The 136,245-nt window shown below is 54.2% G+C and overlaps 9 protein-coding genes and 1 non-coding gene across 25 annotated transcripts in view; 5 read left to right on the top strand and 5 right to left on the bottom strand.

Moving 5' to 3' along the window:
* Positions 1 to 4,000, bottom strand: part of SPPL2B (signal peptide peptidase like 2B) — a 17,128-nt gene extending 13,128 nt beyond the window's left edge. For all 3 annotated transcript variants that reach the window (XM_053911282.1, XM_053911283.1, XM_053911284.1), the window contains exon 1: positions 3,872 to 4,000. In XM_053911282.1, the coding sequence (XP_053767257.1) occupies positions 3,872 to 3,925 (54 nt within the window). In that variant the 5' untranslated portion in view covers positions 3,926 to 4,000. The remainder of the gene's footprint in view (positions 1 to 3,871) is intronic.
* On the top strand, positions 3,909 to 7,380 carry LSM7 (LSM7 homolog, U6 small nuclear RNA and mRNA degradation associated). Of its 6 annotated transcripts, none has more exons than XR_008425136.1 (5): positions 3,924 to 4,085; positions 4,174 to 4,264; positions 4,873 to 4,969; positions 5,676 to 5,890; positions 7,102 to 7,240. XR_008425136.1 is itself a non-coding variant. In XM_071219174.1 (5 exons), exons 1-5 carry the CDS (start codon positions 3,924 to 3,926, stop codon positions 7,242 to 7,244), a joined length of 561 nt encoding a protein of 186 aa, XP_071075275.1. In that variant the 3' UTR covers positions 7,245 to 7,380. The 6 variants fall into 6 exon arrangements, 4 of the variants coding, with proteins under 4 accessions (XP_053767260.1, XP_071075275.1, XP_053767262.1 ...); XM_071219174.1 differs by lacking the exon at positions 5,676 to 5,890 and adding an exon at positions 5,550 to 5,617 and having other exon boundaries at positions 7,102 to 7,380; XM_053911287.1 differs by lacking the exon at positions 5,676 to 5,890 and adding an exon at positions 5,546 to 5,617 and having other exon boundaries at positions 7,102 to 7,164.
* Positions 7,381 to 15,700: 8,320 nt separating this feature from the next.
* LINGO3 (leucine rich repeat and Ig domain containing 3) lies at positions 15,701 to 27,753 on the top strand. The gene is made up of 2 exons (XM_053911385.1): positions 15,701 to 15,795; positions 25,805 to 27,753. The coding sequence occupies exon 2, from the start codon at positions 25,860 to 25,862 to the stop codon at positions 27,636 to 27,638; it is 1,779 nt and encodes a 592-aa protein (XP_053767360.1). The 5' UTR covers positions 15,701 to 15,795; positions 25,805 to 25,859; the 3' UTR covers positions 27,639 to 27,753.
* Positions 27,754 to 31,955: 4,202 nt separating this feature from the next.
* On the top strand, positions 31,956 to 35,651 carry LOC112312274 (uncharacterized). The gene is made up of 5 exons (XR_008425154.2): positions 31,956 to 32,093; positions 32,244 to 32,353; positions 32,712 to 33,602; positions 33,886 to 34,166; positions 34,630 to 35,651. It is a non-coding gene; the product is annotated as an uncharacterized protein (transcript).
* Positions 35,652 to 39,467: 3,816 nt separating this feature from the next.
* On the bottom strand, positions 39,468 to 43,165 carry OAZ1 (ornithine decarboxylase antizyme 1). The gene is given in 6 exon segments (XM_024569131.4): positions 39,468 to 40,038; positions 40,273 to 40,358; positions 40,694 to 40,866; positions 41,261 to 41,347; positions 41,349 to 41,406; positions 42,919 to 43,165. Coding segments are annotated over 6 exon segments (684 nt in total). The 5' UTR covers positions 43,065 to 43,165; the 3' UTR covers positions 39,468 to 39,904.
* A 9,360-nt stretch (positions 43,166 to 52,525) lies between these two features.
* On the top strand, positions 52,526 to 56,469 carry JSRP1 (junctional sarcoplasmic reticulum protein 1). The gene is made up of 7 exons (XM_053911883.2): positions 52,526 to 52,630; positions 53,617 to 53,706; positions 54,162 to 54,199; positions 54,343 to 54,472; positions 54,852 to 55,025; positions 55,689 to 55,780; positions 55,890 to 56,469. The coding sequence occupies exons 2-7, from the start codon at positions 53,652 to 53,654 to the stop codon at positions 56,379 to 56,381; spliced, it is 981 nt and encodes a 326-aa protein (XP_053767858.1). The 5' UTR covers positions 52,526 to 52,630; positions 53,617 to 53,651; the 3' UTR covers positions 56,382 to 56,469.
* A 272-nt stretch (positions 56,470 to 56,741) lies between these two features.
* On the bottom strand, positions 56,742 to 59,519 carry AMH (anti-Mullerian hormone). Its single transcript, XM_024568681.2, has 5 exons — positions 59,084 to 59,519; positions 58,250 to 58,389; positions 57,929 to 58,037; positions 57,688 to 57,847; positions 56,742 to 57,606 (listed from the first exon to the last, which is right to left on the bottom strand). The coding sequence occupies exons 1-5, from the start codon at positions 59,517 to 59,519 to the stop codon at positions 56,742 to 56,744; spliced, it is 1,710 nt and encodes a 569-aa protein (XP_024424449.2).
* Positions 59,520 to 60,255: 736 nt separating this feature from the next.
* Positions 60,256 to 69,393, bottom strand: SF3A2 (splicing factor 3a subunit 2). Of its 3 annotated transcripts, none has more exons than XM_024569180.3 (9): positions 69,307 to 69,393; positions 65,608 to 65,774; positions 64,359 to 64,430; positions 63,600 to 63,646; positions 62,887 to 62,996; positions 61,877 to 61,926; positions 61,657 to 61,797; positions 61,197 to 61,265; positions 60,256 to 61,096 (listed from the first exon to the last, which is right to left on the bottom strand). In XM_024569180.3, exons 2-9 carry the CDS (start codon positions 65,731 to 65,733, stop codon positions 60,380 to 60,382), a joined length of 1,332 nt encoding a protein of 443 aa, XP_024424948.1. In that variant the 5' UTR covers positions 65,734 to 65,774; positions 69,307 to 69,393; the 3' UTR covers positions 60,256 to 60,379. The 3 variants fall into 3 exon arrangements, with proteins under 3 accessions (XP_024424948.1, XP_024424950.1, XP_024424947.1); XM_024569182.3 differs by having other exon boundaries at positions 65,608 to 65,771; positions 69,307 to 69,391; XM_024569179.2 differs by having other exon boundaries at positions 65,608 to 65,853; positions 69,307 to 69,375.
* Positions 69,394 to 69,526: 133 nt separating this feature from the next.
* PLEKHJ1 (pleckstrin homology domain containing J1) lies at positions 69,527 to 74,425 on the top strand. 3 transcript variants are annotated; one of them, XM_053911880.2, is made up of 6 exons: positions 69,527 to 70,065; positions 70,164 to 70,231; positions 70,320 to 70,386; positions 71,213 to 71,303; positions 71,387 to 71,450; positions 73,929 to 74,425. In XM_053911880.2, exons 1-6 carry the CDS (start codon positions 69,972 to 69,974, stop codon positions 74,061 to 74,063), a joined length of 519 nt encoding a protein of 172 aa, XP_053767855.1. In that variant the 5' UTR covers positions 69,527 to 69,971; the 3' UTR covers positions 74,064 to 74,425. The 3 variants fall into 3 exon arrangements, with proteins under 3 accessions (XP_053767855.1, XP_053767856.1, XP_053767857.1); XM_053911881.2 differs by lacking the exon at positions 73,929 to 74,425 and adding an exon at positions 71,521 to 72,104; XM_053911882.2 differs by lacking the exon at positions 71,387 to 71,450 and having other exon boundaries at positions 73,929 to 74,063.
* DOT1L (DOT1 like histone lysine methyltransferase) lies at positions 72,613 to 130,480 on the bottom strand. 5 transcript variants are annotated; one of them, XM_053911879.2, is made up of 28 exons: positions 130,179 to 130,480; positions 119,223 to 119,266; positions 114,636 to 114,710; positions 111,092 to 111,155; positions 110,323 to 110,551; positions 108,477 to 108,571; positions 107,865 to 107,927; positions 101,145 to 101,200; positions 98,233 to 98,312; positions 95,997 to 96,065; positions 95,215 to 95,321; positions 94,671 to 94,712; positions 93,567 to 93,677; positions 93,074 to 93,308; positions 92,544 to 92,657; positions 91,591 to 91,682; positions 91,070 to 91,171; positions 90,565 to 90,702; positions 89,706 to 89,831; positions 87,352 to 87,836; positions 87,045 to 87,180; positions 86,365 to 86,511; positions 85,037 to 85,166; positions 81,936 to 82,516; positions 81,437 to 81,642; positions 79,775 to 79,839; positions 78,396 to 79,331; positions 72,613 to 77,634 (listed from the first exon to the last, which is right to left on the bottom strand). In XM_053911879.2, exons 1-28 carry the CDS (start codon positions 130,257 to 130,259, stop codon positions 77,048 to 77,050), a joined length of 5,196 nt encoding a protein of 1,731 aa, XP_053767854.1. In that variant the 5' UTR covers positions 130,260 to 130,480; the 3' UTR covers positions 72,613 to 77,047. The 5 variants fall into 5 exon arrangements, with proteins under 5 accessions (XP_053767854.1, XP_045058683.2, XP_024424349.2 ...); XM_045202748.3 differs by having other exon boundaries at positions 72,613 to 75,352; positions 93,155 to 93,308; positions 130,179 to 130,479; XM_024568581.4 differs by having other exon boundaries at positions 72,613 to 75,352; positions 130,179 to 130,478.
* Positions 130,481 to 136,245: the final 5,765 nt, after the last annotated feature.

Raw genomic sequence — 136,245 nt, 5'->3', positions numbered from 1 at the left:
ACGAGGGACAGAGGCAAGTACAGGGACAAGTCTCCTCAGGGAGACCTGGGTGTGACCTCAGACCTGTCAGCACCCCGCCAGTGGGCCTGGACACACCACACACACGGGCCCTGGCCCTTCCTAGTCTGTGGCTTCCTGGAGCTGGAAGGGCCATCTGGACCCTGGTCAGGCTTTATACACTTCAGGCCCCTGGGCCTGTACTGCAGTTCTGGATTTCCTTGGGCTGTAACCACCTCTAGGAAGTCGGAGAACACACCCGCCGTTTTCCCAGAGTCTGCTGTGGAGACAATCAGGTGGCAGCTGCTCCCAACAATGGACACATGGTGGGGACGGTCACCAGCTGGCACAGCAGAACCCACACCCACTCTGTGGATGTGGCTTTGCCAAAGTGGGGGAGTGGAGGGGGTGTCTGATTTTACCAAGGGTCCTGACAGACTGTGGGTGCCGACACCTCGACTGGGGCACAGGCTGGTTCTCAGACAGCCGGTCCTCAGCGGAAGCACAGCCAGGCCACTCCAGGAGCTTTTTATGCTGGCCCTAGTTAGCTGGCCCTGGTGGTGGTATCGTGGTGAAAAGCCCAGGGTGCCCCAACCTCAAAGCCTGAAGGCTGACACCAGGTGACGGGTCCAAGTTCCACTTTCCATAGTCCCCACCTGCCACTGTCCCAGCCGGCCCATCAGCTCTGGCACCTGCATGTGTCCCCTGGAGTGAGGCACTGTATGACAAAGCAGCTCAGGGCCACTGCCACCACACTCACAGGAGAGCAGGGCAGGGCAGTGGACTGCCGGAGGCCAACTAGGGGTCTCAGAGTGCTTTACTAAGGCAGCATCCTGCCCCACCTGCCTCTGCCCCCAGAGAACCTCCACACACAGGCTGCCTTGGTCCCTTGACCGGAGGCAGGATTAGGAGGCCCTCCTTCCAGGTTCTCCCCATCAGACTGCGCCCCGAGGGTGCCCCTCATCCCAGCCCCAAGTACTGTACCCGGTGCATGCCCCCTCCAAAGCTCAGAGCCCCTGGCACCTCCACACCCTGGACCGCAGCGGGGAGCAGTGGAGCTCCTCAACCCCTGGGCACCATGAGCCACCTTCTGTTTGCAGACAGCATTTTCTTGGAACGTGGCTGTCCCAGGCCTGTGTGCAGGGCCTCTGGCTGCTCTTGGCTGCCACTGCAGAGACGGGCAACTGCCTGCACAGCCGAAAATATTCACTGTCTGGCCCTTTCCGGGAAGTTTGCTGACCCCTGATCCATGGAGCCAGGCTGTTGGTAAAAACGGGAATGGATAGAAACTGGTTCTTTTTTTTAAACTCATTTAACAGCCCACAAGCGTACTTCACGACGTTTCCTCCCCAGGACTTGTACGACTAAGCCTGTGCTTGTAACAAATACCACAGAGATCATGGTTTCACTTTGAATACAGTTCCCTCATCCTCTGAGTTAAAAGAGACGGGCGAGAGTTCTTTGAAAGGACCCAGCCCACGTTCCAGCACAGCCCGCCCCAATTTGGAGAAGTGGAAACAACCAGTACCACTGCAGACACGCCACCTTCTGACACGCCACGTTCACGGAGCAGGTCCAGGAACTTCCAGGGATACCATGCTTCGTGATTACTGCGAAAGCACCCACATCAGGGACTTTGAGAGTGGTTAGTGGGTCCAGACTTCCTCCTTCTCAGAACATGTAGCGAGTTCTGGGAGACAGCAGAGAATAAGGACCCAAATGCTTGGGAAAAGATGTTCAGGTGGAAGGCAGTGTGAGGGGAGACGGGACAGGTAGAGGGGGTATGGGGACAGGTGGGGGGAACTGGTGGAAGAGGGGCAGAGGACAGGTAGAGGAGGTATTGGGGACAAATGGATGGGGGCAGGCTGAGGAGAGACAGAGGGGCAGGTGGAGGAGGAGTAGGGGGAACAGGTGAAGGCAGGGCGGGAGTATCTCGTAGCAACTGAGAGAGGTGGGTCTTTACAGGAGGTTAAATCCCTCACTGATCACTTAGGGCCGTCAGCAAGCACTCACCCCCCCTCCCTGGGAGAGCTGGTCTATTGGAGGAAGCTGGGAGAAACAAACCCACCCAAGGAAAGTGCTGTGCCATCCAGGGCATATTCTGACGATGGTACTGTTCTGTGACGAGCAGTCCCAACTGTGTCCCTCATTCTCCCCAACACTCTCCTAATTTTCTATGCCCAGGATAAAGTTCAAAGTCCTCTGCCTGCTCGGGTAAAGTCCAAAGGCCCCAACACTATGATCTCCCACCTCCAGCCTCGGATTTGCTAAGCCTGCCCCCTAAGCCCCAGCCCAGGAAGGTCACAGGCCCAGCTTGCCGTTTACCCTGGCCTACAGCCACTCCCACTGCTGATCCAGCCCCTGCCCTCCAGCTGAGGGGGAAACCCGATCTTGTCTTCAAGCGCACCTGAAGGAGCTCCCTTAGGGTGGTACCTTTCTCAGGGTGCAAGCATCAGACCACACTATACACCAACCGCAGCAGATCCCTCACAGTCCCCAAATAAGTCATCAGCTCTCACACTTCCACCCGGCTCTCCCTGCTCCCACCACCTGCACCACCTTCCCTCTGCCTTCAAGATCTGGCAAACACCCCGCAGAGCACCCTTCAGATGCCACTGCTTAGAAAAAGCCTTTCCAGGCAAACTGTCCCGATGACCCTTCACTGCCCTAGTTCGAAATGGCTGGAGGACTCCAACCCTGCCCTCAAATTGCTCAGAACTCAAACTGGTGATTAAACAAGGTCAGGGGAACTACAGGGGGTTGGCAGACAGATGGGAGAGGGCATCCCAGAGAGCGTGGAGAGAGGGGCCTGCTAAACTGAGACCGGAAGGATGACCAGAGCAGTCCAGGGAAGCAGAAAAAAACAAGGAGCAAAGTGTCTGCAATCACACAGAGCTGGAGAGGCAGGGACGCTTCCTCAGCCGCCAGATCACAAGACCTGACACACTCTGAAAGCGATCACTACTGTTCTGAGAACGGACTGGGGCTGTGGGGGACAAAAGTGGCCTTGGGGAGAACCCCCCAGCCACCCACCTGGAGCTACTGCAGAAAGGTGGCGATGGGGTCGGGTGGACAGGTCAAGGTTAATGGCCACGCTTTCGGGGCTGTTAGGGAAACCATTCCCTGAGCTGCTGAACCAGGGGGGGAGAGGGAGGGTTTGGAAATAAAAGATGCGCCCCTGATAAGGTACATCAACCATTTCAAGGTCGGTCTCTCGCTAGCATCTGAGACCCTTACCGTTAAGTGGCAAAGATGTAACAAACGCGCTACAGTTCATCACCCCACGCACCATGTCGCTCGAGTCCACACTGCACTCTTACGATCCTTTTGTACAGAAGCAACTGACGACCCAAAGCCAGAACTCCCTCGCCCAAGGTCAAGGAGTAAAAGTGAGATGGGAATTCGACCCCACTCCAGGGTTCCTGGCCGCTCCCGGCATTGCCTAGGTGTCGCGCTCGACAGCTTACCACAGCCACGAGAGTGGGCGCTAGCGTCGCGTGTAAGGGGAAACTGAGGGTCCGAGAGAGACAGCCACATGGCCAAGGCCACGGAGGCAGACAGGAGCGTCCCCGGCCGCGGTCAGAGACCCAGAGATGGACCAGAGGGGCCGGAGGGAGGAAGATGGGCCCCCAAACTTCAGAGCTCTGCGGAACTGAGTGTGCAAAGGGCTTCCGAGGAGGGGAAGGCAGCCCAACCGGGGACAGGCCCGCAAGGTCACAACGGGGCTCCGTGCCCCGCGAGCCGCCCGCGCGGGGGGCGCGGGTCCCCGAATATGTCCCCAGGCCGGGCCGGGCGGGACCCCGCGCGCGGCCGGGGGGGCTAGGGGCCGGGTCACCGCATCCAGCGGGACGGACGGGGCAGGGGCAGCCCTCACCTGGGCTGCGAGGAGGAGGCAGGCCGCCGCCAGCCACGCCAGCGCCGCCGCCATGTTGGCGGGTCGCAGGCGTCGCCAGATGTTTCCCAGCAACGCCCCGGCACGGCGCGCGGCGCAAGCGCCGTGCCTGAGCACGCTTGCGTATGGAGTGGGGTCAAAGAGCGCGGAGGCGGCCCCCGCGCAGCGCGGCAAGGGGCGGTGCGACAAGATGGCGGTGAGCGCGAGGCGGCGCCGGCGGGGCAGGCGGAGTGCGGCGGGGTCCGGCCGCGCTCCCGCCCTCACGCGCTCTACTTCTCCTGCAGGACAAAGAGAAGAAGAAGAAGGAGAGCATCTTGGACCTGTCCAAGTACATCGACAAGACGATCCGCGTGAAGTTTCAGGGAGGCCGCGAAGGTGAGGCACTCGGTTCCGCACTTCCGAACGACTTACGAGCAGTAATTAGGGGCGAAAGGGTCTGCTGATTCTGGGCACCGCTTAGGTGTTTTGCCTGCATAATTCGTGCAAGCCTGCTAACGACGCCGGGAGGTCAGCTGCTATGCCCATTTGCAGCTGGGGAAACTGAGGCAAGGAAAGGGGACCAGACTTAAGTCAAAGCCACATCAGCGCAGCTGGGGCTGGAATGCAAGACTTCGCCTCCTGTGCGGTTCTGTCGCTGCAGCTCCTCGCTGATCCCCCACACCTGGTTCCTCAGGCTCCTCACTGTTAACTGTGGAACCCAAATGTGCTTGGTCATGGGGGTCGTCCTGGGCACCCCCGTGGGGTGCTGAGCAGCGTTCCTAGCCTCGACCCACGGGGTGCCAGAAGCATCCCTTAGTTTTGACAACCAAAATGTGTCCAGACCTCGCCCGGTGTCTTATAGTTAGTCTCCACGTGCGGACCAGAGAGACCTTTTAAAAATACATCTGTTCGCTCTTCACCCTCTGGGGTCTGCCCATTGTCCCAGGGTAAAGACAAGCCTTTGGTGCCTCTCAGTAACTAATGGAGCTCCCGTCTGCCACCAGGCTGCAAAGGTACTTGTTGCTCCACCTGGAGTGATTTCACCAGGTTGATTTATCACCAGGTGAACTGCCAGGGTCATTCTCCGGCTCTCAGCTCAAGGTACTGGCTTTGGGAAGCCCTCCCTGACCCCTCCACCTTCCCTGGTAGCACTTGTTAGAGTTTGCAGCTTTTTGTGGAAACGTTGTGCTTAATTCTGCGTCTGCAACTGGAATCTAGTGAGAAGAGGGCACTGCAGCACCCAGGCCCTGCCTTTCAGGGAAAATAGGCAAGCAGAGTGCTGACATAGCGGGGTCCCTGCCTCCACCAGGTGAGACCAGGGCGAAGAGAGGCCTGGAAGCTGAGAGGAGGGGTGGGAGGAGGAGCCTCTCGGGCAGAAGCACAGATGAGTGTGCAGATGTGCAGGCCATCGAGAGCCGTTGGGAGAGGCATCGGGGCATGGAGGATGGGTGGCCTGTCGGGCACTGGGGGCTCACCCGTTCTCAGGTACAAAGATAAGCCACTTGGTCAAGGAGCTATAACCTAGGACTCTGGTTTGTTTTTTCAATTGAGGTAAAATTCACATTAATGTAACCATTTTAAAGTATGCAGTTTAGTGGTATTTGGTACCTGCCCCCCAAAACCACTGTTAATCTTACACCTTTCCATTTCTCTCCTTTTCTTGGTGGTTCCCACAAGCCAGTGGAATCCTGAAAGGGTTTGACCCACTCCTCAACCTCGTGCTTGATGGCACCATCGAATACATGAGAGGTGAGCGCAGCCAGCGGGGCGTGGAGACCTCATTGCCTGGCCTTTCTTACTGTTCCAGACCCACTAGCCTGCCATCTGAGTGACGAGTATGGTCCTTCTAGACCAGACAGTTGCCGGATATGTTTCATCTTCCACTGTCCCAGCATTCCAGACAAGTTCAATAGACCGTCCTCTCAGAGACTTAAAGGATGTGGAAGTATTTTGCTAACCCACCATCACTGATCCTGAGGCACCTGCTGCCCAGCCCAGTCCGCCCTGTCTCCTGCCGTCCCGGTGTGTGACCCCTGCTGCTGACAAAGGGTCCTATTCCCCTTATACCCCTGGCCCCTGGTCCCTGAACCCCCAAGCCCCCAGCCCCTCCGTCCCCAGCATCCCACAGCAGTCAGGCCATCCCTGGTCCATCAGCCAGCAAGTTCTTCGTCTCAGCCAGGTCAGGCATTAAGGGGATGCCAAGACCTGAGAGGGTGGGGGGTCTTACTCCTCGGGGGATAACCACCGTTTTGAGACACAGGTTACTTGGGTGAAAAGTTAACGCAGCCACACAGGAATGTCACGGGCCACCGAGGAGAGGCCCTCTTCACAGGAGAAGCATGGTCTCAGCTCCATTGGTCAACTCCAGGGGGCCTCTTGCTTTGTCCTCATTTTTTCTCTTCCCGCCTGGGTCTACCCAGTCCTAGCCAAGCCCCCTTGGGTGGACGAATTTCCTCACCTGTAAGACAGCCACGGCACTAGGGCGGGTTGGCCCTGGGAGGTGTGGCCACTGCTCCTTCTAGAGCCTCTCCTACCAGGAGCTGCCCCACCTGCTGGCAAGCCTGTGTTCCCTCACCTCACTCCCAGAACAGCCCCTCAGGGAGGCCTGGACCCTTTCCAGTGGACAGAGGGTGGGAGGTGCAGGCCCAGACCACCGCTGTCTCTACAGGACCTGAGGTCGGAGGCCCGCCTCTCAGACGAGGGTCTCTGATTTCACTAGGCCACTTGGTTTTCCCCTCCCCCACCTCCTTCAGTGGCAGTAATGGGGCCTTTAGCTGATGTGACCTTAAAAGAGCTCCCCTAGAGCTTGCTGTCATGTCCATGGGGTTCCTCTCATTCTGTGTTAACGCACCATTGACACGGGTGGACAGCGGCCCCACAGGGCTCCCACAAATCTGTAGTCCAGCTGCCCGTCCAATAACATGGCCTCAGGGTCTCTGCTGGCTCAGTGCCAGTGCCCCCAATTAGCTTCAGTACCCAGCATCCCTGCGGTCCCCTGGGCCTCATGTTCTCATTAGCAAAATGGGGACAGGATTCGGATGGTTGTTTCCAGAACTCCTCCCGGTCTGTGGGCTGTCGCAGGGAGAAAGGCTGCATTTCTGGCTTTGGGAGGCACTTGGCCTGCTGCCCCAGCCAGCATGCCCCTCTGAAGTCCCAGCTGGAGGGGTGGGGGGAGCGATTCCTGCTCCAGGCATGGTCTCAAGTTTTCACTCCTCCTCTCTCTTTCTCTGCAGACCCTGATGACCAATACAAACTCACAGAGGACACTCGCCAGCTGGGCCTGGTGGTGTGCAGGGGCACCTCCGTGGTGCTCATCTGCCCACAGGACGGCATGGAGGCCATCCCCAACCCCTTCATCCAGCAGCAGGAGGCCTAGCAGGCTGGGCGGGCGCAGGCAGGAGTGCCCTCAGACTCCAGCTGTCCCTCCTGCCTTACGTGCTGCCCACAGAAATGGAACTTTTTTTTTGTGTAGGTTATTTTTTTGTTTTCTTAATAAAATTGCAAACCTTTCATTTCTAGGAGCCCCAGAATCTTGCTTTCGGCCTCGATGTTCTGGCAAAGCCTGGTCACGGGTTCAGTTCAGCCAAGTTATTGAGTGCCAGCCTCGGCCCATTATGGGTACTGGGGCATTCCAAGATGACCAAGGCGTGAACCTTCCAGGCTGGGAGATGGGGACGTATGAGGCTGGAGCCTCTGCAGGGTCCCCTAGGGGCCACAGCAGAGGCAGACATCCTCTCTTCCTCCTGTGGTTCCGGGAGCATGGACTGGCCACCAGCCTTCTCAGCAGGCAGGTCCCAGCAGCCTGTCGCTGCTTCTCTGCTTCGTCCCTTCAGTGCCTCCATACACTGTCCTGAGTGGTCCCCCGAAGCAGGGCTGCCCAGGTGACGCCCTCACTTAACAGCTGTGTTCTCACAGAGAATAGTGCAAGTGGGGCCTGGGTCTCAGCCTGGTCCTGCAGCCTCTCCAAGTTCTGACCCACTTCTCACCTCCCTCAGTCCAGCCCAGGCCCGCCCACATCCTTCCCCTGCTCTTCTCAACCCAGGACCCACCCCAACACTCCCCTTAGTCAGTCCACTTGGGTCATGTCCATGAACGCCTCTCAATGCCCATCCTTAAAATCAGGGCTTTACCTGGCTGCTGTTTCATACACCCAGTGTCCCTTAGGACTCTGTCCCCCAGGGGACTGTCTCTGCTGAGAACATCTGCCTCAATCCAATTGGTCACTCAGCAGGGCTGTGGGAATTGCAGGCTGGCACCTCCTCTGCTAACTGGGGTCACGCAGGAGGCAGCTGCTGGATGGGCTCCTGCACTACCAGAAAAACACACCAGCTGGCTCCCTGCTTATCTTGGGATCTGGGCTCTGCTCTGGCCCTGCAGCATTAGCTCCAGCTGCTGGGGATTAGCTAGGCGGCAGTGGGGCCACCTCTTGCACATGCTTGTCATCCGTCCTGCCCTCTTTCCCGCCATCTGGTCCTGCCCACCTCCACCAGTTGTTTTCCAGAGGCCTCATTCAGAGCCAAAGCCTCTTAACAGCTGGGCAGTGGGGCTGCCGGCCTAGCTGTGGGAGGGTTGCACCCCCAGGGGAGGCTGTGACCTAGAACCGTGGCGTACCCAGCATGCCAACATCCAACCTTCTGTGCCTCGATGTTGGGGAGCGATTCCTCTGTGTTCATTTGACAATTGGGGGACTGGGACTTGGGCAGGGAGGCCACACAGTGGAAAGACTGAAAATTCGGGCCGCAGGTCTGTTCACTCCATGCACACAGCCTGCCCTGTCTGAGGCAAGACACAGGCTGAGACCTGAGAGCTCGGGGTCAGAGGGCCCAGGGGGTCAACCCCTGGATGGGACAGGGTGGGGAGCAGCAAGCTTACAGGCTTAGACCTCAGTAGAGCCTCTGGGCAGCCAGGGGCCGGGATAGAGAGACACCTGGTTTTCCAGCCCCCAGCTTCTGCAGCAGAGGAAGCAAGGTCTATGCCTGGTGCCCACCCTCACACCCCGCCCCACAGTTGTGCCCTTCAAGGCAGCTCCCAGGCTCCACACCACTCTCCATTCATTGCCCCCTCACCTCCCAGCAAACCGATGAGGGCAAGAGCTGCCCTCAGCAGCCACCAAGTCCGAGGCTCAAATCTCTTTCCACCACTTACTATGTGGCTTACAGGAAGTACTCCAACTTCTCAAGTTCAAGCACAGGCATTGCATGTCCACTCTGTGGCCAGGCACTAGGCACAGTTGTGTGGGGAGTCTTTTAAGAGCCCAAAGCTTTATGTTGAAGTCTAAGGGTGAGAGCGGGATGCTGTGAGGGCACAGTAGTGAGAGACCCTGACCTCGTGGGGGCTCAGGCAGAACTCCCCAGAAAGGGAGATAAAATGAGCTCCTCCTGCTGACCCATACCCCTCCCAGAGAGCCACTCTGACCTAGCTTGTGAATGACTGGAAGTAATCTGTGTGCCCACCCTGGGCATCTGCTAAGCAAACTCAGGGTCCTCTAGCAACTACAAAGTGACTTTTTACAAAGACGTTGACCTCCAGGGAAGGGAGTCTATTTCTCGCCCCTTGGAATTTGGGGGCTTGTTCTGCTGATAAGAATACAGAGCCCTGACTGGCATGGCTCCTTTGGGTCTCATCTCACAAACCAGAAGATTGTGGGTTCCATTCCCAATCAGCACATGCCTGGGCTGTGGGCGCATATGAAGGGCAACCAATGGATGTTTCTCTCACATTGATTTTTCTCTCCCCCTTTCTCCCTCTCTTCCCCTTTCTCTGAAAATAGGTAAATAAAATCTTTTAAAAGAAGAGGAAGAGCCCTGGCTGGTGTGGCTCAGCGGCTTGAGTGCTGGCTTGCGAGCCAAAAGGTCATTGGTTCGATTCCCGGTCAGGGTATATGCCTGGTTGCAGGCCAGGTCCCCAGTAGAGGGCATGCAAGAGGCAACTGATCGATGTATCTCTCACACATCGATATTTCCCTCTCTTTCTCCCTCCCTTCTAGATTTTAGAGAGAGGGGAAGGGAGGGAGAAAGCGAGGGAGAGAAGCATCAATGTGTGGTTACCTCTCATGTGTCCCCCACTGGGGATCTGGCTGGCAACCCAGGCATGTGCCCTGAATGGGAATTAAACTGGCAACCCTTTGGTTCACAGGCCAGTGCTCAATCTACTGAGCCACACCAGCCAGGCAAATAAGTAAAATCTTTCAAAAAAAGGAAGAAGGCAGAAGTGACAGTGTGGGAACTCAGAGACTAGTTTGCAAAGGGGCCTTGTGGCTTTACCTTTGCCCTCCGGAAACGCTGCCCTGACCTAAGGAAGCTGGAACAGCTTCCTGGAAGCTGGGGAGCCCTGTGGAGGAGCACTGAGGCCCCCCAAGTGCATGCGCACTAGTGAGAGTTTCAAACTTCTGGTGCACTCTGCAGGCATCTGAGGCCTCCTGAGTTAACCCAGGAGGAACTTTTCAGCCAACCCACTGAATCGTGAGAAATAATATCTTCATGCCACTAAGCTTAGGGGATGTTTGTTACACAGTGACAGGCACTAAGACTTGCTCCCTGAGGCCTGTGACAGATTACGCAGGGAAACACAAGTTTAATCACACTGATACATATGGTATGATACCACTTACTTAAAATAATAAATTAAAAATACTTTATTTTCTGTGCTTTTCAATGTACAGAGAAAGATCTGAAAGGACCGTGCTGACCCGGGACTGAAGATGGTGACCCAAGGAGTCTCTTAGCCTGTTCTCATTTTAATATTTCATAAGGAGAGATTTAATATTTAATATTTTACATTTCATATTATATGAAATTTTTAATATTTTACCAGTAGAGAAAGAGAGGCCAGAGCACGTGGGGAGAGGCAGAGACAGATTTGCAAAGAAGGGACTGGCAGGCAGAGGCAGATAAAGGGCAGCAAGTGGGAGAGGAATGAGGATATGGCCACCTGGCCAGCAACCCTGGGTCCTCACCCTTCCTGCCCTCCTGGACCCGGTATAACTCCCCGGCCCTCAGGGCGACCAGCCAGCCCACAATGCCATCTGACCCCTGCCCAGATCCTGCCCTCCAGTTCCCAGCCCACGGTCCTCTTGGGTCTCAGAACACTGGGCAGGGCTTCACCGCCAGACCAAGGGCCAGCCCAGCTGCACGTGCAGGCGGTCATCGTGGCGCTGGCTGAGAGGCCTCTAGTGTTGTCTGTGGAGACCCCACTCCGGGAGACATCACCAGAGCCCCTGGCAGCGAGGGGCAGGCAGAGAGGGGCAGACCCTGGCTTGAGCTCAGACCAGCCAGAGAGCCCTGTGACACCACCCCGACTGCAGGCCCTGGAGTCTCTGAAAGGTGGACAGGATCTTGACATGAGTGACAGTCAGCTCCTTCCCTCAGCTGCCTTGTCCCCAAAACAGCTTTTTGTAAAGGATGGGCTAATGACCCCTGACCCCTTATGGTTCACTTAGCCCTCCCCCAAGCCCTCTCATCACCCCTGTTTACAGATGAGGAAGCTGAGGCCCAGAGAGGCTGAGCAATTTTTGAAGAGTTGCACAGCCTCCTGCACCTTCTGCTCCCCACACCCTTTCTGTGCTCTAAAGCCACTAAAGCTGCCTGTCTCATGGGTGCAGAAACTGGAGCCCAAGGAGAGTGACAAAGAGAGAAGGGGAGGAATCCCTGCTTACGGCCCTGGCTTCAGGCAGGAGCCAAGAGGGAGCGAGTACTGTGCTCTCATCCTGCAGGTCCGTTCCCGCCACCAACAGCAGAGGGGAGACCTCACTGCAACCCCCAGCTCCACTGAAAGGACTGGACAATGCCTGTAGCCTGGGACCCTTTGCACAGAGCCTGGAAGTCCCCCACAGCATCTGGACATGTCGCTGTCTGTTTCCAGACCCCAGGTTCCTGGGCAGTGAGACAAGAGAGAAATCCAGTTCCTCTTGGACCCAGGTGAGAACGTGGATGTAAGAGAAAGAAGGTTCGGTGAACGGGTAACTTTACAAATTGCGGGGGGCGGGGGAGCGGGCAGGTCTTGGAGCCATAGGGATGTTGGTTTGAGCTCAGGGATGGCCCTGGCTGAGAGAGTAAGGACGCCTTTCCATCTGGCCTTCCTGCTCCCTGCTGCTCTCAGCATATCCCTCCGCGGCTCCAGGTCCTTCCAGACCCCACTGTCTGCAGGACAGGTCCCTCCAACCATTAGACTAGGAGCTAGAGGGTGGGCGGTCTGTGATGCCCAATAAATGCCGGCTGCTGAGTGAGGGCCTTCCAGTCTTTTCATGCTTTCTACCTTCATTCAGGACCCCGGTCAGCAACCTGGGGTCTCCTTACCCACCCTGCCACTCCAGCCCGCCCATCCCGGCTGGCCATGCCACGCTGACCAGAGCCAGCAGGGGTCAGAAATCACCCAGGAATGAAGAGCTGGAGGCAAAAAAACAACTCCTGGTGTGCTAGACAACCTAGAGGGATTAGCATTATTTCTATGTTACAGATATGGTGACGGGCTCAGAGAGGCTCTGTCACTAGCTTCGTGTCACACAGCAGGGACCCAGCACGACCCCAGGGTCCGGATTTGGAGCCCAAGGCCTCAGTCACTCTGCGTGCACTGTTGCCACCCAGCACCCGATGGCTCCACACCCAATTACAGGGGAGACGCCACTTGTGTGGGGCCACACCTGAGGCTCCCAGTCCACCTGCCCCCCAGCCTCCTTCCACCAGCTGAAACCACCAGTCCTGCACATCTTGTTGGAGAAAGAGGACTGGAGGAGGAGGGCTTTTAAATGTAGAAATAAATACAGCCACGCAAGGGCTCCTGCTGGCTTTCCCAGGCAGGAGGGTGCAGATGGGGAGAGCTGATAGTCCCTGCCGCAGCCCTCTCCCCGAAGGGGCTTGGGAAGCCTTCTGGGCAGGCGGCTGCATGCCTCCCCCCAGCCCCTCGCATGGCTTCTCCATCTGGAGCTACCCTCTCCTCCCAGGTGGTCTGTCTCCATAGCAACATCCCCATCACAGGTGGTTGTAACCTTGACAACCAGGTAACCTTGCCAGCCCACTGCCTGAAAGGCTCTAACTCAGGGCTCCACCCTCTTCCCACGCTTCCCTTGCCCCCCATAGCAGCATCCCGCTGGGCTGCCAAAGTGCACATTCTAGCCATTTGCTGAGCACCTACTACGTGTTCCAGGGACATGGCAGTGACCAAGACAGGAGTGGTCTTTGCTCTTGATGGGCTTACCCTGGGGACAGGTTGCAGGAAGACGCTGGCCAAGGACAGAAAGGAGAAGACAAGCAGTGGTTTCGGGGAACAGAAGGCACTGGGAGGAAAACAGGGTGGCATTTCCACCTCCTCAAAGCCCCAGAAACCCCACTCCCGGAGCGAAAGCCACCACCCTCCACATCAGTGGCTCGCTGGTTCATTCGGTCAGTGTTTGGTGCGTGCCTATCATGTGCCACAGCAGTTGTTTACAAGGGCGCACGATAGACGGGGTAAACCAGTACCTTACAGAGTGCCCGCACTGGGGGAAGTGGTGAGGGGGTAAGGATGGGGCAGAAGGAGGCAAGGAGGGAGGTGTGAGTCAGAAAGGAAGTGAGGCAGGCTGATGTCTGGGGGAAGGGCGATGCAGGCAGTGGGAACAGCCGTGCCAAAGTCCTGAGATGGCCTGTGCCCTTGGCCTCACCCTACCCTTCAACCAGGTGTCCCAAGCAATGACCACAAGCTGAGCAGAGCCACCAGCACCCTGTGGTCCCCTCTGTCATCAGGAGCAGAGTGTTTGCAGCCCTAGATGTGGAAATTGGGACTAAGGGGAGTCTCCCACAATCCCACAGCCAGGAAGTGGCAGGACCAAGATTTGAACCCAGGCCACCGTGCCGTTTAGCCCCCCTCACCCTGCAGGACTCACCTCCAGCTACCCCTCCTTGGGGAGACATCACAGCCCAGCCTAAGTCGGGCACTGAGATCTCTCTGAGTTTCCCATCCCCCTTTGCGATTATTTCATGGTTCTCTTCCACTCCCCTCCTTTGGCAAGTTCCCTTGTTTTCCCCTCAGCATCTCTCCTGCCTGGTACATAGTAGGTGCTTCATAAGCTTCCCTCTAAGACCCCCTGGGAGGCAGGCATCAATGGGAAGAGAGGGAAGCTCAAGAAAGAGAAATGACTGTCCCAAGTCACATAACTGGTCCCAGCAATGACTTCTCTGTGCAGGTCCCCAGGCTGGCTGTGGCGGTGGGGATCCCTGAGGGAGGGGCACTCACACCCTCTTTCTGCCCCTCTGGGGGCCTGGGGGCCAGGAAGGGAATCATCCCCCTCAGCCTGTGGTGGACCAGGCTTGTGGCCTCCTGGGATGCAGTTTCTGGGCCTCGGGCCAATGCGACAGTCTGGGAACAGAGCCTGCTTGAGTCACAGGTGGCTGAGCTGATGCCAGGCCACCGTCAAAGCAGCTAGAAGGACGCGGTGCCTGGGAAGGGCTGGATGGCGGCAGTGCAAGGTTACACACAAGCGACCCCCAGGGCAGCCAGGCCTGCCTTGAACCTCTCCCTCAGGTCGAATGGCACCTCTGAGCCTCAATCTGCTTATCTGTGAAATGGGAACAATAAATGTGCCAGCCTGTGGGGGTGAGGGTGCAGCAAGGAGCTGAGGGCCCTTTTAGACTGGAGACCAGCACACAGTAAGTGCTTGGTCATCTCAGCTGGGGATATTAGCATGATGGGGAAAGGCCCCGTCCCTTTCCTCTGCCCCGGAGCCACACACCCTGAAGTCCCATCCAGCCTCCCATGCCAGACTCCCTACTTCAAGCCCCCTGAATGGGGCAGCCTCCCTACTGGCCAGTGCTGAGTGGGCCCTGTCCTGGAGGGTCAGGACACCCGCTCCTGGGCTCCTGGTCCCGTGTCTGCCCTGGCTCTTTTCTGCGTGGGAGCCACATATTCCAACCTGAAAGTGGGGAGTAAGGAACCTTCACCCCAATGTCCCAAGATTCTAGAATGTTTGCTCCAACCTACTCCTTTCATTGGACAAGGCAGGCCCCCTCCTAAGGTGAGGTTCCCAGCACGGCCCCCCTGCCACATCGCCCACTGTGTGTAAAAGCAAGATTCTCCTCCAGCAAACACCCTCTGAGCGCCTGTGCACGGCACAGGCCAGGCGAGAGTGCAATGGTGAAAAAGCCGCGTTAGTCAGACAAACACAAGTTGCTACAAACTGGCCAGGGAAGCATGGAGGGAAAGGCATTCCAGCCAGGCAGAGGGAACAGGGAGTGCAAAGGCCCTGAGCCTGGAGAGAGTGCGCGTGTTTGAAGAGCAAGGTGCTCTGCACGGGGACTAGAATCACGGGAAGGAAGAAGGCCGGGTAGAGTTCAGAGGAGATCCTGAGGGCCATAGGGAGCCAGAGTTGGTTTCGGGAGACTGTGGTTAAGCTTCCTCTGGTACCCTGGTGGGGAATGGGCCTGGAGGTCTGACCTGAGTGGAAGAAGCTGGCGTAAGAGTCCAAGTACCAAGGTGGTGGAGGCCTGGACTGCGGGGCCCCGCAAGGAGGGGGCAGGTCCCAGAAGGGCACAGAGTAGGGTCCCTGCGTTTCCTGCACCGCGGTCTCAGCAGTCCCCACCATGACCACAGGGGTCCTCAGACGAGATCCAACGTGGGCAGGGAGCACACTGAAGCTCACTCACTCCCGGTCTGGGTCACCCGGCCCTGCCGCCCGATTGGCGCGCGTCCCGGCACCTGCGCGCACGTGTCCCCGCGCAGCCCGCAGCCCCGGACACCTGCCGCTGCCCGGGCACCCACACCCCACCGAGCAGGCCGCGCGCACGATCGAGCACAGCCTCGCGCGCCCCCGCCCCGAGCACTGGGAGGTTGGCAGCGAGCACGCGCTGGCGGGACTGCGCACGGCGGGCCCGGGAGGCGGTGGCGGCGGCGGCGGCTCCTGTCGGCTCCGACGGCCCCCACGCCGCAGCCCGCGCCGTGTCCGCGGCAGAGCCGCCCAGGTGAGTGGCCGCGCGGGCCCCGGCAACCCCGTTCCGCCTGCGCCCCGCAGCCCCCATCCTTGCCCAGGGGCTACTCGCCCCGCGCTTCCTTCTCGGGCACATCGCCACTCGCCAGGCCCCCGCGCCCCCCTGGAAACTTTGGGGACCACTCCCCACGCTGGGGTCCCCCGCCCCTCTACTGGTGCACCGAGGAACGAGGAGTCGGGTGGGCGTCTCTTTGGGGTAGTGAGAATGCCTTGGGGGATGTGCCCCTCTCTATGGGAGGAAGAAGGGGGCACTGGCTGGGGTGGAGGGACGGAGACAGTCGGGATGGAGGCTTCAGCCACTCTCCTTCCTGTCCATCCGCCATCGGGGTCTGGTCCAGCGGGCAGTGAGGGTGAGGGGATGGTACCAAGCTACCCGGAAGGCAAAGGGGGCTTTTCAGGTCCACACCAGGACCTGCTCCATCCCTGGGCCTGGGGACAACCCATCCTGGTAGGAGGAATTTGAGGGTGCAAGGCTGAGCCCCCTGCACTGTGGACTAGTGTCCACACAGCACCAAGGAATATGGGGAGCTTCTCTCTACCCCCTGAAGCTGGGCCTCTGGGGTTTGGTCATTGGGGCCCCTGAGCCCCATTCAACAAGTTGGGGACCGGTGGTGGGGGGGGAAGCATCTAGTGCCTCCATCCGGCCCCAAGAGCAGACCCAGCCCTGCCTTTGGAGAGCACCTTAAAACGTCTTTTTCAACATGTGCCCTGACACTAGAGACAGCCCTCCATTTCTGAGGAGTCAGAACTTTGGGGGTTTGGGCTCCAGAACCTGCATTTTTAACAAGCAGCCCCTGGTGAATTCATGTGTGCACAGAGATGGTCGAGAGCCTCTTGCTTCTGGGAGGGCAAGGTAGGAAGGGGGCATCTGGCGTCACATGGCAGCAGGCAAGGGGACCATCTGGGACTTGATGGGCCAGCAGGGCTGAAACCTGGAGCCACCCAGGTGGGCTCTGTGGAGGAGGAGTGGAGGATGGGAAGGTTATGGTGTGTGCCCCGAGGAGAATACAGTGTCCCAGTGTGGATGAGGCCATGGAAACCAGGTGTGTGAGTGGGGAAGAGTGTGGTCTTTGTCTGGAGTTTGGGCCCCGGTGGGCTGTGGGCTCATTGCCCGCGAGCAGCAGCCATGTGTGGCAGGGTCTGAGCTGGGAGACCCTGCAAGCCTACCTGGGGCTCCCCCATAGGTGCAGTGCTCTTGCTCTTATCTGGATTACGTGGGTTGGTGGGAAGGGGCCACCCAGCCATGGCACGGGGCTCAGAAAGGCTAAACCCAGCCTTTCTCCTCCTGTTGTTCCATTTCCCATACTAGCCGGTGACCCGGCAAAGGCAGCCGCTCTTGGAGCTCCAGTTTCGAGACAGACTCGAACACCAGATTTGTCTCACACAAGCTGAGACAAATGGCTGCGCGTCACGCCCAGGCCTGCTGCCACCATAAACTCGACGCTCAGTTCAGAAGGGGCCGTGCCTGCCGCTGCCGCTACTGCAGCAGCACAGCCTTGCACCCGCTCAGCCTCAGTGTGCTCGTCTGTACAATGGGGGTGGTGGCTCCTAGCCACCCCCGGACTAAGCCTGGGATCGGAAGGCGCTTTGCTGAGTGGGAATAAAAAGCAGATCTGAGGCAGCAGCTTGATTTCTCATCCCACAATTCTGTCATTCCCGGGCACCCCTGAGTCACCACCTAGTCACCAGGTGGAGAACTCTCCAAAGAAAGCTTGTCCCAGGTTGGCCCAAGAAAGCCACCCACCAGCACGCATCAATCCTGAGCCTCAGAAGAGAGCCCTCTGCCCTCCACTCTCCAGTAAGGCTCTGGGATTCAGTGGGAAGGAGCTGGCATCAGCCTCAGGTTCAAATGCTGACTCTGAAGCTGTGATGCCAGGTGAGCTGGGGACCTTTCTGGCCCTCAGTCTCCTTTTCTCCAAATGGCCTCCGTTATTCCACTCTCGGGGCTGGACTGATGGGGGAGCAGCCACAGTATATCATGGGCATCCAAAAAGTAGCTCCGGATCTAGAGGCCTCCCCTACCCCCCACAGGCTGGCAAGGAAAATGGGTCTGGAGGCCCCCAGTCCCCTAAGGGGTAACAAGGACTCACAGCAGAGGGAGGCTAATTAGGGCTTAATGAATTGTCATGGATGAGATCCCCAGGAGCACCCAGATCTAGGACACAGGATGACCAGGCCTGGGGTTGTTGGCAGTGTATCCCCAAAAACAGGCCTTGCAGGGCCCCCACCTCCCAAGTCTGAAGCTTGAATGGGAATGCTCCCAGGGCGTGCCAAACCATGCTGTTCTTGCTCCCTCAGGCCCCAGTGTGGCAGAGGAGGGGGCGGCGTGGTGGGGCAGAGGAAGGAGCAGCCTGGGGACAGAGCTGCCAAGCTCCATCATCTATTCCCCACCTGGTCCCGGCCCTCCCTGTGGGTTCAGTTGCCGCCTCCAGCCCAGACTGGTTTTGGTGTCGCCCAACGGAGTCTTCAGCATCCCCTGGCCTGCGAAGGGACAGGAGGATTTGTCCCATGTGGCCTGTGAGGGAGAAAGCTCACTCAGAATAGACGAGGTGGGTGGGAAGCAGCTGGGGTCCAAGGAGAGGGGCTCAGATCCCCTCAGCCACACTCTGTCTCCCCCTTGTGTTGAGAGCTTCTTGGCAAATTAAGACAGCTTGGGGTGGAGGAGAGGAGGGGTCCATTTCCCAGGTCCTGCCATGATGGCCAGAGTTTGGGGCCCCTCCTTAGGTAGGTCCCTCACTTTAGCTGATGCTGATAGCAGGCCCTATGGGGGAGCTCAGCCTCTTCCACCTTCCCAGCCCCTGAGGCTGGCACACGGCCCACTTCCTCTTCAACATTGCAGAGACCCTGTGAGTGTCTCCTGTGGCTGCTGTAACAAATCAGCACAAACCTAATTGGCTTAAAACAGCACAAATTTATCATCTCACAGTTCTGAAGGTCAGAAGTCCTAAACCCAGGTGTGGGCAGGGCCGGTCCTTCTGGAGGCCTGAGGTAAGGATGGTTTGGGCCTTTTCCAGCTTCTAGAGGCGCCGCATCCCTGGCTCGTGGCCCCTTCCTCCGTCCTCACAGCCCACAGCACAGCCTCTTCCAGCTCTGACTCTGACCCTCCCACCTCCCTCTGGTGAGGACCCCTCGAGGACACTGGGTCCCCAGGATAATCCAGGGCCATCTCCATCTGGAGGTCAACTCATTAGCACCCTAATTTCATCGGCACACTTAATCCCCTTGCTGCATCAGGAAACATTCAGAGGTTCTAGGAATTAGGACATGGGTGTCTTTTGGGGGGACTGTTGTTCCACTGACCACAGACCCCACCTTCCCTGTTGGTTTTCTCCATAGCATTGTCCGCCTGGGCCCTCTGTTTAACTCTCCCTTGTTTCTCGCCCATCGACAGAGTGGTGGGGGTTTGTCTGTTTTGCTCAAAGCTGTTTCCTGCTAGAACTAGAGCAGCGCCTGGCACACAACAGGCGCCCATTCAATGCTTGTGGAGTGAACAAATGAGCGGACGGACGGATGGACAGATGAATGTGTGGGGACGACTTACCCATGAGCAGAACAGGGCCCAGGACTCGGCTCCCGACCCCGTCCGGCACCCAGTGGAGTTTTCCAGAAGGATTCTGGTTTACAAAGTAACTTCTCAGCTCATTTCTCATCCCCCCCACCCCCACCCATCACCCGGGAAGGGGGCCACTCATCATGGGAGTCCCTTTGGCAGAGGAGGAAACTGAGACTCAGGGCATTGAAAGTCTCCGCCCAAGGCAGTGGGGCGGGCCCCGATGGGGACCCCGGAGTCTGACTCCAGACTCTCGCTGCCTCTCCGCTCCATGCAGTGGATATGACCAGGCCCTGGAGACCCGTCCCTGTGCATAGTGGAGACAGAGAGAGGAATAATTCAGTCCTCGTTCTCATAACATCGCTGTCCAGGGAGGACACAAGGCTTTCCAGGCTCAGGTGACACAGGGTGATAGGGTCAGACCATCTTCAAGCTGCAACTCAGAAACCTCACGCTCTTGCTCAGAGCCCCCTGTGCCGCCCCCCGCCCTCACAACTGAGCCTGAACACCTCGCTGTGGCTGTAGCGCTGTGTGTGGTTTCGCCCTTGCCAATCCCAGCTCCCGCCCCAAATTCAGCCCCGCCCCACCGCGGCCTCTCTGCTCTTCTGAGCGCGCTTATTCCCATCTCGGGGCCGTTGCCCTGGTGGCTGTCCCCACCTGGAGCACCGTGTTTTGGGGCTTTGGCCTGTTGGATTCCTGTCCCCCATTTAGGTCTCAGCTCAGACCGGCCTCCCCCAACCTGCTGGACAAAGCATGAGACCGAAGCAGGCCTCCGCTTTCCCCAAACCAGCTGCTTTGTGTATTTGTTTCCATGATTCTCGCCTGCTTTTCCACTCGACACGTTGCTCGCCAAAAGAAGCCAGGCAGAAAAGTCACACAGTGTGTGATTCCATTTATGGGACACGTCCAGAACAGGCACAGGAAGTGGGATAGTGGTTGTTGGGGGGCTGGGGGAGGAGGATGGAGACTGTTAATGGGGGTGGGCTCCTTTTGGGAGGTGATGGAATGTTCTGGAACTAGATTGTGGTGATGGTTGCACATATCTATCATTGTACTAAAAACATTGACTTGAACACTTGAAATGGGGAAAACATTCACCCCACGAAGGCTGAGATGCGACTGTGCTCAGGGCCCTGCACAGAAGGAGAAAGAGAGACCTGGTGTGTGACCAGGTAGCAAGGTGTCTGTGTGTGGGCTGGCCCCCCACCTGCTCCGGACAGGCCCCTGCCTCCTGCCTGTAGTGACCACAGCTGCCCTGCCAAAGGTTTCCATGGCCTCCGCTGTGGCTCGTCGTGCACGGCAGTGAACCTCTGCCCTTGAAACACGTGTTGTCTGTCTACCCAGTCCTTCCCCCTGGGCTGGAATGGAGGAAACCCAGGCCCAGGCCAGTCCCCGAGGCTCCTCTGCCCTTGTCCATGTCACCGTAAGCTCGCTGACCCCAAAACTTTCTGTGGGTTGGGAGGAGGGAGTCTTCTCTGCCAAGGGCAGCTCTGAGGCCTCACAGTTCTGCCCGACTGGCACAGGGCAGGCTCCTGGGTCTGCAGAGCCAGCAGAAGTCAGGGTCCCACGGAGGACAGGGCTCCGCTATCCCTGGGACGGCCCTGGAGTAGAAGGTACAGAGTTCTGGGTTTGAGTCTTGAATCTGCTTCTCACCAGCTGCGTGACCCAGGCAAATCACCTCCCCTCTCTGGGCGTCTGCTTCCCTGTCTATAGCACAGGCTGATAATCAGCCTATTTCTTACTGGGGACGCCTGCTCTCTGCCAGGTCCCCTCTTCAGCAGGGGTCTTACCTGGGGAAATCCCACCTCCAGGGTCGTTGGGCCATGTTTGGGAACATCTGTGGTTGTCCCACTGAGGATGCTCCTGGCATTGAGTGGGTGGTGCCAGAGCTGCTGCTCAGTGCCCCGCAGCGCCCAACACAGCCGTCCAGAGAGAGTGACCCGGTCTCTGTGTCAGCGGTGCTAAGGGATGCTAGGGGAGAGACCCTCACATGCCCCAGGGCCACTCTGCAGAGGGGAGTGCTGAGGCAGGAGTCAGAATGTCTGTTGAGGGCTGGGGTATGAGCTGGAGTCTGTGCCGTCAGGTGGGCCAGTCTGGTGGAGGCAGGAGAGGCAGATGGGGGTGGATCCAGGCACTATCGGAGGTGGAGCTCACGGCACCTGGAGACCTGGTGACAGGTTGGCTGGGTGTGTGAAAGAGGACATTTAATGATTCCAACCTGTGGGGGTTGAGGGGGCGGGGATCACCCCTGCCTGCTGCCAGGGGTGAGGTTGGGTGCTGGGGGCCTCCTGGGAGAGGTCAGGGGTGTAACTGGGTCCCATGCCTGGAGCTCAGAGGAGACGTGGTGGCTGAGACACAAAATCAAGAGTCGTCAGTGAACGGTGGTGTTTAGTCCTGGGAGGACAGCAGGAGAGGCCTCAAGTGGGTGGCAGGTCTCTGGGGATGCAGGGGTTCTGGAGGGCCCTAAAAACTTAGCCCTGCAGAAGGAGGACTGGAATCCAGACCCCCATCCTTGTTGGGAACCGGGAGTCCTGGCTTTCTAACTCCACCGTAAGACTCAGCCCTCCAGGGAGAGGACCCAGGTTGGGGGATTCCTTGTTTGCCTGGGCCGGGGGCAGGGCAGCCCTTTATCATCTGAGAGTGGCAGAGCCTGAGGGGCACTCAGGCATCTTGGTGTGGTCCCCTCGAAGCGCTCCACCTGAGACCACCCTCCTACATGCTCTCCCACTTTCAGGCCTGGCCAGTGTTGGGGAAAGTGAGGGAATGGGGGTCCTGCAGGCAGAATCGAGTCCCCGCGGTTCCCTCGCCAAGAACCAGTCCTTCTCCCAAGGTAGGGGAGCCAGAACCATAGGGGAAAGCATCAGAAGCTCTAGCCCAGCTGCAAGTCACCTCCCTGTGCTCCCCAAGCCCCGCAGAGGAGATGGCAGGGCCTTGCCTGCGGGAGAGGTTAGACTTGACAAACTGGGTCACAGCTTGAGTGGCCTCCCGCCTGCCCCATGGACCAGCTGTCCTCTCAACCTGGGAGTAATTATAGAGCTGGAAGTCCAATGCCCCAAGGGTTCTCTTTTCTCTTGACAGGCTGGGTCCAGAAAGGGTGTGTTCTGCATTAGGGGTCACACAGAAGCCCATTGAACCGAGGTCTCCCGCCAGCCTCTCTGGGACCGTATCGCAGTAGCAGTGCCCAGCTCTTCCGACCTTTCGTCACTTGAGAGCTTCCTGATTTTGTCCTTACCCACGTTCTCCGGCAACGGCTTTTTAAATTATTTCCAGCTTAAAATGTTTTGAAAGTTCCTTCTCATCTCTCTGACAGCAGCATCCACCTCTCAGCCTCTGTGCCTGAACTGCACGGCCACCCTCACTGCATTGTCTGCTGCTGTGCCCTCCATGGACTGCCCTTCCCGCTGCCATCTGCTTGGCTCTCTTTCTCCCCTGAGTCTTTGCACGCACATCCCTTTCCCAGTGAATCAGATCACTGCGATCCCTCGACACCTGCCATCACCCTTTCCCAGACGTATTTCTCCACGTATGCACCCGTGCCAGGAGAGGCTGTGTTATAGCCACCAGATGTCCCTTATATCCCAGCAGCTGACTTCTTTGCCTTCTGTGCTCTGTGTCCCCAGCACCTGGAAAGTGCTCGGCACCTGGCACCTGTTTGTTGACTGACTGATGGAGTAAATCAATGCATAGGGGCACCAGCATTATGGTATCTCTGTAGGTGATAAAAAATTGGTCCAGCCAAAACAGAACTGGATGAGCTACCAGGACCCTGTTCTGGCTCTGTAAAAAAAAAAAAAAAAAAAAAATTACTCAGTGTTACCTCTCACTTTTCCTTGAGACTTTCCCTGCCACCTCTGATGTGCCCTGTGAACTTGAGCTGGTGACTTGAGTTGCTTTGAGCTTCAGTGTTCCAATCTGTAAAGTGGGGGTGACAGCAGCACCCCATGAGGTTGTTGTTGGAATTAAAGGAGCCAATGCAGGTGGAGCCCTTAGCCCCAGATTGGCGCAGAGCAGGAACTGTAGAAGTATTCACCGTGGTGGCGATGATGCTGATGATGATGCATTAAATCATCATGCAAATGATGAGGGTTTAAACAGCATTTCAAGAAGACTAAGGTGGGGACATTAGTACAGAGATTAACCACTGACATTGGGGGTGAAACTCAAATAAAATCATGGAGAGAACCAGGCAGGGAAGTGTTCCAGGTTTCTGGCACAGCACGTGCAAATGTCCTGAGGCAGGACTGTGCCTGGCATGCTGGAGGAACAGTGAGGAGGCCTGTGTGGCTGGAGCAGAATCAGCAAGGGGGAGAGAGGGAGAGGTTGTGACAACAGGGAGTGGACGGGGGCAGGTTGTTCAGGGCCTGTGGGACCCGGGAAGGCTTGGAATGTTACTCCAGGGGTGTGAAATTCTCTCCTGCGGAAAGGACAAGCCTGGCAGCTCTGCCCCACAAGGAGTCTGTATTTGGGAGGCTGAAAAATATCAGCTATTTCTTCCTGGAGACAGAGCCAGGGAGGTCCGACTCTTCCAGAGCAGGCTGCTGAGGTCCTGTCCCCCATTCCTGGGCAAGGGGACAGTTTCCCTTGACCATAGGGAGCAGCACAACAGGGAACTGGGAGTGACGTCAAAGCCAAGAGCAGGTTTAAGGTAGGCATGAGATTGGCTGCTGAACAGGGAACCATCCATTCTTGCTGTCTTGTCCCTCCCCCCGGAACACATCCTCACCAGGTGCTGTCCAGGGCAGCAACATGGGAGAGAATGACCTTGAAAAACAGCCCCGGAGAAGGATTATGTTTCTCGTAATGCCCAGGTTAGGGTTAAGACTATTGTGGTGGGAGGGCACAACCAGCCAGCTCTTGCTCCTTTCCCTCAGCCTCCTTACTACGTTCCCCACTGGGTTCCTCAGCCTCCTCATGGTGTGACCACATTCTCAGCTATGGAGGCTCTCTTCCTGCCCACTCACTCCAATCTCTGCCCCCGTCTTCACGTGGCTCTATTCCCTCTGTGTGTATCTATACATGTGTCCAGATTCCCTTCTTGTTATAAGGACACCAGTCATTCCACTAGGGCCACCCTACTCCAGTATAACCACATCTCAACTAATCACATCTGCAAAGACCCTGCTTCCGAATGAGGCCGCATTCATAGGTACCAGGGTCAGGACTTGAACATATCTTTTTAGGGGACCCAATTCTATCCACTATGGAGTCCAGCTAGTGTGTCATCTTTCCTGGTCTGAAGTCACCTCTTCGTCAGCCCCGGTCGCGGTGATCATCCCTCCGTGCTGCTTCTCCTCACAGCCTCTGGTCTCGTTACCTGTGGGGTTTCCCTCCTCATTAAACTTTGATTTAATGGGTCCTAAAATTCTGTGACAGATTTTTGGTCAAGTTGTTTTCCTTAACAAGTACTGAGAGTCTGGAATGCGTTGACGTTCATCAAGCAGGTGCCGTGTCTCAGGCCATTTTGGCTCTGATTAAGACACCCTAGAGTGTACACCCAGTGGGAGGAGAAACAATGGGAAGGGTTTTAAGATGTGCTATGATTTCGTGTGATGGTCGGCCTCGCACAGACGGGTAACGGAGGGAGGACAAGATGGGTGGGGGACCTAGTAAGAACTCTGGCGGAGAGAGGGGGCATGGAGACCACCGGTATCCCCACCTGACCAACACGAGCCCCCAGAGAGCAGGATCTACAACCCTTGTTCTTCAGCGGATTCAGAGCCTGCTATATACACACACTAGGCACTCAATAAATGGGGAGGTTTGGGGCACCAAAATGTTTTACATTATATTTGCATGATTTTTCTCCAGTTTGATAAATGCTTTCTTTCGTCATTTTTTTAAATTGAGAAAAATTCACAAAACATAAAATTCACCCATTTGTTACACAATTCAGTGGTTTTAGTATATTTACAAGATTGTGGAACCATCACCACTATCATATTCCAGAACATTCCATCACCCCCAAAGGAACTCCCCATCCCCTTCCCAGCCTCTGACAAGCATGAACCCGCTTTCTGTCTCTGGATGTGCCTGTTCTGGACATGTCACATACATGGAATCACACACCCTGTGTGGCCTTTATGTCTGGCGTCTCTCACTGAGCACCATGTGTTCAAGGTCCCTCCACGATGTGGCGAGTGTCAGAGCGTCACTCCTTTTCATGGCCGAGTAATATTCCACTGTATGGATGGACCACCTTGTGTTTCATGCATATATGAACACGTGGGTTGTTGTTGCCACTTTTTGCCTAATAGAATGCTGCTGCTGCAGACATGGGTGTACAGATTTTTGTGAGGTTGTGTGTGCTCAATCCTCTTGGGTAGAACCCCAGGTGTGGGACTGCAGGTACCACGGTGGATAACGGTTCAGGTGAGCACTACTAGGGCGGGCCAAGGAGGCAGAACTCAGGTGCTAATGATGCCCCCGCCCCCAGGTGCCCATGAGGATGTTGGCGGGGCCCTAGGCCCAGGTTCCCTAGGCTCCGCACCATGACCTGCTGGCTATGCGTCCTGAGCCTGCAGCTGCTGCTCCTGCCTGCGACGCCGCCCCCGGCGGGGGGCTGCCCAGCTCGCTGCGAGTGCACAGCGCAGACTCGCACAGTGGCCTGTCCCCGGCGCCGGCTGACCGCTGTGCCTGACGGCGTCCCGGCCGACACGCGCCTGCTGGAGCTCAGCCGTAACCGCATCCGCTGCCTGAACCCAGGCGACCTGGCTGCTCTACCGCTGCTGGAGGAGCTGGACCTGAGTGAGAACGTGATCGCGCACGTGGAGCCCGGCGCCTTCGCCAATCTGCCGCGCCTGCGCGTCCTGCGCCTGCGCGGGAACCTGCTTAAGCTCATCCCGCCGGGGGTCTTCACGCGCCTGGACAACCTCACGCTGCTGGACCTGAGCGAGAACAAGTTGGTAATCCTCCTGGACTACACCTTCCAAGACCTGCGCAGCCTCCGCCGGCTGGAGGTGGGCGACAACGACCTGGTGTTCATCTCGCGCCGGGCCTTCGCGGGGCTGCTGGCGCTTGAGGAGCTGACCCTGGAGCGTTGCAACCTTACGGCGCTGTCGGGCGAATCTCTGGGCCACCTACGGGGCCTGAGCGCCCTGCGGCTTCGACACCTGGCCATCGCTGCCCTAGAGGACCAGAACTTCCGTAGGCTCCCCGGCCTGCTGCACCTAGAGATTGACAACTGGCCGCTACTGGAGGAGGTGGCCCCGGGCAGCCTGCAGGGCCTCAACCTCACCTCGCTGTCGGTCACCTATACCAACATCACGGCTGTGCCAGCCGCCGCGCTGCGCCACCAGGCCCACCTCACCTGCCTCAACCTGTCGCATAACCCCATCAGCACAGTGCCCCGTGGGTCCTTCCGCGACCTGATCCGCCTGCGTGAGCTGCACCTGGCCGGGGCCTTGCTGGCCGTGGTGGAGCCACAAGCCTTCCTGGGGCTACGTCAGATCCGTCTGCTCAACCTTTCCAACAACCTGCTGTCTACACTGGAGGAGAGCACCTTCCACTCGGTGAACACGCTGGAGACCCTGCGCGTAGATGGGAACCCACTGGCCTGCGATTGTCGCCTGCTGTGGATCGTGCAGCGCCGCAAGACCCTTAACTTCGACGGGCGGCTGCCGGCCTGCGCCACCCCTGCGGAGGTTCGCGGAGACGCGCTGCGCAACCTCCCTGACTCTGCGCTCTTCGAGTACTTCGTGTGCCGCAAGCCCAAGATTCGCGAGCGGCGGCTGCAGCAGGTCACGGCCACCGCAGGTGAGGACGTGCGCTTCCAGTGCCGCGCGGAGGGCGAGCCGGCGCCCACTGTGGCTTGGGTGACGCCCCAGCACCGGGCGGTGACCGTCGCCAGCGCCGGCCGGGCGCGCGTGCTGCCTGGGGGCACACTGGAGATTCGAGACTCGCAGCCGCAGGACAGCGGCACCTACACGTGTGTGGCCAGCAATGCGGGCGGCAACGACACCTACTTCGCCACACTGACCGTGCAGCCCGAGCCGGCGACCAACCGGACCCTGGGCGAGGGCCGCAACGAGACGCTGGCGGCCACGCGCTTCCCACTGGACCTCACCACCATCCTGGTGTCCACGGCCATGGGCTGCATCACCTTCCTGGGCGTCGTCCTCTTCTGCTTTCTGCTGCTCTTCGTGTGGAGCCGGGGCCGTGGGCAGCACAAGAACAACTTCTCCGTGGAGTATTCCTTCCGCAAGGTGGACGGTCCGGCCGCCGGTGCTGGCCAGGGAAGCGCCCGCAAGTTCAACATGAAGATGATTTGAGGGGTCTCGGGGTCGACTTCTAACTGCACTTGTCGGGGCTGCGGGCTCCTGGCCAAGCCAGGAGATTCAGTCTCTGTCCCCACCAGCCCCTGCTGGCCTGTCTGATGACACCTATGCATTCTCCAGAGGAGTGGCTGTAAGCTGACTCCTGACAGAACTTCCTTTTTTTTTTTTTTTTTTTTTTTTTTTGTAGAGACCCAATTACAGGACTTTTTTCATCAGTATGTGTCTTTCTGCAATTTCTCAAGCGTTTTCTAAAGGTTTTCCCCTATCTCTCTGGCCCTGAGTGGTCATTGAGCTACCTGGGCTCACAGACCCTAGGGTCCTCACACTTAACAGTTCACACCTGGAGGCACACAGCTGCTGCCCCCAGAGCCCCCTGACAGCTCAAAGTGGGGAAGATGCCCCCGGAACGCTTGAAGGGCACACTAACGCCTATGCACTGCTCACACCTGTGCACCCCACACCTCACACCCAGCACACATGTATTCATGCCCAGGACACAGATGCGCAGTTCTAAAGTGGAACACACACACCCAGCACCCAGCTGACACTAAGCAGGTGCCCCAGGTTCCAAGGCTAACAACGAGCACTCAGGGCTCTTGTGAGACACAGCTCGCACCTGGGATAAGCAGCCCACATTTGGAACACAGCCAGCTCACACCCCAGTCACACGTAGCTCACACCTGGGACACACCATACTCCTGCTCAGCTGGGCAGCTCTGGGGGTATCTTGGGGGCTGGACTAAGATCTTGTTAAGCTAGTCAGACTCACCCTGAGGGTGCCCAGCATGCTAGGTGGTCCCTGACATGCCAGCCCCACCCGCACTCCCAGACTCACTCCCACCAGGACCCACTAGCCACTAGGAGAAGCCATTTCCCCAGGTTCCTCCACCACCCTCAGAGATGCCACTTGGTTATCGAGCCCACACCATGCCGGAGGGGCAGCTTCCCTGGCCCCTGGCCCAGGAGAATAACTCCTGGAGTGTCCTCCAGCAAGCCAGCTGCAGTGACCTTCAATTCTGAGTCTACACTACCCCTGAGCCAGCCCCGTGTCCCACTGTTCACCCGGGGAATGAGACTGGAGAGAGTGGGCGGCTGCCAGGCACACTGCCTGGGCGCCGCAGGGCAGCAGCGGACAGCAGGCCAGGACAGGGTTTAGGCTATGAGAGGCCTGGACCTGGTTTGTTGAGAAAAGGTGACAGAGGCACCTTGGTGTCTGCAACTCTAGGTGCAAAGAGAAGAGTCATAAGCAGACTAGCTCAGGTTAAGGAAGTGTTTCCCCAAAGTCACTGCTCCGTTGCTCTCAGAGAGTGAGTTCCCTGTCACTGGAGATAAGCGAGCAGGAGCTGAGGTACTGCAGAAGTATTCAGACACCAGACAGGGCCTGCCCAAGGCCCTGCCTCCCCAGCCTGGCTCTTGCCCCCACTCTCTCCCACCGCTGGCAGCAGAGGTGGGGAAGCGCCACGGGAGACCTGTGGGGCCCAGCTTCAGCCAGAAGGGGGCTTGGCCTTGAGCCAGGTTAGGACAGTGCTCTCAATGACCTTGGAGGAAGGCTGAAAGCCAGCTGTGTTCCCGTCCTGCTGTATAGTCTTGGTCAGTGACCGAGGACCACCTGAACTCTGGGAAATGGGCCTGTAAAACCCATTGCTACAAGTGTAGGGGCTGGACCGGTGGACAGGCTTGATGGTGGACTTGAATCCTGGATCCCTCAAGACCATCTGAGATGAGACAGAGGGAAAGCCAGGTCAGCCCTGGAGGTTTTGAGCAAGGATTCAGACAGAACTCGGAAGGGGACATTGGCTGTTGTCTCTGGGCTGTGGCTGAGAAAAGCAGAGGCCCTGGCCTTGCCCCAAGGTGTGCACAAGGGCCGGCATTGGGGGGGTGGCGGGCCACTGGCCATGGCCAGTCAGGGTGGGGGCTCCGTCTCAACCCTCTTGGGAGAGAGAATCAAGGGGGTGCCCAGCAACCTCACAACCCACATGAGTTGGGCAACTAGTTTTTTCTCTTAGCACTTGCCTGACCTTGGTTGCCATGACAACCCTGAGGGCCTTTCAAACGACATCCAAGTGCCTTTAGTGTCATCAAGAAGGGAGAGGGGTCTGTTCTCAGCAGTGTTAGGGTTTACAGACCATCACACATAGTGGAACCTCCCAGCCCCCTCTGCCTGCCCCCTGTCCCAACAGGAACCAATACCGTCGCCCCCCCACCCCCCACCACCAGTCTCCTTGCTGTATTTGTTTGGAATCAAATAAAAATGAAACCAATTTAATAACAAACCTCTGATTTTAAAAAAAATGTATGGGAGGAGTGGGGGCAGAAAGTAGGGACGAGAGATAAGGGTCTGCCGGGGTCCCCCAGGGGAGCTGCCTGGCTCCAGCCCCAAGGCTGACTGTGAGTCTCGGGGTGTTTGCGGAGAGGGAGTGAATGGTGAAGAGTTACAGGCTGCACTTCAGGAGCACCCGTGCTGCTTCCAGTGCTGCTCCCCTGTATCAAGGCCTTTCATGCTGAGGATGACTCTGTGAGCTGGATCCTGCTATGATCCCATTGTATAGACAGGCCACGGGACAGTCAGAGGCTGGAGGGCATTTGCCCAGAGTCTCCAGCGAGGGAGAGGCAGGGGCTGAGAGGGGTGGTAGAACCTGGTTGTCAGAGAACCCTCTACCCCAAGTTTCCTCTGGGGGCAGAGCCAGCAATGGGGAAGAAAGGAGAAGGGAGGTGCAGCCCACCCCCTCTGCACTGTGCCTCTGGAGCTGGCGGCTTCCTCCCCCAGAGCTTGGTGGTGGTTTCCTGTTTGAGGGGGCCCATCCATCACCTTTCCTGTCTCTGGGAGCTCTGGGAAAAAGGCCGGCTGCCCTGGGTGCTTGATGTGATACTAGTAAGTACTTCATTCTCACTGTGACCTCCACCTGATAGATGGGGAAACTGAGGCACAGAGTCTGGTGTTAGGAAGCCTGTGCTCTTTTCGGAAGGAGGTGGACCAATTCAGAGCAGTCAGCAGAAGCCATGGTCAAGGGCACTCCAGTGTTGCTCTCTGGGCCTCAATTGTCCCCATTTAAGAATGAGCAAAAGGTTTCTTTTCTGCCCTGTGGGAGCAAGAAGCAAAATAGGCACATGTCAGGGGCTGTGGGGTGAATGCTCCATGACTGATTTCAAAGAAGTCAGGAAGTGGGGGTGCGGGCCATGGGCAGAGCCAGCAGTGGGGACAAATGGAGAAGTGAGGCCCAGCCCACCCCTCCCCGCTGTGCCTCTGGAGCTGGTGGCTTCCTCCCCCAGCGCTTGGGGCCTCATTTTCCCTGTTCCTCCTGCAGCAAAGGCAGGCAAAATGATTGCCTCATGTGCCTCAGTTTCCCCACCCACAGGGTTTGCTGAGTCCCTGGTTCAAACCGGTAGAAGATCCGGAATTTTCCAGTCCTGTCTAATTCTTGGGGTGGGGGGAAAGGAAGTCAGATGATTCCTTTTTTTTTTTTTTTTTTTTTTTTTTGAGAAGAGAGATTTCAATTATTCAGTGTTTTCCATTTTTAAATGACGGATGTAGAAGTATAAGCCAGGGCCTCTTCCCGCAGACATTTACCATGTGAACAGAGAACAAGACAGACACCACTTAACGGAGGCAAATAATTCCAGGAGATAAATATATGTGTTTTTGCAAATACAAGTTCTCACTCAAATGTGTTCCTAAATACTGACTCCGTGGTGTTTCAGCTATATCCCAGAGGGCTTCGGGGTGTCCAGGTGTGAAATAAACCCTATTACTAGGTAAAAACTAGCGGTCCATGTAGTCAAGAACCTTTGCAGAGGCATCAAAAGAAGTGGTAGGAAGAGTAGAGGGACGTATCAGATACACTTTAATTTATAAATGTATCCAGTTTGAAAGCACTATGGGGAATCTAAGAAATCCCAGCTGTCAGCCCTGACTGGTGTGGCTCAGTGGATTGAACACCAGCCTACAAAATGAAAGGTCGCTGGTTTGGTCCCTGGTCAGGGCACATGCCTAGATTATGAACCAGGCCCCTGGTTGGGGCTGTGCAAGAGGCAACCAGTGACATTTCTCTTCCTCCTTTCCCTTCTCTCTAAAGATAAATAACTAAAATCTCTTTTTAAAAAGGAGAGAGAAAGAAATCCCAGCAGTCAGTGAATGGACTTTTAAACACCCATTACACCTGCAGGCTTCATACCCACCCACTCAGGCCGCTTCTCTGAGTGGGTGCACCGGAAGTTAATGTCTCCTGTGCTGGCTTCCTCTGTCTCAGCTTTCACATCTTCAGTCACCTCTGTCAAAAGACAAATATAAGTAGTTGTGAAGTGTTCAAACCCGACAGTAAAGCAAAATTAGAGTTAAAGGCAGATGTCTAGGTAAACATGTTGAAACATAAGCTAGTGAATGAAGAAGTTCACTTTCAAAGAGCCAAATGTTCTGCATTTCTGAGGAAGCTCAATCCGCCGCTCGTCCTGGTGAGTGTTTCCGCACTGCCCTTTGCTGCCACAGCCTAAGTGGGTGTGCATTTTTCACTGTTAATCTATCGCTAAAAGATTTGAATTAGGAGACTGAAAGAAAGCATTTCGTATCCATAGTTTAATTTTTTTTTCTTTTATTGATTCTAGAGAGAGGGGAAGGGAAGGAGACAGAGAGGGAGAGAAACATCCATCTGAGAGAGAAACATCAATCAGCTGCCTCTTGAATGCACCTCCTAGGGACCAGGTCCGCAACCCAGGCAGGTGCTCTGATCTGGAATCCAACCGGCGACCCTTTGCTTTGCAGGACAATGCTCAACCAACCAAGCCATGCCGGATCGGGCGCTGTGTATTTTTTTTTTCAAATCCATCCATGAAGAAGGAGCCAAGTGTCCGTTTCCTGGGAGGGGAGTGTTCTCATGGAGGCCCTGTAAGGCCAAATCGGTCCACTTTCACCGTGTTTTTACCGTGCGCAATGCGCGCCCACGTTTTCGTGCGCATTATACACGGGATTATTATACCCATGTATAATGTGCATTCTTATTTTTCCCTCAAAAGTTTGGGCAAAAAAGCGCACATCATACACGGCAAAATAGGCTGTTTCTCGTTCTTTAACAGGTCCTGCGGGGCCGCCGTTGTCCCGTCCGGGTTCAGGAAGCTCACTCAGCAGTATCGCAAGGCGCTCGCAAGGCAGCCTGTCTTCTCCACAAGTACCATCAGTCAAGCCCAAGGCCTCTCTCTGTACCTCACTATTCGCCTAAAGCTTTGATCTCGTCAAGTTGGCACCCAACCCAGCGCTGCACCCGCTACGGCCGGAACCCAGACGAATCCATTTTTTGTAGAAAAATCTAGCTTGTGTGGCTGTTAGGAGTGTGGGAGACACTTTTCTTTATTGAACAGAGTGGTGGGGATTTGCCAAAGGTCACACAGCAGTCAGTGCAGAGCTGGCTTGAATGGGATGGGGGGACCCGCCTCTCCCGACACTGGGGGCTTCTCAGATGGTCCTGCAGAAGGGGAAGTGGTTCTCCAGGAAATGAAAGCCACAGAGGAAAGAGCCCTGGTTGGGTTTCTCCCTAAACAGTCTTTGCTGGGAGCCCCTGCCCTCCCCAAGTGTGGGGGACGTGAAACATCTTGCCCCCTCCAGTCTCCTTAGACTACCCTCTACTGCTCACCAGGAGTGACCTTCAGGACCTAAACTGTCTTTTCCACCTGCCCCCACCCTGCTCTCAGCCCTGGAACTGTGCACTTCTGGGCCCCACCTCCTAGTCTTTATGCAGCCTGTTTCTTCCTCCTGAAATGCTGTTTCTACCTTTGAGGGAGTGTGAGGCTGGTCCAGGGAAGTGATGTAGAAGGGGGTTCCCTACCCCGTACCCGGACGGGCCTGTGGTCTAGCTGTCACATGGGCATTTCCGGTTTGCTGCCAGTGGCAGGTCCTGGGAGGCCAGGTGGTGCAGCTATCAGGAGTCTGTCTCCAAGGCCCCCTGCCCTGCGGTCACTCCTGTCCTGAAGGTAGGAGGCTCCTGGAGGGGTGCTGGGGCAGGGGGAGAGCAGAAGCAGCAACGTTTCTAGGTCAGGGTGACTTGGAATGTGTGTGGGGCAGGGCTGGGGGTGGGGCTGCTGTTGGCTCACGGAGGAGGAGATCTCGGGGTGCGGGTCCTTACACATTGTGGCTGGCCCCCAGCTTTCACCCAGATGGCTTCCCCTCACGGCTGGGTATTCTATTCACACCACCAAATCATAGGGTCCTCCCCACCACCCTGAAATGTTGATGGGCAACATTCCTGTCTTGCAGATGAAGAAAGGAGCCCAGAGAGGGCAAGGAGCGCCCCCAGGGCTGCAGAGCAGGATCCAGGCTGGGCAAGAGGCCCAAGGTGCGTGAAGGCTCTGCTTTCACCTGGGCTGTGCGCACTTACCCAGCGCTATCACCTGCTCACGAAGACACCCCGCGAGTGCCCGCTCACACATGCCCCCCACTCAGCAGCATGAGCAGCCCCAAGCTACCCCCAAGACACCCCACTAACCCGTGGACTCCAGCCCTCACCTGGCTGACTCAGCCTACATACAGCAACCTTGGTGAGCCACCAAGGGGGGCCCGGGCTGGGGGGCCGCAGGTTGCCAGACCCCTCTGAGGTGGCCAGAGCAAAAGGATGGAGTCTCTCTTACCATTCAAGGAATTCTCTGCCTAATGACGGTTTAACCCAATTTTATTAGCTTTTTTTACTACCTCTATTTTTTTTAAAAAAGTGCTAGGCTCACCGGCTTGTAAAAAAAATGAGGAAACTGGAGTTCAGAGAGGTGCAGTGAGTTGCCAGGAGCCACACAGGAAAGTGAGGGTGTGGGGTCACCGAGTGCTGGTCTGGGTGTTTCTCGGCCACTGACTGTCACCACTGACTGTTTCCTCACAGGGTACAGAGCAGCTGGGTGTCAGTATTATTTCTATTTCGGACATGGGGACATGGGGCTGAGGGGCAGAGCCACGTGTCCACGGCCCCATACTCTGCGGGTCCTCACCCTCTCTTCCTCCCTCCCTCTACAGGTGAGGTCTGTGCCTGACTTCCAAGGCCTGCTGCTCTTGGTCACCTGAGCCCTTCCTCCTCAACTGACCCACAGCCCCTGCCCCCACCCCTGCCCAAGAAGACCCTGACCAGGGCCCGGTCCCTGCCCACCCACAGGGCTGCCAGCCCCAGCCTACTCCAGCAGGGCAGGCTTGAAGGCCTCTTCTGGGGTTGCGCAGCTTGGATGAGAGTCAGGCAGGCAATGACAAGCCTGGGCCAGCCGGTCCCCCTGCAGAGCTGCCCTTCTGCTCATTGGACACTGAGCTGGGCCTGTCCTTCCACAACCTGCAACACCTGCAGGTCCTGCATGCTGCACCGGAAGCCCGGCTCCTGGAGGGCCACTGGGCCCCTGCCACCAGGCCACAGCTTCTACCTCCTGGACAGTTCAGCCTCTGTGGAGAGCAGGGATACCCTCTACTACTGCCTGGTGCGGGTGGCCTGGCATGTCCTGGTCGCCAAGCTGAGCCCCACCACTGTCCCTCCTCCTGGAAGGGCTTCCCAACCTTCTGTCTTAGGCATAACCCCCACCTGCACTCTGGGCTTAATTGCTTATTTTGCAAGTGATATGAATTAGCACAGTCAGACCTTGGAACTGTGTTTCTCCATCACCTGGGAGTCTTGTTAAAACTCCCTCCCCAAGGCCCTCATGGCCCAGGAACCTGCATTTTAACTCACTCTCCAGTATGTTCTGGCTTGAAAGCCACTGAGTTCACCAGCCACAGCCAGCTGACAGCCACCACTTTAAATAATAATAACAATTGCCCTGGCTGGTGTGGCTCAGTGGATGGAGCACTGGCCTGCAAATCGAAATGTCGTGTGTTTGATTCCCAGTCAGAGCACATGTCCGGGTTATGGGCCAGGTCTCCAGTGGGGGGCGTGCAAGAGGCAACAGATCGATGTATCTCTCACACATGGATGTTTCTCTCCCTCTCTCCCTCCCTTCCCCTCTCCTAAAAGTAAATGAGTAAAATCTTTTTTAAAAAAGCAAACAATAAATGTATAAATAAGTGGAACAACAAATCAATGTTTCTCTCTCTCCTTGAAATCAGTGAATAAATTTTTTTTTTTAAAGATTCCAGTTAGCCCTGACTGGCGTGGCTCAGTGGGTTGAGTGCCGGTCTGCAAAGTGAAAGGTCGCCCATCAGCGCACATGCCTGGGTTGGGGTCCAGGTCCCTAGCGGGGGTTGTGTGGGAGTCAGCTGATGGACGTCTCCCTCTCTTTCTCCCTCCCTCCCCTCTCTGTAAAAATAAATAGATAAGATCTTTTTAAAAAAAAAGGTTCCTGTTAATAGGCTATTATCACGAAGCATCAGGCACATCACCATGTTAGGTGAGCCTCATCGACTGGCGGAATGTGTTGTATGGGCCCATCTTGCAGACTTAATTGTGGAGGGAGTAAGTTGGTGCTGATTTTGAGTTCTTCAGTGGACAGCTCGATGCTGGCTCCATCTCAGAGGCCTCTGGGGACTTTATTTTTTAATATAGTCCCCCCCACCCTGCAGAGCATACCACAACACCTGTACTTTTTAAACACCCCGCCCAGATGATTCTAATGTAGTCCCCAAACCTGATGCTCTCTTGACCTTCTAGAAAGAGCTTTCTTGTCCAGTTCTGCAGCTGCTGGCCATGCCTGACTTCTGCGCATGTGAAATGGGGCTGATCCCGGCTGAGGTATGCGCTGATGTCACGGATACACCTGGTCTTGAAGGCTTAGCGTCAAACAATGATCATGTAAGACATCTCAATATTTTTCACTGATGCCCTCTTGCATGATACCATTTTGGATATGTTGGGTTAAATAAAGTGTGTTACAACCATTGCTTTCACCTGTTTCTTTTCACTTTTTTAAAAATGTGGCTACTAGGAAATTTTAAGTGATACCACGGCCTGTGACGTATCTCTACTAGAGAGCCCAGCCCTGACGCTTTTGTCCAATGGTAAGAAACCGCACCTTTGGTAACTGGAGAGTTTAGTCTCGACATGATATCCTCTCCGGTGTAATTTTTCTTAAAATCATCTTGGCGACTAACAACCAAATTAACATTTAACCCCTGCTTCTGGAAGCATGTAGTTTGCCTCCCCATCAACTCCCTCAAAGCCAGAGTAGGAGCAGGTTGGGGTAAGCAGGAAGGCTTCAAGGTCAAGAGCTGTGCTAGTTTAGGGGGGCTCCTCAGTCAGGCCCTAATGACCCCCTCTGCTCCACAGGTGCTCAAGCCTGGAGCCAAGGAGCCCCATGTTGGGCTCTGGAACTTCAGGCCTCGCTGCTGAGGAGCACTCTAACCTCCAGGGGCTGTGTGGTCTGGTGCTGGAGGGTGCAGCTGAACGTGGCCCTGGAGCACCTGGAGGCCTGGGGAGCATTCCTGGAGGAGCTGTGCCCAAAGAGCCTGGCAGAGTCATAGGACCATTCAGCCTCCAGGGCCTTGTGCCTGCTGCCTTCAAACTTTGGCCTTGTCTGCTCACGGCCGACAGAACCCCTGAGCGCCCATGAACCGCAGCTGGGCTGCCTGCTCAACTTGCTTCCCGGCCCTGTGCCCTTGGCCACGCCTTGGCTCCTGACAGCCCAGCTGGCCCGTGTGCAGGCAGTGCTCTGGGGACCTGGACCTCCCTGGGCCGCATCCTGATGCTGCTGTGGGACTGACCCTACCAGAGAGACGTGTCTGTTCCAGGGCCTCTAAAAGAGGCAGGCACTCCTTCCACAGCTAGGACTGCTGGGGTGTCTCGGCAATAGGTAGACGCCCCCTTCCAGAAAAGGCCAGACGGCTAGTGGAGTGCAGAGGTGTGGACATCCTTCCTCCAATCCCTGCTCCCTTCCTTTGTTGTGGACTTAGGCCCAAGGTCTCCCCAAGAAGGCAGGTGGCCCCCTTCCAGGGCTGGAGGTTAATTGCCAGTTAGCTGAAGTTTTCTGAGGCCAGGGCCACCCACCCCTCTTCCAGGTGTGGACACCTGTCAGTATATGTGGAACCCCTCACCCCACCTTCCAGTAGAAGCCAGGGCGCCCTTCCGGTGTCGGGATCTGATGGTTACTGTCCCCACAAGAGCAGAGAGCGTGGACACCCCTTCCAGGGCCAGCAGGGGAGGCGTTCCCAGCCCTGGAGCAGCCCTTGGTACTGAGCATGGCCAGTGACCCCTTCAGCGTGAACGTCCTTGTCAAGAGCTGCTTGGGGTCTCCAAGGGGGTGGGAGGCCCACCGAGCACTGCTCACTGCAGGGGAGTCTGAACTCATCTCCCGAAGGTCCCCACGCCCTGCCACCTTGCCCAAACTCTCTCCACCCACTGTGGTCTCCTTGCTGTTCCTATGACATTAAATTCTGTCCAGTCACCCAGCCTTTGTATGGGCTGTTCCCATCCTATCTCTTCTAACTAAAGTTGCCCCTCCCGGGACCGCTGGAGCTCTTCACCCTGCACTCCTCTTCCTCTACCCCCAAGGCACTCACCACCACCTGGAAGTGTTTCCTCATCTGTTACCTATCATTTGTCCCCCTCGCCCACCAGGCTGAGTTCCCTAAGGGGTCAGGTTTAACACACAATAGGCGCTTATTAATAGCTCGGGATGATAAAACTGGTATGCAGGATTCATCAGGGGACCTGAAGGAGTGAACTGGGTCTCAGTTCATTCCTCTGAAAACTGGACACAGAAACCCTGAGGGGTCCCCCTGCCCTCCCCCTCCCCTACCGTGGTGATTCTGAGGGGAAACTTTCTAACCCCCAGATATGACCAGGTCTGTCTCCAGCTCAAATTTTATCTCCCATGACTCCTTCATGCCCTCAGAATACAGCGGAGCTCCTACAAAAGCTTCGTAAGCTCTGGCCAATCCCCTGCCACATTGCCGTTCTGGGAGGTACTGTCTGGCTTCCAGGCCCTGCCATTTCCATTGGAAACACCATTCCTCTCCACCTCTGCTTCAGACTCCTAATCATCCTTCAGTGCCTAAACCCAATGCCCTCTGTACCCTTGTCCTACCCATAGACTGAGTGCGTCCAGCTCTGTCCCAAGCCTTTGAAAACTGGCTCCATCATTACTTACGTAATATCCCATTCCCCCCTCAAATATACTCAAGTACGCCCTGGCACCTTTCCTCCACTGTAAAGATGTCCCCTTTACAGCCTATTTCCCAGCTAAGGCCTGGATGACTATCTTGTGGCGATGCTCCCAGATGCAGCCAGCAGGTGGCGCTAGTCAGGACCTTCTTGTGACCTCGGCCTCTCTATTCACCCCAGCCCCCAACTGCAAGACCAGTCTCCCCGGAGTCCTCCTATCCCAGCATGGCATTGCAAGACCTGCCCCAGGAGGAACTGAGGTGCAGTCTGCACATTTCCACTGGGAGTGGGGGGAAGGTGGCACGTTCAGACACATCCACACTGCCCTAGGAAAATCCAGTGGGCCCCAAAGTTTCCAGCATAGGTGAGGCCATTCAGGGTGGGGAAGCCAGCCAGCCTCCAGCCTTGGCCACTCAGGGAAGAGCATGGGGCAGGGGACCCAGAAGCCCAAGATGTAGGTGAGGCGAGGCAGGGTGGCAACCAGAGCTGCCTTGGGTCTGCCCCGACAGCAGGAAGGTGATTTAGAGGTAGCGAGGTGGAGCCCCAGGACTCTGAAACCTCACAGCCACGGGTCTGAGCCACCCAGCATGTCCCACAGAACCTGGTTATGGCCAGAGGGGAGACATAAGTCCTAGTCCTTCACTCCAGGAATGTTCTTCCTGTCAGAGGGTGTCACTCAGCTCACCACTTACCTGCAAACCACCCCAGCCCACTCTGGCCCCCAGGTACAGCCAACTGCCAGCCTCCAAGCCAAGTTAACACCACTGAGCCCACACAGGTCTAGATGTAATCACTTTTATTCGATTTTTGAAAGCAATAGAAGGGTGGATTAATACCTATCTTTCCAAGTTAAGACCTAAAACTGTTTCCAAAACTTCAAATAAGAAACTCCTGCTCGAAGTACAAGGATAATCTGTTATCACCTTAACCCAGCGATAAAAAAGTAAAATATAAACTTTTATTTAGAATTAAAGCAAATACTTCAGTATCACAAACACAATATTAAACTTCAAGAAGTATACCGCTAATTTAGAGTGAGCGTTTATTTGCACAATTACAACATGCGGACAAACCCGGAAGAAGGGAACAAGCCTGGCATATGCACCCCAGCGCAGCAGGTGGTCACACCACTCGCACAAAGCGAGACACAAAAAGGGGCTGTGGTCTGTGATGATCTGTCAGTGGTGGCAAAGGTGAAGGGCGCAGGCGGCACAGCTGCTACTCATCCTCATCAGAAGACTCTCTCTCAAACGTGTATGCCATGAAGCAAGCGTCGGGTCTCTTGGGGACAAGGGGATGCCCCGGTCTCACAATCTCAAAGCCCATAAAGCTGAAGGTACGGAGCAGAGCGGCTGTGGGGGGAAGACTGCATGTGAGCCTGCTGGCCTCCGGAAGGCTGCAGCAGCAATGGGGAGGGGCAGGACAGACTGAGGATACCCAGCACGGAGGGTGTGGCAGGGTCCTATTAACAGCATGGTCAAGCACCAAGATTTGACAAGTGGGCCCCAGAGCTTCACCCTAGGGCCAGAGGAGCGGGTGCCCTCACCCCTCATCCCTGCACCAGCAACTGACAATGGGTCACCTACCTCTGTCATCACGGTTCTTGTGGAAGCAAATGAAGACATGGTCAACATGCAGCTGCTCCTCAGCAAACTCAAGAACAACCGCAAAGCTGAATGAAGTACAACCCATCAGGGTCTGCCCGCCCTCCTGCACTTCTTCAGAAGGCCCAGCCCAGACTTCCCACTTTTCTCAGGGGTCTGATTTACGGGGGAGCACCACTCTTCCGTTCTAGACCTGGGGACACTGGGGCTGGGTCACCCTGAGCACTGGGAGAGGTTAAGCAGCATCCCTGACCCCACCCCCTCAATGCCAGAAGCACCCTAGTTGTGACAACCACAGATGTCCCCAGATATAGGCCAGTGTACCCTGGGGAAGAATTTCCTGAGAATTGCTAGTCCACTACTCAAAAGGGGAACCCTCACCCCCAAAATGGCCAGCCCTCACCTGTCTTTGCTCCCCTCTGGCAGAGCGCCGCCTGGGATCTCAATGTAGAGGCAGCTGCTGCTCAACACCACTCTCCAGTTAATGTGTTTGGCATCTGTGAGCCTGGTCTGGACGTTGAGAATTTTCGTCTTGTTATTAGACGTTAGTTCCTCTGTTACATTCAGCCTATTATCCTGTGCAAGAAGAGCGCCAAGTCCGCACCTTAGAAACCAACCCTCACAGGCTAGGGATCTTCCTCCTCCATACCAATTTGGAAAACCCAGAAAAGCCCCAATCAGCCAGTCACCCGGCCCCTGCAGTGATGTCACCTGTATGCAGAGCCTCTGAGACCTGAGGGGAAGTGACCCATGGTACATTAAGAGCTTTGGCTGCAGCTTGCACTTACGTGACCCCTAAACCTTAATTTATGAAAATTCAATAAAATCATAGATAGAATTCCTGGTACACAGCAGGGTCCAAGAAATCTCCACTGCTGAGGCAGATGCTGCAGTTCTGGCCAACAGGTCAGGAAAGCCCCCCCACCCCGCCCTCCCCAGGTCCAGGAAGCCCTATGACCCAGATACTTACAGAGTAAAATAAATTAGCTGAAAGATTGTGATCCCTCTGACTATTCCCTCGCCCACCTGGGATCTTCAGGGGTGGGTGAGGGACATCAGGAGCACCACTGAGGCCCTGGACCCAGGTTACTACAGCAGTTGAGAGAGACCCTGGAACTGGAAGAAAACAGGTTGGTTAGGGGCACTGGCTTTTCCTGACAGGGCCCTGTGCTTCAGCCACACCAAGCTGAAGTCCAAGCCAGAATGGTACCCACCTGGGACCCTGCTCTCCCCATCCCAAATCTGATGCTTATACCAGTCAAGGGGTCAAAATCAAGAGCAAACTATTAAACCAGCTCAAAAGCTCCAACCACCCCCGCCCCAGACAATCAGAAACAAGGGGTTACTTAAATGGGCCTTCGTGGGCGTTGCTTCATTAACCAGCCCAAAATTCCACTTAGTGAGTCTTTTGTCCTTGAATTACCTTAAAACAAACATAAAGCCTCACCAACCCAGTCCTACCTCCTGTCAAGTTTTACTTCCCACTTGTAACTCAGACCACTTCAGCTTCCCCCTTTCCGTTTTGCAGTCTGTAGCAAAGATCGGAAATTGTAGTGCGTTAAGAAGCCAGCAACCTTCTGTTGCCGGCCCCCACCAGGCAGGGTGTGCTGCGGCGCGAGGCCCTCAAAGGTGCCCCTCCCGCACCACCCGCCCGCCGGACTCCGATTGCGTCATCTCAGCAAAGCAGCCCTGCGCCCCCGGGGAGATTTTCACAATCGCGCAGCCGGAGCGCCAGCAGCCATTTGCTGCGCAGTGTAAACAAGTCCCAAAGTCGCCTCCATTTTGCACGACTCTCACCTGGGGCGCCCCCAAGCCCCAGCCCCTGTGCACTGCGGGTAAGGATCCCTTCCCACGAGGCTAATGGAAACGTGAAAGATAGTGGTGGCGGAGGGATTGTCTAAGATCTTTCCAACTGTAACTAGCTCACTTCATATCGGACCCCTGCGCCCCGGAAGCGGACACAACCACGTTCAACCAAAACTTCCCTAACAAGACGGGGCGGCAAGAAGGGCAGGGGTCACAGGCGTACGAGGAGCAGATCAGCAGCCACCCAAAGAAAAGCCCCGGAAGCCGTCTACGTGGCGCAGCCACGCTCCTCCCGTCCTCCGGGGCCTTGGGCACCCAAACCCACGCATTTTGGGGCTAAAAATGGGGGTCACGACGGCGGCCGTAACGGGGCGCCGGGAGAAGTCCCCGCTTGATTGAACTTCCCCACCGGCGGAGCGCTACGATCCTAGCGGTCAACGTTTTAATAGGCCGCGCCCGCAAAGTGCAGAATCATGGGTCCCCCGGGCCCGACTCGGCCTCAGGCCAACCCGCCTCCCAAGTCCTCCCCCCGATCCCTCGGCCCTCCCCCGAAACCGACTCCAGATCCCCGCTGTCTCCCAAACCCAACCAGGTGCCCTGCGTCCCCCGATAGTCTGCCAGGCCCGAGACCCCGGACTAGTCCCGCTGCCCACTCCGCCCCCACCCTACACAGGACCCGACCCGCCCCCCCCCCCGCGCGATTATGGCCTCGACAAAGGGGCGGATCTCGCGCTCCCCGGACTTCCGTAGCGCTGTGCGGCCGCCCCCGCGGGCCTGCGCGGCGCCGCTTCTGGAAGCTTCGGGCAGGGGCGGGGCGCTCACTTCTCACTGCTGCGTCCGCCGCGGCTGTGCAGGCTGAGGAGCGGCATGGTGCGGATAGCGTGGATGGTGGCGCTGGGTTTATTTCCCTCCTTCTCTCTGGCGAAGCAGTGGCTGTTGAGGATCCGCTGCAGGGAGGATTTCACCATCCGGCCGCTGGGGTCCGAAACCAGGAAAACCTCCGCTGCGCCTCTCCGGGCCGCCGCCGCTGCTCGCCGTTCGCAAAATGGCGCCTCCGCCGCCACCCGCTTTTATAAGCGCCGCGAGCACGCCTCGCCCCCTACGCCGCCGGGAACGCGGCCGCCGAAGGGCGGGGCCTTCGAAGTACAGGGCGCGCACGCCCCTCTCGGCGTCTGATTGGCGAAGGATTGGGCTAAAAGCTTAGGGTACCGCCCCCTCCCTCTGGCGTCCCTCTGCGGATGCGCGGAGGAAGCGGGGCCGCCCTGGCGCCGAGAACGCGGCGCGCGCACGAGCCCACACCGCCCCGCCCCCACAACTGGACTGGGACGGGGAGGTGCGGGCCGCTTCGGGGGTGGGTGGTCTGTTTTTCTGGGTTTTCGGGACGGCCCAGTCTCCGCCGTGGTCCCCGTCGCCGTCGCTAGTGTTCCTTTCCCCAGCGGGATCCCCTCCCCGACCTCTAGGAGAGACAAAGTTCCCGGGTGTTGGGGGAAGGGGTCCCAGTGCCGGCACCCCCAAAAGGACAAAATTATTTTCAGTAATAATCTCCTAATAATGGGTCATAATAATGGCTTCTGGATTCGGCCTTTTCACATTTTAAAACAACTTACAATTAAAAAGAGAATCTTCAATGTTAATAATATTCAAATTCAGTAAAATATTGTCTAAAATTTGGACTTAAACAAAAATATTAATCTTTGCAGATAAATCTAGATATTTCCTGTGTGAACTAAAATTTTCCCCAAGCGAAGATATTACTCCTGGCAGTCAAATTCAGAAACACATTTCACGTGAGAACTAAATTTTGCACTTAGCACGCAAAAGTACCATTTCTTGTAGGTCCTGTTGTGTTTCATGGTTTTATGTTGTAGGCATACATAGAAACTCAAACAGTTTACATGGGATTGAAGCAACTCCTCTTTGTTTCTTTTTTTTTTTTTAAACAATCTCTGCCAGTCATTTTTATCTTTTTTATTCCCACTCCACTGTGTCTGTTTGGGTTAGAAACACAAACTCTCCCCAAAGCGACCTTGAATGATTACAAAATTGATAGAATCTTTTATTTATTTTTCTTACTGATTTTGAGAGAGAAAGGGGAGGGGGGGAGAGAGAGAGAAAAAACATCAACTTGTTCCACCTGCTTATGGTTTCATTGGTTGCCTCTCATGTGTGCCCTGACTGAGAGGTGGAACTCGCCGTGCTGGTGCACTGGCTCAACGCTCTAACCGGCTCAGTTACCTGGCCAGGGCCAAAGCTGATAGAAATTTACTCTGCAAGAGACCCTGCTGGTGTGGCTCAGTAGATTGTCAGCCTGTGAGCCTGAGGGTTGCCAGTTTGATTCCCAGTCAGGGCACATGCCAGGGGTGCAGGCTGGGTCCCCCCCAGTGGGGGTTGCATGAGAGGCAACACACATCGATGTTTCTCTCCCTCTCTTTCTCCCTCCCTTTCCCTCTCTCTAAAAATAAATTTTTTTAAAGAAATTTGTTCTGCAAAGTATGTGTCTAGTCCCTGTATGTCTCTGAATTCCTATGTGGAATGCAGTATATATTACTTATACAATATTTATAAGTAATAAGTGTCTAATTTACAGTAATATACATTATTAACACTAAAAATAATCTGTAACAATTATAAAGGTTGGACCAACCAAAGAATTTTCCCAGGGAAAGAACATGTAACCGATGACATAGCCTAGGAGCTCATAGGGAAAGCATAGAGCAAATGATTTTCAGTTAACTTTATAATTGTTTTCAACTTTTCTACAGAAGCACACATTTTTATTGGGAGGGCTCACTCCCAACACCCTAGGGCGCTTCTTAAGTATCCTTGTTATTTTTTTTTTAAGATTTTATTTATTTTTTAAAAAAGATTTTATTTATTTTTACAGAGAGGAAGGAAAGGAGAAAGACATTGATATGCGAGAGAAACTTCAGCTGGTTTCCTCTCCCACAACCCCAGCTGGGTACCTGGCCCACAACCCAGGTATGTGCCCCGAAGGTGGGGATTAAGCTGGTGGACCTTTCAGTTCACAGGCTGGTGCTCAGTCCACTGAGCCACACCAGCCAGGGCTGTCCTTGCTATTTGTAGAGTTAGTATCATTGTTACTACTTAGGCCTTGTTTTGTTGAAGCTGGAAGAGCCTCAGGGTTTCGAAATCTGTTTTCTTTTTCCTCTTGTAATTCTCCAGTGTCTTACCCAGACAGGCGATTCTGGGCCAAGAGTCCAGAATGTGGACCTGCCAATGGTCACTGGGTCACACTGTGTTTACACCCCATGACTAAGGCCAGAAAGGGTCCAAGATCACAGCTGACCCCCAGCACAGTGGGCTTGAGACTGTGTCCTTGGATCTCTCGTAGGACTGGTCTAGTGGGGTGTCTCCCAGATCTTTTCACCTTCCAGGCCAGAATCTGGGGGATGAAATGTAGGCAAAACCCAGGTCTCTGCAGTTCTCTGGGAACCAGCAGAAACCTCAGAACTCGAGACTCAAGACTTGGAGTGGGGAGGGTTCTTTCTTCATTAGCAGGCCATGTGCTGTTTCTGACCAAAGTAATTTTTAATTTGCAATCATTGTGGGTGGAGAGGGGGAAAATGTAGCCTCTTGGTTTAAAAAAAAAAAAAAAAAAAAAAAAGCAGGTTGCCAAAAGGCAAAGGTGGAAGGGAAAGGGGGCTTGTGTGGGATCGGGGAGGGCAGGTTGGGGGAAGTCACCACAGGGGTTCGGAGTGTCTGAGGGCTCCCAGCCTGTGCAGGGACGTGAGGAGCAGTGTCATGTCACCCTAATGGGGACAGTGGGCTCTGGTTCTGGGACAGCTCCCTTTGCCTGCTGTCAGGGAGGAGGGACTGACCAGGATGAAAGGTGCAGTAGGTCTCCTGCTTTGCTCCCTGTATGGCAGTGGGGGGGAGACTGAGGTACCTGTCACCCCTGAGATTGTAAACACTGAAGCCAGACCAGACTCTTCTTCCAGATTTTGTCCAGCACTGAAAGACTTGCCTGCTGTTGGATCTTGGTTATTGAGCATGCAGCACTTAGTTGTTGAGGCAGAAATAAATTCCCACTATCCACGTCGGGTCCGAACCACTCTCCGTGAAAACATCCCAGGCACCGTAGGGGTTAACAGCATCCCTGGCCCCACCCACTCAATGGCAGCAGCACACCCACTTGTGACAGTCACAGATATCCTCAGACATTATTACCCAGTGTCCCCACCCAAATGGCACTTTCTCTTTCTTCTGTCTGTGAGAGGGGGAACCACACTCAGCAGAGGAGGGTGAATAAAAGGTCAAGGTCAGCACAGGTGCCTGGCCCTGGCTAACCTTGCTGGCAACTGAGAAAAATCAGACCACCCGTTGAGGGTGCTGTCTGCTAAGACAAAAAGTCTGTAATCAGGGATGGCTTCTTGGAGGTGGTGGGAGCTGAACTGTTAGGAAGTGACAGCAGAGGTCCTGGGAAGGGCATGTCAAGGATGGAGGGTCCATGCCTGGGGTCCAGCTGATATCAGTGTGGCAAAGTTAGGCATCTGGGTGGGTGGAGGAGGCCAGGGATCTCACTGTGATTTTAAAAAGTGATTCCCAGACTGTAGTAAACTGAATAATAGCCTCCAAAGATATCCACTCCTAATTTGTGAGACCTGAGGACATGTCACCTCATGTGGCAGAGGGACATTGCAGGTAGGATTAAGTCATGGCTCCTGAGATGGGGATGTCCCTGGATTACCAGGGGCCCTGTGTCATTAAAGGTTCTCATAAGAGAGTGGCAGGGGGTTCTGAGTCAGAGATGGAGGAGGCAGCTCTGTTGGTTGTGAAGATGAAGGGAGGGGCCACAAGCCAGGGATGTGGTGCCAGGAGAAGCTGGAAAAAACAGGAAGTGGTTCTCCCCTGGAGCCTCTGGAAGGACCAGCCCCGCCCACACGTGGGTTAGACTGTGAGGCCCCGTGTGGAATTCCTGGCCCCAGGACTTCGGAACGATAAATGGCTGACATAAGCCACTACATTCTTGGTGATTTCTTACAGCAGCCGCAGGAGACTCATACACGGGGTGATGGGAGTATGTCCCTAGATGGGGGACATTTGGTGTGTGCATTTGACAAAACCCATCCGACAGGGCAACTCAGACTTTATTTTTCATTCCAGGTAAACTTCACAAAAAAATAAATTTCATGTAAATACGAAAGCCACACACGTGTTCTGACTGATGTCCAGCACATGGTGTGCACGCTGAAGGGGTTCCGTGCCTGCAACTGACTTCAAAATGTGACTTCAACTAACTTTAAAGGTGAGATGGGCTGACGAAGCTGTGGACAGATAGAGGGGGACGGAACAGAGCGAAGGAAGCAGAGTTATTACCTGTAGCATCTGAGTGGCAGGTATGTGAGCCTTCACTGTAAAACTCCTTCAATCTTTCTGAATGCTTGAAATTTTTCACAATAAAATGCTAAAAAGTTAAAATAAAAAAGGATTAATTGGATCAACGTTCACCATGTTTATTGTTATTTTCAAGCCCTGCCTCTTCTAACATTATTCTCAGGAACAAGCAGCAAGGAAAAAGGGATGTAAACAGATAGGACTAGTTTTAAGTTTTTACTTATTTATTTTTTTTAAATATATTTATTGATTATGCTATTACAGTTGTCCCATTTCCCCCCCACTCCACTCCATCCTGCCCACACCCCTCCCTCCCACATTCCCCCCCATAGTTCATGTCCATGGGTCATACTTATAAATTCTTTGGCTTCTACATTTCCTACACTATTCTTACCCTCCCCCTGTCTATTTTCCACCTATCATCTATGCTACTTATTCTCTGTACCTTTACCCCCCTCTCCCCCTCCCACTCCCTTATTGACAACCCTCATGTTGTAGTTGTTTGCCTAGTTTGCTCTCGTTTTTGTTTTATGTGTGGTCGTTAATAACTGTGAGTTTGCTGTCATTTTTACTGTTCCTATTTTTGATCTTCTTTTTCTTAGGTAACTCCCTTTAACATTTCATATAATAAGGGCTTGGTGATGATGAGCTTCTTTAACTTGACCTTATCTGAGAAGCACTTTATCTTCCCTTCCATTCTAAATGATAGCTTTGCTGGATACAGTAATCTTGGATGTAGGTCCTTGCGTTTAATCTTGGGTAATGTAATTATGATGTGCCTTGTTGTGTTCCTCCTTGGGTCCAGCTTCTTTGGGACTCTCTGAGCTTCCTGGACTTCCTGGAAGTCTATTTCCTTTGCCAGATCGGGGAAGTTCTCCATTATTTGTTCAAATAAGTTTTCAATTTTTTGTTCTTCCTCTTCTCCTGGCACCCCTATAATTCGGATGTTGGAACGTTTCAAGGTGTCCTGGAGGTTCCTAAGCCTCTCCTCATTTTTCCAAGTTCTTGTTTCTTCATTCTTTTCTGGTTGGATGTTTGTTTCTTCCTTCTGGTCCATACCATTGATTTGAGTCCCAGTTTCCCAGTCTCATCACTATTGGTTCCCTGTACATTTTCCTTTGTTTCTCTTAGCATAGGCTTCATTTTTTCATCTGTTTTTAGAACAGATTCAACCAGTTCTGTGAGCATATTGATAACCAGTGCTTTGAACTGTGCATCTGATAGGTTGGCTATCTCTTCGTTGCTTAGTTGTATTTTTTCAGGAGCTTTGAAGTGTTCTGTCATTTGGGCCATTTTTTGTTTGTTTGTTTGTCTTGGCGCATCTGTTACTTTAAGGGGCGGAGCCTTAGGTGTTCACCTGGGCGGGGTAATATTCATCGCTGTGCTGTGACGCTGTACATGGGGGAGGGGCCGAGTGGGAGCAATGGCGCCCGCCTCACTCTTCTCCGGCTTTCAATCTTTCACTCCACTACCCACATTCAAACTGGGCCACTCTGGTGCTGGTTCCCGAGTAAGTGGGCCTGTGCACACTCTAGGCCCCTGTGGGTCTCTCCAACGACCTCTCCTGTGAGGCTGGGAGTCTCTCCTGCTGCTGCCCCAACCCCCACGGGCGCTTTCAATCAAAGGTTTGAGGCTTTATTTCCCTGAGCTGGAGCCCTGGGTTGCGTGGTCTGCTTCACTCCCCGCCGTTCGTCTGGTTTATCTGTGGGCGAATGTGGTGCCACAGGGTGCTACCCGCCACTCTGCCTGCCCCACTCTCCACCACTCTGAGTCCGGCCCTCTGGGTTTATCTGTGCAAATGTGGGGCCGCAGGGTCTGCTAGTGCTCGGACTGCCTGCACCATTTGTCCCACACTCCGCCAGTCTCAGTCCCGCCACAGCCACGTGAGTCCTCTCCACCCCGGTGCCCGTTTCTGCCCCTCCTACCAGTCTGGATGAATGTTTATTTTCTATTTCCTTGGTGTCGGTCCCCCTTGCCATTCGATTTTCTGTCAGTTCTGGTTGTGCGAGGAGGCGCAGTGTGTCTACCTACGCCGCCATCTTGGTTCCTCTGCATCCACTTATTTATTTTTAGAGAGAGGGGAAGGGAGGTAGAAGAAGAGGGAGAGAAACATCGATGTGAGAGGGAAACATCAATTGGTTGCCTCTCCCATGCGCCCTGGCCCCAGGACGAACCCACAACCTAAGCATGCGCCCTGATGGAGAATCCCACCGGTGACCCCTCACTTTGCGGGATGACAGCCAACCAGCTGAGCCACGCTGGTCAGGGCCAGAACTGACTAGTTTTAATATTCACCAAACAGACTGGAGAGAGGCAGGGCCAAGGAAGGCTTCAAACTGCCACAGTTTGGCCACAAATCCACATACACACCTGCAGCAGGTGATAAGGTGTCCGTGGCATTGCCACAGCTTGGCGAAAACCCACACACCACGGGCTGGAGGACGTGCGCCAGAATTAGCAGGGCCTATTTCAAACCGGTGGCTGGGTTTTTTTTTTTCAATTCAATTTATATTTTTTTATGATCCTTAATACATTTTTCAACATTTTTCATTGCTTTATTTCAAGTGTTTTTACAGAAGGTTCATTGTAGAGAAAAGCGAAGATTTGACATAACTGCTCTGCCGTCTATTTCTTGCCCCACAAGGCCCATGCCTTTCTTTGCACCTATCTTTGTTTCTATAGAGTTTTAATTTCTTTTTTAACTGGAGAGAGAGCGAGAAACATCTATTGGGTGTTCATTTACTCATGCATTCACTGGCTGCTGCTTGTACGTGCCCCGCCCAGGAATGGAGCCTGCAACCTCTGTGCATCAGGTGATGCTCTAAGCAACGGAGCTACCCAGCCAGAGCCAGCTGCTTGTATGTGTTTTTTATTTTATTTTATTATTTTTAGAGAGATGGGAAGGGAGGGAGAAAGAGAGGGAAAGACATCAACCAGTTGCCTCTCTCATGCCCCTAACTGGGGACAGGGCCTGCAACCCAGTCATGTGGCCTGACTGGGAATCGAACCAGTGACCTTTCGGTTTGTAGGCCGGCGCTCAGGCCACTGAGCCACACCAGCCAGGGCAGCTTGTATAGTCTTAATATGAACACGCTGCCCCTGAGTGTTTAACCTGATAAATGTGTATCCCAAATATCTCATATACTACATACTGCATTGGTCTCTTCAGGTATAAATGCCAGCTATAATAGTTTCTGTTCTACTTGATTAAAGGTAGGTCTTAAGCTAATTTTAACTGCACTAAAAACTGCAACAGTTCAAGAATCTATGATCATAAAGAAACCAAGAATGTATATAATACAACCATAAAAGCAAGGAACAATTACCGCGATGCAAAATTTTTAATGGAAAACTACATAGAAATGTAATTTAAAATCACAAACTCAAGCCCTGGCCAATGTGGCTCAGTTGGTTGGAGCGTCATCCTATAAACCGAAAGGTCTTGGGTTCAATTCCCATTCAGGTCACATGCCTAGGTTGTGGGTTTGGAGTTTCTCATATCGGTGTTTCTCTCTCACCCTCCCTTCTCCTCTAAGCCTGTCCTCCGGTGAGGATTAAAAAATAAAATGTCAAACCTAAGTTTAGGTAACACTCAGGATGAAAAAGTCAGCAGGAAATTCTAACAGCACAATGCTTGCAAGGATTTAGAAAAGGAAATATATTCTCTGCTGGTATAATGATATAAATCAGATCTTTGGGATTTTTTAAATTATTTTTTAAGATTTTTATTTATTTATTTTTAGAGAGGGGGGAAGGGAGGGAGAAAGGGAGAGAAACATCGATGTGTGAGAGAAACATCCATCAGTTGCCTCTCGCATACGCCCAAACTGGAGACGAGCCCACAACCCAGGCATGGGCCCTGACTGGGAATTGACCTTTTGCTCCGTGGGATGACGCTCAACCAACTGAGCCACGCCATTCAGGGCCATGAATCAGATCTTTAAACTCACAGAACAAGTCATCTGTCCCTGTCTTTCAGGTCAAGAAATTAACATTGTAACAGTTGCTTTATGAAACCTTTTCTTTCAGTTAAGTCATATGCAGGATAATTTTCAAATACATTTTTGCAAATATGCTTTGTTGTAATTTCTTCCAAGCTAGTACTGGCCAATAATCTCTTTACTATTTCCTTAATTCTGTATATATTTTTAATATCTGTGCTTATACTTTATGTGGGTGTATAGCCAGACATGAAAGGCCATATGGTGTGTGATTCCATGTACGTGGAATGTCCAGAACAGGCAAATCCACAGAGACAGGAAGTGGGTGAGTGGTTGCCAGGGACTGGGGGAAATGGGGTTTGTAAAGCTACTGCTGATGGGGACAGGGTTTCTTTCTGGGGTGATGGAATGTTCTGGAATTATTGTAAATAGAGGTGATGGTGGCAGAACTGTACAAATGCACTAAACACCATTGAATTATACACTTTCAAAGAGTAAACTGTATAGTGTGTGAATTGCTTCTCAATAAAGCTGTTACTTTTTTTTAAATGGCAAAATAATTCCCCATATGGCTGGGCTAGGCGGGGCGGCAGCATGTTTGATGACGGATGAAGCTAAGGTGTGCACAGGTGACTAGGTGGCACCGTGCAGCCCACAGTTACCCAGTGGTTATTTAATATGGAGTCTTTCATTTTGCCCTCACTGCCCCACCTGGAGTAAGTGACCCCACTTTCCATATGAGGAAACTAAGGCTTCTGAGCTGGTGCCTTGCCCAGGCCAGCCGGCAGGGCCAGCCGGCAGAGCCAGTCTCCAAGAAGCCCTCCCTGATGTCCCTGGGCTCTGCAGGTCATGCCACTTACGGGGTGGCACACCACTGGTACTTCATAAAGGCTTGCTGACAGAGTCCGTGAGAGAAGGTGAGGGGCACACCCTTTGAGGTGCTCTCTCCCTTAGAACCCCTTTTCCTGATGCTCAGAGATAAGAAGCTGCATTCCCAGGGTCAACATGACCAACCTCACAGTGACTGTGTGCCAGAGTGGGGGTGGGTCACTCCCCAGCCAATGCCTCGCCCTCCTGCAAGGAGGTGGGGGAACGGCCCAGCTGTGCCCGGCCTTCCTACCCCTCCTGCTCTGGCCACAGAGCTGATTGGCCCATCCCGCTGCCTTTGGCCACCTGTTGCTGTCTTTCCTGGGGCCACCCTACATCCAGTCCACCAGGCCCAGCGTGGCGGCTGTGGAGTAAGTGGGGAAGGGGGAGGCCTGTTCAGAGATGAGGGTTCCCAGGGGCCTGGGGAGGGCATCTCTGAAGTTCATGGGGGCCCCCAACTTTTGTAGCTGCCCCCTACACACCTAGAGGTGCATACCCCTGGCCCATTAGGCTCCCCAACTGCCTTGCTCCAGCCCCTGAGAAGGGTCGCCTTTCTGCCCAGGGGTGGGACACATTAACACAAGCAGCCAGAGGCACGGGGGACCCCCAAAAGCAGGGCTTTGGGAAGCTGGCAGACTTGGGTTGGACCTCGAGCTCTGCACCACTTCTGGCCAATGCCTCTGTCCCCAGCCTTGGTTTCTTCCTCTGTCCTGTGGGAGCAGAGTCAGTGAGAGGAGACAGGGACCCCAGTGGTGGGATGGAGAGGCCCCCAGGGCCCCCTCACCCTTTCCCTGACTGTTGTGACCAAAGCAAGGTTGGTTCTGGCTGCTGGAACTTGAGGGCCTAGATTTAGGGGGGGGCCTGGAGGAACTGGGTGCCAGGTATGGCAGGTGAGGGTGGTCTAGAGGGGGAACTCATCAGCACAAAGGCCCAAAAAGGGGATGGGCTACATGCTGGTCTGTCCCATGGGCCTTCGGCAATGGATAAAAATAGTCCCTGGTCTCAGAGAACATGAGCCAACCCTGGGGCACAGGGTTCTGGTTTGGGCTCCTTGCTCATCTCTCTGTGACTTTGGGTGGGCCCCAGCCCTTTCTGGGCCACAGCAGCCTCTGCTTTGTGCTCAGGGATTCTAGGTGATGGGTAGGGGCCCAAGGCAGGCCTGGGGGTCTCAGGGAGGGTGCCTAGGACATGCCCTGATTGAATCTGAATTCACCATGTGAAGGGGCTCATGGACTGAGGGAGGCAGAGGCTGGATAATACTTGTACTCAGAGCCCTACCCCCCAGGTCAGGCCCAGGCCCACAGCGGGGGCTCAGTAAATGCAAGATGTCTCTTCCCCATTCCCCCTGCCCCCACAGCTCAAGTCAGGACCTGCTGCTTCTCAGACATCTCCATGACAACCATGGCCTTGGAGGAGCCAGATGGAGGCCTGGGCAGTTGCCAAGCGGGTGAGGACCTCCCTGCACTGACTGATCCCTGCCCAGGCAGGCCCTGGGAGAACAGCGCTCGAGACACCCAAGACACCCTGGGGGGGGTGCTGGCAGGATGAAGCCCAAGCCACCATTCTCTGGGTGAGCAAGGGAGCTCACCCACAGAGACCAGGACTTGGACTCTGACATTGGCTTAAACTATGCTCCTGTTTCCCACCTCTGGCCCATCAGTTGCTCAGGTGTCTGTAGGGAGCATCCCCCAAAAGGGGCTGAACCACACAGGTCAGGGTTCCAATCCCAGCCTACCAGGGAAGTGCTGTATGCCTTTGGGTGAGGCTGCTTCTGAGCCCATCTGCTTTCCAATCTGTAAAGTGGGAACAACCCCCTGCCCCTTGCCTAGCAGAGCCTAGAGGAAGGTGGGATTAGCCTGGGGATCTCCATGACCTGAGTCTTCCTCTTCTCCCACTTAACAGTGCCATCCAGGCTGGATGACTCCAGCAGCTGGCCCCATGTGAGTAGCCGGGGCCCTTGAGTTTCAGCCCAAGACCTCCCTGGAGTCAGGGATACACTGGCCAAGAAGGGTGGGAAGGGCTTGGGTTCCCTCAGAGGAAAGACAGGAAGAAAACACTCCAGGTGACTGGTGACTATCCACAGAATTCTCAGGAGCCAGAGGCTGAGAGGACCCCTGCAGGTGGAGTGGATATCGGGCCCAAGAAGACAGAAAAGGAGCCTGTGGCCAAAGTGGCCCCAGGACTCAGCAAGGAGAGGCTGAAAGCAGGAGCAAGTCGGTTTGCAGGAGGCAGGGGTGAAGTGGGGGGTGGGTATGGGCTGACAGAGGGCGTAGGCCCTGGGCTGGGTCCTTGGATATGGGGGTGGGGGGTGGGAGGGAGAGACAGGGTGTTGCGATGTGGGCTTCTGGCCGAGTGGTGTCCAGGTGTCAGAGGCATAACGGTCTGGGAGCCTCTGCTAATTCATGATAACACCAGCTAAGGTGCTACTGCTACTAAGTTTCAGCTAATTATCTAGAATATTCTCAGGATCCCCGTGAAGCTGCCAAACTTAGTTCCCCTGTCCAGGGCCGCACAGCCATGCAGGGCTAAGCCAAGTTTAGGGTGCAGCTTCACCCCTTGGAGCCGCACCCAGCCCCACACTTGCTCCCAAAGCCCCGAGGAGTCCGGCGAGAAAGAAGGCGCAGGCTGCGCCGCCCCCGAAGCCTCCGCCACCTCCTCCGGCTCTAAGCGAGGAGGAGCTGCCGTGGGGAGACCTGACGCTCAACAAGTGCCTGGTGCTTGCCTCGCTGGTGGCGCTGCTGGGCTCAGCCTTCCAGCTGTGTCGCGGTGAGCCCGCCTCCCCAGGGCAGGGGTCTTATACGCCCCTTCATGGACAGGCCCAGGTCACTCCCCACTCCCGCCTTGCACACCCCTTTACCCTTAGCATGGATCTTGTGTGGGGTCGTCCTCTTCCTCCCCACCTGTGCACCTCCTGTTTAGGTACCACCATGTGCCTCCAAGGTCCGGCCTGCGCCCCTCTCCAGAATGGCCTTTTAGTGCCTCCTTCCCATCCTCCCACCATGGACCTTGGTGCACCTCCCTTCCCCGTGACCATACCCTTCACCCCTCTGTGCACCAGACCTTACACCCTCACAGGCCCAGGATGGGCTGCAGGCTCACCGCCCCGGCCCAGTTCTGCCCCCATCCCCGCCATTCTGTGGTGTGAGCCTTCCTTGTGCACCAGGGCACCCCTGCAGCCCACGGAGAAACATGACCTGTTTGGCAACCAGAAAGAAGAAGATTTTGAGGGAAGGGGCACCCGCAGCAGCGGGGACCGCAAACTCTTTCCAAGAGTTCAGAGGGGTCCAGTCCAGCCTCCAAATACCTGACAGAATGGCTCATTCCCTTCATCTTTCCCCGGGGAGAGGGAGTTTTAGCAGTGAGGGCTGGGTGGACTACGTGGTCGGGCTCTTGTCCAGGCTGATTCACACCCCTCCTGTCCTTTCCAAGACGTCGTGGTTGGGGAGATGGATGCCCCCGCACCTGTCCCTGAGCCGTGGGTCCCGCCAAGCTTGCCACCAAAGAAGCCAGCATCGCCCCCGGTAAGCGTTTCCTTCAACGACTGTGGGCGGTTGAACACTGATCCAGAGAAAGGGACCTGGGCCTGTGAGTTTGCGCTGATCCTCTCACCCCGCACTCTGCGCCTTGCAGCCAAAGCCCGTGGCCTGGGACCCCTCATCGGGACCCTCTGCACCCCAGGTGGAGGCAGAAGAGAGGACTGAGGTTCCCAGGAGAACAGAAGCTGCAGAAAAGGGAGAAGGGGAGCCTGGGGAGGCCGCTGGGGAGGACCATGCACACCTCGCCCATGGAGGTCCCAAGGAGAGGCTGTGGAAAGAAAGACCACGAAAGGAGAGGCTGCGAAAGGAGGAGAGGCCACGAAAGGAGGAGAGGCCACGGAAGGAGGAGAGGCCACGGAAGGAGGAGAGACCGCGAAAGCCGGAGAAGCCACGCGCCTCGAGGGAGGCCCAAGAAGCCCTACCCCAAAGCTGGAAGGCACGCAAAGGGGGCCATCGGCCCTGGGTGTGGGACTCCGGAGACCCTGAACACAGAAAAAGTCGGGCCTGGGCCTCCCCGCGGCGCCCCAACGCGGAGGACTGGCCTCTGGGCCGCCAGAAGCACCGCATCGGCAAGAAGCGGGACTGAGCTGGGCCTGGGTCCTGCAGCAGAATCCTGGGACCTCTTCTCAGAAGCCCTTGCTTCTAGCAGAATAAAGCGAATGCTGCGGCCCCCACATCGCCTGCTTCTTTGCACCTCGACCGCGAACCGGCCCAGGGCCTGAATGACGAGGATGGGAGCTTCACATGGGGGTGGGGTAGTGAAGGGGGCAGGCAGTGGCAACTGGGATGACCCAGTCCTGTGCCCCACGGGACTGGCGGAAGGAGGTCTCCGCCTGCCACCAAACACGCACGGACACCCCAGCCATGTGCTTGTGGTCTTTATTGGGGTGATGCTTGGGGTCTGAATAAATATGGATAGAGGCGCCACTCGGGGCACGGCGCGGGGTTATCGGCAGCCGCACTCAGTTGCCACCATGTTGGGCACGTGGTGCGCGCTAATGCGCTCCTCCGACAGGGTAATGAGCAGCTTGCCCGCGTAGGCTGTGGGCACGCAGCAGGGCGGGCGCGCCAGGGTAGCCCCACGGGCCTGCATCTTGAGCAGCAGGACCACGTGGTTACCGTAATGCGGGTTGCGGTCGGACTGTGGCCAGCCGCAGGAGCCCTGGCAGTTGTTGGCCTGGTACGTCTCTGGAATGAGCACTGAGCGCTCCGCACGAAGGTCCACACTCAGCTCTCGAAGCGCGCATGTCCCGTCTGCGGCCCCGGCCCCTGCACTGCGCTGTGCCCGTGCCGGCCCGCTCCACTCCCGCCCACGCCACTCTGTGCGCAGGCCCTGCAGCGCCTTTAGCAGTAGCAGCGCGCGCAGCGGGCCGCCAGGACTGCCCGAGTCCCCCGGGTCCCCAGGGCACAGCTCGAGCAGGCGCGCCAACAGTGGTGGGGCGGTGGGCGGCAGCCCTGGGAGGCCGCGCAGCTCGGCGGCAGCTGCCTGCAGTTCTGTGGCCACGCGGCGTGCCAGGTCTGCTGCCCAGGGCGAGGACACAGGGCCCTGCAGCGACGTGGAGTCGCCCGCAGTGGCAGAGGCAGGTGATAGCATCAACAGGGGCTCCTCGCCGTCAAGCAGGCGCTCCAGTGCCGCAGGGTCCGACAGGTTGACCAGGCCCTGCGGGAAGCCGGCCAGCGCGGCAGGGTCTAGGGCCAGGCGCCGCAGCGAGGCCCGGGCTGGGGGACCCCGCAGCGCTCGTACCAGGCGCGTGAGCGTCTCCAGGAAGGGGTCGGCGCTGGGCGGTGGCTCCTCAAGCTCCCTGGTTGGACTGGAAGGCGAGGGGTCTGGGTGTGAGCTCTAGGCTAAGCTGTCCCCACCTTCCCGCGTCCCTGGCTGGGCCAGCACGCACCTGGGTGAGGGGAAGGGCACAGTATCCTGACGACCCTGCGCGGGCATGGGCATAGGTCCGGACCGCAGCAACAGGAACAGGGCCGGGGTCATCCTCGTGAAGCAGCGGGAGTCCGCCCCGAACAGCAGCGCCTGCAGCTGGGTGGTGCTCAGGGAGGCACCTGAAGGGAAAGCCCTGGGCTAAGTCAGGGGCTGAGGCCCAGGGCACCCGGCCCTGCCCACTCCCTCTCGGTCCCGCCTACCGTCTCCACGGTGCTGCAGGGTTAGGAGGAGACCCCGGCCCTGCCAAGCCCCTGCGGGATGGTCCACGGCCAGCGCTAGGTAACTGGTGTCCCGGGATAGGCAGAGACTCTGAGGGAATAGGGGCTCAGAGGGGCCCAGGATGCGTCGCCACCCCTGCTCTGCCCACTGCCCTTACCACCCCTTCCAGGTTCTAGCGGGGACACCTGGAGCCTTTCCCTGGAGCCAGACGGTTAAAAAAAAAAAACAAAAAACCCTCCTCCCTCGCCTGCTACGGGTGAGGGCTCCTGGGGCTGGGGGAGTGCCCTACACAATCCTAGTACCTGGGTGCCCAGCAGCCCGGCCCCTGTTACAGTGACTTCTGGGCCAGGTCCGGGATACAGCACCAGCAGCGCCAGCTCTGGGGGACTTTGTCCAGGTGGAGGCTCCTGGAACCTCAGCGAGGGCGTTGGCTCCCACGTCACTGCCACCAGGACAACAGGAAAGGGGGACAGCTGAGCACTGAGGCCTGACCCCCTTGTCCAAGCCTGTTCTGCAGGGAGGGAGAGCTCCATGCCACCTGGGAGCCATAGGCCACTGGTAGGAGTGGTTTGGCACCCGTGAACACCAGGTACAGGACCTTGTCAGGGCAGAGGTGGGAAGACTGACAGGGTGGGTGGGTGGAGCTGCTGCCTGTCATCTCTGAAATTTTGAGGTCTGTGGTTTTGGGGATCTCCTGGCTGGAGGTCCACATGTCCCCTGGGCAGCCCCGCAGTATATCTGAGGTCAGTGGCCCCTGGGAACAGGCCTCTTACTCCAGGCTTCATGCTATGTGGGAGGGGTACTTCTCCCCTGGACATTTGGGATTGCTGGCCCCACCCCCACTGGCTCCTTCCCAGAGTGGGGGCCTTCCCAGGAACTGCAGGAGGGGTGGTCTGGGAGTGGGGCATTTACTGGGGACTTCTAGTCCCAGACACAGCAAAGACAAGGGCACACACCTCCCAGGCTGCAGAGCCCCCAGCCCAAGGAAGCAGGGCCATAGGTCTCACTCAACCTGCCCAGGAGGCCAGGGAGGGGCCTGGGATCTTACTTGGGAGCATGGTCATCATGTAACAGAATGGTGACTGGGGACCACAGCAGGGTGCCCTGCCCAGTCTCAGCCATGGGCCCCCACGTACCTTCCTCCAGGTGCAGGACCACCAGCTGCTGCCCACGTGGCTCCCCCAGCCACGCTTGAAGTGACTGAAGAGGGGGCAAGGCAGTGTGCTCATGGCTGGGGGTGCAGACCCCAAAGGTGGCCAGGTCATGAGGCCCCCAGTGGGCCTGATGCAGGGTCTCCAGGAAGGCCTGCTCATAGCCCCTTAGGGCTCCCACCACCGGCAGGGGGGTGCTGCTGCCGTTGCCACTTCCACCCAGCGTCACCAGACACAGGGAGTCTTGCTGGCTACTTGGAGGCCAGACCCGGGGGTCTGGCCAGTCCCAGTCTTGGTGGAAGATGAGACCCCTGGTGCCTGCATGGGGCTCCCCAGGTAAAGCCTCTTCTCTGGGGGTCCCAGCCCTCAGCAGGGTCCCCCACAGCAGGAGGACCAGCCGAGAGAGAGGTGCAACCCACATCCTGGGAACTGTGAGGGACTGGGCCACCCTGCTTATATGGGCAAACCCAGGGTGTTTGTGCTGGAAGACAGCCCCTATCACCTCCCAGAACATGACCTTGGGTGCCCATGCCTGAGCCCCACTGCAAGCCTGGGCCTTCTCAAAGCCCCTTCTGTTCCAGCCCAGCTGCCTATCTGCTTCCCACCAGTGATAGAAAGTATGGCCTGTGACCAATGTGTCCAACTGTCCTTGAGGTTTTCCCTCTGCAGACAGGAGTGGGAATGTGAGCAGGGAGTGACCAGCGCAGATGGGCCAAACATCAACAGCTGTGGATTTGGGCCTGGAGGAGGGCAGAGGGGTAGAACACCTCCCTGAGGATGCCTGGGATCCAAATGGTACCAGGTGGGTGGTCTCCAGACACAGCTGGGGCTCCCTGAGTCTTCTGCTCACTCACTCTGCCCCTGGGGAACCAAGGGGCCACAGGAGCACGGGTGTCTCGGCCTGGAGACACCAAGGACAGAGAGCATCCTCTGCTTTGCTCTCCTCCCACAAGATGAACCCCAGGCCCACGGCTAGCTGGCTGGCTGGCAGGGCCTATCATTCACCCTACAGTCTCTGGGGCACAGCTGACACATTTGGCCACCTACCAGTGTTCTGGTGAGCCAGTGTCTCCCAGCCTGACCTGAACCACTCCCAAACATGGTGGAGGGGCTGCCAGAGTGCCTTGCCCACCCACAGACACAGCAGTACAACTAGGTGCCTGGGGCAGCTGTTTAATGAGCTCCGGGGAGACAGCACAGTCCCATACAAAAACACCAAATTTTGACAGGGAAAAGACAGGAAAGCATGGAAGTAAACTTGCAGGGAGAGGGGGCAGCTTCTCAGTTGGCTGGGGGAGGGGGTGGAATGTTTCCAGGGCCCTCCGAAGGCAGTGGAGGCCTCAGCATTGGGGGCATGGGAGCTGGGGGGTGGACCCCGGGATTGGAGGGGTGAACCCCAGGAGGCTGGGGATGGACCCCAGGAGCTGGAGGATGAACTCCAGGAGGAGGGGGGTGGACCCCAGGAGGCTGGGGGTGGATCCCAGGGGCTGGGGGGTGGACCCCTGGGGCTTGTGGGTGGACCGAAGCAGCTGGTGGGTGCACCCCTGGGGCCTGGGGGTGGACTCCAGCAGATGGGGGAGGGTGGACGCCTGGGGCTGCAGGATGGACTCCTGGAGCTGGTGGGTGAACCCCAGGAGCAGGGGGATGGACTCCAGATGATGGTGGGTGGACCACCGGTGCTGGGGGATGGACCCCGGGAGCTGGAGGATGGACCCCAGATGTTGGTGGGTGGACCACTGGTGCTGGCGGGTGGACGCCAGGAGCTGGCGGAGGCAGCTGGGGAGGGCCTGGGGGCCCTGAGGGCGTAGGCCCACTGGGCGGCATGGGGGGCAGAGGCAGGCCTCCTGGCGGAGGCGGAGGCAACGACTCAGGCAGCGGTGGCCGTGGAGGCAAACCATTCATCAGTGGGGGTGGCGGTCTCTTCACTCCAGGAGGCCCAGCGGGCAGACTGGGCGGGGCAGGAGGCTTTTCCATCTTAAAGTGGAACTGAAGGAAGAACTGGAAAGAAACAAAATCTGAGCGGAGCCCCCGGGGCTTTGGGTGGAGAGAGGGCAGCCAACAAAAGGTCCTGGAGTTGCCTGGACCTAGAGTGACTTACCTGCTTGGTCTCCCGGTTCCAGTGAGTCCAAAACTTGCCCTCAGCTTTGTCAATCTCCCTGCTCGGCACCTGTGAAGGGGAGAGGGAGGGAACAAAGATGGGCCTTAGGGACCCCCAGGGACTGCCTGCCCCTCAGTGTTAGAGCAGACCCAGTGGGGGAGGACTTTGTGAGGGGATAGGGCTTGGTTCGGGGGTACCAGACATGGCTTACATTCTAGCTCTGCTGCTTAGGGACCCTGTCACCCTGAGGAAGTCACAGTATGTGCTATTTTGTTCACCAGTATCTTCCCAGGCACAGGACACAGTCAAGGAATCCCCAACTAGCCCGGCATAGAGGCATGTCGCTGCTGGATACGCGGGGGCCCCACTCTTAGTGGACGCCTCCTCAGGATGCCCTCTCCCACCCCAGAGACAAGGCCCTATTGGGAAGGGCACTGCTAGGGTGGGCTGTGCAAGCTACCTTGAAGGCAATGGTCTCATAGGGCTCGGCAGCCATCAGCAGGTACTGCCAGCGGCGGTCCGGGGGCTCAATCCTTTGCTCATAGGCAGACATGAAGCGGTGGCGTGGCATGATGCCATCAGCGATCTCAGGATAGTCGATCTGGGGGGACACAGCTAAGTGGCAGCACTGCTTTCTAGGAGGCCCTCCCATCATGACTGGGCCCTGGGCCTCATCTCACCTGGAAGAGGAGGCTCTGCTGGCCCATCTCTGTGTCCCTCTGCTTGGTCACTGCAACACAGGAGGGTCTCAGGTCCAGGCCAGCTTGTCACCCTCCCAAACCTCAGGACCCCAGGTAGGCCACCTGGCTGTAGGGCACCAGAGGCCTGGGAGGGGTCTGTGCTGTAGGTACCACCTGCCTGAGACCATACAGGTGGTGGCTGGAGAATGGCCCTGTTACCCTGAACGGGGGCCTAGAACAGCACTGAACAGGAACTGACAAGAGGAGGCAACAGGTGTGGGGGGCAAGCAAGGCATCTACCCCTGCCTCCAGGAGAGGGCGCCCTCTGCATTAGAGCCCTGTGGCTTCCATGCTGCTCTCTGCACAGCTCAGGGGCACGTCAAACCCCCTCACAAGCCTTCCGGTTTCTCCCTCTCCACTCATGACAGACATCAACGGCCAATCACAGCCAAAGGGCCTTTGGTGGGCCCACGAGCTGTTGTAGCCCTGGTTCACAAGTAGGCCTGCCCCAGGGCCTCTGCACACTATGTCCTGTCTGCAATGCCAGTCACACACAGTTCTCTATGTTCCAACTGGGTCACGTAACTGGCTTTCTGAGTCAGGTAACGCAGAGCCCTCTTCCCCACTAACACGCACCTGTATCCTCCCACCCCACTTTCTCTTCAGGTTAAGAGGAGCCAGGACCCAGTTCCAGGCTCACAGGAGGGGGGTATACCAGGCGTGCTGCCCTTCACACACGTCCTCATCTTCACTAGGAACGCAAAGAACCACTAGCTCCCACAACACCCTGACAGGCACACAGGGACATGGTGTCCACATGGTCATGTCTGGGAAAGTGCATACTGGGAAGGTGGGGCCCAGGTGGGGGGAGTGGTCCCTGAGAGCAGTGAGAGGTATGGGCAAGTGAAGGCCAGTGTGCATATGGCTCAGGGACGGGTCTGGGGTCCTGGCCAAAAGGTTCACCCCTGCCTGTGCCAGTTGTGGGCCAGCCTACCTCCAGACAGACTTACCTTTGTAGCCTGGGCGGCCAATCTTCACAAACTTCTTTACTTCCACCTTGACCTTCTCTGGCGCCGGCTGGGCAGGGGCCTCCTTGGCCTCCTTGGCTGCTCGCCGGGCCCTGCAGGCAGGATGGACACAGCACTGCAGTCCCTTCTCTCTCTCTCTCTCTCTCTCTCTCTCTCTCTCTCTCTCTCTCTCTCTCTCTCTCTCTCTCTCTCTCTCACACACACACACACACACACACACACACACACACACACACACACACACACACACACGCCAAGGCCACAGTCCCAGGTGCTGGGAGCCATCCTGCCCCCGCATTGACCTTGGAGAGCTTCTGCTAAGTGAGGGAGTTGGGGAGTAGGGGTCAGATGAAGGGCCTGGGGTGTGAATGGAAATGGGTGGGACAGGCATGGGCACCTTTCTCTTTTTGTCACATTTCCCCCGTCCCTTACTAGGGAGCCTTCTGAGAACCCCCACCTCTTCACTTACAGAACTCTCACTCTTGCCAGGTAAGGAGCACGTCCTGTTCCTCCCCTCACACCCAGACAGCCCCACCCACCACCACGCTGGGCAGGGCTCAATGCCCTGACCCCAGGCCGGGCTGTCCCCACCACCTCTGCATCATCCTCTGGCATGGCTCAGAGATGTCAGAGAAGTGCCAGCTCCTGACCTGGGACCTGAGGCTTTGAGCTGAGTGTAGGGGTGACATACTCACAAGTTGGTCTGGTGCTTTTTCCCCTGGGTGTGTGCGAGGTAGCTCCCCTAGAGTGGGAAGGGACACAGTTTAAGACACAGTGAGCAGGGATGGGGACTGGACGCCCCTCGACCAGGCCTGCTCTCCCTTCTTCCTGCTGGGAGCAGGACCCACTGTCCAGAGCGCAGAAGGGAGACCCTGGCATACGGACTGTTCGAGGCTGCGCTGTCCGTGGCTGTGTGTTCAACACCGTGGGGAAAGGACAAACAGGGCCTGCTCGTTGCTGCATGGTGAGCCCAATGTGAGCACCTGTCAGACTTTTGTACGGACGATGTCATGGTCGTTAAAGGAAATGGACTGCAGCCACACCACTGGGCCTCGGAACCCAACACCGAATGCTCTGGGGCGTGCCCCATGCTCACAGATGCATATCTGTACAACAGTGGTATTAAAGAAAAACGGACAAGCAGCAAATCCACAGCACTGGTGGCCTCCAGCGGGGCTGGGCATACAGGATGAAGGCCGGGGACAGAGGGGGCTCGGCCTTCATTTGGAGTAACCTCCTAGAAAGATGCATTTGAAGTTGTGCTCAGTGAAGAAGTGGTCAGGAATGAGTGGCAGGCCCTTATCGGAGCACCTTCGCCCTTGGCCATGTTCTGAGTGACATGTCAGGTTAACAAGACAAGAGCCTGGAGGATGGGTGGGAGCAGCGCATCCTGCCAGAGAGGCTTTCTGCAGGGACAGGAGGGGACGTGCAAAGAGCAGACACTGAAAACCCACCTCATTGTTGTGGAGCGTCAGGCACAGCTTGCATTCATATGAGCCCAGGTGGTTCTTCATGAAATAAGGGTCCTGGGAAAGAGGCAGTCCATCAGAGCAAGGAGGGTGGAATCATGTGGCCCTGCCTGACGGGAACAGTGCTTGAGAAGCAGGGCTGTCCCCTGGCTGTTGAGGGGTGGCTGCTGTCCTCTGGGGCAGGTGTTCTGGGGCTGAGGATTAGAAGAAGCCTGGGGCTGGCTCAGCAGGAGCCTGTTAGGGCAGTACTGCAGCACCACCTGAGTCCACTCAGCAGAGGTAGGGCTAACTTTGTACCTGCAACAAGCTCCTGGGTGGGGGGTGACACTGCTGGTCCCTGGACCCCACTCTGAGCAGCAGAGGTCTCTGGGGAGTCCCTGGCCCTACACTGGTAGCAGTTTTGGATCTGGAAGGATGCAGGGCCCAACGAGCACTGTGGGTCATCCATCTCCTGGGCCAGGCAGGGATCTGGCCACAACCCCCATCAGCCTTCCAAGTGTGCACTGGACAGGTGACTTTGCATAAGCTGGGGCATATCAGGGCAGTGTTGCTGACCACAGGCACAAAGCGGACTCATGGGGTTCAAATCCTAAATCGACCACCCAGGGACTGTGTCATCTTTGACAATGACCCCCCCCACCCCCCAACTGTTTCTTCATCTGGAATAATGGGGACAGTAACAGAACCAATATCCCAAGTGAGGCCTCTGATGAGCTTTGCGGTGCCTGGCACATGCAAGGGCCCCACACACCTCAGGGGGTTTCAACGTCTCAGGTGAACCATACACTGATTGCTCGGCTCTCACCTGGGCCATTCTGCCCCAGGGGCCACTGGGAGAAATCTGGGGACATCTGTGGTCATCACAATTGGGGGTACTCCTGGCACTGGGGAGCAGGGATGCTGCTCGACACACCACAGTGCCCAGGACGGCCCCCACAGACTTGCTGACCAATGTCAGCAGTGCCCAAGGGGAGAACTGGTCTACTGATAGCCCTGTGTGGCTGTGGCTGAACTAAAATGCGGCCCTTCACTGCCTACGGCTGGAGTGATATCAATTCATGTGATACCATCATGGCTGGCCCCACTGGAGATTTTCCACGCCACTAGTAGATTAATGAAGAGTAGGCAAGGCCCAGAGAGCCAGGCAGCTGCTCCACAGCACAGGTGCACACGTCTGGAATGTGGCTCCAGGGTGAGAGGCAGGCTGTGGGAAACCCTCCTGGCCCCACCTCACCTTGTTGATGTCGATGGTCTCAAGGGCCAACTGCCTGAGGCGCTCCCTGCGGTCACGGTTGCTCTCGGAAGAGGAGGCCACGCCCCCACTCCCAGTCTTGCCCCCAGGGCGATGCTGGAAGTCCATGGTGAGGGCCTTGGAGCTCTATCAGACTGGGGAGAAACCTGCTGGCAGCCAAGGAAGAGGCGGTGAGCCGAGGAAGTGGCAGCTGTCACTGGGACCTCCCTGGACCTGGGGTATTCAAGCCTGGGAGAAGGAGTTTTCAAAGCAGGCAAGGGAGAAGACAACCACACGCTCACTTTCCTTTCTCACCCCTCACTCCTGCCACCCCACCCCCATTCCCAAGCCTCATCTAAAAACCCCCAAGAGACCAATCTTCATTCTTCCCGGGACTGGAACAAGCCCAGTTCCTTCCGAAATGGCCAGAACAAGCTCTTAAATCGCTAGTGGCCAGCTGGTGCTGAGAAACCTGAATGGCTCAGGGAAATCCAAACCCAAGCAAATACCCGTATTTTGCCGTGTACAATGTGCACTGTTTTGCCCAAATTTTTGAGGGAAAAATAAGGATGCCCATTATACGTGGGTAGTACTAGTTCCATATCTATATAAATGTTTTTAATTCTTTTATTTATGCTTCTGCATTAAAAGTGTAACTCTAGAAAAGAATAATAGCCATATATGAAATAATACCCCGGAATACAGTAATTGGTTTTCTTTCTGATCTTAAATAAATAAAAAATTGAGGTAAAACATTAAAATGAAACAACTTTTTCCCCGAAAAGTCAGGGCAAAAAACATGGGTGTGCATTATACACAGCAAAACACGGTACTTAATTGCTCACCAAGTTAAAAGTGAAAATAAGTAACTATCAGAAACCAAGGTTCCTGCCCTGGCTGGTGTAGCTCAGTGGATTGAGCATGGGCTGCAGACCAGAGGGTCGCCGGTTCGATTCCCGGTCAGGGCGCGTGCCTGGGTTGCGGGCCAGGTCCTGACAGGCAACCACACTTGTTGGTGTTTCTCTCCCTCTGTTTCTCTCTCCCTCCCCCTCTTTCTAAAAATAAAATAAATAAAACCTAAAAAAAAAAAAGAAACCAAGGTTCCTCATAGCCTACATCATCCCTCCCCTGGCAGAACCCTACTCCGAACAACACCCTGCCAGTAAGGTCCCTGCCGCAGAATCCTCAGCTCCCCTGGGAAATCAGTTTTATATTCAGCAGAACTAGAATGAGGGACCTCTCAGGTGAGAGAGGCAGGCACGACTGCAGGTGAGGGCCAGGGTGGAGAAGGAGAGTCCACCAAAACCTGCCTACTGACCCAGCCAGGAGGCCCCCAGCCTGGGGGGGACTTCAGGAGACATTTCTGGGGAGGGACCACCAGGGCAAAGTAAAGTATTCGCAGACATTAAGAGTTGAAGGATCCTCCCTGCCCGGAAGAAAACACCAGCTCCTCGCCAGGCCCACTGAGCTGTGAGACCCACAAGACAAGAAGGACGGCCCTCCCACGAGGAGCCGGTAACTTCACATAGTAGACACACAGAAGTCCCAATGCACCCAACGAGAGAGAAAGCCCATGGGAGCCTCCGTATAAGATGACAACATCCTCCTTAATCACCGGAGAGGGTCCTGTACCACGAAACTACAACGGGAGCTCTGACAGGTGTGGCTCAGTGGTTGGACGTTGTCCCGCAAAGCAAAAAAAAGGCCCAGACTCTATTGTCAGGACACCTGCCTGGGTTTGTGGGTTCAGTCCCCAGTCAAGGCGCATGTGAGAGGCAACTGACTGATGTTTCTTTCCCTCCCTTCCCTTCTCTCTTATGAATTTATGACTTATATTAATACATAAAATCTTTTTTTTTTTTTTTTAAAGAAACTAGAACAGGATGCCAAAGGGCAGCCTGGCGAACAAACCCTTGGGAAGTAGAGACAGGATGGATGATCCAGACAACTGAATACAAACGCGTTGAGGTGAGCGTCAAAGAAATCCGCCTTGGCCAGGTATTGTTGGTAGAGCACTGTTCCCATGCGCCAAGGTTGTGGGTTCATTCACCCGTCAGGGCCCATACAAGAATCAACCAATGAGTGCATCAGTAAGTGGAAAAACAAAGCGATGTTTTTCTCTCTTTAAAAAGATTTTATTGACTTATTTATTTTTAGAGAGAGGAGAAGGGAGGGAGAAAGAGAGGGAGAGAAACATCTATTGGTTGCCTCTCATGCACCCCCAACAGGGACCTGGCCTGTACCCAGGTATGTGCCCTGACCAGGAATCGAACCAGCAACCTTTTGGTTTGCACGATGACACCCGATCCACTGAACTATACCAGTCATGGCTCTCACTCTCTTTAAAAATCAGTCAAGAGCCCTGGCTGGTGTGGCTCAGTGGATTGAGTGCCGGCCTGCGAACCAAAGGGTCGCTGGTTGGATTTCTAGTCAGGGCACATGCCTGGGTTGCAGGCCAGGTCCCCAGTAGGGGGCGCACAAGAGGCAACCACACATTGACGTTTCCCTCTCTAAAAATAAATAAATAAAATCGCAAAAACAAAACAAAACAAAACAAAAACAGAAGCCAACTTAGGAGAGCACTAACATAAAGTTCTAGGGCAACTGCTCCGCTGTAAGCAACCAGAACAAAGCAGAGCAGGAGAATGCCAGTGTCTGGGAGAAATGTTCCCATGGGAGAAAGAAAAAAAAAAGTATTGATTCGTTTAAACCCGTGGAAAAATACAACCTATCGCTCTGTGAGGTGCTGGAGCTTTGAGGAGAAAAAAAATAGTACAGGAAAAGCAACACAGATAGACATGCTACTTGCCTTAACAGGGAATCTTACTTTCAGTCTCAGAAAACAGAACTGATTTAACTAATGCTCCTGACAGAAGCACATCCAGTACGGACGGAGGATGTAGTTGGAGCGGGAGGGTGGGAGGCAGAAATAAGACCTCATCAATCACAGCAGGAACTCAGCAAGCCGCGCCTAAAAGCGGCACATCCAGAAAAAATCGCTATTTACAAAGGATCGGCTTTAATCATTGAGCAGAAGCGGCCTCTGGGGCCAAAAGGGAGCAGGGATGAGTGACAGCTTTTTATGGGGGGGGGGGGGACCCAACAAAAACCAAAAAACAAAACTTTTATCTTTTTATCTGCTTAAAACTGGCAAACAGGCTATTATCAGTAGCTTCTCTCGCTCGTTCTGCGTTGCCAAGTCCAGGCATCAAAGTGACCCGTGGGCAAGTCATTTAATAACCTCGGGGCTTTGCTGGCGAAATGCGGCCAGCTAACGGGCTCTGGTAGCCTTCGGCGCGGTGTTGGGCTCTCTGTCCTCAGGACCTTAATTATTACTCAGTTGGCCTGGAACCGGTAACTACCGTTGCTCCCATTCCCGGTATAGAAACAGGCTCAGCGGAATCATGTGACTTCCGGACCGCAGAGCCAGTCAACTAATGGACGCAATGAGTGGTCGCAGAGGTCCTCAGTTAACCGGAAGGCGCCATGTGAGCTGGACCCCGACTCGATCTCAGCGGGTCATTGGAAAGTTTCAGGAGGGCGGGACTGGGGTGGACGCCGGGGACACAGGCCCGATATTCCTCAATAGTGGGTGACGGAGCCGTGCGTCCTCAGCCCGCGCTGCAATCTCCCCTCGCCCACCTTCGCTCCCTTTCAGAGAACTCCTGGATCTGGGCTCTCCGCTCTTGCTTCTCTCCTTACCTGCAACCGAGGCCGCGATTCCGTCGCGTTTCAGCCACCACCGCCACTACCACTACGTCCAGCGCGCTTGCGCCGCGGGCTAAGGAAGTACTTCCGGAGGTAAACCGGGCGGGACCTCCCACGTGCGCATGTTCGACCCGCCCAGAGGCGGGAACAAGACATTGGAGGCGCGTGGGAGGGGCGCGCGCGGCTGAAAGATGCAAGCAGGACTACGAAGTAGGCATGTCCACCAGGCTCTCCAAACAAGCTCTCGGTCGGTTTAAGGCGCCCGAGGACAGCGCTTGCAGGAGGGAAGGCTGCGACTCCCCTCCCCCTCTTGTTCCTATTTCAGTAAAGTGCGTTATCAGTCGTAGGGGCGCTTTGTTTCACCCCGGGTCCAACTTATTGCATATAATGACCACCGGTTTCGCCCGCTCTACTCTGGGTGAGACCCACGGACTCTTGCTCTACTGTCAGTCACCAGCCAGGAGCCCCACGAACCCTAGCTCTACTCTGTCCCTGTGGCCCCTGGCCGGTGATTGAAAGGATGAGGGGGTCGGGGACCGCGCAGGCGCAATAGCTTCGGGAGCGCTTCCGGGAAAGCGCCATGGAAATTTTTTGGTGTGAGCGGAGACGGTGGCTGGGAGGTCGCTGCCCGCCCTCCGCGTTCTGGGGCTTGGGGCACCATGCGCTACAACGAGAAGGAGCTGCAGGCGTTGTCCCGGCAGCCGGCCGACTTGGCGGCGGAGCTGGGCATGCGGGGCCCCAAGAAGGGCAGCGGTGAGCTGGGCAGGGGCTGGGGACTGGGCAGGTGGGGCTGCGGGTTGGATCGGCGTGGGCGGTCGCCGAGCCTGCGCGAGCCCGCCCTGTGTCCACAGTGGTGAAGCGGAGGCTGGTGAAGCTGGTGGTCAATTTCCTCTTCTACTTCCGGACCGACGAGGCCGAGGTAGGGCGGCAGGGAGGCGGGCCCCGGGCTGCGGTCGGGGGGCTAGGGTCGCGGGGAGGCCCGCCCATCCGGCCCGTCTGCCTCCCAGCCCATCGGAGCCCTGCTGCTGGAGCACTGCAGAATCACCCATGAAGAGCCCACCGGCTTCTCTATCAGTGAGTGCGGGATTTGGGGAATAGGCAGGAGGTGACCCCAGCTCTGCTCTGCCCCTCCCCAGAAACAAAGTCCGCCGTCCCTGGCTGACTTGGGTTTCTTCTTGTGGGGCAGGCTGTGCGCACCTGTCCCAGCCACTTCCTGTCACTGCCAAGGCCACCAGGATTGTCACTCCAGGTTGGCAAGCACTGTCCTTTTAGGGTGCTTCCACCTGAGAGGGTCGAGTCTGTAGAGGAAGGAGGGGCTTGTAGTTTCTTGTAATGGCCTTAACTCGGTGCCACACACTGTGGGGCTTCAACAGCAAAAACTTACTTGTTTTCGAACTTCTGCCAGTGCTGGAGGGCAGAAGTTCGAGGTTGGGGAGTCGGCAGGACTGGTTCCTTCTGAGGGAGGATCTGTGCCATGCTCTCCCAGTTTCTGGAGATCTTTGGCAATCTTTAGCGCTTCTTGGCTTGTAGAAGCATCTCTTTCATCTCTGCCTCCATAGTCCTGTGGCCTTTTCCCTGTTTGTCTATGCCCAAGTTTATCCTTTTTGTAAGTACACCAATTTTATTATTAGGAGTCCACTCCACTCCAGTGTGACCTTACCTTTACACCTGTAACTACCTGTATCCATACAGGCCCTACTGTTAGTTTTCAGATACTAAGTTTTGAACACACCCTTTTGGGGGATACAATTCAATCCACAGCTGGTGAGAAGCAACAACCCCAAGCTGGGGCTGGAGGAGGGGGCAGTTGCGGACAGTGGCAGTAGGAAGCTAACACCTGTGGCCAGCGTGGGTGGAGGTGAGAGTGAGCAGGGAGAAACTGGGGCCCCTTCCTCTGCAGGCTTCATCGAGGATCCGGAGAGGAAGTACCACTTTGAGTGCTGCAGCGAGGAGCAGTGTCAGGAGTGGATGGGGGCTCTGCGTCGAGCCAGGTGGGATGTGGGGTGTGGGGTAGCCTGGGGCAGGGGCAGGGGCAGAGCCAAGCCCTATAAGCACAGGCCACTTCCTTCCCCAGCTACGAGTTCATGCGCAGGAGCGTCATTTTCTACAGGAATGAAATCCAGAAGATGACTGGCAAGGTGTGCACAGGGCACGGGAAGTGGGGGGTTGCTCCTGGGCCAGGGCTCATGCTACCCATTTACCATACAGGACCCCTTGGAACAGTTTGGCATATCGGAGGAGGCCCGGTTCCAGCTGAGTGGCTTGAAGGCATGAGTCTAGGGTTGGGCTAGGGCTCCTCAGCTTGACTCACTGAGGCCTGAAGGAGCCCTCCCCACCCTCACCAGGCCCTGGGTTTCCTGGCCAAATCTGGATTTTTGGAGTGAGGTGTTTCGTCTTAAAGACTTCAATAACCCAAGGCTGGTGAGGGTGGGCAGAGGCTGTGCCTTGGGACCCATCAGACTAGTCCAGCACCTCTCAGTGCCACATGCTGCTGCTAGGGGACGAGTGTCTACTTCCAGGAGCTGTGCCTGGCTTCTGGGTCTCGTCCATTGAGGGCCTGGTGGATGCCTGAGGCCGTCGCAGCTCTCTTGCCCTGTGCAGGCTGAATGTATGAGGCTCAATAAAGCTGTGAAGGGCGTGGGGGCTGCGCCTCCTGGACTGCTGTGAATTTTGCTGAGGGCCAGGACCCAGCCAACACCTCTGGACAGAGCTGGAAGCTTCTGCCCTCAAGCTGGCATGCTTGTTCTGTCCAAATAAAGGTACCTCTTTTCCACATGAGGTCAGTGCTGCAATGAATGCAAAGAAGGATGTCTGTCCACCACAGGCTGGCAGAGCTGGTTCTTGAGGGAAGTGAGGCTCCTGGGAACAGAAGTCCTCTCCAGGCTGAGGTTTAAGTGCCTGGGAGGAGGAGGCTGGGCTGCCCAAGTTGAGGGGAGGAGACCCACAACCTAGACCCTAGAAAAGCAGGGAGTGCTGGGAACCCTGCTCACAGGCCTTGAGGGAGAATGAGGGTGGTGGTGAAGGGATCCTCAGATGGCCCATGATCCCACCTCTAGTCACTGGCCTCCCCCTTAAGTGCAGGTGGGGGACCTTGGAAAGGGTTTGGTTTTAGTTCCTCAAAAGGACCATCCTTGGGTGGGGGGAGGTGGGTGCTGACCTAGTCAGATGTAATCCTTCCAGGGGCTAGGCCTCCCAGAGGTGGGCACTCCCTCTGCTGTATGACCATCCTACCCACGCGGGGCCCTCAATTCCGTAAGGTCTCAGCATGTGGTAACCAGGGAGAAATGCCAGCAGACCAGGTTCAAGTGAAAACAAACATTTTATTACAGTCTAGAGATGGAAATCAGAGTGCAGTGGGGTTTCCTTAGGGAAAGAGGGTCAAGCCAGCAACCCAAAGGGATGGGCCACATCAGCGACCCCAACTGAAACATGGTCCACCAGAATGACAAAGCAGGGCCAGTCTGAATAACAGTCAAGGTCATTGACACACGAGACACAAGCCACACAAGCTGGCGTGGATGGACCATGTAAATGGGAATGACAGGGTGGTGGGGAAATGAAGTCTCCTGCGACGGCACGGATAAATAAAGGGGCAAGTGTGTCTTAAATAATCACAAGTCAGAAATGGAAGGGAAGGCTGGCTCCTCCTGACTGGGAGGGTGTTCTGAATTAGATTTTCCTGAGCAAAGTGCCTTCACAGCCCTGGGCTTCTCTGAAGTTGCTCACAGTCAGGGCAGCACCAGGTCTCTGCCCAGAGAGACTAGAACTCGCTCCCCACGGTGGCGGCGGCGCAGCGGGGTCATTCATGTGGCCTTCCCTCCTGTGGCTGCCTTTGCTGCCAACAGCAGCCATTCGATCTCACAGTCAGGAGGGCTGGGGGATGGGCCCAGAAAGGAGACCACAGTGTTAACCAGCAGAACCCAGCTCTGCCTGCTGTTGGGCAGACTTGGTTACCGTGTGGGGAGCACAGACATGGCACATCAGTAGTTAAGTCCTACACAGTGGTGCACAGTCACCATGAAGTGATGCAGTGTTGAGTACAGGATTGTTTGGTTCCAGACCGGGGACTTGCCACCTGCTGTGACTTTTCCTACTGTTAGCCCTGCAGCTTTTTAGGGATCCCTGTGTTCCCAACATAGAGAAGAGTGCTACCCTGTGCTGGGGATGGGGTTGTGGGATACGGGGTGAGCACAGCACCTTCATGTGCCAAAAGCACAGACCTGGAGTTAAGGGAGCCAGGGCAGCAGTTACAGGACAGCCAGTTATGAAAACCTGTCCAAGCACCATCTTAAGCCTCAACTATTGTTCTGGGCCAGGCATCACCCCAGGGCAAGCAGGAGGCAGGGCTCTACCAGGACCCACCTGAGGAAATGAGGTCAATAGCTAACCCTGCTCTGCACCTTTTTGGGCCTGTGTTCCACAAGATCACTGCCCACCCTCCAAAAAGGCCAGCTCCAGCCCTGCCCCCAAGGATCAGGGGCCAGGTCTGGCCTGTGGTAGCGACCCTCCCAAGCAGGCAGAGGGCCCCTGGCAACCACATCTGGAGGGATGGGCTGTACTGGCCAGGCTGGGGAAAGCGGGAGCTTGAGGCTTTGAGTTCCCATGTTCCTTGGCAGTGCCACATCATGGGGACAAGCACCAGAGTGGCCAGGGCTCTGACTGAACTCACCCAGGCTGGAGTAACCCCCTCCCAGCGTCGAGGCCCCCCTACCAGCCAGGACCTTTGGCTGAATGCCCTTCAAGAGGACTGAAGGCTTCTGGAAACACCCTTTCAGGGACAAAGCACAAACATTGCTTGACTGAAAGACCCAGGACTGGTTGAGACTGCAGTGCTGGAAGGACCCAAAACCCTTTGGCAACCTCTGGAAGCATCCAAACAACTCTCCTGCCTTCCCGCAAAGCCAGCCTTTGCCCTCGATCACCCAGGTGCATTCTTTCCCAAGCACCACGGAGACTGCTCCAGTGTGAGGGACTGAAGGGCCACGGAGCAGCAGCATGGACTGACCAGGGGGATGTGGAGCGCTCTGGCCCTGGGCCAACGCCACTTGTGTACACTTGAATAAATAAAAAGGTTTTCCTCCTCACTTTTCTTCCTTTTTTTTTTTTTTTTAAAGTTTACTGTGCATTAATACCATCTAAAAATAAATGAAGTCAAGTCTATGAAATTTATAAATTTTCATCACATCTCTATAAAATACTGTCACTTGTCAGCGTGACTCTTTTCTGTACAGACACACCAGGCACCCACGGCTAAGCTGCCCCACAACCCGGCCAGCGCTCCCGGACTGCACAAGCCCAAGACAGTACAGACATACAGATAAAGCACTTGCTCCCCACAGCCCCACATTGGAGTCAAGTACCAGACCTGCCCCACGAGCACCACTCACAGCAGCCCTCCTTTGAGCAGCATCTGGAGGCCACCCACTGGCCCTTCCTATGCCAAAGGTGCCATCCCGGGGACCAGGGCTGACGATCTGGCTGGAGCATTCACAGTGATGGGGTGGGGGAGAGGGCCTTTTCCGAGGGGCATTAAAAACCAAGGGAACCACCCTCGACCAGGAGACAGGCGTGCCTTTGGTATGGGAAAGTGTGGGGATGACAGGGCAGGCGCATCAAGGGCTGGTTTTGGCGTTGGTCAACCTCGAGTCAGCACCAAGAGAACGTGGAGACGGCGAGGCCTGGCGACGAGATAGCACCGGGCCCGGCTATTGGCATCTCCGCTGGCGGGCCAGACCGTTGGGTCGATGTCTTTATATAGATCCTCTCATATATAGTATTTACATTTCTTAATAGGTTGCCTTTATGACTTCCATGGAATAAGTCAAAATTGTTTATACTTTTTAAAAAACGATAAATACTTTATCTAAAACTATCGACAGTAAGCTGGAGACAGGCCCAGCATCTCCCGCAGGTCTGCGCAGCGTGGACTCACAGCAGAGCCTTGTCCTCGGTCTGTCCAGCCATCATCTGGTTGGCCACCAGCCTCATGGCCCACCTGTCCTTGCACAGGTCTCGAGGTTGAGGTAGAAATCCTAGTTACCTGCAGATACCGGCGCAGGAGGAAAGGCAGCACAGTGTTAGTGTCTCACTCAGAGAAGCCCACACATCCCCGGGCTGGGAACCAAAGCCTACAGACGGATGGAAGGAACTTGGTCATTGCAGACACCATTATGCCACGCCCCTGGCACAGTCAGAGGCAGGAGGTCACCATCCCAAGGCCCTCCATGGGGCACTGTGTCCCAGCCTCCCCTCCTCCCTGGCAGCCTTAGAACTGAGACCCTCCCTGGTCACCACATGCCAGCTCATGGAAAGGGGGGGTGCTGCACCTGTGGACAGCCCCACTGACAGGCCTGCATGCCCTGGAAGTGAGGTCCTCCCTGTCCAGTCTGGGGAGACCATCTGTGATGGGCCCAGGATAGGATGGAAAGCAGCTGTCCACTGTGGGTCAGGACAGGGAGACTGACACCCAGATGCTTCCACGTACACACCTCTGACCTCTTCAAGCCAGTGCCAGCCACAGTGCCTACTCTGACAGCATGAGGCCACTGTGAACTGGAGCCATCCTACCTTCCGGCTTTTCCACCAGGGCCAAGGCATTATCCATCCCCAGATCTGAGCTGCTATTGGAAGGCTGTCAGACTCTCTGTGGCCTTGTCTGTTTCCACTTAAACACAGGCAGACAGCCAAGTACAGCAGGTAGACCTCCTACCTCACTCCTGGTGCCCAGTTAGCCCCCAACTTTTACCCGCAGTACTCATCTCATCGGCCGCAGACTTGCCCAGGAGGGTGCTTTGCCCCACCAGCGGTGGCTGGGTCAGCTGCTCTAGGGGCCCAGCTAATGCCCTCACAGCAAAAGAGCAGATGGCCTCCCCGAAGGCCTCACAGCCACCTTCCTCAGCCCATTCCAAAAGTCCGATCCTTCCTACTCTTCTGACGCCACAATGCCTGCCAAAATGCATGGGCCCGATTCCTTGGAGGCCAGTGGAGTACTGACCACCTGCCCAGGGAGCCCTTCCTGTGGCCGCACCCTGCTTATCCCATTTATCCACTGGCCTCTGGTGCATGTGGGTTGGGGTCTGCAGGCAGGGACCTCTAATTAAGTAGCTCAACACACAACCACAATCTTCTGAAAGCCTGCTAAATACCAGGGGCCTCAAGCACATGGAATTTTTCTAAAACCATGAAGTACATTAAATGAAACAAGCTGAAGAGAGGCCCAAGAGCGGGCAAATGGCAACACTGAGACCCAGAGCTGCCCCCATGGCCCCACATTGGGGCTGCCTGTCCCTGACTGCTACAGACATACAACCGGCATGCAGCAGCAAGATGGACCTGGGCTGTATGGGCTAGGCCGGTGGTCCCATCCCTGTAGGACTTAATGCAGTCCCCTGCCCACCCAGCCTGTAGGACCTCCCTGATCTGCTGCCTCCTTGGGCTGGAGCACTGTGGGACCTGGTGGGAAGGTCCGAAGTGCACGGAGGTCACACCCTCCCAAGCTTGGGTGGTGCTCAGGCTGCACACAGAGGCTGATATGCATGGCTGCCATCGTCTCCCTTCCCGCCCTGTGCTTATTTTTCCTTGGCGCCTCTCAGAACCAACAGTCCCAGGCCCCTCTGCAGAGCCGTGGGCTCATCCTCTCTCTGTGGAAAAAAGGACAGGTGAGTTTCTTGTACGGGCCACCTGGTTGGGCTCTAGCCTTACCTTACAGAACAGAACGGCTAGCTAACCAAGGTCTTTATCGCGGCTTAACCCCCGCAAGGCGCGCGGCATAAGGAGGCGGCATGCCAAGGGAAACCCACATGGCGGATGGCCCCGTGGAGCTGGCCTGCGGGATCATGGGCGAGGCCTGGGCCAGGGCCAGCCCTGGCAGGGACTGGTGGTGCACCATGAAAGAGGGGCGGGAGACCTTGTGTGGGAGGGAGGCGAGCTTGATGGACAGAGAGGCGTTAGCAGGAGGCAGAGAAGCGGCAGAGGAAGCAGATAAGAAAGCTTGGTTAGACGAGAGGGGCGCAAGTTTCTGTAGGACCACGGGCTCAGAGTTAGCAGGGAGCATCACGGGAGTAGGAGGCAAGGCGACGTTAGGAGGGGGAGGCTCGTGGAGTGCTGGTGGCCCTGCAGGGGGACGACCCATGGGCAGAGGAGGCTGGGGTGGGGGCTGCCTCGTCTCCACAGAGGACAGGGCCTGAAAGGAAGAGGCGGGGGTACTGGCCACCGCCTGCATGGGGGTTAAGCTCAGCGTGGTGCTGCGACAAGCAGCCCCGCTGCCGAAACTGGCTCCAAACGGATGAGTGGAGGAGGAAGGCACCGCGTGGTTAAAGATACCTGCAAACAGGAGAGAAAAACTCAGCTTCAACAGGCGGGCATTCTCCAGGCAAGCGAAGAGACACACGCAAAAAAAGGGAAGCAGACAGCAGCCGCAGCTCTGAGTGCACGCAGGTGCAGGGACAAAGCAGCAGGCAGCAGGAGTGCAGGTGGCCAGGTAAGACTTACCTGCAGGATGGCCCTGGGCCACACCCCCCTCAGCATGCCCTCCTGGGCTCCCAGCTGTGAGCATCTCACCCACCTATGCCCAGCAAGGAGCCACCTGTGAGGTCTGGGACCACAGAGGGCCCAACCCCGTGGCTCCACTCCACCCTACACAGTCACAGTGCAGTAGGCGCTGTGGCTACTCTCTTCCCAATGCCAGTTCCCAAAGCTGCCCAGAGCCCACAGGCTGTTTCAGATCTGACAGTGACCTCCATGGGGAGACAGAAAAACCCTAGTCACGGCGCCAGCTCTCTTGAAGGTATGAGACACTGTCACAACTGGAGAGCCTGACGGGCCAACTCACGCGTGAGTGCTCTGCCCGTGTGACAGTCACATCTGAGTTTCATGAAAAGGAACGAGGTGGCGGGTGCAAAGTGGACACAAAGAGACACACGAGGACAGCCTCTCACCCCTTAGAGGGCTCTGGAAGGGAACCTGTAAAGCAGTTGTAATTAAACCCAGTGGTCCAGGAGGCCTTGGCAATGGCTTGGCATCTCAAACCCCACAGCAGGTCCCGTGGGACCAGAGTCAGACAGGAGAGTCGCACTTCTGCCTACCTCCAACTGCACCGCCTGCCACACCAGAGGAAAAGCTGCCCATGGCATGCGAGTTGGTCAGTCTTGTTGCAGCTGATGAGACGTGCACTAGGCCAGCGGCAGCCGGCACAGAGCTGAACAAGGACTGCAGCACAGACGAGCCTAGGTTGGCCTGCAGGGACATAGGGCCCAAGGCAAACTGCGGGCCAGGTGCGAAAGTGCCCAGGAAGGGCCGGTGTGTCTGGGAGGAGGGGGCTGTGCCACCTGCTGAGGACACTGCCGTGGTGAGGCCTGGACCGCTGAGGAGGCCCCCAGTAGGCACGGCAGCAGCGGAAATGAAGAGATTGTGGCCATTCTTGAAGTCAGGCTCACGGTCCCGGCCCTTGCCCACCTTGCCATGCGACGAGGCCTTGTCTGAGGGTGTGCACATGGGCAGGCCCACCTCTGCCTCCCTGCCCTTGACCCCCTCGCCCTTTGGGCCACCCAATACATCCAGCTGCCTCTTGTTCACAAAGGGGCCAGGCTCTGCGCTGCCCTCCTTGCCCCTAGGGGCGGAAAAGCTCAGGGGAGCACCCAGGCTGGCCACCTCAGGGGCCTTGTGGGAGAGAGAAGCACCATCGCTGAAGCTGTGTAAACTGAGGTCGGCAGCCAGGCCCCCACTGAAGGCAAAGCCGTTGGGAGGGTTGCTGACGGGACTCAGCCCGCCAGTCCCTGACAGTGCACCCGGGAAGCTCTTCCTGGGGTGGGCGGCCAACTTGGCATCAACCGAGCCAAGCTCCTCTAGGGCGGGCCGGAAAGCAAACAGGGAGTTCTGGCTCAGAGCGGAGCTGGCCTGTAGTGGGCTGTCGGCAGCCTTGGCCAGGCTGAGGTCGGCGATGGGCGAGAAGGTGGACTTCCACTTGCTGCTGTTGATGGGCTCGCTGGAGGGCATCGGCTTCCTTCCTATCAGACTGCCACCTGACGAGGAGAGGCAGGGGCTGAGGCCTGGGTGCTTCTGAGTGGCCAAGTGGGGCAGGAGCAAAGTCTCCGAGGGGGTCTGGGAGGGAGCTGCATGGGCTCAGACCACCATAGCTTAGAATGATGCCCTTCCACCCAGAAAAGGTTGGCCTTGTGTGTGGTTAGAGTGGGACTACAGGAGAAGGTAAAGACAAAAGGCTTCTGTGGGAGGGAGGGCAAGTTGGGGGGGGAGGGGAGTCAACATAAATCAGACTCTGGCCATTTAGCCAGGAAGGAAACAGGTCCGCTACCCATGCAACTGAGGATGTGGCACCTGGCAGCACCGAGACTGGCCTGTGGTGGGGATGGCCTTCCTGGCACACTGTGCTCAGGAAAGCCTGTGCAAAACTGATGGGCATGTCACCTAGCACTGGGGACTCATGCAATGGAGCACTGTTACTCACCATTTTCTAAGGTTTTCGGAGGAGATTTGCTTTCTAAGGAGATAGTTGCAATTTTTCTCTCAATTCTATCAAGAAAAAAAAAAGATGACTGTTTGAAATCCCTGTGCATGCTAGGAGCTGTATGTGTACTCAATCACCCAGGGAGGTCGGGCAGCAGTAGACGCACAGCCCACCTGCCCGCAGACCTCCTTCGAGGAGGACCCATGACTGCCAGGCAGACCCTAATGCCCCTCACACCCGTGCTGTGGCCCCATTGCTGGCACGATGCTGTTCCTTGTGTGGGGACGGAGCTGAGGGCTCAGCCGCTACAGAGGAACAGGGACTTCACTTCCCCAAATACAGAGACACACATAAGTCCCAAATGGAACCGTCTCTCAAGCTGTGTAGAACTCCGGTACTTGCTGTGGTGTACTGTGTCATGTATACTATGTCGTGCATGGAACATGTAGGATGTCATATGCTGCAGCAATTTGGAACTTGTAGCAGCACCGAACTATGAAGTGTGCATTCCATGTGTTACTGTATTATGGCCTACCTCCAAGGTCAGTGTGACCTCCTGAGACACAGAACTTCCGAAAGAATTTGGGAACTAGTAAGATGGAAGTGCCTGAGACAGAGAAGAGCACCTGAGTGCAACTTCTGAGAACGTAATGTATACATACAGAAGAAGAGCCAAATGAAGTAACTTTGACGAGACATCAAGAGCACAGGCAACAAAAGAGAACAGGTAAATGGAACTTTGTCAAAATTTAGCACTTTCATGCTTCGAAGGACACGGGCAAGCAAGTAAAGAGACAACCCAGGGAGAGAGAGGACACTGTCACACCAGGTACCTGATAAGGGATCACTATCCAAAATAAAGAACTCTCTCACTCAACAAAGGACACCTAATTAAAGGCGGGGCCAAGGACCCTGAACAGACAACCAACGAGCATAAGAGAAGATGCTGCAACATCACTAGTTCTCAGGGAGATGAAAGGACCAGGATGAGACACGACTTCGCAACCATTAGAAGGACTATTATATTAAGAATGAAATTAGACAGTAACAAGTGCTGGTGAGCACATGGGGAAACTGGAGCCTGAGGGAGTGGTTGGTGGAAACAGACAATGGAGCAGTGGCTGTGGAAAACAGGATGGCGGGTCCTCACAAAATTAAACACAGAATGACCATGTGACCCAGCAATTCCACTTCGTATGAGGTAAACTGCGACAAGTGAAAAATATGCATATGACTGTTCAAGCAGCACCACTCACAATAGCTAAAATCTGGAAGAAATCCCATTGTTCCCAGACAGATAAATGGACAAACACAATGTGGTCCATCCACACCGTAATATTACTCAGGCTGAAAGAGGAAGCACATTCTGACACCTGCTACGATGTGGATGCACCTTGAGGACAGTGCGCTCAGTGCCATGAGTCCTAGAGCAGTCAGTCATGGAGACAGAGAGTAAATGGTGGGTGGCAGGGGCTGGGGGACGGGGGGCAGATGGGGAATGATTGTTAAGAACCCCTCCACCACCCCCAACTAATGACAGGTAGAAGCTGCCTGTCCCCGGGAAGCCACACATGACCACAGGGGGCTTGTCCTTCAGAGCCCTGCCGGTGGACGTCCCTCTCCCAAGGTGGAGTGCTCACCCAGCCTGGCCCTGCACCTCACCTGGTGCTGCCTTGCTCGTCCTCAGAGCCCGGCTCCTCATCGGAGGTCAGCGGGGAGTAGTGGGCCCCATTGGTTTGGCTCAGGGGCTTCTCCTTCTTGAGCACGGGCGGCTGGTCATTGTCCTGGTAAGGGACAGGGGAGCTCTTCAGGGAGCTCTCAGGGGACGAGATGGCTGTGATTTCCAAAGGCTGGTTAATGTTGTTGACCTGAGGGACCAGCACAGACACAGCACAATTCTGTCAGTGGGCTCCCCTGCAGAACCCACCCCGAGGGCTCTGTTCTGATCCCTCCTGCCTGAGCTTCCCCAGGGTACAGAGGGTTGGGGAATCAAGAAGTCTGTCAGCCTCCCCCTTCCGGCACATGGCTGGGCTCCTGATTGTGCCTCCGACTCAGCCCATCTCAGTCAGCCCTGGAAATGAGACCTAACATCTACATGCCTGCCTGCCTGTGCTGGGTGGCTCCCCCATCTCCTGCCCCAGCCATTCGTTACTGGCCTCACCATGGAGTTCAGGTTGAGTGGGGACCCTGAAGACTGCGTGAAGAGACCAGCGACGGATGGCAAAGCCCGGCGCTTGGGGGACACACCCGAGCTCAGGCTGGGAGTCCCCGCTGACGTTCGCTTCCTCCGGCCCCGCTTTCGGCTATCCTGTCCATGGCTCTGGCTGCTGTCTCCGCGGGCGCCCCCCGGCAGAGGGCTGTGTTTGTTGGAAGGCGACTGCTTGGCGCTGCTGGCACCAGCTGAGATGGTGAAGATGATCCTCCTCTTGGCCTCGCTCTCTGGATCCGAGAAGCCAGTCTCAGGGGGAAGGTCTCCTTTGCTGGAATCAGGGAGTGGACCCTGGGCAGCGCTGAGCCGGGGACTAACACAGAGCTGATGAGTCGGTGAGGCCGAACCAGAGTTCCGGGGCTGCACCAGCAGTTGATGGTGCTGTGGGGTGGAGCTGCGGGAGCTCATGGTGGTGAAGAGGCTCCCTGAACTGGAGGACTCATCAAAGGCCGGGGGCTCAGCTCCAGCAGTGAGCGGGGCTGGGCTGCCTGCCAGGGCCCCACTGATGGCCACTGAGCCAGTGTAGGAGAAACCTGTTGGGAAGGGACACAGTTCCTCAGGGAAGCCCATCCCAGGAGAGGATGGCACTGCCCTAGGTGGAGCTGGTGAGGACACTCAGCCCAAGAACTCTCTCCATGTCATGCTTGCCCCCAGAGATGGCACCAAGGAATCAGGCAAGTACCCTCAGGCTGGTGCAAGTGCAGATGAGAACACCCAGGCGTGGTAAGCTCCTTCTTGTGTCTGGATGTGGCATCATTGGAGGCCCTTGGAGCCCATGTACAACTCCCTACTCCAAGCTCTCTCTTGGGGCCTCTCATAAAGGCTCAGGAACCCTTGTGACACCCGGCTGAGACAGAATTTGTCATGCTGCCAGCCACATAGCACCCCTGCACTGGAGTAGTGTGATGCATGAAGACTAGGAAGGACTGGTTTCAGTAGTGGGCTCTGCATTTTACTCTTTATGCCTGGAAAAATAACTTCCAAACAGGGCATGTGTTCACACAGGTCGGCAAACTACAGCCCGGCCTGCAGGTCTGGTGGTTTTGCTGCCAGTCATTGGTATAGCTGTTTTAGTGGCATATACCCACCGGCTGTCCGTGGGCTGGCATACTAGGGTTGAACAGCTATGACAGAGTTTCTCTAGGCCGGAGGTCCCCAGCCTCTGGACGGCGGACTGGTACTGGTCCGGGCCTGTTAGGAACCAGGCCACACAGCAGGTAGTGCTCTGGAATGTATGGTAACGCACTAGAATCATCCCAAAGCCACTGCTCCCTACCCTGTCCATGGAAAAAACCGTCTTCCACAAAACTGCTCCCTGGTGCCAAAAAGGTTGGGGACCACAGAGTCAAAGTTTACCTCCCCACCAATCAACACACAGATGTGTGAAGAACTGGAGTTCTCTGAAGGAGACCAGACCCAGCTATTGGATTGACCAAAGAGCTCATTCAGTTTTTAAGTAAAAATAAAAGACATTTTTTATTCTTACCAATACCTTTATCGAAAAATGTATTCATTGTTTTGTTCCATTACCTTCTGCCATGTTTCGTACAAATTCATAATTCCATCTTCCCTAAACTTTTTATCTTTTTGAGCAAAGAACTGTTTCAGGTGTCTTTTGCAGTCTTCTGGGGAATCAGAATTTTTTCCATTAAGAGAAAAAATGGAAACCCGAAGGTGCAAGGTCTGGTGAATACAGCTGATGAATGAGAACTTCGCAGCCAAGCTGTAACAGTTGTTGCTTGGTCACCGAAGCAGCATGAAGGCTTGTGTTGTCCTGATGGAAGATTGTGAGTTTTCTGTTGACTAACTCTGGATGCTTTTCGTCAAGTGCTGCTTTCAGTTTGCCTAATTGGGAGCAGTATTTGTGGGAATTAACCATTTGGTTTTCCGGAAGGAGCTCATAATAGAGGACTCCCATTCCCATCATATATACAACAGCACCTTTTTTGGATGAAGACTGGCCTTTGGTGCGGTTGGTGGTGGTTCATTTTGCTTGCCCCACGATCTCTTCTTGTTCCACATTATTGTAAAGTATCCACTTTTCATCAACCATCACAATTTGTTTTAAAAATGAAATGTTGTCATTGTATTTAAGTAGAGAATCACATGTGGAAGTAAGGTCAAGAAGGCTTTCTTTTGCTTATGTGGAACCCAAACATTACAGTGATTAACATAACCAAGTTGGTGCACATGACTTTCAACACTTGATTTGGGTGTTTTGAGTACATCGGCTCTCTTCCGCGTGGTGGAACATTGATCGCTGTTAAGTAGTATCTCGATCTGATCGCTACCAACTTCAGCTGGTCTATGCAGCCGCAGAGCATCATTCAGCGAGAAATCTCCAGCATGAAACTTCACAAACCACTTCCGACATGCTCGATCAGTCACAGCACCTTCTCCATTTACTGCACTTTTTTTCTGTTTTCATTTGCGTGTTTACTTTTCTTGAAATAACACAGCATAATATTCCGAAAATGTTGCTTATTTCCTTCTATCTTCAATATTAAAGTGGCTACACAGAAATTCACCAGTTTTGAAAAGTTTTTTAAAATGCAAGCTGATATGAGAGCTGTCACAATACAACCTAACAAAATTGTTTTGGATGAAGTTAAAGACAACTGAGTGCCATTAAAGGCATTTTACAGGAAAAAAAAAACACAACTTTTTGGTCAACCCAATAGAAACTGCGCAGCCTGGGCACCCACAGTGATTTCACAAGGACAATGCCACCACTCCACCGAGGCTCAGGTACAGCCAGTCCAAGCACGACCACATCAGGGTGCCAGCCAGAGGTTTAGGCAATGCACTGAGGACGCAGCTAGAGCCCCTGACCCCCAGGGCTCGCTGTGCTGCTGCTCCTGCTAAGGGGGATGACAGCCCTGCTCGGTGTGTGGCCAGGAGGAGCTAGGCTCCGAGCCTGGCATCTCTGGGGGGCCGCACTATGAGACACTGTTCACACCTCACACCGCTGGCCCAGCCCCTGGGGAAGTGGCAGAGGCACAGGCAGAAGCTGACCCCCAGAAACAGGGCAGGGACAGGAGGAACACCCTCACCTGTGGGGGCCAGGGCGAGGCCTTTGCTCCCAGCAGCGTTGCTCCCAGCACCATGGCCATTAGCACCCATCTGCTTTTCAAGTGTGGATGAGGACTCTCGGGTCTGAGGCACAGGGCTGGGGGTGCTTCTCTGTGGAGTGAGAATACACACTGTCAGCTCAGCTGGGCTCAGTCTGTGAATGTTGGGGAGGGGTCACAGGCCACAGGATACACCAAGGGCCCGAAGCGGGGAAAGTGGCAGGTATGTGAGAAGCAGCTCAAAGAAGGGAAAGCGACCTGCTCAGGATGTGAGCACAGCAGGCAGCCACTGGAAGGATCTGACTGGGGTAGGACGGATGTCTTAGGACAGATGTGGGTCCTAAAGGTTCACTCTGGCCTATGCGCTCAGGGTAGGGAAGAAGGGTACAGGGAGAGCAGTGAGGGCTGTAGCTGCAGTTATGATCTGACTCAGCAGTTCCTCTCCTATGTGAAACAAGATGAAAACACTGTCCAAACAAAACCTGTACACCTATGTTCACAGTGGCCAAAAGGGGGAACAAAAAATGCCCACTGACAGATGAAATCATGCATGAATATGTCTCTGCACGTTGGAATATTACTCGGCCACGAAGAGGCGCGAAGCTCTGACACTCGCTACAACATGGATGAACCTTGTAAACCTGAAGCTCAGTGAGAGAAGCCAGACACAAAAAGCCACAGTGTGTGATTCCACTTATGTGCAATGTCCAGAACAGGCCCACCCACAGAGACAAGGCGTGGGTTCCTGGCTGTCGGGAGCAGGGGTGGGGGACGAGGGTGGGAGATGGATGGGGATGGGACTTCTTTTTGGGATGATGGCAATCTTTGGAACTAGACAGAGGTGACAGTTGCACAACCCTGTGTATTAAGTGTCACTGAAACGGACACTTTAAATACTGGGTTAGATGTGGATTATATCTCGATAAAAACAAACAAACAAAAGGCCTGCATTATACAAGGTTCTGTACTCAAAAGTTCACAAGCGTGAGGCAGAATAATGCAGGTATAAACTGAAGGAAGGGAATGGGCTTCAAGCTTCTACCACACCAGGCATTTCTATTTACTCTCCACCCACACAGACCGCTGTGTACAAGAGAACATCAGATAAAAATGGCAAGATGTTAACGTAATTAAACCTGGATTTTGAATAGTTTTTCTCGAAATTCAACAGCATGCAATTTGGCAAAAAGAAACCAGGTCTTGTGGGGCGAAAACCAGACAAAAGACTGTGTTGACCCCTAATACTGTGCTGACACTCTTGGAGCAGCACGACGGCACTGGACTGTCCCACCCCCGCAGTGTTCACTCACCACCTTCTCGGCGCGGCTGGGCAACACCACGCTGGCCAGGGGGATGCTGACAGGCAGCTTGCTGGGCTGCACGGTGCTGAGCGGGATGCTGACAGGTAGGCTGGTGATGGCCTCACCGCTGCTGGCATAGGTGCGCTCCTTCAGACCCTACAGACACAGCAGACCACCTGCTGCTGCTGACCGGTGAACCCCAGGGCACGAGCACCAGCCAAAGAACACAGTAATCCTCCAGCCATGGACAAGGGACCTCTCTCACGGAAGGTTCCCTCATCCCAGTAATACCCACCCCTCCAACTGCTCCTCCTGACCTTCCAGGCCCCTACACATCACCCCAGTGGCTACCAATCATCAGTTCCTCACACGCTGACCTCAAACTTGCCACCTGAACAGAGACAGAGCTGCCCTCTCTTTCCTGTCCCCATAGGCAATGCCTCCCTAATAGGGGCTCTACTATTTGGCCACTCTCTTAGTCTTATTCCTGAGGATGGTAAGGCAACCGAGGGTGGGGACCTGACTGAAGGAGCCCTAGCCCTCCATCCCCACCCCACATTCTCCTGGCTCCATTGCCCTCATATGGACTTCCTCTCTTAACAGACCCGCTCCCACAGCCCTGGCTCAGATACAGGTGAGACAACCCCAACACCCCTGCCCCAAGGGCCCCTGCCAGTGGCTGTCTGCACCTTCTCACTGCCCTTTTCCCCTGTCATCTGTAAGGCCATGGGGGGTGAAGGCTGTGGGTCCTGAGGGCTCAGCTTGATGCCGTTGGTGAGGCCTGGGCTCTGGTATGGAAGGCCATTCTCCTTGGTGTGCTCAGCTCTGGAACGAGATACATACCTCAGTCATTCTCTGGGGAGACCCTGGGGCTGTGGCTTTGCATTCAGAGCTGACAGCCTGGGCCAAGCAAACCCTTCCAAACTTATGAGCAACCCTTTCAAGACCCCACAACAGCCTAAGGACACCAGAGGGAGACCTGCCGGCCACACTCACCGTGGATGCAGCTCGCCAGCAGATGCCTTGACACTGGCTGTGTGGTCCTGACTCAGGTGGCGTCTCAGCACCAGCTTGGCTGGAGAGAGCCTGGTGTAGTCTGGCAAGGCCAACCCAGACAGCTTCTCAAGCCGGGGCCGGCTGCTATGGCTGGGGGTACAGGGCACAACTTCCTGGTCCAATGGGGAGGCCAAGTACTGAGGGGTGTTCTGTTTGGATGAGGGCCGGCTCAGTGTGTTGCAGAGTTCATAGCCGGCCACGTGGCCATTCATGGAGAGCTCCGGGCTCATGCTACTGAAGTGGGGCAGTGAGAACTTGGAGCAGTCTAGCTCGAGGTGCAGCCGGCCAGGCTCCGCCTCCAGTTCCCGGCCCAGGCTGCCTTTCCCTCGCAGGTGCAGGGACACCGAGTCATCTGGTGGCACGCAGGACTTGAGCTGCATAAGTTCCTGCTGCCGCTGGCTCTTTTCCAGCTCCACGATGCTGATCTGGAAGACCGAGTATGTCAGACCTGCAGCTTGCTTGGGGTAAGGCTCTTGCACAGCTGCTGAAGGCCCCAGAACAGAGGCTGCCCAGCCCCTCTCAGCAGCCCACTGGAGGGGACCAACCCAGGAGAGCGAGAAGAATGCCCGCTCAAAGCGACTGCAGGAGGTGGACTGGCTTTGTGTGTGACAGGGGGCCAGGGCAGCAAACCAGCCAAACCTGGTAGGGGTGCTCTGGATGGATGGACAAGATAGCACGAGAGTGTCAAGGGTGGCTCTGCAGAAGCATGTCTGTTGACAAGGAAAGAACTTCCCCAGGAAAGCAAGGAACAGAGGACACAGCGCTCTGTGAGTATACAACATTGGGAAAAACCTGAAATAGCATTTTCTTCCAGGGGTCAGGACACAGGGCATTTTTTCCCTTACACTTTGTTTTTTTTCCTCCTCTGTAAGAACATGTATCATTTCTTTACTACACAGAAGAGCCAGAAACCAAATACTGGGTTGGCCAAAAAGTTTTAGTTTTTTTCCATACAATGTCTCTAGTAGTGCTCAGTTGTCTTTAACTTCATTTGAAATACTTTTGTTAGACTGTATTGTGACAGATGCCATATGAGCGTACATTTTTTAAAAATTTACCAAAATTGGTGAATTTTTGTACAGCCATTTTAATATTGAAGGTGGAAAAAGATAGGCAACATTATCAGTGTATTATGCTTTATTATTTCCAGAAAGGTAAAAATGCAACTGCAATGGCAAAGAAGAAGAAAGTTTGCGCAGTGTGTGGAGAAGGTCCCATGACTGATGGAACGAGCCAAAAGTGGTTTGTGAGGTTTCTTGGTCCTACTGACACTTCAGCCAAATAATTCTTCGCTGTGGGGCTGCCTTATGCTTTGAAAGACATTTAGCAGAACCCCTGGCCTTGACCCACTAGAAGCCAATAGCAGGAAACAGTTGACATACTCAAAATATCCAAATCAATAAAGTTATTGGTGAAAATGAAAAATGTGTCTTTTATTTTATGGAAAAACCTAAACAGACTTTTTGGCCTACCCAATATACTCCCTGTGGGGACTTCCCTTGTGGGTATATCCACATAAATAAGGCCAAGGTCAGCAAACCTCTTTCTGCGACAAGGACTGCTGGCTTGGTAGGCAAAAGACACCTACCTGGGCCCATAAACCACAGGACCTTAAACTGCTCCCAGATCTACTTTGGGATTATGTCTTTAAAGAAATATCCTTAAAATGAATCGTGGGTATAGAGAAGTTCATTGTAGTTTCACTTTATAATAATAAAACCACGTGAAAGAGCCCCCAGGGTTTGGCAGCTGGCAATGCGGCACATGTTATGGAGCTGGGCTGAGATGCAGTAGAGGCTGCAGTCTGTACACACGGAGCTTTGGTAACGACCAATGCTCACGCTGCAAGTCTCCCTTTACTTTCCTTATTGTTACTTGAAAGTCCCATAATTGGGAACTCAGCCATGGCTCTGTGGTTATGCTTTCTCCTTCCCCACACTGTTTTCTAGCTGACCTTGACGAACGAGTTACACCATCAGGAAAAGCACAACCTGTTCTGTTTTAACCCACAGGCACAGGCCTGCTCAGTGACCGTGTCACAAGCACTTCACCAGGAGGTGCTCAGGCACCCTTTAGGTCTGGGACCAGATGAGATGCCCTGACGTAGAGTAGGGTGTCCACCTGCCCTGATCCTTGCTAAACGCGGACATTAGGCGGTTTAATGTGACACCTGGAACTAGTGCCCTGGCCTTAGGAGGAGGATGGCTTTGCTGGGTCTGCCAATAGCACTGACCATGTTTCTAACACCATGGCTGAAGCCCAGAGAGGCTGATGCCCCCGTTCCCGGACCCTACCTGCAGCTCCAGACAGTGCCTCTGTTTCTCAGAGATCTGGCTCTTCAGGGCCTGCTTCTCCTTTAGCAGGTTCTCCAGGGACAGTGTGGACCAGTCCAGCTTTAGCTCCTCACACCGAGCCTTCAGCTGTGGGGACAGGGCAGTAGTGGCCATGAGCACGTGCATGGCTGTGAGGCGGCGGGATGGCCCCGAGCCTGCTTCCCGACTTTGGGCTCTGAGGGGAGACAGGGCGGGTATCTAGGCAGGTTTCCCTGGGGGCTGGTTCCTCTCTCCCTCCTGATTCTGGAAGGCCGGGCTGCAGAGGTGGCCCAAGGAGACCAGGGTCCCCATAGGAAATGCCCCAGGAGCATAGTTAGAGGTCCCAGAGGATGGGACAGGGGGCCTATTAGAAGGGAGGCCCCTGTATGTCTAATGCTGGATGTCCAAGAGTCCCAAGAGTAAGGACCAGGAAATTCTGAGCCCCGTTAAAAGGCCCGTTTAGTCACATCATCAGCCTTTGGGACACCCCTAACAGAAAATTAAGCAGCTACATTCTGGCCCCAAGCCCAGCTTGAGCTCATGTGCTCTGAGAGCCAAGGAAAGCAGCTCCACCACTCCTAGAATGAACTAGGATGGAGAGATGAGGAAGGGCCCTGTCTTCCCCCTGCAGATTAAGGGGGTCATGGGAAATCCATCCTCAAGAAAACCTGCTGGGCTCTGCAGGCACCCTTAGATCATTTCTCTGTATCAGGACACATATCAGGACACTGGCCTCTAGGTCTGTCAACTGAGGGACACCTGGACCTCTGCCTAGTCTGGGGTCTAAGGCTCCAGCTCCCTCTGGAATGTGCTGGAACTGCCACCCTCCCTGGGCACGCACCAGCTGCAGGCTCTGGCTCCTTAGCTCCCTGTTGTCCTTCTCCAGCTGCTCTGTCTGCTCTCGGAGCTGCTGGTTGTGAGCTGAGATCTCCTTCTGCGCTTGGATTAGGTCGCTGTATGTCAGAGCCTTCACTCCCAACTGCGGACACACAACAGTAAGGCTAGGCTTGCGGGGAGGTGCAGCCGTGGTGGGGAGGGGAGGGGCTAGCTCACTCGTGCCCAGACTAGACAGAGGCGGCACCGTGCTGGTAACAGACAAAGAGAGTGGAGGAGGTACATTCCCTCAGAGAGGGGAGCAAGGGGGTCCCAGGACACAAGCCTAGGCAGGCCCCATGAGGGCTGGATTGGGAGCAGCCCTCTGACCAGAGCCCAGGTCCTAAACTGACAGAAAGAGCACAAGGAAGGAAGAGCCCTTCTGGATCTCAGCTTTCCCAGGCTGCGCCCTCACCCAGCCCCCACCCACCCCTAATGCTGTCCTTGGGTCATCCTGGCCTTGGTGGCTCTACCTCATCCAGTTTCTGCTGGAAGAGTCTCTTTATTTCTTCTTTCTGGGCCTGGCAGTGGCCGAATAGCTGCTGTGCGGCCCCCAGCAACCGGGCATTCTTCTCCTGCAGGGGACAGAGGGCCAGTGAGTATAAGCCCTGCCCCCACCATCCCTTCCCTTAAACAGGCTCAAAGGAAAAGCGCCGATGTAACACATCTCGGCCTATCTCAGTGATAAAGAACACTGCCGTTGCGTGAAGGGCGAGAGCTGCTACGTCCCCTCTATGCTCACATGTGGCAATGCGCGCATACACTGGGGATGCTGGCCAATTCTCCATCTGGGCATTTATTGGAAGGCTGCACCAGGCAACCCTCAGTGCAGGCAGCAGCAGGCCCTCTGAGCAGGGACAAGGGGACATGACAGGAAGTAAGGCATGTTCTGGGTGGGCTGGGGGCTACGCGAGGCCTTCAGGTGGGGGGCTCACCTAGTTCACCTGGCTCGCCCTCTATAGAGAGCTGGAAACACAGAAGTGGCACTCCTCACCTTCTCCTGGTCCAGCAGCTGCTGCAGGCTGGCCTTGTACTGAGGGGTCTTTGTGTATGCTAGGAACTGCAGGTACTGGATCTTGAAGGACTCTAGGAGAGCAGGGGACAAGGTCTCAGTGCAGAAGCCAACTGGCTGAGGCTGAAGGCTATGATGGTGGTGGTGCAGGGGGGCAAGGTGGGAGGCTTGAATGTCTCTGGGAGCTCCCCCCACCCTGTTGTCAGATGCTGCTGAAAATCGCTTGTTACTGTCAGCACCTTTGGTCCCCACGCTGCCTCGGCATCACCCCCCAACTTGCACCTACAGTTAGTCCCCCTACTGGAGCCCTTTGCAGCTCCTGCCATCGCCACCTGCATTTTCTTTCTTTGCAAGACTGTGGATTTCTATGACCCAATCTGCCAATTTTCCTAGTAGCACATGCTGTTGACATGGACTGAGGAAACCGATGGCTCCCATGATTCCAAGGGGTTTCCCTCACTCAGTTTCTACAGAGGAGATCTCTGGGTTGAGCCCCACAAAGTGAGCAGGTGTTCAACTCAGACAGGGCTTGCTCTCTCACAGCCCCAGCTCATCTGCCACAGGCCCTTTCCCTACCCTAAGAATACTGGGGCTGCGTCACCCTCTGTAGGGCTGTCCTGGGGGCTGTGGGAGACTAAGCAGCGTCCCTACCCCATCCTATATAGGAACACCCCAGTAAGACAACCAGAGATGTCCCAGACATGGCCCAGTGTTCCCTGAGGGAGAGAACCTTAGCCTAACTATGCAGGCCCTTCTGGCCTAGAAGCCTGGCAGGACTGACCCCAAGTCCTCGGGACCTTAGTGTGGTCAGCCTGCTTGCAGCTATCACGGGAGGCTTGCCAGAGGCAGAACCTTGGACCCTGCCCCCTCCTTGGAGAGGGGATGTTAAGTCGGAATCCACACATGAACCCACAGCGTCCGTGGTGCTGGCTCACCTAGCAGCTTCTGCAGTGCGGGTGGGGTGGGTGCCAGCAGCAGTTGGTCAGGGGGCTGCCGCTGCACGCTGGGAGGTAGCTGATAAAACGGGCTTTGAGGTGACTTGTACGCATCTGCGGGAGACAGGAACATTTACGTGTCAACAACTGACTAGCACATTCTCCCAGGGAATTCCAGATTGTTCTAGAAAACTTTTCCAGCTTTTTTAAAGTTAAGACTCAACACAGCTCCTCGAGTCCAAAGGCCTGACCAGACACCGCATGTGGGCGGCACTAGAAGCCTAGATGAATGCTCTTGTAATCTAAGAAATTTCTGTGAGCATTGTCGTTTCTGCCATGGCTGCTGATATCGAAGCCCTGGCTGGCAGGATGTGACAGGAAAACACACCAGGACTCACTCCTGGCAGACTATCGGGGTAAAGTGAGGCCTGGGCAAACCCCGAAGACAGCCCAAGGCATCCTCCAGAGCATGACCCAAGCCTGAGCAGCACAGGACAGGGCCCTGGGGAGGGCTCTGAGGCCCTGCTCACCCTGCGGTGAGGGTGCGGCCGTCTGGGACACAGTCTGGGCGTGCAGCAGGTCCAGTGCAGTAGGGTTCTTCTTGGGCTTACGCTCGGGGTTCGCAGTGCTCATCTTCTTCGGACGTCCACGCTTCCGGCCTGCCAGCTTCCGCCCCTTCTTGTTCAGTTTCTTCTTCCGCGCTTTAGAGGGGGACGGCTTCTTGATAGCGGTTGTTGCTGCCTTCTCTTCCTCAGCACCAGAATCCTAGTGGACAGAGGCCATTGAGAGACCAACCACTGTGCCTCCTTATAATAAGCCCACAACACAGACTCCAGGATAGCAACTGAACAGAGGCAGCCCACACCTTAGGAATGCCTTCCCTCCTCTGACCTAGTGATCAGTGCTGACCAACTCCACCCCCCTGGCTGGAAGAGTCCCTCCTTTTATAATGAGGGCAGGTGACCAGTGACTGTGCCTAAGGACAGCTGTGCAGAGCCCCAGGCCAGGGTGGGGGGTGCTCACCACAGAGGTGTCTGCAGGCACAGCCGCCTTGCTCTCAGGCACCTTCGTGGGGGTGGTCGTATTACTCTTGTTTTCTCGCTGTTGCCGGCGCCGAGCTGCCTCTTGTTCCTCCTGGAAAGTGTCAGATGTATCCGCCAAAGTGCCAACATGTTCCCCAAAGTGTGGGCATGACCCCAAAGTACCGGCATCGTGGCCCAGCTCTGCTCATGTCAACTCCTCTGCCCGCTGTACAGAGGAGGGAACTGAGGCACAGAGAAGCCTACGAGCTGTCCCTGGCCCCATAACCAGCCCTAGGCCATGTATGTGTCTGCTGTGTGTGTGCAGACATCCCTACGTCTCTCGGTCAGAAACCCGTGACTTTCTGAACTGTGTGTGACATGTGAGGGGAAATTAAATCAAGGACAAAAAGGCTCTGGGTGCAGGACAAGAAGCTGCCCAACAGTCCTCTCTCCTCTACAAGAGTACGGGCCCCCTACACTGAGGTATATCTGTGCGGAGTGAGGGTTACTGGAAAGGCTGAGGGAAGAGGGGGAAGGATGGTGCTGGCTGGCTCAGCCTACTCTCTGTGCTAGGAGGTGGGATGGGGAATCTCAAGCATGGCAGGAATGACATGGGACTCCAGGCAGCGGGAGCTTCTTCCTGCTCAGATGCTTATCTGAGACTCCAGAAACACAGACATTTGGATGGATGCCCTCTGAGGTCTGAAAGAGGTGGTATGGAGGACAGGGGACTGCAGGGACACTGGGCACAGCAGTGGGTGGTGGTGGTAACAGAACCACCATGTCAGAACCTAGGCCACTCCCCTCGAGCTAGCATGGCATACTGCTTAGGGACAGCTGCCTGTATACCAAAAGGCATGTCCTGAGCTCTGGACATGGAGGAAAGGCTTGAGTCCCACAGGGGGTTCCTCAGTCCTGCACTGTGCACACTTCACCACGTTGCCACAACACTGTTCAAAGGTTGCAACTTACTCAACCTCATTCCTAAAGGCTGGGGTCAGGAAGCGCGGCCCCAGGGTACCCAGACCTCCATCCCCAAAATGGCACTCCCTATCTATCCCCTGGAGCTCCACCAAACTCATCAATGAGGGAAACACACACTTACCCTGAGTTTTGGATTTTTCAGACTAGAAAAGTAGTTTTCAAGCTGAAAACAGAAAAAAAAAAAAAAAAAAAAAAAAAAGGAAAAAAATTTAATCAGACGTCATTCCCAAACCCTGTCAAGATGACAGCAACACCCAAGACACACCAACATGAGACGTCCTTGGAGCTGTCGCGGGGTTGTGCCTCTGCCCAGAGCCCCACCCTGAACATAGGCGTCCCTTCTCAGGGGCCACGCAGACCTGCAGGGCCATCTCACATGAAGCGAGCTATGTGGGAACCAGGCTAGCCTGCTCCAGGGCTCCCCACCGCCTTGGCCTTTGACACTGAGGCCAGATCCATTATGGTCACATCATTTGAGACAATGTCTGCCTTACACAGGGACTGGGAGCAAAGAGGGAAGACAGATAAAGAGCCCCTAGCTCCCACTCATGCTGTGGGACAACAATGTTACGGACCCTCCAAGTTGAGTGCTGTGGGCGTGGACAGGAAGGAGGAGGGAGGAGGCTTTCCGGGAGGGCCTAGGCCTCACCCACGGGAACACTTACTATGGTGCGGTCAATGGTGTGCAGGTAGTAGGAGACGGGCTTCCCCGTCCACGACACTGAGCCCTTCAGGGGTGAGAGCTCCACGACGCGCATGATGGTGCCGATGTCTGCAACGACGGGCACAGGTTAGGGCCTCGTGCACCTGGGGGAATGACTCAGGCGAGGCAGGAAGGGAGCAGAACCGCGTGCCCTCATCACGTGGGGCCGTCCCACTCGCCAGGCTGGCAGGTCAGGGAGGCGCACGGTGTGCACAATGGTCCCCGCTAACCCAGGTGCTTGTCCAAGGAAAACGGCAACGAGCCTGACTGGGTGGGATGGAAAAGCACTTGAGGACCATTTGGAAAGAACACAGCTACTAAGACGCCCAGCACCCGAGAAATTGTGACCCGAAAGCTGGGCGCCACAGAGTGACTTGGCTCTTCCCCAGGCCAGAGGTCCAGCTCCTCCTGCTGAAGGCGTCTGCACCTGGAGCCCATCGCGCACACCAGCCTTTTGCCCCTTAGGCCGATCGGATATGAACACAAAGCAGCTTGTAGACTACCTAGTCAAACGTGTGGGTCTCAATCTGGGTGGTTCTGTCCCCAGGGGTCTCTGGACAATGTCTAGGGACATCTGTGGTGGTCACTATGGGGGTGCTCCTGGCAACAAATGGGTTCCCAGAAGCCCCCACAGAGATGACCCGACCCTGAAGTCAGCAGTTCCGAGGAGGAACCCTGCACTAACACGTGTCAGATACTTAAGGTCACATATATTAAGAATTTAACAACATGAGAGTTTCTTACCACTCAAGTTTCTACTGTTTATTCTGAAGTTCAGAGGAGCAAAGGGCTTCGAGGACACAATTCTGCCACCTGAAACATAAAAGCTGATTACTGCCGTTCATGCGAAAACAGTGGCACACCAACAGAAGGGTGCTGAAAGCTGGAGCAGGGGGTGGGGAAGCTACAAAGGAAGAAATGAGCACACTGGGCACACAAGCAGCCAGGGATCATGAGTCCTATCCGTCTCCTACAAGTGAAAGCAAAATAAGGTACGCTTAGGCCCGACCTACTATGGCTTTCCCACAGAAACTTGACCAGAGCCTCCTGAAGTCCCACAGGTGCTGACCTGACCCAGGGACCCCACCTGCGTAGACGCATGCCATGTCCCACACTGAATCTAGATGTCACTGGCACTCCTAGTGCCCAGATGGAAATAGCCTAACTGTGTGTATCAGGTCAGGAACCGCTACACAGAAACAGTTATTATGCTGATACCCCACGTGAGTGTGGTCGTTCTACGGAAGAAGCAGGCTGTCACACCTGCCACAGCAAGCCTATGTGAGCAGTGCTGCTCACATTATGATTATGAAAACACTCCATGTGGACTGAAGAAAACACCAAAGTAAACATGCTAATGCTAAACTTTGCAGCGTCAGAAAAAAAGAGCCAAATACAGAAGAAAATAATGTTTTGTTGAAATAGGAAAAGTCAGGATGAAAATCCATCGAAGGCACATATGCACGTGCGCACTCATACACACGAACACAGCCCCATGACACCCCAGCCGGAGGAGCTCCCCAGCATCCGACCTTGCCCTGAGCGCCACCCCCATTAAGAGGAGGGTATGATGGCTCCTAGGGCTGACCAGATGCACAGTCAGGTGGGAACCTTGTTGTGCAAGGGAATAAACAGGAGCTGGAGACCACAAGGAATATTCAAAGTCACAGGAACATTTAAGAGTGTGGGATATGGTAAAATAAAACCTAGGGGTCCGCAGACTGTTCTCATTAGCAACCTGCCACCCTGCAATGTCCACAAGATAATGGGTGTGTGAGGGGACTTCTGAAGGTAAGTCACTGCAGGACAATGCATCACTGGTGACCAGAGGGACTAGTAAGCAGTACTGCCCTTGAGGCAGCCCATGTGCTACAATTGGGCACTGAGACCTGAGAAAATGGGCTCAGAGGGGCAAGGTCAAGCTCACCACGAGGACAATGAACCCAAACAGCCCATGGGTGTCATCGAAAAAGATGGAGGGGCTGTTTTCTAATAAAACCCAACAACTGCCCAAGACTGTTGGCTGGAGAAGACTAAACAAAAGAGGCACACTCTCCAGACCACAGAGAGAGTTCAAGGTGAGGCAGGAACCTCAGGCCGCAGGAATCCCAGTCCTCTCCTTGGGAGATGCATGTGCCGAGGGAAGAGCCTGAAGGCTCAGGAGACCAGGTGTGTACAGGGCGCAGTGCACAGTGGCCACTCCCTTTTACAAATACGCACCTGTTCAGAACATTCACACGCTCATGCTCATCTGCACAGACACAGGCACACACACATGCTCAAACACACACTCGAAGCTGGAGGTGCTGAAGACAGATGAAAGCTCTCTCGGTCTATGACCTTCCCCTCCTGCACTCCGGTCTAGACTGGGCTGCTCTCTGACCTGGGATGAAGGAAAGGGAGGTAGAGGGAAGCAGTAGGGTAGCTCTGGCCTGGTGGTGGCAGTTCCAAACAAGAAAGGCCCAGAAAATGCAGAAGGGCCCTGGCTGGATGCCCCAGTGGCCCCAGGTTAGGGTTGCCAGACAAACGGATGCCAATCAAGTCTGAATTTCAGATACACATGTTATTCCTTTTTAGTAAAAGCTGGAACATCCTTGTACTAAGAAGCTATTTGTTGTCTATGGGAAATTCACATTTAAATGAACAGCCTGTATCTTACTTGCTAACCTGGCCACCCACCCCAAGTCCCTCAGGCCAGCTGAGCAGTGAGTGGTGGGGAGGTCAGGTCTCTTCCACTCCTACACCAAGCTGGAAGACACCTGGCCCAGCACCTCAGGTGACAGTGAGAACCACAGCCAAGGCATCTTTGCTGCCTGAGGCCTTCTGCATGGGCCTGAAATGAATGGATATGAAAACTGAGAAGAATTCCCACACCTGGGATCCGTGTCAAATCTAGCCAGAACGAGTGGGTGGTGGCTTGACAACCACAGTGAGCATGTAGCAGCCACACAGGATGGGGTTAAGGGGGAGAGTACGTTACCTTCCTTCATATTTGCAAATCGCTCCTTCAGCTGGTGATCCACCTCAGGACCAAAGGCAAAGTTATTCACAAATATAACACTGCAAAATAATATTCCAGTTGAGTAAAACGGAAGTTCCACACTCACATATGCATAGAGCGCCGGTGCGCATGGCGCCTACAGCCCCCATTGCCAGCTCCTCTGTGAAGCCTCCCGGGGCTCTGCCCGCACAGCCCCCGCCCAGCCCAGGGAGTGGGCTCCGGGGCCCACAGTGTGTGGCAGCGGCCTAGTTTGTTGCTAACGTACAACAATTCAGAAATTTCTGTGACCACCACATCGCTGGCTTCTCTGGAAAAGCCAAGATGGACATGTGCAGGATGAGGTGGCCCCAGGTCAACCTGTACCAAATGGCTGGTGGCCCCTGCTCGCCCCTTGACATTTCTGGGCTGGAATGCAGGCACCACAACTGCCACCTGGGGATAGGGATATGAGGATAAGAAAATACCCAGGCAGGAAGGTAGCAGGACTGAGTCAGGCTGCATCTGAACGTGATCCCCAAGAGCCCTTAGGACCAGAAGCAAAGCTCTTCCAAGGGAGGGTGCAGCTCAGCCTCACTTTTTCTAGTTTTCTGTCACCAGATGACCAGAGGCACCTTGGTCTGTAGACTCCTGCTGGGATGGTTGAGGAGGTGCTGCCCCCAAAGGGAAGGTGGAGGTATCCCCCTGCCTGCTCCCTCAACTACCCAGCCCAGCCCCTGCCCACTTAAAGGAATTCTCTGAATGGCTAAACTCTAGAAACATCTGTGCAGCTGGTTTCATGTGAAGACCCAAAGGTAAGACAGTTTCATACTTAAGATGGCTCTCATCACATGGCTCTCTTCTCTGCTTCAAGTGCAAGATTAAAACTGTGCCATGGCAGAAACTGGGCCATGGAGAGAACTGCAGATGGGGGTCACCTCTTTGGACTGTGAGAGAAAATGGAGTGAGCTGACTGTTATCCCCACACTGCTTGTAAAGTCAGGTGCAAGGACAGGCACTGACAGCAAGGGCAGAGTGGTGGGAAGGACACTGAAGGTGTAAATAAAGGCCAGTGCTCTCTCCCTGCTTGATCACGCCGAGAGGAACAGAGAAGATAATGAGGGTTGGGACGGCGCACCCCGGGTGCCAATAGGCAGAGCAAGATGAGGGTAGGCCAGCTGAGCCATGCCGTGGCCCCGTCTGGGGCTGAGGCTGGGAACGCTGAAGTGCCAGAGTCTCCAGGTGACCAAGGTAGTAAAAGGGCAGAACCAGAAAGGTCCCTGGGGATGGCTGGCTGGAAAAGGAGGCTCCAGAAACTCTTTCTCATCCTCTCACATTCAGATCTGAGGAAATCAGGAAGCTAACTGAAGCAGTGGTCACCCCTGACAACAAAAAGCGCTGTGGGAAGGGGACAACTTGATGGGAAGCAGAGTGCCTGGAGGACATCAGGAGGACATTCAGGGGACATGAGCAGAGCCTGGTTGTGGGCCTCGCCACACACTCTCCAACCACCAGGGTCTGTTCATAGGAAGAAGAGACCGAACTCCTGTGCTGAAGGGCAAAGCCCGTGGGAGCATCCCAGGCCAGGCAGACAATGGGCAGAAGAGGCCTGGGCTACAGTATGCACTCAGATCCCCAGGATGCCCAGAAGACAGGACACTGCAGCCTGGAGGCTGCTGGGCAGTGCTGGGTGAGTGTGGGGCTCTCCCCACAGGAGAGGTCCCTCACTGTATTCTGACCCCACTCACAACCACAGCACAGCCCCACACTGTGTTTGACGGAGATATCCATGGAGTTGGCATGACTCTCTCCAGCAGATGTGGAGAACCTGGCCACTGGGGAACAATGGGCTCAAAAGAAGAAAGGGGGACACTTCTATGAAAGAGTAATACTTAGTTCCTATATGCCTTGAGAACTGCACGGTGAGGGACAGGGGGCACTCTGCAGTCAGTGCACCCAGAAGGACAGGGAGGGAAGGACAAGACAGACCAGACTGAGAGCCTGTAAGCTGCCCCAGCAAGGCCAGCCCACAGCTCCCCAGAAAGAGTGTTCCAGAGTGTGCAATGTGGCACTGCGGAGTCACCAATTTCTTGGCCACCTCTGGCTGGTCCACAGGACCCTCGCACTCTGACCTTCTCTCCTGCTGACCCAGAGAGGCCCGTCGAATCTGCAGCTCCGCCAGACACCAGGGGCAGAGCGCAGTGATCCAGCCTTGTGTACCTGAGCCCCGGCCAGAGTTCGGCAGAAAGACAAAGGGAAAATGACAAGAGGGAAGGACTGCAGACACAGCTTCAGGAGGACATGGAGGTCACATGTCAAGCCCAAGCCCTTAGGTTGGCGGGCCTGTTGGAGCCTGAGGAGTTTTGGGTTGGCTTTTCACCCAAGGACTGTGCAGGCAGACATGCCAGCAAGCTTAGGATGTATGTGGGTTTCCAGCCAGGACAGGCTGCTCACACCAGTACTACACTCACCCCACAGGGAGTGTAGAGAAACAGCCTCCCCACACCAAGCTCGGGAGGAGGCACAGTATCCATGTACAGACACAGAGAGAGCTGAGCTCAGGGCCAAGATCTCTGGGTGGCTTTCCCTCCCTGGCTGCAAAAGCAGGGAAGGGCCCTTCCGACAGGCTACAAGGGGCCGGCCTTATGGGCCCTGGCTGGGCACTGGCCACCTGCCCTGCCAACAGTCCTGACAGTGAACCTTGGCTGCCAGAACTGGAAGGGAAGGGAAGAGTAGGGAAGCTCCCACTGCCTCTGCCATACAGCTCTGCCTTGGGAAAGGCAGCCATGCCTAGCATCCAGGCCCACCATATGGGGACTTGCAAAAGTGGGAACCTCCCTAGGGGTGCCCATCCCAGCCAGGACCCAGTGCTGTCCTCAAGGTGCCATGAGTGGCGACTCCCAAAACCGCCATACCTTGTGTTGGCGATCCGCTCTCTCCACTCCTCTGAGAGGAAATCACCTCTTTCCAGCTGAAAGGAAGAAAACAGGAACAAGTGCTCATCACAGGTCTTGCTTGGCCCCTGAGCCAGCTCCCTACCTGGCGAGGAACAGATGAAATGAGCACAGTCGCTAAAGTGGGAAGGACGTGCGGTAAGACTGAGGCGTGGCTGCTGGCAGCTCTGCAGGGAGGAGTGGACAGTTGGGGATAAGCCAAGACCACACGCCTCAGTGTGGGTTACCGTGAGCCACCGGAATGGTTACCCAGACTAGTGCTGCAGTGCCCACCCCAGGGGGCCAAGGCACAGAGCAACGAAGATAGAGAATGTGTCTGAGAGTCATGATGTCACCTCCACTCAGGGCCAGCAGGGGGCACCCCCAACACACAATCTGCAGAGCTGGGGAAGGTCATAACTCCCACTAGCTGGGCTGTTCTGGACAGAAGGTGGGTTGGCAAGGGCTACAAGAAACCTGTATCAGGCCCTCAGGTGAGTGACTGGAACACAGACCACTGACCGTGAGAGAGGCCTGCACGCCAAGTCCGCATGGGCTAGGCTTCCTTCTGTGACACGGGCCGCACCTGTACTGTGGCTCTCTAGTCTGCTTTACTTGAGAACAGTGCCATCTGCACCCTCAAAAACTCTCAACCCTACTTTCATTACCAGACTGATGTCATTCCGCCTCGAGGACAAAGTCTATCCAAGAAGACACAGTTCTTAATAACTGAACTGTCCAGAGCTTTAACATTTACCAGACCAAGAAAATTGATTTTATAATTCTTCAAAAAGGCTAGTACCACCACTCCCTGGTGTATTCAAGACAACTGAAAACAACGTCCACATAAAAACCTGTACTTGGACATCCAAAACAGCAAAATTCACAGCAGCGCAAAGGTAGGACAACCCAAATGCCCATCCACATGCTGGAATATTACTCAGCAGTGAGAAAAGTGAGGCACTGATTCTTGCCACAATGTGGATAAACCTTGTAAACATGATGCTCAATGAGAAAAGCCAGACCCAAAAGGCCACATGACGTGTGATTCCATTTATGTGACATGTCCAGAACAGGCACATCCACAGAGACAGAAAGTGGGTTAGTGGTTGTCTGGGGTGGGGGGGACTACTGATGGGTATCCATACCCCCCAAAATGCCGTCAGGTGACCAGGAACCTCCACTCCTCAAGAAGACAGCAGGAGCCCAATAGGCACTGCATCTCTCTAAGGACAGGACAGAGGAAAACCCTGAGCAAAGTGTCCTATGGGTACTGCTGCCACAATGCAGGGAGACCATGTGCCCAGGGCAGGAGCAGCTGCAAACCTTACGTCACAGGGCACAGTGGAAAACCACCCAGGGCATCTTGTGATGTGATGTGATGTGGCGACACAGAACAAGGGGAAGTGGCTTGTTCTAAACCACTCAGGTGCTGCAGGAGGGCCCACCTACATCCTGGTTGTATCCCATCTCTGAATCCTCTCCTGACCTGAGGTACCTTCTGAATCTGCCATTGCTCCACAGAACAGCCCAGTCAGGACATGGGGAAATGACTCACTCGAGTCCAAAGTCCTCACTAGTCCTGTGCAAGACAAAGCTCCCAGAGCACACTTAACATCTTCTGTTTTGTCTCTGTATAAATCACACCTGTAAGGACGACTATCTTCATCCTCGGGTCTTCATCCTACAGTAAATTCCTGTACCTAGGAGCAGTCCTCAGGGCCCTGACACAGGTGACTTTAGGCTGTTCCTGATGTGACCTCTCTCTCCTGGTGGCTCCCCTACGTAGGCCACACTGCTTCAAGCCACAGCACCACTGCTCATTTTGGCCTCCTGTTCGAGGCAAGAAAACACCACAGTCTAACCTCTGCCTGCTGGGCCCACCGTTCTTGGGCTGTGACCACCCGAGGATGACTGGCTGAGTGGGCTCCGTGTCACTGGGGCCAATGTGCCAGAGTTAACTTTGACCAGAAAGATGTGAACAGTCCCTACTTAAGTCCCTGTGACTAGCTCCAACATCACGGAACTCTCCTATTTTTCCTGTCAGTGGAGAAATGCCTGAGGGGAAAGAGAGATGGGAGGAGCACCAGCACACACAGCATGCACACTGTCCTTTCCACAGGGAAACCAGATTTGCTCATGGTCCGGGTCCGCTGGCAGGTCCAGGGTCAGACTCGGGCAGGGCAATTGCATCCCTGTCCCACCCATCTCTGCCTTACCACAGACACCACCCACCCTAAGCAGAACTCACGTGTTCTCAAAGTCCAGAAAAAAAAGAGCATGGTCTGCAAAAAGCATCCATTCCAACAGGGAGACCAAAGCAGGCCCCACCCAAAGCCAGGTGAGCAAAAGTCACTGAGGCCCTAGGCCTTATCATTCTGTCAACCTGCCCAGGAATAGTCACAGATCTACAAACAATACCAGCTCGACTATCTGACTCTCAGGGACTCAACTCAGAGCAGGACCAGAGTAAAGGTGCGCTGATGTCTCCAGAATACATGCAGCTCCAGCTGGCTTTCCTAAGGAGAAAGCAGCCATCATTTCAGTGCCCAGCAGCTCCGCACCTTCTGGGTCTGCCTATCAGCAGCACCAGGCCGTCCTAATGTGGACAAGCCTAAAGGGAGCAGCTCTTACCCAGGTGGAGGCCCCAAGACACTTCCTGGAGAGGCACCTGTCCCCAAGGGCACAGGCAGGTCCACAGCTACTGGGCACCTTTCCCACGCAGCACTTCCATGAGGCTACAGCTGCCCAAGGTGCCACACACTGGACGTGCCAGGCCCATCACTGTGAGCCAAGAGCACACGGTCAGGCTGTGAGCAGACGACTGAAGTGCTGTGGGAGCTCCGACATCAGCCTGGGCAGAGAGCTGGACGAAGCATCTCCCAGGTAGAGGGGGTGCCCTGAGGTATGACAGATAAGCAGACAGAAGCCAAGTAGAAGAAAAGGATAGGCTCCAATGGAAGAAGGGATATGAGCAGGAAGGAAGGGCCTGGCCACCTGGGAACTGGTAGGCTGCAGGACAGGGAGGGGCAGGGGCAGGGGCTGGCCTTGCCTGGCTGGGTGGTACCGCTGCGGGTGGAGAGGGAAAAAGAGGAGGCGACGGGCCATGGGAGATCCTTGGCCCTGAGAAGTAGGCTCTGGGGCTTAGAAAAGCACACTGGGCTATTTTTAGGCTCCTGTTGGCTTTGTTTCCTCTCCAGTTCTTAAGTAACAGGAGGCAGGACTGCACTTGCCAACCCAGTGCCTGGACAAAGCCACAGAAAGCTGCTGGGAGGTCTCTCAAGACCCAGGACATGGGTTCCTGCCAAATCCAGGCGTTCAGCAATCGGGCAGACTCACTACACCCTCTTGGCGCAGGACTGAGCCCAACAAGACGAGCTCTGGAGGTAGGCAACAGTACACCAGAGGCACAGATGGTTCCGCAGCCTGTGGTCAGCTTGTTCCGGACCCTGCCAAGGCTGGTACTAAGCGTCCTTTTAGCCAGATTCTGCTCCTGCCACATCACAGGGGCTACGTGGGGCTAATGACCCCCTAAGCCACGCAAGGCCCAGAGAATGGGATAGTTTACACGCAGGGAGCCTCTCCTCTGTGCCCAACACTGCAGCACAAGGGGCAGACGTGTCAATGACCCCCAAACACCCACGGAGCTAGGCACTGCCACTTGATGGAGACAAGAGGAGGAAGAAGGAAGGAGAAATTACGTGCCCAAGGCACCCTCCACCCCCAGCCTTCTCCAAACTACGCTCCCCAGAGTGCTGAAGACCACAGGTGGATCAATAGGGGCTGTTCTAAGAACTGGAATAAAAACTCTTCCACTGTGTGTTTGGAACTGTTGGGCTCGCTCACCAGAACCAGGAAGCATTTTCTGAACTTAAAAAGCTATGTTTTAAGGAAGTCATTAAGTCTTAGGAAATGGTTAGCCACCTGGAATTCTTAGCGAGTGGATAGAGCAACCAGGCGGGAAGAAGTTTCCTGGGAACAGAAAGCAGCTGGACTTACTTACTGCCCAGTCACCCTGAAGGACAAATGCCAGAGAATTTTAGATGTGGGCAGAACAGGAGAGGTCAAAGGATATAACTCCTCACCTTTCACTGTGCAGACAGAATTCTAGAAAGACATTCCACCAAGGAAAAGGGAAGGAGAGCTGAGCACGTTCCCTGGATGTGCAAATCCTAGTCTGGGAAAAGCAGAACAGCAGCAGAGGGAGCACCTCCAAACCTATTGCACAAAGCCAGCATAACCCAACACCAGAACCAAAGACGGTACAGGAAGAGAAATCACCAACCAGGGCACAGATGCGAAAATCCTCAACAAGACAGGAACAACCCAAAAACCCAACAATGTGTGAGAAAACGCACCATGAACCAGTGGCATTTACCCTGCGTGCAGGCGGTCAGCTCAACAAACCTCCATGACTTCAACAGGCCACAAAGAGAAAAACCACGTATCAGCAGGTGCCGAAAATCCAACACCCTTTCACGATAATAATTCTCATCAAAGTAAGAATAAAGGGGAACTCTGTCAACTTGAGAAAGAACATCCATAAAATACCTACAGTGAGCGTTGTACTCCATGGCAAGAAACTTGAAGCTTTCCCGCTAAGATCAGGAGCCAGGCAGGATGTCCCCGCACCCCTGCTTTTCAACTCCGTACTGGAAGTCCTAGCTAGTGTAATGAGACAAGAGAAGTAAATGCAAGGTGTGTGTGTCATGAGGGAAGGGATAAAACTGTTTACAGATGACAAAATCATCTATGCAGAAAACCTGAAAAAAAATTAGCAAAAAAACAAAACTAATACACAAGTAAAGCAAGGTTATAGTATAAAGGTATTATTAATATATAATATCCAAAGGTCAGTTGCTTTCCTATGAACTAGCAGTGAACAAGTAGAATTTGAAACTAAAACAACAATATCATTTATTATCAGCATCGCAAAAGGGAGAAATAATTAGATATACATCTAAAAAATATGTACAAGATCTATACAAGGAAAACTATAAAACTCTGATGAAAGGCGGCAAAGAACTAGATGAATGGAGAGATAGTCAATGTTTATGGATGGGAAGAATCCATATTGTCAAGACATCAGTTCTTCCCAACTTGACCTACAGATTCAATGCAATTGCAATCAGAATCCCAGCAAGTTATTATGTGCATATGGACATACTGATTCTAATATTTATACAGAGGCCAAAGGTCCAGAACAGGCAACACAGTATCGAAGAACAAAGTCGGAGGACTGACACTACCCAACTTCAAAACTTACTCTAAAGCTTCAGTAACCCAGCAGCGTGTGCTGACGACAGAACAGACACACATCAACGGGACAGGACAGAGCCCAGAAACAGACCCTCACAAATACAGCTGGCTGACCTCTGACAACGGAGCAAAGACGGTCTCTGCCAACAAATGGTGCTAGAAGAACTTGGCCTCCACACACAAAGAAATGAATCAAGATACAGACCTTACTTACATCCTTCACAAAAATGAACATAAACAGATCATAGACTTAAATGTAAAACACAAAACTATAAAACTCACATAAGATATTGTGAGAGTAAACCTAAGTGACTTAGGTTTGGTGAGGACTCTTGCATACACCAAAAGCATGACCCGTGAAAGAAGCTGTTATATTGTTTCTAAGAAACAGGAAACTTCCTCTTTCCCCATCTCCCGCATCCCCAATCGATCTCCAAACTATGATTATGTGATTTTCTCTATTTCCCTAACACAATCAGGAACATGGAATCCAGCTCAAGAGTCAACAACCCATGGGCCATCCTGCTCTAGGCTGGTGACAATGGGGAGGGATGAGACCAAAGAGTCATGAGAGCTCTGAGGGAGAGCACAGTCACAGGACCAGTTGGTGGACCCCCTGTAGTAAGGTGAACAGGGAAGCTTGAACAAGGAAATGCATTTCAAGCTGTGAACAGACACCCTGGGCAGGAGCAGTGAGACCAGAGGATCCAGAGCCCAAGGAACCTTGATGTCGAAAGACAGGGTTCAGTGATGGAGACTGAGGTGCAGCCCAAAGAGCCATGGAGAGTGCTGCCCATAATGCCAGCCTTGCCAAGAAAAGGGGCTTGGAGGCTGGGTCGCATGCTGCCAGGAAGGCAGCAGGAGAAAGATGCCACTCAGCAGGCCAGTGGATGGGGCCACACCCTATTATCCATCTCGCACCAGCTCCACTACACACATACAAGCATGACACAGAAGGAGGAGCTCCCTCAGAAGGAGCCCCACATGCTCCCCGAGAGCTCCTCAGGTGCCCAGGGACATGCAGAGGGCAGGCAGTTACCTCTGTGCAGTCAAGGACTGAGAAAGATAAGATACTGCAATGTGCCACCTTTGCTCTCTGAGAGCCTGGAGCAGGAGTTAGAAATGCTCCCCCAAATGGCCCCTGAGGAAGGAGGGCAAGCACAGCCAAGAAATGGTGGGAAAGAGATAGGAGAACAGAGGGAGGAAAACTTCTGGGTAAAGCCAGCTGCCCCATCCTAAGGGCTCCTGGAGGGAGCTAAGCGGGCCTTCTTCCAGTGACACCACACGCCCGGCTCAGGCCAGGCCAGTGCAAGAATGGATGAGTAGGGGCAGCCCCAGTGGGGATAAGCTGGGTCCCACAGGAAGAGACAAACGGCGGGTCCAGCAGGAGAAGGAAACATAGGGGACTCATTAGCCACAGGGGCATGGAGCGATGGCACTCACTGTGTATTCTGCATGCTTTTTTCCATACCATTTCATCCACTTCCTGAACTCTCGGTCCATGGTCTGCAAGAAAATCAGAGAGCCTGTCAGAAACTCAGGACAGTCAGCGAGGCAGAGGAGGCCCCCTCCACACGCTCAAGCAGGCGACCTGTGGCTCTGCGAGGCCTGTCCACCCCTTGGTCCCCCTCCTCTGACTGATCAAGCTGAGGTGCCAGTCTGCACCTCCTCCACCCAGACAACCCCATGAGCAGCAGCCCCAGAAGGAGTCTAGGGGTCCCATGAATAGTAGACTGAGGGACCTGTGGCAGGTCCTCCAGAGAACCTGAGGTCACCAGAGTCCAAACCACAAAAGCTTCTGTGAGATAAGATGATGTTCAGACCCATCCACTCCCCAGACAGTGTCGCCAGCTGACCCCACCCTGCGGACATGGAGGCTGTAGCATCCAGAGGAACTGAAACACACTGACAGAGGCCCAAACTCATGTTGGAGACCAAGGAGACCCCCAGAGTCCCCTGCCTGGATGCTCTTCCCTCCCCATGTCTCAGCACACACTTCCCCCGCCCATGGGTGGAGGAAAAGAGACACAAACATGAGTCCCCAGAACAGCTTACCTCCGCGTACTTGGCTGGGATGTCAGCTTTCTCGACTCCGTAGTGATGTTTGCAGTTGGTGGCTGCTGCGACCTGAAGCACAACCTGGCCCACTCCTTCAGAGAGAGGAGAGGGTGCCGTCACAGATGCAGCACCATGATGGGGAGGGGGCAGGGTGTGAGAGGCCAGGTGGGCGGTGGCCACGAGAGTAACAAGCAGAGCCCCCAGACCCTCTGCGGAGGCATAAGCACTGCCTGTGGTGCTGAGGAGACTCCATGACCCAGACTGAGCTGAGCTCCCAGTGGGGAGTGGCTGGCACACTTTGGCTCCCACACTGGAATCGTTCTTGCTCTACAGACAGTGGTGGCATGAACTCTCCTGACACAGACAGAGCCCCGCAAGATTGATGCCCCAGTAAGGCTCCCGTCCACCTTGAATCCACACCACATCGCCACCACGGAGCAGCAGGGCTCACCAGACCTGACGTCACCCCGACAATACCATCAATGCTTGTCATCAACTGGGTTTAAAGAGAGACTGGAGGAGCAGGAGAGCCCTCACAGAACAGAAACAGGGTCTCCAAACCACTGTCACTGATGGCATCGCTGTGTAGCCCAACAAGCAGGCCAAGCAGCTGACAAACAGATTGTCTGAGTCCAGGCAAGGGGCAGGGCCTGCCAGTATGCAGCCCCGTGGGCCTTAGCCAGCAACCTCTCCTCCCGCAAGAGGCCAGCTTTGCATTTCAAATAATGTGGTAGGAGCCCCTCAATTTTCCATTTTGAATAGAACATATTCAAATAATAAAAATAAGCACACTGTTTAGGATCACAGGTAAATGAAGGCCCACCAGGTAGATGTCATGAGGGTCCCTGGTTCAGTGGAGGTGGTAAGAGCCAGACACAAGAAGGCAGGTGGTTTTCAAAAATCATCAACCTTTCCATATAAGATGACTTAAACTTAAACAGCCTTCTAGGTAACTGGCCTTTGAACCACATGCATGCCAATTAACATGTGAATTGTGTGTGTGAAAAGGGCTTAAACTAAGGATGATGCTACTAAAGAAGTCATCTTGTCCCAGACTGCCAAGGACACATGTACCTGTTTGAGACAGGACTTTCAAGTCTGTAAGTACAACTTGTGTAGAAACAAGGTCACATTGGCACAGCAAAGACACGCCAGAGGAAGGCTGTACACAGGGTTCCTAGTAGAGCAGTCTGATGTTTGACACAGTCATAAATCAGCTGTCACCTGATCAGAACATCCTACCCAGGAATCAATCAGCTCAATATTTATTCATTCTATAAAGCCCATCTGTGCATACCCACCAGGCCCCCATGGATGTCCTGCTAAGATAGGCCCTTCCCCCAGGAGCCTCCACTGGTACTGAGGATGTCCCATAACAGAGAAGAGGCTGGCCCTGACTGCCCTTTTTCAGCGGGTTGGGCATCGTCCTGTAGACCGAGAGGTTGCCAGTTCAATTACCGGTTGGGGCACAAGCCTGAGTTGCGGGCCAGGTCCCCAGTGGGGGGCATCTGAGAGGCAACTGATCGGTTTCCCTCGCACATCAATGTTTCTCTCCCTCCCTCTCTCCCTCTCTTTCTAAAAATAAGTAGGGGGCTATTGGGGCTGAAGAGTGCTGGGACCATCCCAGGCCTTGAGAAGCAGGAGAAAAGGGGCTTGGTTGGAGCCTGCTGGGATGGAGCCATTTCCTCCACCTCTGGGGGAGCCAGGGGCTCTACAGGAAGGTCAGTTGGGGCAGTGGGTCTGAGGGAGCACCTGTCCCCTCCAGCAACCCCACACTCTGGACTTTTCATGAAGTACGGGGACTTGGAAAGCATGGCCCTGGGGCCACCTGCCCCACACTCACCACTTCCCAGGTCCACAAACAGGTCATCCTCTGTCATCTTGATTTCGTCAATCATCTGCGCGACCAGGTCGAAGGAGGTCTCCCCATACACCTCCGGGGAGAAGGGCTCGTAGTTGTTGAGCTTCTCAGGGTCCGTCACCGAGTGGTTGTAAACCTGCTGCAGGATGTGCCGCAGGAGCCCGTTGGATGGCCGCGTGTTCAGCTTCATAGGCTGTGTGGTTCCCTTCCACTACGGACATCAAAGAAAGTGCCGGAACACCTCACACAGGGGACAGTCTACCCCACAAACTTCACACTTCAGCACCAGATTACTGCTATTTATTGAAAAAAGTGTGCATGTGTGTATGTGAACGTGTGTATACATGAACATGAAGTGTTTGTGTATGAGCCTGTGCGTGTATAAGTTCATGTGTATATGTGTGCACGTGTGTGTGTACACGCCAGTGGTTGCATACTGAGTGACTGAGTGTGGGACTGACTGAGGCCCACAGTGCACAAAATGCTCACTGCCTGGGCCCTGGTACTGCTGTGCCACCTCATCAGATGACAGGGCTGTCAGCCCGTCAACTCCAGAACCCTGGCCTAGAATGTCCATCTTCCTAAAAATCTACCTGGGAGAAGAAACGGGCCCGAAGCTGCAGAGAGCTGGCACCCCTCGGCCTTGGCCTCCCCGACTTGGGATCAGGTAACATGAAGGGCAATGGGGTCAAGAACCACAGCTGGGGCCTAGATGAGAAGAAAGGCCTGAGGGGAGCGCAAGGCTACCTACCAACTGGTGGATGCTGTCGATGGCCCGGTTGTACTTGTCACAGAGCCTCTGCATGCTTTCGAAGCTGAAAAAAGCAAAAGGAATGTGCTGGTCATTGCCAAGCTCAGAACAGGCCACCAGGAGGGGATGGCATGTGGACAGGTATGCAGGGTCAGGCAGAGCCTGGCTCCTACACAGAGGTCACACACAGGGCACCAAGGAGTCAAGGAGTACCCCACATGGGCAACTAGGCTAGGCCAAGTGTTTCAGGCGGAGGTGGTCAAGGTTACGAGGCTGTATCATGTGCTCACAGGCGAAACCGGAGGTCAACAGTGTGCTTACCAGGACTTATGTCAGAAAAGGGTCTCACAAAGCCATTCCTAGAGCCCCACAGGGAGTGAGACCCGGACCAGACTCTTAGTCCCCACCCAGTCAGGCAGGCTTCCAGGGCCTTTGCTTCCCTGGCTGGATTCCACTTGTCTCCCACCCTCAGCCCTGACTCAGATGGGGCCTGAGAGCATCCTCAGGATCTGCTGAACCACACCCAACACCCCTCTCTCTGCAGAAAAAATGGCAGCACCTCCTCCCTTTACACTGGCAGCACTTATGTTTACTAAAACCTTTTGAAAGTTTCCGACACTTTCAAAGATATAGGCAGCATGTGTTAGATACCTAATGAGAGTTTGGGGGAGTTTTTAAATGAAATGAAATTCTCCCGAACATGATCAATTTCATTTCAGGTATTAATTTGCAATGGAATCCCCTAACCCAGGGATTCTCACCTGGCGCAATCATGCCCCCAGGGAACACTGGGCAAGGTCTGGGGACATCTGTGGTTGTAACGGGACTGGGGGTGCTCCTAGCATTGAGTAGGTAGGGGCCAAGGATGCTGCTTAGCACCCCACAGAGTGCCCAGGACGGCCCCACAGAGTGACCCAGCCCTGATGTCCACAGTGCTATAGAGAAAGGAGGCTCTCTCGATGTCTGGGAGATGCTTGGTGACATCAGTCGAGTAATGAGTTCCTCTGCACACAGGACACAGAGCCACCACTCCCCACATGCATCTTTGATACACACCCATCCCTCATCCTCAGCCCTAGATTTACTATGTTTTGCCATGTATAATGCACTCCGTGTATAATGTGCACCCACATTTTTGGCCCAAACTTTCAGGGAAAAAAATCTTTCATTTTACTTTCTTTCTTTTGTTTGTTTTTTCCCTGTTTTAATTGTTTAATTCAATTATTTATTTATTTGTATTTAGAAACAAAACTGGTTATCGTATTCAGGGTATTATTTTGCATACGGACACTATTACTGCTTTCTAGAGTTATACTTTTAATGCATAAGCACAAATAAAATAATTAAAAACATTTATATAGATATGGAATTAGTACTACCTATGTATAATGTGCATCCTTACTTTTCCTTAAAAATTTTGGGCAAAAAAGTACACATTATACACAGCAAAAATACGGTACTGAGTTTACGGGCACTATTCCTCCCAACAGGTAACAGATTTAACTAAGACCAGAGCCCACAGAACAAGTGTCCAACTTCCTTGGATGGCAGCTGCCATTGAAAAAGCCAGAGAGGTCAAGAGCAGGACAGAGCAGCAACCACAAAAAGCTGAAGAGTTCTCATAAAGAGCAGTGACAATGACTAGAAACATCAGAAAGGGCTGATCTGATGAGTCAGAAACCCGGGAGAAACGAGCTCCAGGACATCACAGAGGACTAACTGCACACACAGGATGGGGGAGGTGGCAAGGAATATGAGGGGGCCAGTAGGCTCATAGGGGACAGAGGCCCTCCAGGCCCTCTGGCCCTGAGCCCACCTTGCAGATGGGAGGATGACTCAGCAGCAGGTTCCAGGCTCTGGCTCCCACTTTCTGAGGCCACAGAGAGAAGACACGGCATCATTAACTACTCTGCACTTCACTTCCTGTGCTCCAGCTTTCACATCACCCCTTCAGTCCAACTGCAGTGACCACTCGTAGCCTCCGACCACCCCCAGGACACGTTCTCCTACAAGAATGAGCGGAGTCCTGGCTGGTGTGGCTCAGTGGATTGAGCACCAGCCCGCAAACCAAAAAGTTGCCAGTTCCACTGCCAGTCAGGGCACATGCCTGGGTTACAGGCCAGGTCCCCAGCTGGGGGTGTGTGAGAGGCCACCAATTGACGTTTCTCTCTTGCACATTGATGTTTCTCTCCTTCTCCCTCCCTTCCTCTCTCTCTAAAATTAAAAAAATAAAATCTTTTAAAAAAAAAGAATGAGCAGATGCTGAGGATGCAGGAGCTCAGAGCACCTGGGCTACCTCTGCACCCTGGCCCCAGACAGGACTCCACCCTGAAAGACTGAGCTCAGTGCCACGGGATGGCCCTGCTGTCCCTTGCTTAGAAGAAAACAGTCCCGCTGCTCGCCTGACCCCGAGGTCACACTGGTCCCCCGAGGGACACCATCAAACTGGCCCCACTGCCCTCTGCCAGACTCTGACATCCTTCCAGTGTTTTCTAAGCGGACTGAACATGAAGGGAAGAAAATCAAATACACGCCACAAGTGTCTTGCAGCAAAAGCGTCTCTAAAACCTCTACTGCCATAGGACACGCACACAGTGGTCAACCCCTTTTTAAAGGTGTGCTTCATCGACTACATGACCGACAGGCAAGGGCCAGAGCCCCTACAAACCCTCACCCCAGGGTCAAAGAGGACTTTGTCACAGGGTCCTCAGCTTGGTGCCCTGGGTGAGGAGAGCGCAATGCCCTTGTTTTTACAATACCGGGTAATAATTATCAGATTGGGAGGAGGGTGAGAGGTGAGAGGACAGAATCTGGGGCTGACAGACGTGAGAAATGCTGACCTGTGGACCAAGAAGGACTCCAAACACAAAAGTGAGACTAAGTGTGGAATGCCTGGGTGCTGAGCCCTCTGTGGGGGCTCCCAGCCTCCTCTGGGCTCTGTTCTTCGTCAAGAGCGAGATACCTAAGCCCACAGACAGCCACCACCCTTTGGTGGTGCCAATTTCAAGCCTGCCAGGATCTAAAACAGCCACGAGTCTGGAATGTCATCTTTCTTTCTCAAAGGAAAACAAAAAAATTCCAAGCGGGCATTCCAGAGCTGGCCTCACCCTTCTCCACCCACAGGACTCTCCTCTGAGATCAGGATGTGCCTGCAGGAAACTGCTGGATCAGGCCAAGAGGCCGGGCACACAGTTACGGGGGCTACTCGGGGCCCAGAGCTCCACAGGCCAGTTTAGCAGGGGCTCTTGGTAGGAAGGCTGGCTGCTGGAGTCACCTGCTATAAAAACAGTGACTACTCACTCTGGGTGATTTCACACAGACCAAATTCCGTTGCCACAATGTGGCATTCTCAATTCTGTCCTCACTCTGAGAGCCACTGCCAATATCTGATAAAAATTTCCTACCAAAATAGCTCCACAGAGACTACAGTCAACTCTGAAAGGAAATTTCAGATCAGCTTGCACTATCAAAGAACTGATTACAGGCTGTGTCCCCACTGTGTGCTCAGGCAGCAGAGAAGCAGGTCCCACAGAAGTCTGCTTACCTTTTGGTGTCGTAGTCAATTAGGACATAATTCTCCATAGCAAGCTTGAGGTCTGGGATTTCCTCACAGACCCATCTGAAATCCAAAAGCAGAAGCAACAATGAAGATGATTATTAAGGCTTGACATTGCATTCTCAACTTTCTTAACACTGTTTACTTCCAACTATAAAAAGAAAACATCCTCATTACTCAACTCACAGTGTGAAAGAAAAGGGAGGCACTGCTTGAAAATAAATGCTGTCAAGTTTACAATGAGGTTGTAAATTATGCAAATTTTATGTAGCTTCAAGTTCGAGCAATGTTGGCTTGGGTGCTGTGTGGATTTACATGTTACAGGATGGAGGAAACCAATCAGCTCAAACCAGACAGCTTGAAAAGCAATGTACTAACTAGAAATGAAAAGAGAACTATTACTGAAGAATGAACTATCCCATGACTACGGGGCTTCTTCACAGACACACTGCCAGAGAAAAGGGGATGACGGGGAAACCTACAGATTAAAAGAGAAAAATATATCAGCCAATCCCAAGACATAAATAATAACCCTTATTGGATCCTAATATAAATCTTTAAAAATGTCATAAAAGTAGAGTCATCAATACAGATTATACAGAGAATAAAAGGAAAATCACGTATATGATGAAAAATGTCATGCCACTAAATTCAACAATTTAGATGAACAAATTCCTTGAAAGACAAATTATCAAAACTGTGAACAAACACAAAAACCCTTCAAAAAATTAAGTCAAATGAATTCAGCAACACACCTTGATGAAGTGGGGTTCATCCCAGGAGCGAAGAGTTGTTTAACACTAAAATTAATCACTGCAATTCACCTCATTAATAGAATAAAGGAGAAAAAATACTACAGTCATCTCAACAGACGCAGAAAGTGCACATGACAAAACTGAATCCCAACTCGTGATGAAAGTCTCAGGAAACTAGAAACGGGGAAAGCCGTCCTCAACCCAATATAGGGCACGGGGTCAGGTACGAGGCTGGTGTCTCTGGGCAAGAAACCCACCCTTGGCTCCACCTTGCCTGCTGGCTTCATTCTGGGCTCTGCCTGGGACGGGGGGTGGAGTAGGGGCACAAGGAGACCAGAGAAGAAAGAAGGAACAACTCTCTCTGTCCCTGGGTCCCTGTGTCATCTAGTAGGACTTCCTCACCCAGCATGAAGCATTACTTCTCCTAACAGCTGCTGATCCAGCTAGCAGATTTCTTCATCATGACCTCTACTCCAATCCCCCTGAAACACACACACAGACCACACTCCCACCTCAGAGATCTGGGTACCCTCCCTTTAAGACCCATTGCAAGCTCACAGTCACCAGGGCCAGCTGGGCTGTTCATGTGTCACCTCCCAAGTGATCCCCACACCCGAGGGCCCCCCAGTCACTGTCTCTGGGCTGCACTAGCGCTCTCTCCTCCTCTGTATGCAGAGCAAGCCCCCTTTGTCCCACTAAGCTCCTCCTGTTGAGGAACCCTCTGGTCAGCAGCACACGTGGCTTTCAGGCAGGAGACCATGAGCCCTGCAGTGACCAAAAACTAGGTGCACGTCTCAGACTCCCGGAGAGTGGGGACAGGTGACGATGCCTGCGAACCCCACTTCCCTTCAACACTGTACTGGACAGACAGAGGTCCTGGCGAGTGCCACAAGGCAAGGGAAACAAATGGACAGTCTTTACTGGAAACGAAGACACAAAATTGTCTCTATTCACAGACGGATGATTCACTGTGTAGTCTAGCCTACGGAATTTACAAAGAAGCTTCTGGAATTCTGAATGTGAATTCAGCTAGGGTGCTGGACACAAGGTCAACACGCAAAAATGAGCTATATTTATATATACCAGCATCAGAGACTTAAAAAAAAACCTTTAAATGTACTTAAAATAGCATTAAAACATAAATACTTACAGGTCATTTTAATGAAAGATTTGCAAGAACACCATTGAAAACTATTAAACATTGCTCAGAAAAGTTAAAGACAATGTAAACAAACAATGTCATGGGATCCAAGACTCAATATTGTTAACCCTCCTCCTCAAACTAAACTCCACCTCAAAGTAATCCCTATAAAAGCCCACAGGCTTTTTTGGAGAAAGATACAAGTAATTAATTTTAGTGTCTGATTCTAAAATTGACATACAAAGGCAGAGAATCTGGAACAGTCAAATAATCTTTAAAAATAACAGCGCTGTAGCAAGACTTACACCACCTTCTTCTGGGACTCACTACCAACGTGCCGTAACCGGGAGTGCGTGGTACTGGCTGGAGGCAAACAGCAGTGACACTGAATGCAGAATCCAGAGACAAACACATAAACGACACAATTTTGACAAAGGCGCCGAGGCAACTTGATGGGGAAAAGAGAATCTTTTCAACAACCAAGGCTGGAACCACCAAGTATCAGATGGAAAAAAAGATGAATCTTCACGCCCGTAATCACAAACCCCATTTGACATAAACCAGAATTAATTCACAACTGATTTTAAGCCTGAACGTAAAAGCTAAAACCACAGAGCTTCTTGAAGAAAATGAAAGACAGCATCTTTGAGACTCAGGAGGCAAAGATTTCCTGGATGCGACCCAGACAACTAACCATCAAAGAATGAACTTAGTTAAAAGCTCCCACTCACCGAGGTGCCATTAAAACCGCAGTCAACTACAATACACATCATGCAGCAACCAGGCACTTGCTGCCAGAATATGTCAAGAATTCTTACAACTTACGGCGAGACAAACAGCTCACTCTCAAGAAACAACAAAACCTGATCTACAAGAGAAGAGAGCAGAGCTTCCTGGAGGAGTGGCTGATTCTAGGGGTGCAATGTGGGAAACTCAGGAGGACTCTGGAGAATCCTGTGGTTCCAGAAAGTGAGGCTGTGCTCAGAACGTGCTGCGGCAAGTTGGAGGGACATGGGACAAACTGGAAGAGCCCCAGGGGGTGGCCAAAGTTGAAAACAACCAAAGCACATCCATCATTCGATGGATGGGAGAATAGGATGAAGGAACTATGGTCCCTCCTACAATGGCACACTCTTTAGCAGTAAAAAGGAAAACCTACTGTACATACAACGGATAATCTCAAAATCATGTGCTCAGTACGTGCTGTATGATTCCATGTAGGTAAAATTTTAGAAAATGCAAAGTAACCCACAGTGCCAGGAAGCAGATCAGGGTTGCCAGGGACAGGAGTGAAGTGGGAGATGGGTCACAGGGCACACAAGGAAATGTGCGGGATGGAGATGTCTGCTGCTGTGACTGCTCTGCATGGCCATGTGCATAGCCATCCCATGCAGACCGCACACTTCACGTGTGCGCAGTTTCTGTGCCTCGGCTGTATCTCAGTTGCATTTCTAAAACTAGTAATATGGGAAAGAGCACCCTTGACTACTGTGTATGTTGGCAATTCTTCATTATGAAAAGCAAAGAGGACAGAACAAATTGAGGCAACCTCAGTGAATGAAGAGAACTCATCTGTGGGGACAAAGCAGGAAGAAGCTGTTCCTAGACCCAGGACATAAGGCTTAGGACTGGAGGGCAGTAGCCACTGCCAGCCTGGGAGAGGACCAGGCCAACTGGAGGTTCCAAACAAAAGGCTGGCTCCACAGCTTCCAACTGGCCTCACACCCCACACTGCAGGACGAGGAGACACCCCACTTAGCAGAGAAAAGCCCAATGGAGAGGCCGACTGCCATGGAGCACCCCTAGATCCACATCAATCATTTCACTCAGTTCTCAAAACAACCTGGCAAGGTGGCTCTACTCAGCCCCAAGAGCAAACCAAATCAGCTGGGGAAGCTACAGGGCCTATTACATCACCAGCTCCCAGGCGGCAGCGTGGGGACGCCCATCCTGACTCTTCCACATACACCACAGACTGGCCCTACCATGAGCTGCTGCAGGCTCATGTGGACATCATGGCGTGTGGCCAAGCTGGTGGCTACATGGCTAAGGGTGTTAAGGAACAACACAGCGAGGGGCCGGGAAACACACGTGCGGGTGCAGGTATACTGAGGGAACTGACGAAGAACAGGGGTTTCTAAGCATGGCTTATACAAAGCAGAAAGCGTCACCCCTTGAGTTTGTGCCAGACCCTCCACGTAGCACCGGGAAAAGGCCCATTAGAGACAGTGTGGAGGGTACTGTCCTCCTGGTTCTGTCAAGGTCGCCACTGACACACCCTGTGCTCTTCCCTGCACTCTCACGGACTGGGCGCTTGGAGGGCTGCCAAGGATACTGTGGAGAAATCAGCCCATCAAGGGGCTATGGCTGAATCAGCACCAAATCAGACAGGGAGCAGACAGAGATAGACAGAAGAGAGAGTAAACCAAGGGGAAGAGGGATGGGGACTTTCCTTGTCCATCACCTTCCACAGGAAGCTGAAGCTCACAGAGGCACCGGGACCTGTCCAGGCCACACCCAGACAACCTGGACGCCTCTGACCAAGCTCTAACACCCACTTCTCAAGACGCTGACATGCAGCACAAGAGGGACCGGGCTGGCAGAAGGGAGGGGATGCCTGAAAAATAGGAATGAGCCCTGGCCCCAGGCCAGACGCACGCCTGCAGGTGCCACACTCACCGGATGGTCTCGATGATTTCATGAGCAGCATCATGGTGTTTGTCCTGAAAGATAAAGTGACAGGGTTAAGAGCTGACCGAGAAGTCCCTCTACCATCCACAGACGATGAGTTGGTCATCTCAGGGCCCAGGGACCACAGAAGGGGGACACTGCAGCCCTCGAGCTTACCCATCGCTGTATTTCCAAACCCACAGAGCTCCTAAGCCCCCCACCAAGACAGGACCGCCCAGAGAGCCCTGCCATAGCACTGAGGTGCTGTCCTGGGATCCCTGCCCACCTGGGGCATGATGGCCTAGGGAAGGGACTGTTCCTACAGTGCTCTTTCCCCAGCAGGCAGGGGAGAAGAGACAGAGTCTATGTCCCCCACCTGCAGAGCACACTGGCACTCCTCATGGGTGGTCCTATGGCTTGGGTGCCACAGACCTGTCTTTGAGTTACTGAACCTCCCGGGCCTCCATTTCCCCATCTATAAAATGGGAAATGCTAGTGACAACCAGCATGAGAGCACGTGTGGCCGTCCTCCCACCTGAATGAACACACCTCCCACCACTTCCACTGCTGGCCAGGACTGTGTCAACTGTGTGTGGGGTTCCTCATGGCTTCTTCCTCAAAAGGAAGCTCAGGGGTCGCACCAGGCCTTTCACTAGGGAGTGGACAGCAAGCTAACCCCAAACCTCGCTGAAACCAGGATCAGGAAGCACCAAGTGGCCCGCCTCTGTCTCTGTCCTTCTCTCACATAAGCACCATGCCTTCCACAGCGTGGTGAGGGTTAGTAGAGCGGTGAGCACGAGTGGGTCAGCAAAGGGGATAGGCTCAAGAAAATGGGTTTGGAGAAAGAGGCCTGCCAATAGCTGCTCTGTGACAATAATGATGCCTCTTAGCCCAGACCACCATTTCCACCACTTTACAATAGGAGGACAGTGACCACAGACAGAGTATGTCACATGTTTCAGCATTCAATAATAGAATCAAAACAGCTTTTTACACACCCATGAGTCCTAAGCATCATTTTCTAAATAATAGCTCTATTGAGATATAATTCAGATAGAATAGAGCTCACCTGTTCAAGTACACAGTTCAGTGGTTCTTGGTACGTTCAGTGTTGTGCAACCACTGCACTAATTCCAGAATATTCCATCACCCCAAAAGGAAGCTCCATTCCCATGAGCATTCATTCTCCAGCCCCCTCCCAGCCCCTGACAACCACTAACCCACTTCCCATCTCCATGGATTTGCCTTTTCCATTTCACATAAACGGGACCATATCTACGCGGTCTTTTGTGCAATGCCTCATTTTTAAAGGTCAAGGAAAAATCATCCTTCTAGGGTTCAAAATAATGTCCTCCCACTTACTAAGAATCAGGCAACAAATACTACTGAACTGCTATCATTTAGAGAAGGTGGGGGCAAGATGAGAATATATGAGGTCTGTCCAAAAAAAGTCCAGCCATTGTTAACATAATGAGAACAGTTTGCACAACATCGAAGTAACCTGGCAGCCAAGAAGAGCAGTCTGGGATACACATGTGCACTAGTCAATGGGGGGGGGGGCGTTTGGGGGGGGCGGGGTGGTAGACGCTGTTGAGTGAGCATGTGCACTGTGTGGCATCACATTCAAAATGACTGAGCAAGTCCAGCAACAAATCTGCATCAAATTTTGCATTAAGTTTGAACATGCCTATGCAGAAACTATTTGGATGATTCAGAAGGCCACGGCTGTGGGCAACTGATGATGGGCAGCTTCATCACAACAATGCGCCCACTCATGCATCACGTCTTGTGCAGAGTTTTTTGACGAAACGGCAAATCACCCAGGTGACTCAGCCCTCCCAGATTTGGCGTCCTGCAACTTCTGCCTCTTCCCAAAACTAAAATCACCTTTGAAAGGGAAGAGATTTCAGATCATCGATGAGATTCAGGAAAATATAACAGGGCAGCTGATGGTGACTGGGAGAACTGTGTGAGGTCCCAAGGTGCCTACTTTGAGGGGGACTGAGGCGTCATTGTCCTATGTACAATGCTTTCTGTATCTTCTTCAATAAATGTCTGTTTTTCATATTACATGGCTAGATACCTTCTGGACATACCACATATATCTACAGAGAAACGCATACGTGTGCAACACAGCAGCATGATTCACAATCGTCAACAGTACAACACAGCTGGCAGCCATCACCAGGCCACAGCTCTCACTGAATTAACTATCTTGGTCCAAACACACACGCCTGCAAAGGCACAAGGGTCTGGAATGTGGTCTCTGTGATGGAATGACTGGTGCCTTCTCAGCTTTAAAACCAAAACAAAAGGAGAGAAAAGTTGACAACTGCACTCTCTGAGGTCTCAGAGTGATCCTTTTAGGGCCAGGCCAGTTTCCACCCACAGTACTGAGAGGTGTAACTTTAGAAGCCCTGGTCACTATCAATGATTCAGAAACTCTCGTGACCTCTTGGTCATGGCCTCTTCTTACTTCTCCACGGGCTTCGGGAGGAGAAAGACGTCAGATGCCAACCAGGAAAGGTCAGAGTGACAACTGCCCCAAGGAATCCCTGGACTGATAGCTCGGCCCTCATCTCTGTATGCAGGGACACCCCCTCGTACTCTCTCCTGCAGCACAGGAGCCCTGGACCCTGGCTGAAGGCCCAGCCATTGTCTCGTTATGCAAGCACACCTCCTCATACTGCCCCCTGCATTTCAGGAGCCCCGAATGCTGATCTGACAGCGCAGCCCTCCCCTCATTACGCAGGGACACCCCCACACTGCCTCCTTCACTGCCCACATCCCCAAACCCAGCGTGGCCCATGGCAGGAAGTTCCGTTTGACTGACCTACACTCTTCTCGCTCCTCGTACCAGAGCATTCAAGAGAAGTAGCTGAGAGAGGTTCTGCCCATAAAAATTTGGCTGGCAGAACACTGACAGCTGGGAAAGCTGAGTGGTGGGTACCCACGGTTAACCAAGTCTCCACTTTGGGGAGCATGTGGAAAGGTTCACAATGAATGCAACTGTTCCATTTTAAACTGCGTACTGCATGAGAGGCAGTCATCACGCCCTGAGATGACACCAAACTGTTCCTTATGGTACCACCCACCTCCCCTACCTCCCCAACTCATGTGTGAGGTCTGTGGCTTATTCTCCCAGACACTAACCCTTGTGTGCTCAGGGACTATATGGAGGGGGTGCACACAGAAGGAGGGAGGGTAAGTGTAGGGAACCCAGCTGTCACTTGCAGCAGGTGCTCAGCTTCTTCCTTCACCAGGATAAATTTGAGAACAGCACCCACAATAAGAACTCAAGGTCCAGCTGCAGGTGGGGACGTGGCTCCAGCTCTGTCACCAGCTGTTCCCCCATCTCCCTCTGAGGAGGCCAAAAGGGTCTCTCAGATCCCCCTGCAAGGGCACGTGTCCACCATTCTAAGCACTTACTCCCTGTTCATTCCAAGTCTACACGACTTCTAGAGTCTGTGTGCCCAGAGTGTACAAGGCTAGAGGCAGGGACAAGAGCTCAATGAAGGAGCATGTATACTAGGGGCTCAAGGTGGGCACAACAGATGCACTGCCGCACTGGGTCCATCACCACCTCCACTCTCCTCACTCCCGTTAGCAACAGGAAAATGATATGCGGGGAGTACCTTTGGCCCCGCAGATCACTTACAGACGGAGGGCAGGACCCCTTGGTCCTCTGAAGCAGGGCTCTCACATGGTAACCAGAATCAAAAACCTGTGTAGAGCTTGTGAGAGAGATGCCTGTGACCCACCCCACCAAGTGTTGGATTCAGTAGGTCTAGGGGCCTGGAACCTACATTCCTAACAAGTTCCCAGGGACTCCCTCTGATGGAACAAGTGCTTACACTGGCAGGTGAGAAGTGTTCTCCCTTCTCTCCTTGGGGAACTAAGAATAACTGTTTGGACATACTGCCAAGACAATCAGGCAAACTACTCTTGCAGGCAGAAGGGAGTGTCCTGCAGTGAGAGCACCCGCTTCCTGATCTCTCAGAATACTGCCTTCTCTTCCGGTGGCTCCGCAACCCTGGAGCCCTAGGGGAGGAGTGCCAGGCCACTTGCATCACACACAGTCCCTGAAGCCAAAGCAAGACAAACAAAATGGTTTCTGGTATAGGCCGTGTGGACTCAGGAAAGGCCACGGCTAGCTGGCCCACGAGCAGCCACTGTATAAGAGGTTCCCTCATGGGCACTACATGGACACAGCAGGATCAGCTGGGGGACAGAGGGGCAGATGGGTACTGTGGATGAACATAGGGGTCACAGTGCACAGGAAATATGATGTATGAACAGAGTTTCAATACATGAAGGACGAAGGGAAGAGATGGGATGTTTTAATAGCAGGGTTGTGACGAGCAGATACCGAGCTGGAAGAGCGGAGGAATGAGGTGGGATGTGGTGCACTCACACCCTGTCAATAGGTGTCCTGAAAACTCTTAGTCAGTCCCGGAGGAAAACCAGAGGGTGTGGCCAAGGCAGAGGAGGGGAGTTGCCAGGCCCTGCAGGTGCCTATCCCATACTGGCTCTTGTCTTCACTACCACACTCCATGCTTCCGAGTGTTTGGGTACCACCCCAAGCAGGGTAGCAGGTTCACAGGTTAGGCTAAGTGCCTTAATTAGGCTGGACGCCCTCTGCTGTTCAGGTGGGAGCAACAGTAATTAGTTTATGGTTTCTTTCTTTTCTTTTCTTTTCTTTTTTTTTTTTAAGATTTCCTTTATTTTATTCTTAGAGGGTAAGAGAGGGAGAAAGAAGGAGAGAAACATCAATGTGTGGCTTACTCTCATGTGACCCCTACTGGGGACCTGGCCCACAACCTAGGCATGAGCCATGACTGGGAATCGAACCAGTGACCCTGTGGTTTGCAGGCTGGCACTTAATCCACTGAGCCACACCAGCCAGGGCTTATGGTTTATTCTTCATATGGTCGATTCAAGTATTGATCATGATAGCACGCACCTTAACTAGTTCCAAATAAGCAGGACCTCCAAAAGAGAGACCACATGTCCAAACAAATTAAGAGCAAAAAAAATAACTGGCAAATCACCAGCGCAGAGGAGGGATGGGCAGAGAACAGGTACTGATGGGACGTAGGGCAGGCAGTTAGAGATTAGGTGTGTGGGATGAGAAACCTGGCTGCTGTGGCACCGGGCCAAAGATGGAGGGTCAGATGGGCCGAGGGTGGTCAGATTTGTGGGATGCAAGACAAGAGGAAAATGTGGGTGCTTCATTCAAAAATGTTTAGCAAGTTCAAGTGGAAACCACAGAGCACCAACCAAGTCAGGCCCTCCTGCAGGGAGGTTTGTAGGCAGGACAGGCTGGAGTTTGAATCCAAGAGTGCTGCTCCTAGAAATGGGATCTTGGGCGGGTCACATGGCACCTGCGCGTCGCTCTCTCATCTGTACGCTAGACCTGGTGAGGACATGTCTGTGCTGGAAAGCCCTCCTGTTGTTCTGGTCCTGCTGCCAGACCGCTGCTTTCACGTACCCACCCAGGGAGAGATCTACCCTATAGCGATGATCTCCCAGGTTCACAGCACCATGTCTACAGAGCAATGAATACTATAGGACTCTGGGCTTGCTGTCTGGGCCCTCATTGTGGGGACAGCACAAGGAGAAAAGGAACGGCAAGTCAAGACGTCTCAATCAATTGCAGTGAACATATTCCCAGAGCTGCAAAAAAGTCAAGTTCACCCACTAATTGCTTTTGAGCTCACCAGTTTTAAGAACTGTGCTTATATGGACCTCAAGTAAGGTCACGTTACAAAAGCGAGCAGAAAGGGGAGGCTGACGCTGCTCTGTGGGGAGGAGGGTACTGAGTCAGTGCTGTCATGCACTGATCCAGCCCTAACCTGTGCTTACTCCTGCTGTCAGGGAATGTCTTCTGCTCAGACAGAAGACAGAACTGAGTCGGCAGCCAGTAGTGACTCAGCGGGACAGAGGGCTCATCTCCTACAGCCACCACCGTGGCATGTTGTCTCCTTGCAGGGCCACACTGCCCCAGTCACTGATGCTCAATGCCAGCTCTGGCCTGTACAAGCCAGGCGACAAACAAGGCTGGCCAGAGGGCAAAGCTGCATCTACACACACCCTGCCCACCACGTCAACAGCCCCACAACCACCAACTGCATGGGACAAGGAAGCCCCACCAAACACCACCCCAGCACCACTAGTTTTCACTACCCCACTCCCCACTGAGCAAGCAAGCAGCTAGGCCCCTGGACCTCACTCGGGTGGTGACACCACTGTGCACAGTCCCACAGCCCTGCGTGCCAAGCTCTTTGTTCAGGAGGAAGAAGCCTCCATGAGGAAGAGGGATCTGGAAGCATGCTATCCCTATGGCAGGCACGGGCCACCAATGAGGCACTTGATATAATAAACTGGCCTGGGCCAAGCTGTGCTCTAAGTGCAAAACACAGCAATCTCAAGAGTTAGAATACACGCCAAAAAAGTTGTTCACAACATTTTAATCACATAATGAAATGACAGGATTTTGGCCATACTCAGTTAAATATATTAAAAACTTTTCTCACATGCTTCTTTTCACTTGGCTACTAGATATGACATGTGGCTCATGTGCTAGTCCCACCAGTGGTGCCTCATTCTACCTCTGTAACTGACAGAGCATTTTCAGGTTTCACCCTGAACATGAGATCCACAGTGGACCCGGGTCCCTGCAGACCTGGAACCAGGCACGAGAGTCCTGAGCTCTGTGCGGTGTCTTTCACAGGTCAGGTCGGGAGAGGTATGGAAAGGGGACTTAGATCTCCACAGGAGGGCAAGTGCCACCTAGAGCCCCAGGGAGCAGAGCTAAGACTAAAGGCAGTTTGATGAGAAAACTTCAGTTGCTTTAATAAAAACTAGCCCATCCCTAAGAGTCCAAGGTGCCCAGCCTCCAAAGAAGCCCTCGACTGGATGATGGAGGTCTTCATGAAGTGGCTGTCATGAAGTGACACCAGTGGGATACTGGGACACGATCACCAAAATTTCACCCCTGGAACTTTTCTTGCCCTCATCAGAAAAAATGCTTTATTGCCACAGACCATTCCAGCCTGATGCCAAGAGCACGAGGGGAAGGGAGACAGCACAGGAACTGATGCCCCTCTGACTGGAAGAACCCACCCAGCAGGCCCTGCCACCAAGTGGCCGGCAGAGACTCAACTCTGAGATCCGAAAGCCAAGACACACTATCCCCCTTAGAACTCCAAATGTTTCTACCTCCAGCAAGCAGTCACTGTTAGCGCCATACCAGTTCACGTGGGATCACCCCCATCACCACCATGAGGGTCAAATGAATGCCTCCCAGGGCCTCAAGACCCCACAGCTTGGCCTGTCCTTATAGGGGTATATTACTCAGCCATGAAAAGGAATGAAGCACTGACACTCATTATGTGGAACATAAAACTGGAACATGATGCTCATTGAGAGAGGCCAATTCCATTTATATGAAATGTCCAGAATAGGAAGTCCGCAGAGACAGGAACTGGGTTACTGGTTGCTGGGGGCGGGACAGGTGAGTGGGAGTGGCTGCTGATAGGGACAGGATTTCTAGAATTAGATGAATATAATTACATGTTCTCTAGTTTTGTGAGATGTCACCATTGGGGAAAACTGGGTAAAGAGAACATGGGGTATCTATTATTTCTTATGGCTGCATGAGAATCCATGATTATCTCAAATAAAAAGTTTATTAAAAAATGGATGGAACTCCCAAAGGGAGACTGGGGAGTGGAGGGTCTCTTGTAGCTCCATTTGCTCCTCTCTAGGGAATGTTCAAATTTCCTGGGCCCCCTCTGGCTCCCTCTAGCACCTACCCATCAGGACCAGAGTGCGCAGTAGGCATTTGGATCTTAGGGACCAGAGTACAAAAACTAACAGTCACATGTGGAACACCAAACTTTCTGATCATCCCTTCCCCTCTGAAATCAGCTACTTCACCCACACAAAACCATGGGAGGGCTAATCTGCCTTTCACCCGATCTCGGCTTAGACAGGACTCACACAGGCAGAGGTCAGATCAGAAAATATCTTCTGAGTCACAGGATGGCTGGCTCACTTGGCCTGCCCACTCAGCCACTACTCACTGCCAGCTCAGAGGGCACTCATCAGAGAACTGTGGGCTCCCAGTAGGAAGCCGAGGGTGGGAACAGTCATGCTTAGGTTGCTCCCCTGGCCCACGGCCTTACTAAGTCACGCCACTCTTGCAAGCCTTCCTCTCGAAGATTCTTGCCCTGCCACCTGGCAACCCAAGATGCTATTTACTCCCTCCTGAGTTGGGTTTCCCACCCAAGGGACATCCTGCTTTAGAAATAATGCCACTGTGAACTGCAAGTGGGAATCAGAAACTCAGTCACTAAAGGAACAGAATGCACTGGGCCTCCCACTCATGTTTGTCAGTTGCTGACAAAAGTCAGTTTCCAAGGCTGGACACTTAAGTGTTGCCCGTGGTAGCTATTTGCACTTCCACCTACAGATGCCCCTTCCAGAAGAAGTCACCCCCAGGGGCACTATAACTCTGCTAACTTTTGTGTTTATACATGACCTACCTTCCTTTATCCATAAGTTTCATGAGAACAAGAACAGTGTCTACTGTCCTCTGTGCCCCCAGGAATGTTGCAAATTTTTAGGAGGTGCTAAGAAGAAATGAATCAGTGAACAAGTAAGCTCAGTCATTTCAAATGTGTGGTCACATGAGTAATCTGACCTTTCAAAAAGTGAAGCTTCTAAAGCAGTCCTTTTTCTTCATGTATTCATCATCAAGTCATCATAAAACATGAACTCTGTAAGTACTGCCCCCTCATTTCCTGTGAAAAGCAAAATTCCTCATTGGGGAAACGGACGGAAGGTTGACAGACATCACTGCAAAGCTATAGGGTTGTTTTGAGCCCTGGCAGCTGGCTGAGCATTTCACTGGGATGGTCTGGCAGTAGGACAGCCACACCAGGAAGGAGCCTATTGACATGAGGTGGCAGCGCACCAGGCCAGGGCAGCACATCCCCGCCCCCAGCCAAGTGAGGCTGGGGCCAGCAAGGGAAAGATGCTCTATAGCTCAGAATTCCCTGCCACTAGAAAGCTAGGCCCCAACCCAGGAGGCCTATGCACAAGGGTTACAAATCCCCATGGCCTCACTCCACCCTGAATAAAAGCAGGTGATATAACAACATAAGTATCTCTGGGCAAATTTTCACCTTACTATGAAATTCCTGGATGATGGGTCATGGTGGGTTTAACTCTTCCCATGCTCAAAAAACCCCAATTTGTAAGGCGCACAAATGTTGCTTAACGTACACTTGGCACAGTACACCCACCCCAGTCCTGCTCCTGAGTATTTCCCAAGAGAGGTGAAACTCAAGTTCACATAAAAACCTGAGCACAGATGGTTAGAGCGGCTTTATTTGTAATCCCCCCCAGACTGGAAATATGCCAAGTGTCCTGCCACTGGCAGCCTAATGGATCAATGGAAAATTGGGACAGGACAAGAAAAAGGAATTGCTTTTTCTATCTGCTTCAACATGGATGACTCTCAGATATGTTTTACAGAGTGGAAGTAGCCAGAATCAAAATGCTGCGTGCTTTGATCAATATTGAGTCCACTGATCTAACTTTCTGGAAAAGGCAAAACTGTAGGGATAGAGAAGAGGTCAGTGATTGCCAGGAGATGAGAGGGCAAAGGGCAGCAGAAGGGACACTGAAGAATGACGTGATTGTTCTGCAGCCTGGCTGCCATGGATCTGTCAAAACCCTTAGGAATGTACCCTTAAAAAAGTGATCTGTGCCACTAAAGATTAAAAAAATAATTAAATTTTAATTCACTGGGCAGCCACAGAGGCTGGTGAGAACAGCTGAGTTTTGAAGATTCTCCTCACTGTTTCCTGTCGCCTTTGCTGTCCCCCTGCCCTGCCCACTGCTCCAGCCGCCTGTGAGATGCACACAAGAGCTGCCCAACCAGAAAAGCCAGAGCCGGGCTCGACCTCGCCTCTCAGTGCGGGATGAGCAAAACTCCACAGCACCAGAGCGAGGCAGGCTGGAAACCACGAAATCCTCCCACGACACCAGCTCTCGGGCGGTCCCTGCGTCCAGACCCCGCCCCAGGCGCGTCGTTTCCAAAAACTGACACACACAGAGGGCTCGCGGGCTTCCCCACCGGGTCCCCTGGAGGCTCCGCCCCCGCCCGCAAGACCAGCGCGCGAAAGGACGCCCCAGGGCGCCTGCTGCGCTTTCCCTCTCAACGGCACAGTGCCCGGCCCGAGCGCGGACGCAGGGACACCGACACACACCACACCGCACCCAAAAGCGAGGGACCGAGGCGCCCATCCTGCGCCCTGCATTTCTAAAATCACCCAGGGGAAGGCTTTGTAAATTTCCGCTCAGCCTGTCATTTTCCAAGGGTCACTGGGGTTGGGGGGCAGAAGGCCTCATTTGCAAGGCTCAGGCCAGCCCACCCATTTAAGATTACTGGATAGAATGCCTCATTTTGGTACGGTCAGTCCTGCCCCTTAAGATTAGGAGGGCAAACTGTCTTAAAAAAAAAAAAAAAAAAAAAACTATGGAGAGAAAGAAAAGATGCCCTCAAAAATAAAAAATAAAGCTTAATGACAGCTCAAAGAATAAACTACCAAAAGAAAGACAGAAAGCCTGAATGTCAGAACATGAAACACGGGAAGGCAAGTTCGCCGACCGCCCTGACCCGGGTCCGGGGCGATGGGGGACCAGGAACCCAGCTCCGCACAGGCAACGGCAGCCGGGCTCGGGTGCCCCTCGGAGTCGCAGAGTCCCCGCTGCCCATCCTCTATGCAGGGGCTGGAAACGGCGGCGGAGACCTCCGCCAGGCAGGAAAGGGGGGTTCCCAGGAGTGTTTTTGGAATTGAGTCGTTCCGTTGCTCGGTGGGCCCCTAATACGCGCCGCGCAGGGCGGGGGTCCAGTAAAGGGGCGGAGGGAGGGAAGGAGAGGGCGGTACTCACGTAGACCGGCAGCGGCCACGGGTAGACGGCGGGCTCGGCCCCCACGGGCGACTTGAGCCTCAGCTCCAGCTTCTCCCCCATGTCGGCGCGCGCGGCAGTCGCACCATGCTAGTCGGGCGGTTGGGGGAGGGGCGGGGCGCCGCTGGCGGGGGCGGGGCAGGAGTGAAGGAGGGCGGGCGGGAGGCTGAGGGGAGGGGGCCTGGCCTGGGCCTCGGCCGCAGCCGCCGCCGCCGCCGCCGCGCTCCCGTCCGGGCCCCGGCTCCCTCTTTGTGGTCACAGGACCGGGGCCTCCAGCGCCGCCGCCATCTTGGGCCGGCGTGAGGCGAGCACAATGAGCCCGGGACAGGGCCGAACCACTCTACACGCGCGTGGGGGGGGGCCGGTGCGATGCGGTAGCGCGCGCCTGCTGCCCCGCCCGCCGCGCCGCATGCGCCTCCCCTGCCGTCCCGCCCCTTGGACTCTCCTGCACGAACGCACGCACGCGCGTCCTCGGCTGCCCTCGGCCACCCCAGCCAGCTGAAGCTGGCACCCGGGGAGACCCTGCGGGGTCCGAGATGGGGAGTTCGAGCCCCGCTCTTGAAAGAAGGGGACCGTCTCCCTCCCCCCTCCAAAAAATCAAGCCATAATTCGTTGTTACACATGATGGCCAGAGTCCAGGCCTTCGCTACAGCTCGAAGTACAGAACTCGCTCAACCGGAATGCCGCTTATTGAGCATCTGCTAGGCCGAGACCCCAGGCACTCGATGCTGGCATGGAAGAAGTCACCTACCCTAGGGCTGCCGGTTTAACTGACAGTAGTCGTGGGGAAAGAGAAATGTCACAAATGCCAAGTTGATCTTCCTGTTCCCTGGGCTAGGCTTCGAGCCCTCAAACTTTATCCGAGATGTGGCCCCTAGGTATTTTTCAGATGAGATTAACACTGAAATCAGCCGACTTTGTGTAAAGGAGATTGTGCCACTATAATGTGAGAGGAACTTAAGAAAATTAAGTCTCGCAGAAAGTGAGAACTCTGCCTCTAAGGGCTTGAGAACTCCAGCTGCAACATCAGCTGCAACATCAACTCCAGCTGCGTCCCGCGCAGGAGATTTCTGACACGATGGCAGCACCGCCAGGTGAGCCAAAGCCTTGACGTAAAACTGTAAATGTATGTGTTTAATAGTATACACGTGTATACAGCACATAACTATGTGTGTGCATATATCGTGTATATGTAAACGTGTGTGTAAAAGCATAATACTCTGAAAATGTTGCATGTTTTCTTCCATCTTCAATATTAAAATGGCTGCAAAAAATCCACCAATTTTGATAAGTTTATTTTATTTTATTTTAATTTATTTATTTTTAGAGAGTGGAAGGGAGGGAGGTAGAGAGGGAAACATCATTGTGCGGTTGCCTCTGGAGCGCCCCCTACTGGGGACCTGGCCTGCAACCTAGGCATGCGCCCTGACTGGCAATCTAACCAGAGACCCTTTGGTTCGCAGGCCCGTACTCAATCCACTAAGCCACACCAGCCAGGGCTTGATAAGTTTTCTTCAATGCACACTGATATCATAGCTGTCACAATGCAATCTACCAAAATTATTTTGGATAAAGTTACAGACAACTAGGCAATATTAGAGCCATTGTACAGAAAAACTGTAAGAGACTTTTTGGCCAACCCAATGAAAACACTGTATATACACACTTATACATGTATTTATGTGTGTGTGCTTATATAATATGTGGGGATATGTGTGTGTTATACATGTAAACGTATATATACACCCCTACATATTTATATGTACTGTGTATATACTATAGCATATGTGAAATATATATATATATATACTGTATACACTGCATAAACACTTTTACAAATATATAGGTGTATGTATAGTATATATGTATGTGTATATATTATATGTTTATTATATGTGTGTATACATGCTGTCCATTACACACCTATTCTTATATATAAGTGTGTGTGTGTTGTATATATGTACATATGTGTGTACACACACACATTCCATGAGTTCTGTTTGGACATCTTCACTAACACAGCCACCTGACTGACAATTGAGCACAGCTCTGTGCCAGCTATATATTTATGTATCTGTGTACATACATTGTATACATGCATGTGTGTGTGAATATATTGTATATATATTATGTATGTATGTCAGTTCTATGCAGCTAGGGAGCCAACTGCTTGTCCTTTCAGTATGTCACTTCAGCATCACAATTGCCCAGGAGGGCCGGTGATGCTGTTCTTCCCAGGGGAAGGTGCCTGAGGGCCAGAAATGTTCAGCAAAGTGCCCAGGTTCACACAAGCTTAAGGCGCAGTGGCTGTGGAGCCCTGTGGAGTTCTGACAACAGCACACACACTCCTGCGGGTGATTCTCACAAGCAGTACTGAGGGAAAGGGGCCGGATATGAAAGAGGAGATGTGGTCTCTTCCATTTGTGCGAAGCCCCAACCAAGGCCCACTGACTGAGGGGTTAGGAGTCTGGATGGTAGTTACCGAGGTGGGGGATACACAGGGATGTTCACAGCCAGGAGTGGTTCAGATTTGTGAGTCAAGGACGGCCTGAGAGGTCCTAGAGAGAGGGGCTCCTGCTCTGTCCCTTCTCAGTACCCCCTTACCAGCCTGAGACACCCAAAGCTCAGAGCCACCCCTCCTCCTACCAGGGAGGAGAATCAGTCATTTGGGCTTCCGGGCTCCCAGGCTCCCTGCACTAGGAGCTATTTTAAGCTTTCATCCCATAAGATGGAGAAGCAGCTGGAGCCAGTAGCTCAGGAAACTCCCTCTCCTCTTCCTTTACCTCTCCCCTTCTCTCCTTTCTCCTCTCTCTCTCTCCCCATTTTCTTCCTCCCTTCTCCTGGATCTGTCTGTCCCCATCCATATCTCTTTCTCCCCCTTCCCTCCTTTATCTCTCTCCCTCCCCCCACCCTTCTTGTCTCCTTTCCTCCACTTTCTGCAGAGAGACCCCTAGGGTCCTCTCAGACCCTGATTCAGGCAGCCAACCTGAGAGTGACTCGTAGCAGCTGCTCCTGTCCAAATCCTCCCCATGTCCACTCCCACCCCCGGTTTGAAGGATATCAAAGCAGGCCCTCGCCTGGGGGGACCTTGGGCCTAGGGCCACCTACGCATGCTGTTCTGCCCGCACAGAACATTCCTCCTTAGACTCCTCCCTCCAGTGTCACTTTCACTCTTCCGTCACTTTCTCTAGAACCTTCCTGTACCTCCTCCCAACAAGGTCAGCCCCCAGGATATGCCTTGTACCCCCCCCCGTGCCACCAGAATTATAGTCCTGGCCCACCCTTCCTTGCCTGGGTCCTTGGGCAAATCTCTTCAGCTCTGATAAACAGCCACTGCTAACAGTCCTGATGCCAGGATGTTTGTGAGGGTTGAGTGAGTTAACATAGAAAGTGCTACAACAGTGCCTGGTCAACAGAAGTTATTTACTGTCACTCTTGCTATTTCAGTTGTTATTGCTGTTAGGTAGGGTGACAACTGTCCCGGTAATCCAGGGAACCCCTTGGTCCCAGGCAAACTGGATGGTCAGTCACTCCATTCAAGATTAACCCTTTGCTTGATCTTCTCACACAGCTGGAAAGGAAATCTCCCCCTCCCTCCTTCCTCCTTCCTAACCCTTTATTCATTCATCCACTCACACCTTTGTTCAACTCTTTATTCACCTGGTGTTTATCAAGCACCTACCACACAGCAGACGCTCGTCCTGGTGCTGGGGGCATGACGGCTGGGAGAACCATTGAGGATCCCTGTCCTCACAGGAGCTCCTGTTCTAAGAGAGGGCAGTGAGTAATGAACGGACAAGATGTAGTTTATTACACAGAGGAGATGTTACAGGGAACGTTAAAGTAGGGGAAGGGGGAGGGGAGGGACAGCTTTCAGTGTAGGCACTGACCTAGAGGGACCGAGATCACCCAGAGCCATGCTGGCAGCGTCAACACAGCTGTTTTCACCAGGGTGACTCTGCCCCCAGGAGGAACATCTGTAGTTGTCACGACTGAGGGTACTCCTGGCATCTAGTGAGCAGGGTTCAGGGATGCTGCTCAACATCCTGCAGTGTCCAGGACACCCCCACAGAGAAGGACCCAGCCCCAGTGTCAGCAGTGCCAAGGGAGACCTTGCTCTAATATTATTCTGACCTGTTGGTTCCTGCAGAATCTGTGAGGGCAGGGGCTCTATCCTATTCACCTCTGCATCCTGAGATGACCTGGACTGGGGCAGCCGGGCGGGGTTCAGACAAGTGGATGAAATGACAAACGCCATGCTGGAGCAGTGGGACTAGACCCCAGCCGTGATGGTCTCTGTGGCCCCCTAGACATCTCTTTCCCAAGGATTTCCTCTCACCATGTCACTGTCCCATCACAGGTTGAGTTCCCCACGACTCTGAGAACGAGGGCTTGGTGCAGGTTATTTATGTGAGAGATGTAGACAACGGCATGGTGTGGCAGGCGGCGACGCAAAGGAGAGAAGGCACTGAAAAAGAGTGGTTCTCACGCCAGCTGCCACAGGAGGCAATTGGATCTTCATGGCATCTTCTGGGTGCATATACCTTGGAATTAGCCCGCCCGAGAGGCGAGGGAACTAGGGTACTTCTACACCAAAACCTATCAATTTGGGGGTGGGGGTTGAGTGGAGGTATGAATTCCCAGGCACTTCTGGCCTGCACAGTCCTGGACATCTCCCCAGGTACAAGATACAGATGCTGGCTGTTGGACTCTCAAAACAGTCATGTTCAACGGAAAAGGCCAGGGTACCAACCATGTCAGAATCAATCCGTAAGTGACCTGGTTCATCGTGTCCTGTGGCTCTAAATACTTCCAGAGGTGTCACACTTCCCCCATGATCTTGTTCTCCAGCTCCAGAGCAACCCCCCTGTTCACAGCCCACACCTGCCCAGGGGCTGGGAACATTCCTTTGCTATTGCTTGTAAGATGGATACATCCAGATACCAAAAATGTAAAGATGAAAAGAAACCCAGGCATGTTCAAATCAAGGAAGTACAGCATTATCTTTGTTAAATACACTTTACCAAAAAGTAGTAAAGATGGGACAGAGTGTTCCTATGCCTACAGCCCCCGGTACCCAGTTCCCCTTATTTGTAACATGTCACGTCAGTATGATACATTTGTGGAAACTAGAGTACGAATCTTGATACATTATTATCAACTCAAGTCCAGACTTCATTTGAATTTTCCTAGTTTTCCCCTAACATCCTTTTCTGTCCCAGTCTCCTCTGAGCTATGACAATGGCTCCGACTTCCCTGGGGTTTAATACCTTGAAAGTTTTGAGGAGTACTAGTCAGGTATTTTGTCCCTCAATTTATTTGTGACTTTTTCCTGGCTGGCATCTTTCTTATGGTTAGACTAACTAGGGTTCTGGGGCAGGAGGAGGAAGTCCCAAACAGATAAAATGCTCATCTCATCAGCTCGCATCAAGGGTGTACACCATCAACAGGACTCACCACTGCTGGTGTTAACCTTGACCACCTGGCCACTATTATCTTTTTTTTTAAAGATTTTATTTATTTTTAGAGAGAGGGGGAGGGAGGGAGAAGGAGAGGGAAAGAAACATCAGCGTGCCAGAGAAATATCAATTGGTTGCCTCTCGCATGCCCCTACCTGGGAAATTGAACCAGCAACTCGCTCAATCCACTGAACCACACCAGCCAGGGCACCACTATTACCTTTGATAGCGAGGGGGACATTTCTCTCCCTCAAAGAGCCAAAATTAAAGAGGCTGGCAGTGTCTAGTGTCGTTCAGGATGGAAAGTCACGAGACCTCCCATGCTTTGCTGGTGGGAGCTCTCCAGCCATGTTGGACAGCTGTTTGGCAGGACCCACAGAGCAATTACATGTACTCTGTGTCTTAGCAGTTCCCCTTGGGGGGGCACGTCCAACAGAGATGAGTGTCTGAGTCCCCGCTGAAAGAGGTGCACTAGAATGTTCTCCCATGGCTTTATTCACGAGAGCCGGCAGTCGGAAACCATTTCAATGTCCTTCCAGATCGGAATGGGTGGGTAAGTCGTATCTGCATACAAAGGGACACCACACAGC

The sequence above is a fragment of the Desmodus rotundus genome, chromosome 9 (genome assembly GCF_022682495.2).
Source record: "Desmodus rotundus isolate HL8 chromosome 9, HLdesRot8A.1, whole genome shotgun sequence".
Lineage (NCBI taxonomy): Eukaryota > Metazoa > Chordata > Mammalia > Chiroptera > Phyllostomidae > Desmodus > Desmodus rotundus.
The sequence above is the reverse complement of the archived record's forward strand: the minus strand, read 5'-3'. Positions and strand labels throughout refer to the sequence as shown.

What these genes read in the sequence shown, in the direction of transcription:
- LSM7 (XM_071219174.1), top strand. Translation starts at nt 3,924, where the DNA reads ATGTTGGCGGGTCGCAGGCGTCGCCAGATGTTTCCCAGCAACGCCCCG. An exon ending in GTTTCAGGGAGGCCGCGAAG is followed by an intron (nt 4,265 to 4,872) that starts GTGAGGCACTCG and finishes GTCTGCCACCAG; the next exon opens with GCTGCAAAGGTACTTGTTGC. An exon ending in TCTCCGGCTCTCAGCTCAAG is followed by an intron (nt 4,970 to 5,549) that starts GTACTGGCTTTG and finishes CCCACAAGCCAG; the next exon opens with TGGAATCCTGAAAGGGTTTG.
- LINGO3 (XM_053911385.1), top strand. Translation starts at nt 25,860, where the DNA reads ATGACCTGCTGGCTATGCGTCCTGAGCCTGCAGCTGCTGCTCCTGCCT.
- JSRP1 (XM_053911883.2), top strand. Translation starts at nt 53,652, where the DNA reads ATGACAACCATGGCCTTGGAGGAGCCAGATGGAGGCCTGGGCAGTTGC. An exon ending in ACTCCAGCAGCTGGCCCCAT is followed by an intron (nt 54,200 to 54,342) that starts GTGAGTAGCCGG and finishes GACTATCCACAG; the next exon opens with AATTCTCAGGAGCCAGAGGC. An exon ending in AGAAGCCAGCATCGCCCCCG is followed by an intron (nt 55,781 to 55,889) that starts GTAAGCGTTTCC and finishes TGCGCCTTGCAG; the next exon opens with CCAAAGCCCGTGGCCTGGGA.
- AMH (XM_024568681.2), bottom strand. Translation starts at nt 59,519, where the DNA reads ATGTGGGTTGCACCTCTCTCTCGGCTGGTCCTCCTGCTGTGGGGGACC. An exon ending in GGTCCTGCACCTGGAGGAAG is followed by an intron (nt 58,390 to 59,083) that starts GTACGTGGGGGC and finishes TCCTGGTGGCAG; the next exon opens with TGACGTGGGAGCCAACGCCC. An exon ending in CCGGGCTGCTGGGCACCCAG is followed by an intron (nt 58,038 to 58,249) that starts GTACTAGGATTG and finishes CTATTCCCTCAG; the next exon opens with AGTCTCTGCCTATCCCGGGA.
- SF3A2 (XM_024569180.3), bottom strand. Translation starts at nt 65,733, where the DNA reads ATGGACTTCCAGCATCGCCCTGGGGGCAAGACTGGGAGTGGGGGCGTG. An exon ending in TGACGCTCCACAACAATGAG is followed by an intron (nt 63,647 to 64,358) that starts GTGGGTTTTCAG and finishes TTCCCACTCTAG; the next exon opens with GGGAGCTACCTCGCACACAC. An exon ending in ATGAGACCATTGCCTTCAAG is followed by an intron (nt 61,266 to 61,656) that starts GTAGCTTGCACA and finishes TCCCCTTCACAG; the next exon opens with GTGCCGAGCAGGGAGATTGA.
- PLEKHJ1 (XM_053911880.2), top strand. Translation starts at nt 69,972, where the DNA reads ATGCGCTACAACGAGAAGGAGCTGCAGGCGTTGTCCCGGCAGCCGGCC. An exon ending in TCCGGACCGACGAGGCCGAG is followed by an intron (nt 70,232 to 70,319) that starts GTAGGGCGGCAG and finishes TCTGCCTCCCAG; the next exon opens with CCCATCGGAGCCCTGCTGCT. An exon ending in GGGGCTCTGCGTCGAGCCAG is followed by an intron (nt 71,304 to 71,386) that starts GTGGGATGTGGG and finishes TTCCTTCCCCAG; the next exon opens with CTACGAGTTCATGCGCAGGA.
- DOT1L (XM_053911879.2), bottom strand. Translation starts at nt 130,259, where the DNA reads ATGGGGGAGAAGCTGGAGCTGAGGCTCAAGTCGCCCGTGGGGGCCGAG. An exon ending in ACACCATTGACCGCACCATA is followed by an intron (nt 94,713 to 95,214) that starts GTAAGTGTTCCC and finishes TTCTGTTTTCAG; the next exon opens with CTTGAAAACTACTTTTCTAG. An exon ending in TGCCTGCAGACACCTCTGTG is followed by an intron (nt 93,309 to 93,566) that starts GTGAGCACCCCC and finishes TCTGTCCACTAG; the next exon opens with GATTCTGGTGCTGAGGAAGA.